Source organism: Pyxicephalus adspersus, chromosome 1 (genome assembly GCF_032062135.1).
Source record: "Pyxicephalus adspersus chromosome 1, UCB_Pads_2.0, whole genome shotgun sequence".
Classification (NCBI taxonomy): Eukaryota; Metazoa; Chordata; class Amphibia; order Anura; family Pyxicephalidae; genus Pyxicephalus; species Pyxicephalus adspersus.
Window position 1 is genome coordinate 79668819 of NC_092858.1, and position 144179 is coordinate 79812997.

Genomic DNA, 144179 nt, shown 5'->3' on the forward strand with positions numbered 1-144179 from the left:
CACCATAAAAAGGGTTGACCTTTCCTTGTAAACTGAGTAATTGGTGCAATAAGTTTGGAGGAATCCCTTATGGTTATGGTTAAGGTTATCCAACAAATCTTTGAATTTCTTTGACGTTTGTTGGTGCCGGCCACTCCACTATTGCTTTGATCTTAGTGGGGTCCATACTCAGCCCTTCTTGAGAAATGATGTAACCCAAGAATTGGATCTGGGTCTGTTCAAACTCACACTTCTCTAATTTGATGTAAAGCTGATTGTTCCCAGTCGTTCAAAGACAATACAAACATGTTTACGGTGCTCCTCTAGATCATCTGAAAAGATAAGGATGTCATGCAAGTAGGCAACGACAAACATATTCAATACGTCTCTGAATACATCATTTATAAAATGTTGGAAGGTAGCAGGAGCATTGCACAGGCCAAAGGGCATGACTAAGGATTCGTAGTGTCTATATCGGGTTTGGAAGCAGTCTTCCATTCAACTCCTTCACGAATCCTGATGAGGTTGTAGGCTACTCCTAGGTCTAGATTGTTAAATATTTTAGCTAGTTTTTCAAGTAGTTCAGGGATTAAGGGTATAGGATCCTGGTTCTTAACTGTAATCTTATTTAATTCCCTGTAGTCAATATATGGTCGAAGTGTAGAGTCTTTCTTTTCAACGAAGAACAGGGCTGCCCATGCTGGAGAGGTTGTGGGCCTGATAAAACCTTTTTCTAAATTCTCATCCAGGTACTCTTTAAGAACCTTCAATTTTGGCTCGGACAGAGAATAAATGTGACTGAAAGGTATTTCAGCCCCAGGTAGCAACTCCATGGTACGGTCATAAAGGTGATGTGGAGGCAATTGGTCAGCATTTTTCTCGTCACAGACATCCTGAAATTGAAAATATTGTGATGGCAGCTGCTTATAGAAGAACCCTGTAGGCAATGTTTTTTTTACAGAAATCAGATGCAAAAGTTACTGTCCGTGCTCCCCAGTTGATAGAGGGATTATGGGCAGCAAACCAAGGAATGCCTAAAATGATTGGAAATTTTGTACTTTATATAAAAAAGTAGCTGGCTTTTTTATATAATGAAAAAAATTTGTGATCTTGGGCATGTGTACAAGGAGCTTTCCTGGAATGTAAAAAATAAAAGTTTTGATCCCACACAGTGAGATCAGCACATATTTCCTTACATTTTCAGGAAGGTGCATTACCCGATCTCGTCTCTGCATATTGCGGGATTGGATGATGTAAGGAGAAGGAGGAAGAAGATGATGGCACCTGGTGTCCGGTCTGCACCGGAAAGAAGATAGATGGGACAGCAATGGACCTACTGGACTTGGTTTATGGGGAGATTTTTTGAAGCTCAAAGTGTAAGCATTTTCTTTACTTAGTAGATATAGAGAGTAGATATTTAGTAGATATTTATTCAAGGGAATAGTTTGCCAAAATGAAAGGATGCGTTTCTGTTCTTTATAAATTGGCCTCTCTGAGGAAGTCCTCATTATTTTATAACAGATTAAAACAGACATCCATCATCCCAACTGCTGAGCCTTTGAAATGTAAATGAAAGCAAAATTATGCAAGCATTTGGAACTTTCCATTGAATCTTATTAATGTGGCCCAATTATAACACAATGTAGCAATGAGAAAATGTACCTGCAACACAATCAGCAATAAATTCCTAGTATACCAATCAATAAAACTCATTAAAAAGGGATAAAGATTCATTTTATCAATAACTATTTGTCAGCAATCATTAGTACAGCATATCAAGCTGTTTTTGTTTTAATATTTTAACTATGTTCATTGTTTGAAACAGGAAAAACATTAGTATTGTCTTTAATTAAGGTTCAGTATTGATATATTCATTCCATTTTATTTTCACTAAAATTACTTTTTTTAATATAAACCAAACTTACAATATCAGGGAAAATTGCATCATAGGTGTTCATCTGCATGTGGGCTGTGTTATGGCTTATAAAGCATTTCATATAAATGAGATAAAAGGTTACTCATTGTCCCCTTTCAGACTGCATGGTTAGCGGCTCCTGGATGCTTCTGTACGTGCTTGCAGCAGTTTGCAGAGTTTACTACAATATGTTGTGTGGCCGAGTGTAGTTGCTTTGCTGTTTTTCCTCCAGAAAAGGAAAAGCAACCTCACTTCTGGGACCTGTGCTGCAACCACATCACCATGCAAACATTTGCACATGCAGTTGAGTGGGAGCAGGTGAGATCATCTTTGAGCCTGCAGTACAATTATATGGTAAATCACAATTTTGAAGGTTTTTTTTCTGAGCCATTCTGCTTTTTGTCACTGATTTTAATATAAAAGATATTACAGAATATATGTTAAAAATTGTGAGAGATTTACTAAAAGGAATTAGGCCGTTTATTTACTAAACTGAAATATCACCTTGCAAGAAAAAATACACTTATTAAATACAGTGGTAATTCATTTTGCAAAGGATACCCAATCACGAGCAAGGGAATCTTTTTTGCACATGGTTGGATGATTGAAGTCATCAGAACTTTATCTCATTCACAAAGCTAACTTAAATATTCCTCGCAGGGTGATAATGTAAATAAATGGCTCCCATTGTTTACCTATGTAACATATTCTGCTAAACACTAGGTCATGATTATTTTTTTAAAATGGAACTAACTTCATTGGTGGATGGTGGGTTTCTGTAATAATCAGCAGGTATCCACAGCAAGAATGAACATACTTACCCATGTACAGCTGCCCAGCAGCAATGAATTCTCAGAAGGTATCCATCGCTGGCTGCACGGCGGACTTCTTCTTTGGTCACGGATCATGCAACACCTGCATGTTCACAGGAGTTACTTTGTTCTGGTAATAGGCTTTGGATCAGTGCCAAGTTTAGGTATTTTTTTTATTTTAGGATAGTTTAGGAGAGTGGGTAAAGTTTAATCTCTGACAGATTGTTACTGCTGGTTGGGACTCTGTTAGAGAGATTTCCCCTCTCTTCTTGTTCTTTTTTAACATTTGCCAGGAAGTAGGGGGACACAGATTGAAATAAAAATATTTTTCCCATAGTGGAGTGGCGGATCTCTGTAACTTGTCTGGACACTGTCTGGCATTTTAATATCCCAAATCCCAAAACGAACTAGCATTTGTAATGCATTGATTTTCTTACAATGTCAGAACCTAAATCAAAATCCGAACATAAAGGGAAGCTATGCATCATGAAAATTTTACATCCTGGCCTAATTTTTAAAGTAAAATTTTTCACAACTAAAAACTGTGAGCAGGCAGAATTTTTATTGCAGAAGAGACAGGCAATTTTTCCTTGCTTACCCTATACTTCTAAGCCTGTGCTGACTTCCATTCTATATTCTACCTCTCCATCATAGATGTTCCCCCTATCGCTTTGTCTTCTGCCTCCAACCTTGTGGTGGAGATTATCCGTATCTCACACTCTTACCCTGCATACCCATTTAATCTCATCTATAAAATAAATGTCTCATCCCTTCCCCTGCACACTTGTCCTCTGCCTTCACATGCCACACATGCATTTCATTCTCCTACATACCCATCCTTCATTATAAACATTGTGTACACTTGTTCTCTGCCTTCAACCCTTTGCTGAAGATTCATCCCATCTCATACTCTTCCCTTAAACACCTATTTTTTCTCTGTTTTTAAGTGTCTCCACTCTTCCCTAACACACTCTCTAGTACTCTACACATTTATTTTCTTTTTCTCTGTTCCTTTCTCACCTCTTCCCTAAAACTGTGCCCCCATCTTATCTATGCTACAAACGATTCTTCTTATTTTCACTGATATACACCAGCCCTGACTCTTCTTTCCTGCGTATCTATCATCTCATGCCAGGACAGGTCCACTTTTAATGCAGTTACCTAACCTGCAGCTTTCGTACGGGAAGTGGGGAAACGTTCAGTGGCAATGTTAGCAACACACACATACCAAATATATAATAACAAATTTTTTAATTAAATTTGGGTTTGATACTGTGGGATAAAAGTTATCAGTTGTGAACATCTTGATAGCACACAGAAATATTGTGTACCATCTGAGCTACAGCTTGTCACAAATTTAATGTAATGCAGATGGCCTCATTCTTTTCAGTTTGGATGCAAGCATTCAGCCCCTGGAAAAAAAAGTGTTTGATTGGCTTCAAGGCCTTACTGACACGTACAATCTGATAAATGGAAAGGAATGGAATTCTTGCTGAGCACAAACTACTTAGCTAAAAAATATCAGTATCTTTATTGGGATGCAAAATATTTATGAATTTATATACATATTATGTGACATATTTCATTAAAAGACCTAAATTCACCTTCCCTACACTACAATTTCCAGCAATTTTACAATAGCGGAAACAATGGATTCTGATTTAATAATACTCTAAAAGACTAAAGATAGAAGAACTTGGTGATCCTGAAAACCTGGAATGGATTTCTTAAAAAATCTTTGCAATGAGTTGGCAAATGTTTTCAATCCTGGACCAAATCCATTTAAGGTTGCTGGATCCCCTAGGTTCTCCCATTATAGATGATCTTTTCCAGATTTGGAAAATTTTAATACAATTTTAATAAATCAGGCCCAATGTGTCTACATGAGGAGGGGCAGGACTTGTAGACAAAGGAAGTAGGTAGTAAACAACTATATTGATAAACAGGGAACTAAAGTTGTTATAGATCCTGGCAGTGTCGATACATACATAGCTACAAACATGCACACCTTCTATATATACTCAAATATAAACCGATTTTCAGTGAACACTGAAAATACAGGAAAATGCTTTGAAGTGTAGAAAAATGGCAGAAGGATTACTGTGTTACAAGTACATCTATGGTGTGTTATTTTAAAACACTTAAGGGAAACATTCAATAACAACAGTCTGTATAACTCTTTCCTCTTTTAACAGGTTAACCTTTTGAGTTGGTTATTATGGATTATGAGGATATATATATATATATATATATATTATGAATAGGTCATTTAAATTATCTTTTGTACAATATTGTTGGCCACCAGTAGACATTGTGGCATTGTGTCCCCATATAAAGTGTGTAAAAAGACCTCTGATGGCAAGAGTTTTTTTTTACATGAGGATACAGCACTATCTGGTGTTATGACTTGAGTATAAACCAAATTTCTTGGCATTTTAAGGGAATAAAAATCTTAGTTTATACTCAAGTATAAATGGTATAAATGGTTGACAATGAGTTGAAAAGTTCATATCCAAAAGTAATACAAGGGATTTCACAGTGGTGGCTGTTTTTCTCTGCACATTTCCTTCCCTCCTAATAAAACAATTACTGAATGTAAGTCATAAATTGTTGAGTGGAGTGCAGAATTTAGGGACTCTCATTGGTGTATGCCATCATTAGGTTACTGCACAGAGCTATTTTCCATGGAGACGTAATCTCTGTTTATCAGGTAGTTTTAGACTATTTCTCTGTACTTATTAAGAAATCCAATGACTTTTGCTTAAGTGATGCCCTAGACCAGGGGTCTGCAAAGTTTTATGGCCACTAGGCTATTTATGGGGTGGGCGGGAGCACACTAGGCCGGACCCACCCTAATGACTCCACCCACCACCAGGGAACTCCCCCTGAAGTGAAATCCCTTCCCTCCGTATGCACTGCTTTCACTATTTACCGCGGTGGCGGAAGTATCAACTCTGGCCTCGGTAAATAGGGGAGCAACTGCAAGGGGGCAGCACCAGAGCTCCGGCAGCTCCAGGGGGCGTTAGGCCGAACGAACTACCGGCTAGGCCGTATCTGGCCTAAAGACCAGAGTTTGCCGACCCCTGCCCTAGACAGAAGTACATTTAAAAAATGTGTGCAGTTAGTGTTAGCATTGGAAAGACCTTCATGTGGACCCATAAATAAAATGGTCCCCACTGCTTGTGTATTACAACTTGATTTATTTCCTATTCGAGATTTGTAATTTCAGTCAGATTTAGCTATTAAATATTTAAAACTGTATTGAAGCTCAAACTATCAACAAATGTTGCTCATGCAGCTACCTAGGTAAAAGTGTTTTTAAAAAATGATCTACTCTTTTGTTTTCTTTATTTAGCAGGAGTTTTGTGTGTGGGGGGGATGTTTATTTTGGTAATTTCGTTTGCTGATTTTTATTCTTAAAATTTTTTTTAGTTTTATTTGTTGTTTGTTGTGTAACCTCACTTTATATGGTTTTTATTTTACTTTTTCACACATTCAAAAAGTAATAAGGTGTTTTAGAGATTATGATTTTTACCTTCCCTATTGGATCCAATGCATTTCACCAAAATCTCAGATGTAGTAAAAGTTTTGTGAAAATTAAAATTCCTGATTCTTTAAATTTCTGTACATCACTAAAATTCATGAAGTAAGTATACTTACAATGGCATCATTGCATAAAACATCTGTTTTGCACAATGCATATTAAGTTTTCCTTACAACTTTTCGGGTGCTGGTGGTTTCATATTTATAACATAGTGAAAAAACAATGCTTTACATGAGAATTGCACATACTACATACATAATCAGAAGATGGTGCTGTTTAAGTGGATGATTATTAGACTATTTTTTCCATTTATGTCCAAGTCAATGAATGAAATATTTAACTTTGCCCCCTGAGTTACACAGTGCCACTTTCTTCTCACAATTACACAACTGCAACAAATTACATTTCTGAGGTCTCATGATTTGAAAGAGTTCCTGGATTATTATACCCCTTTACAACACAGGAAATTCCACAGATTTGGTGAAATAACCAGGGTATTATATTCTGGAATTACTGGAAACAATTAATGACGTGAAACTAATTTGCTGTAGTTAGGCATCTATTTCAAGTTTTTGTCCTCCCCCATTAAAAAGTGTGCTAAAGCTAATTTTATGTTAGATTTTATTGTTAAAACATAAGGTCAATAATATTAATATCTAATAGAAAATTTAGTAAATGGCTCCTAGCCAGAATTTGGTATATGTACACTTTATTCAAAGAACTAAGTCTAAGTTTTTCACATATCAAAATAAATGTGCAAAATATAAAAATATAGACGGTGTTATTATTTTCTCTAGCTATATAAGTATAAATATATATATATATATATATATATATATGATAAATACAAATAAATAAAGCAGCTGTGGCCAAGATCACTTGGGTTTATTCCATGATACAGAGTAAACCGCATTCTCCTAATGGAGAAGAAGCAAGGATGGTGGCACCTCCATATCTCCATGTTTTGCCAATGTATTTTTTCCTTCTACATATGTATTTGTGACAGGGCATTCTACCCTTTCCATTGTTGTGATTGTATTTACACCTTGCTTGGCATACCTGTGTAATGTTCTACCTGCCTCCCACCCTCCTATGTGACAGTGAGTCCTTCTCCTCTCACATGTTGGCAACTGCTATGAAATCCCTCAACTCCCTCACAGGGAGCTGCCATTTTCTTCCTTCTTCACTTCCTCCTTGTGATCTTCGGCCATCTTGATTGGCTGGCCAAGGATGATGTAACAAGTTCAATTAGTCCCAGCAAGCACAGGGGAAGATGGGTTTGTGGGGTATCCTGGTAACCAAAGCTGAGCTGTGCATGTGTTTTTGACAGTTAACTGAGAGATCAGGAAGGTACAAGGGATTGTTGCAGATGAACATTGCCTGCCCATCCCTTTCTGCAATAATGATTCAATATTTAAAAGTTTAGTTTCACTTAAATTATAAATATATATATGTATATCTTCCTCACAAACATCAAACATTTTTATTATAACATAAAAACAAGATACAAGAGAATTAGGGTTAAAAACAAAATAGTAGTGTATACAAAAGAACAAACCAAAATGTAATATACAACAGATTACAAATCCTTTCATGTCATGGCTGCTTTGGTTTTCCTTTTTGTGGCCAAGTACATTTTTTGCAAGTACTGTATATCTGTTAATCCTGCTAGGATTCTTGTGTCCTTGCAACTTCCTGCACACAGCATTGAAATCTGTCTTCCAGCTGTCTTCTATCAGCATAATCTACATTATTAAAGTGTGTAAAACTGACCAAAACTGGTGCCTGCTTGTGTAAATTGTATTTTTATTCAGTAAAAGGATAGAAGGAATTAAGATGAAGGGAAAGGGAGTGGATAGTGGGGGGTAAAGTGCTTTTAAGAGGGTTCTGATGATATTCTTTACTGATGATATACAGCCATACTACATGCGGAAAGCAGTCTCCCAGCTCTTTCACAACTACAATACATCTCCGTCATATGAAATAGCGAGGTGAAGGTTTGGGTTTTTTAAACTTTTATTTCATATTAAAAGGCGGTGTGCTGTAGTGCATTGGTGCTGCCATTAAAAATAAATGTCTAAATACATTTACGCATGGAAACATAAGTGTTAATGCAATGCACTAGTGAGAATGAGGCTTTACTGGGACAGGGCTGGGGTGTGTTCTTAAAGCCGACCTAAATTGAGAAAACAAAAAAACCACCAGAAGGCAGTATTAACTAACAAAAGATATGTATAATGTCTTTTTTGTCAAATAACTAACATCCTGGCTTCTGGTGGCTTTTTGTTTCTGCGCCAAACTACTATAGTAGAGTAGCTTAAAGTTCAGCTATATGTGCGGGTATGCCAGCCCCCGAGGATAATGAAGCTTCTGCACACGTGCAGAGATTACATAATCCAGATAATGAACAGGATCTTGGTTTCCACAGAAGTCTGCAGTGGAGCCAGCGGTGAAGATGGTGGCACCCATCCCAGGTGCGAAGAAAGGTCCTAGATGATATGCTGTGCTGACTATGGCAGAAGCTCACCGCCTACAAGTTTAGTTCCGCTTTAAACTATGGTTCAACAATGGAAGTTTGTGACTAGGCAGGATTTCTATGAAATAATAAACACTCAGTAAAATATACTTACCTGCTTGTTGGCATTCTTTCATGATGAGTGCTGGATATGCTGGGTATCACTGCATCCCCTAGGACTGCTGGGACTGAATGGACACCTGAGCGCATATGCGGGAGTTCTCTTATTCCAGCTTGATCAATCAAGATCAGGAACCTGGAACAAGACTTGGTGAACATGGCAATGCCTGCAATGGCAAAGGGACAGGCGAGTGTATTTATAAAAATTGCAATCAGACGAGTAAGGTTTTTGTATTGTAGAAGGGACATCGCCTGTTCCTTCTGCAATAAAGGACCAGTTTGGTAAGAATTTGGATTTAGATTTCGATATATCAGGAGAAGAAGCACAGGCAATTTATCATATAGTAATAATAATAATAATCCAGGAGTGCAGGGAATGGAAAGACACACCAATACCCCAATATTGGAGCAGTGTGATCCTGAGCAGCCTGCCATGGCACTGCAGTGTTGTAATCTGTAATCTGAATGCACAGCCAGACTTGTATAGAAAACAAAGCAGCATTTGTGTGTGAATGTCCTCCAGTCAGAGGTAATCTTCATCCTTGTAGGGCAGCCAGGCACAATCTCATTCCACCTATCCCCTTTCTTCTCTCTGTCTTCTGCCTTTTTTCCTCTTTCCTCCTTGAAGCTGGTTTGTTAATCCTGTATGTAAATTACAGCCAATAGATGTTGTTGTTGAGCAGGGCTGGGATTAGAGACGGGGCGAATGGCTTTCAATCTTACTGGGATTATAGAACAAAGGGACTCCCTGCAACACACACACACAGGCACACAAAAAGGAGATTTTATTTGGGGAGGGGGTGGGAACCTGGCTGCCCCCCCTTCTGCAGACAGGGGGCTGATTGAGGAGCGATCTATGAGCACTGCGGATCGAGAAGAGATCGGGGCAGATCTGTGAATCATTGCCTCCATCATATGAAGGAAGGAGCTGGCAGGCGAGGACACACAGCCCCTGGTAAGAGGAAACTTTGCTTTATTTTCCACACGTGACTCTGTGTGCTGGGGCTTGTCCCTATGTCTGCTCTATTTATACAATTGTCATCTGTCATATCAAACATCTGTGGGTGTGCATCTATGTTCTGACAATCATGGGGGACCAGGACACTCACCTCCCACTTTGGACTGTCACTTGTTTTTTGTCCACATCTGACACTTTGGGCAAAGTCACTTCAACCAATCATATGTTACCTTTCATTACTTTACAATACTTAGAACAATGCAATGCCCTGTCTGATTGGCTGCTTAGCCTGCTATGTATATTATACATCCCATGCTGTTTCCCACTTCTTGATGGCTGAATAGGGAAAGCACAAAGTTGTACTTTACTATGTGAAGATGATAAAATATGTGCACTTGTTGCTTTTTAAATGTGTGTATAGAGCTCTTGCTTTTACCCTTGAAATGCAATAAGATAGATGGTGTAGCAGGGCAGATTGAATAAGGAATTGATCCCTAGGTGGATGCTCTGGAGACATGGATGAGTGAAGTGCAGTATAATATGCCTGTAGATGTTATACACTGCAATCTGCACTGGGGTATGGAGCAGGTATCATCCATTGTGGTAAGAAGAATCCCTATATCACATCTATGGAGAGTTTTATATAGCATGGGGTAGAGAGAGGATCACCATACCCAGAAATGTATTTACTGTTTTATTATAGCCGCTTCCTAATATTGTGAGAGTTGTATTATTAATATGATTGTGTATTATCATAACAGAGATTTGTTATTGTGAGATCCATCATGGTATAAATAACAAATGTGATATCAGAGAATATTGAAAAGAACTGTGTGCAAAGTGTTTTATACTAGAACAACTCATCAATAATTATCTCTCATTTTTCTGATTATAGTGAATGGAAATCCTGGGCGGGCTGCTGTACTTTACCATTCTAGTTTACATTGCACTCAGTATATCCTAAATTAGACCTTATTTACAATATAGAGTTCATGTAAATATAATTGTTGTAGTGTAGAATTTGTATTTGTCATATGGCACTTACTTATAGAGCAGAGTTTAAAGGGACACTATAGACATGCTATGTAATATTTATATAAATATTCCCACATATTTTTGCTGAATACATATGCAGGTGGGGAGACATCTCTTATCTATGTCTTTATTAGTCCTTAAAGGTGACCTGACAGAATAGAAATCCGGGAGCTCCTGACTTGTTAGTAAATGTGGGGCTTTTACCTAATCCATGGTGAACTGCTGAGTAAGGGACTGGTCTAGAACAACTATGAACATTCTGACATTTCTGTGGATGTACTTCTAGGATGATGCATTATGTTTTGGAAGCATATAGGTTAATGGGAAGTTAGCTTTAAAGGCAGTCTGAAATTTTAAAATGCATGCAAGGACTTCCAGCTTTGATTTTTATTTTTCATGCAGTGATTGCTTAGATTATCAATGATTCTGTGATTTTTAAACTCCCCTTTACTTTGCTTGCAAAATTGCAGACTCCTTTCTTTTTCTCTCTCATACAAAATTCTTCATGTTGAAAATGGCACTTAGAGTATATGAAGCAGAGTTGTGGACAAGGATCAATCACACAGAAGATATTGTAATTAGGAATATTATTTACCTTACTCCTCAGTCCCAAAGTTTTCCTTCTTGCTGGTTCTGGTTATGATGACCTGTCCCTCGCAGCTGCTGTTCTTACTGGTCACATCAGTCTTGTCACTGCCCCTATTTCCATCATCAACAGGTGTAATGCAGGACCAATGGCCACCGGCTATCTTGGGACCTTGGAGTAACGTAAGTATTCACGTCTTATGCAAAGGAGCATTATATGCTTCCTCAACTGTAAGGAAGGCACAGTTTTAATTGGTTTATCTTTGATCTTTGTGGGGAGTTCCATTGTAAAGACAACACACCTCCAGGTATCATGTTGTCAGAAAGCAGTGTTTAAATATCAGTTTTATAAAATGATAGAAGCTACAGATTGTAAAGGAAAGGCCATTTTATAAGTTTAGCCAGAGTTTTCCTGTTTTCCTAGTGTAACCGTATCCTTTTTTTTAAATTTGTTATATGTGCACAAATGGAGTGTGTATATATATCTATATATATCCTGATATATATATCAGGATAATTGCATAGATATATCAGGATATGCAATGCAAGCAATATTTCAAAATATCCTTTTTGAGTTTCAATTATTTTGGCTTTAAACACACAATAGCTTCAGGTGATGTAATTTGTATACTAGACATCAGATAAATAAAATCAATTTGATGATAAAATGAACAACGGATACATTCACATTAAAAAAAGTTGTTTCCTTAAAGCTAGGATTGCTACATTTTATTTATTTGAACTTGTGGACTTATATTACCTTTTTATAAATCTTTTTTTGGATTGGTCATGTGATATGTGTAGCGTTTTGGGCATAGCAGCCATTGACATAATTGTGGGGCTTTAGACTCTATTTGCCTTTGCATGGCCTCCTGTAATTTCTATTTAAAGTGTCTATCAGTCCTATGAAAGGAAGCAGAAGGAAGTATTAAAGCTAAGCAAAATATATATAAAAAAAAGAAACATTTACATTTATTTGAGTGAACTGTTTTTTTAGTTGCGCATACAATTTCCTTTCCATTTCAATTTGCAGTCGGACATTTTTTGCTAGTGTAAGAAATCAGATTTTTCTCTTCCTTGCTAGTTGGTAGTCAAGCTTTTCCAGAACCCTCATAATAAATTAATTGGCAGAGTACATCACTGCATAAAGCTTGATGTTTGAATAAAAGTCTTACAACAGATATGGTACCCCTGTATGGGATCCCAGTCAAGCACCATTATTGGTCTTTTAATGTGATGGGGGGCCTCAATGACCAATAGGAAGACTTTAGAAGCAAAACTGGGCCAAGTTCAGCTTCTATAGTAAAATTAGAGATTTGCATATAACATCAACTCTCTGGATTTCTAGATCAGCCAATGGATTAGATACACTGTTTTTATGAATGGTACTCTCTGCCTATATTGTTTTTCATCAAATACTTCCAGATTCGAGCATGTTTGCTTTACCTTAACAGGAAAATACTGTATATTTGTTTTCTTTTTGATGTGCCCACCCCCAAAACCAACATATTCCAGGATTTTTATGTTATGGTATAGGGAATGTGTTGCTTCCACTCTAAATACCCAAGCAGAAATTAAGTATTTTTATGGCATAGAAGCAGCATTCTTTCCATTCATAATCTAAACCAGCGCAACTATGATGTGTCTAGAAATGGGATGTTGACCACTTCATTTGTTGGTGAAATAGTCTCATCTGACCAATATATGCAGACTAGGGACATACAATGATCTGACGCTGATCAGTAAGTGTGAGAGATATCTTAGTACTGCCTTAGTACTGTTGCAGGATCACCAGCAAGTGTGTTTCAGGATGACCAGGTTACCTGTGAGATGTATTGGTTCTCTATTGCAAAGACACAATGTCCCCAGTATATATATCGCAAGGCTTTTGTGCACATAGGGAATTGAGCAGTTAAAAATTGGAATTTTGTCAATTTGTTTCTTTAGCTCATATGTAAAATGGAGCAAGGTGTGCATATAACAATGCTCAGTCCTATCTCTTATTTAACTTGCATGGCCTTGCATTGTAGTTGTTGTTCTGTGGACACCCAGATTGACTGTATATCTTGCTGCATGTTTTAACATGAACAAAAATCCAAGGGCATTTATCAGTGGCCACTCTTCTTATGCTGGATGAGCTTTTCAATTAGCTTTATTAGGTAGTTATCTCTGACAATGATCTTTATTGTAAGAAGTAGAGATGAGGTTGTAATTTCATCCCAGGTTTCTTGTGACCACTTGTGCACAAATACCCTGGAAGAAAGCTAGAGCAGACAGAAAAGTACTAATGAATGGAGCCATAGAGTAGCTTACAGTACCTTCACATTGAACATGTACTTGCATTATGACTGGTGGTTAAGCACATCTCCATAAGTGCCAGTTAAAGATGAGCTAAGTATGTGGGATTCAACATTAGAAAATGCATTAATAAAAATTGGTATATTGATTCCACTTTAGTATAGTGTATGATGAAGTATAATATCAGATCACCATTGACTTGAGTGATGTAGAAACTTATAGTAGCACTGTTAACTTCAACTGGTAGATGCTTTAGAATCTATTGCAATCCAGGCATGCTAGGTATGATGGATCCAATGCATCAAGGTGTGATAGCAGGCCCTAAAATGCCCAAGGTGCAGATTATAAGAAGGCATGTAAAATTCAGCAGCCAGTGATGACGGATACATATTTACTGAATTTACCTAAATTGTACTATAATATATATATATATATATATATATATATATATAATTTATTTAATCTAAGTTTTTTTTAAGTTTTTTTTTTTAACATTGCAAATGTTATGTCAAAGGTATAGGCAGATTTAGAGAAAAGCTGGATGTACACATTCTCTAAAGGCCACTAATAAAAGCATGTTCAAAAGTAGGTGTACATCAAATGTAAGTCTCCAAACATCTACACTAGCATAGTTTTTTTATACTGTGGTTATAGTAGAACAATGAACTGTAATTTACAAAAGTTAATTATGTTGTTTAACACAGAGCAAACATAGCTGACTATAATTTAGAAAGTTGTGCACATTAATACAGGCTCCTCTCTTGTACGGAAGTTAATCTGATTTCACTGAACACACTCATCTTCTCACATGTGCATTAGAAGCTGCAACAAATAGGATAGAGCCTACCTCATATCCTGGCTGATAGATGACCAACATCATCTAGTCCATTCCTCCTCTGCCTGATGGTGCATGGCCCACCTTTTATATTTAGGATTTCTGTCCTTTCAATCATGAGGGCTCTGTATCAGTTGTGGCCATTACCATATCTTCCTATTTTTTTTGAAGCTATTTGAAGCATATGGCAGCCCTTTTTCACTGTCTACATTGCAAAAATACCAAGTGATAAGGTCACTGGGTCTAAAATAAGGTGTGATAAGAAATTAGCATGTTGATTAGAACGGAAGGGAAGTACAAGAGACTACCAAGTATAAGCAATTATAGCTCAGACTTAATATTTATAATGCCATGTAAGTTTACATGATAAAGTTCTCATTCCTGAATTTGCTACCGTTGTTGTGTCAGCCTGTGATATAATTCAATTGTATATACAAAAAAATATGTTAAGCTGTATCCGATTGGATTGAATTTTGTTCTCGACGAAGTAGCATAAATCTTTATGACACTCAGTCTGTCCTGTCTATCAGTTTTATGTGCAATACAAAGACAGGTGCCACATTTATTTTATTCCTGTAACTGTATTATGAACTTTCATATACAGAGTTTATGATCCACTGACTAACGTAAACAATTTGTGTATAGAATATTTGTGAAATTGAGTCTAGGGGGCTCCTTTGACAATCACATAACTCCCTTCCCCCATTCTATTCACACTGATCCCTGCATTATAGATTTCACTGTCCATGTAGCTGCATCAAACTAATGTCTTTGTTCTCTGACCACACATTATATTATAAGGTTATTGACTCCATATCACTGCATGGTCTTTTATATACATTATCATCTCACAGGTGATTCTGCTTGTTGGCATTTTTGAAGAAATAGATTATAGAGAATACATGGGCAGAAGAGCACTTTTATTACAATTTAAATCATGAGTTTATCATTTGCCTATTTATTGGTAGGACATGTTCCTTCCTATTCTAATCTAGAAAACAGAAAAGAATTATAGTATAAATAATCTTTATATATAAGGATATTCAGTACTTTTATGATGAGAAGCAGTTAAAGGGTCATTATACTTTAACCATGGCAATAAACTACACATTAGGTTTAATCTTCTTATTTAAAAAGGAACTAAAGTAGATAATCAGTTTAGTTTTAACACCTTCCCTTTTATTGCATGATCAAATGCTTGGCAGCTAGTTTATTGTATTATTTGAGAATGAAACGAGCTGGTTACTTTGTGTGTGATACAAATAACAGTGTATGGGGTACAAATTTGGATACAAAATCTGGCAGATGTTAAGCCCATGGGAAACCGTAGGAAGCTGCAAAATGGAATGAAGGAGAAAGTGGTGAAACCTTTTCACTTATTGCACAATTGTGCAAGAAAAAGGGTTGTGTGATTGTTTGGGGAGGGAGGGCCATTAATAATATTAAACAGGATTTATATAGCGCCAAGACATTACGCAGCGCTGTACATTAAAGGTGCACTTTAAAAACATGAGTCCTTGCTGATCCATCAAAACTGGAATGTATTTGCTCAAAGTTGTTTGCTATTTGCTAGCAAGTGTTTTGAATCCTGGAACAGATCCATTTCGGGTTTGCTTGATCACCCAGCCTTACTGATGAAAGTGTATTCCCTCCAGCCCTTGAGACCTTTAATAAATCAGACTCAGTGTCTCAATCAACATTAGCTACAAATATATAATTTCTGTGCAGCAATGCACTCATGCCATAAGTGGAGATCACAAACTGCTAGACGCAGGAAACCACGGTGCATGACATTTTATGACTTTTTTCCCCCAGACATTTGGAAGTTCCTGGCTGATATAGTAGAACAATTTACAGAACATTTCATGTATAAAGTGCCATGCAGAACATCAGAAATTACATAGTGATAAAGTGGGTTTGCTGTGATGATCTTATGGATTGTAAGGGTGGAAAACATGTCTGCCACATTACTTCTGTGATTATGAAGACATTACCTGAAAGTTCCCAAAAATCAGTTATAACAAAGGCACATGTGTAATGGCACTTTTGGGAATATATATTTCAGGTCTTAAAATCAAATGGCTATGCTGCACTGCACAATCGCCTGTTGGAACAGTCTAAGCTGTAATTATGATTTCAGCTGTAACTTTAAACAGATTTTACAGTTCATGTCTGGTCAGTGTCTGTAAACCTGTAGGGAGTTTCATCCTGCATCTTTTAAATACCAATATTTTGGAGAAATGTTAATGCATAGCCATGAGCAGCTCATTGCATGCCTACACCATGTGTGTTATGCTGGTATCAGGTGTCAAGACACATAGAATAGGCAGACCATTGTTTAGATCCCTTGTGCCCAACCTGCAGCCTGGGCGGCAGCATGCACTATTTTGTCGTTTCCTGCAAGGCACTCTGTGGCCCTTGCAGAAAACATTTTGTGCGTTCTTAAGCCAGTGAGGGACAATTAGTTGGATTTTAGTTTTTAAATAGTTTAGTTTATTTCTTCCACACTTTTTTTCCACTATTATTTTATAATTAACTTTGCCAAGTGTAATAACACATGTGGCACAAGTGATCTGTTGCATGCAGTAGGGGTACATGCTGAAGCATTTTTTTGTAAAGTGATTTTTATAGCAATGATCTCCAGCAGTCTCATCTAACATATTTCTAGTCTCTGATAGAAGCATGTGCCCAATCTCCAAAAATAAATATAGCATTTTCAATTTCCCTATTGCTATCTGTCCTAAACTCTGACAGTCTTCTGAAACAACATTTACTGAATATCATGTGTGTCCCTTTGGTGACATCAGTGGTCCCATTTAAGGCTCCCTAGATCTAGTAAGTTGACTACCACTAATTTAGATGAAGTTTCCTTTAATGTTGACAACTCATCTCCATGTTAGCTGCAAAACAGCCTTTTAGTTCAGATAATTGGCACATATATGCCATCCTATTTTCTGTTGGATATTTGTCTATTTAGGCAATATTTGGATATTTGCAGATGCAATCTTATAAGAACTATATACACATGTTCACAATTACAGAATGGGTATTTGTTAGATATCCATTTTTATATGGGATGTTTAACACTTACCTGGACTAACCGGTCAGATGTTGTTGTACAAGATCAGAATGGCCCCAGTTGTCACAAGGAATAGATATAATCTGTAGCAGTGTTTCATGGAACTGTAGGGTTCCTCCAGAGGTTGCTAGGTGTTCCTTAATCAATGAGCAAATTGGACATCAGTAATCATTTTGGCCATCTGTAGGGGGACATTCTTCCCACAGGCTTTCCTCACACTGGACTTCAAGTTAATGTACTGTACACTGTGGACATATATAGCAGGGGTTCCCTAGGACCTGATTATTTCAAGAGTTCCCCCTTGTTACAAAGGTTGAGAAAAGCTGATCTACTGCATTGCTTGCCTTTATTAGGCCGTAGGCCGATACAGATGTATCTAGCACATGAATGTATTCAGGGAGCTACTACCGCTGTTCCATAAACACAGCAACTAAAGTTCAATTTATTTACCTTAATCTGAAATTGGCGGTATCCCTGAAGAATACACTCAGTAAGGAGACAGTAGCAGTGAATTTCTGGTAGTTTGTGCTACATAACACCCGTTCTTCATCATTGATCTGATTCTAGGTTTGAATCGTCTGTGTACTAGCATTTTCTTTACATCAGACTTCCAGTATTTTCCAGGGTCATCAGATTATATAAACAGAATGCATTGCTGCAAAGTTTCTAAAAAAAAAAAAAAAAAAAAAAAAAAAAGGAAAAGGAAAAGCTGTGCACTTATGTATGCATCTTAAGATAACAGCTACGTTTGGGTGGTTTATTGCTCCTAGGCTCTTTATTTTAACAGATATGTGCCTGGGAGCAGTGAAGTGAAGGTACTGAAAACTATTCTTGAATGTTGGCTGAACTCGTTAGTAGGCAGTTGAGATTTGGTTGCAGTTCTTATGGCACGTTGTAAAAGATAATGGGTCATCTGGCTTTTAGAATACAGTACTTTCAACCGCTTTGCATTTGCTGGCTAAAGCGATTTTGGAAGGTATTTCCATGTAGGTCTATGGAAGCAGTTCTGTGGCAGACCGTCAAAATGTTGAAAGAAGATTTGGGGTGGTCAAGTACTGCGGTTAACTGTAGAATTACTACTATAAAAAAAAAAATGTTGCCAGTTTGAATGTAACCTTAATTTTACCCCTCAAATTCAACATGCATGTGTTAGGGATATAATTTTAAAATTACATTTATATCTGAAACTGCCAACACATACCTTTTTGTTTTATGACATGTCAGTAAAGCATTGATTGGAGCTCTTTTTATATGATCTTCAGCAGTGGTAGTGGAGAAAAGGCATGTACTTCCAACAGTATCCCACAATGCAACGTATGGCGTCTCAGCATTATTGCCATTGTCTTATTAGACTGAGAAAGGTGCCTGCGGCTTTGCAGGTTGTGACCATGATAACGTTACTACCAGCATAGCCACATCGGCACAAAGGCTTTGGGCAGACTTTAATAAATCGTGCAATACTGTTATGTGCTGATACGTGCTGTCAACTATGTGCTACACATATAATGGTTTATTGCTTTAATCTTTGCCACAGGTCCACATTAATTTGCGACTGGATGTACTACCTAAATAAATTGCTCTTTAAATATTTACTTGCTGGTTCTTAAAGTGTCTCCGTGTTTCCCTACTTGGAAGCTTCTCTGCAGAGGAGCTTAGCAGAGTGCTCTTCAGGCCTGTCTTTTCAATGGTTCCCTAGGGCAATCTGTGCAGCTTCAGCATCCTGGCAATATCACTGATCAGTGACTAGCTGTGATTAGCTGATTGCTTACAGCCTGGTTCCTGGGTACCTACTAAGAAATTAATTCCCAATCCCAAGCTGTATGGATGAGGAGTTTGCTGCTTTGATCAGAGCAGACCTTTCCTTGGTTATAAACAATATCGATTTTCATCCATCTGGGGAGAATTAGATGCAATTAGGCAGCTCCTGATAGTTGAGAGGAGCAGGATTCAGGTTTCTACTGTTAACTCCTTTCATACCAGTAATGACTTTTTTCCTCAGCGATTTCTTTGCATTTACATTCCTATATACACTGCTACTATACTGTACAGTTGGAGGCATAACTGTAGACTTTAGAAAACACTGCAATGTCAGCGCTATATAAACACAAGATAATAATAATAATAATATCCTGTAATATATATAGGATTTTACAAGCTTTACACCTTTGAATCTAGTATTGTATCCATTTATATTCAGTATATAGAGCTCCACTGTCAGTCTTGCTTTTTAAACATTGTAGTGTCTGTGTGCTTGTAAATTGTATGAAGTAGTTTAGCATGTTTACTGTGGCTTCAATAATAGTCATCTCGCTACAAATGTAGCCTTGAAATTTAACTGTTAGGAATGAATCTGTTTTCTACAATAATTAGAGCAGTGACAAATGTACTAGGTGATATCTTATATCCCTCGAGTTTATGTATATGGTTTGCAGATTTTGCAATTTAAAAAAACATAGAATGCTAAGGCTAATTTCAGATGTGTGGGAAACATCACCATACAACCATGCTCCTAACTGCTCCAATTTAACAGATCAATTGGAAGCATGGTTTACAGTTTGCGTTGAGGTAGCTGCATGTTCCTGGACGTGACATGTGACATTTCTTCTCCTGGAGGAAGGTAGGTAAAAAAAAGTATGCAGTATTTTTACAAAAAATAGACTTTTTACACAATTTATACCTTTAAAGACCCCACAAGTACAGAAATATACCAAAAATGCTCTCCAACCCTAGGTCCTACTGTGGACTGAGAATACAAAGAATTTTTGTTGATAGCATGGTGTCAGCCTTGCCCAATTGTCTTTCATTATACTATTTAATCTCCCCCACTCTCCTATTATTACCACCACAAGTAATTGTGTAATCCCAAGAATAAAGCTTGGGGGGCAATCAGACATCTTCAGATAATATATGAAGTATGCATAGCACACTAAGCAGCTCTAAATTTCTGACATAATCAAAGGTATTTTTTGCACCTATCAAACTGAAAAAAACGGTCAGAATGGAACAAAGGGAAAAGTTTATTGTTCTGGTTTGCATACACATTAAATACAGTAATTCTTTAGACTAAAAACAGAGCAAATCTAGTAAATTGTGTAATATTCATCTAAAAAAATGTGTGCAGCGACAGTGCATGTCTTACTCTGATTACTTATCTTTGCCAAGTGTTGTCAGAAATTTGGCTGCTGCTAGAGAAACCCTCTGGTTTCAAGGACACCACAGTGATTTTCATTGCAGTAATCCAGTATTACAGAAACAAAACTAACTGGATAGGATTCATGGGATTTTTAATATTTGCTTCTATATCAAAAAAATATTTGTGAAGATTTTCACATACTGGATGGTTGTTGTCTTAGAGTAAAACATATTCCTGTATGATGTGTGCAGAATATTGTGTGTGTCAGTAGCACTTATTAGAGTACATAGGACCAATGGTTTTAGTCCCTGTCTTCATAAAGGGGTCAGAGTCCAATATCTGTGATACATTATAAGTAGTTACCATTCTGCTGTGTCTGTGTAATGCTGGAGAAAGTGTGAGTACACAGGTAATGCATGGCTCCAGCACCAGCAGTGGTGTTAATGGGCCCTGTAGCCTGTTATTTTCTTGCAGAACCTCCATCATTTTGAAAGCATGTGTTAAGTAGTGTAATATAAAGTAATGCAGTTCTGAAGATAAAGCCTGCTTGTGATATCTAGGAGTACTGCTGATCTTAAGCAACCTTCAGACATATATGATTAGTGACCTGATGCCAGCAAGTCTTGCAGTATTTTTTGACCTGACATTATATACAGCTATATTATGTGCAGAGGTGTAAATGTGAGAAAGTGGATTACACTGATTTTTCTATTGCAGTGTAATATTTCATCATATACTTATTCATCTTATGTTTCCTGCACTCTAAAACTGTTATACATTCAAACAATAAGCCTATTTGTTGAACTAGAATCAGCAGTGTTTTGTAACATTATGATGTTTTTTAGAGACCCAGCAGTTGTTAATCTCATATACACAATAATATAAATATAACATATATATCACATATACTTTCTGCAGTGCCACTACAAGAGCATGTATACACTAAGGCATTCAATGTAGCTGTACTTGCTGAATACTGACCCCACTGTAAAACACATCTAATTATTCTCTATCATGGCCGTATGTTTAGTATACATTAGCATGATTGTGGACACACAATACACATGGGCACATCTTGAGCTATTATTGAGTTGGGTATTTTCATGCTCATTAAGTATTAAAGAATTGTGGTCACCATAGAGATTAATTAGGTGTGGATCACAGTGTAGTGCAGTAGGCTGCAGCATACTAATTGCATCAGTGCGGGTTTGTGTAATCAAAGCTAGAAGTAACTGCTTCTTAAACTGCTGAAATTAGGAGAATTTCAATTGGGCTGGTAGTTGTGTGGCAGTTTTAGCAACACCCCTAAACAGTATAACAGATAGCCCCCTCTTAGATTGTAAATTATTTCGTGCAGTGTCCTCACCTCTTCCTGTACCATTGTTTGTATCTGTCTGTAATTTGCAATCCCTATTTATTGTACAATGCTGCATAATAAATGTTGGCACTATATAAATAAAATTTAAAAACAATCATAATAATCCCTAACCATTTATATTGTACCTATCCCTGAAGCTAACCCTTATGCTGAACCTAACCCTGATCATTAAATCTGAACCAAACCATTGTACTATCAAGTAACTATCCATTATTAGATATTAGTAATAATAATGACAATACATTTCACCACCAATCAGAAATGTTTACATTGAACTCAATTCTAATGATTAAAGTGTATATTAGTGGAAGTAGCAAAGACAGACATTATGTAAGATTTATTATGTGTGAAAGTATGATTTGACGTTCTGGTCCAGTTTTACTTGCACCCCAAGACACACCTGTACTTTGCTTTCGTTTGAGCAGGGTTCTCTTAAGTCTCATACACAATTTGTAGAAAATCATAGGCCCCTCCCCAAGGCCTTTAATTTATAATGAATCATAAAGTGGAATAAACGCCGCATACAGTGAATGGTGATATCTGCTTTCCATAGTACATAGGTCTTATAGTGTATAAATATATATTTTTTTATTGGGAATTACATATAAGTTCGAGGTGAGATTACTTTTAATTATTGTGCTTGTTTTTAGAATTGACCAGGAGCAGTGAATTTGGTTGGCAGAAAATATAGCATGTGTATAGCGGTCTAAATGGCCTAGCAGGGACAATGGCTGTCATTTCATTAGGCGACAGATGCAGTGGGGTGCCTCCTGCTTGCCCTTCCCTTCCTCTCCCCATAGAACTCTATATGCAGCACTCATTTATTGTACTGTCACTGGAGATGATCATGAAAGTTCATTTCCTGTGACAGAAATCTAGTATGTATTCATAGCCTGAGACAATGCAGAAATCACTTTTACTGCTACTAATGCCAACATCACTAAGTATTCAGTGCTGGAAAAAGCAGCAGTTTTGTCAGTTTGTTTAAATCGCTTTAACTGCTAAAAAATGCATATATTTTTCAATTCATTTGGAACCCTGCTTGTATCTTAACACAGTGGATAAATATACAGCATTATTCATTTCTGACACCAACACCCCTCTACCTAATATTAGGCAGGTCTTTTGTGATATATTCCCTACGAAGGCCTGTTTCCAGCAGCTTCTTTCCTTATGGGAATGCAAAAGTTAATGCAGATCAGAAGCATGTCACATTCACCCGTCAAAAGGCTGTCAATGATCTCAGAAGCAACTGTGATTTCAAATGAAAGTCCAAACTTTGGACACAGGACCTCAGAATGCTGGACTCCTCCAAGGAATAAAACATTGTGTTGTTTTATTAGGTCAACAATATTGTTTTTAATACCTAAATACTACCTTGCCATGCAAAATAAAAAACTTAGCAAATACAATATATGTGTGCTATTTGTGTGTCTATAATTTTTGAACTTTGTATCTTGTGTAGTTTGTATTATATTTAGAACCATTCACTGTATGATGATAGATGTAACATTACAGTATATTCTCTTTTAATCTGAGTCAAAAACAAAATAAGTATATCGAAATATTTTAAAAAAAAGAATTGGTTCATTTGTTGTATAGGACTTTGTCTGTACATTTTAGGTATGTTATTTGATGTTCAAAGAATTGTACAATACAATCTAGTTTTAACATCTTGCTTCTTGGTAAGACGGATCTCAAGAAAGAGTGCGAGCATTTGCAAGATTAAACGTCTCTTTTTAACATTGTTCAAATACCACGAGATTAGTTTCCAAGGAGACCAAAGGCGGTTGCCATAGGCACCAGGGGCCCAGGAATTAGGATTGCGCTTTTTTCAAACAAGTCACGCAAGTAATAGCTTACCAGCTATACAGAAGTCCTGGTAATATTTTCTGTAAATCGAGCAGTGACCTGCACGATATGATGGTTAGAGCTGGATGACATATCACATCTTTGTTTAACCTAAAATAACACATTTAGACTTATATATATTATTTCTATTGGGGTTAAGATTTTTTTTTTTTTTTTATACTCATAAGCTTGTAAGATCGCTATAAATGAGTATGTTTGATGATGTTACAATTATTAGTTAGACCCTTAATACCCATAGCTATATCCAGACATATAACTACAGTTGTATTGGAATTGTCAGGTCACGTATAATATAATGTAACTTTTACTGGCAGAGAATTGTTAATCATAAATATAATAAATATAAAAATGCTCAGTGTCTGCTTCCGGGTAAAATTTTACTGTTACTAAAATATTAAAACACATTTATTGGTTGTTAATGTTACTGTAAAGCCCTGGTCCAGCATCAGTATTTGCCAGACAACAGTCCCCCAATGTAACGCCACACTCTTTACCTATAGCAACAAACACCCAGTAGGGTTATAAAGAGTGGGAGTACCCCTGGAGATCAATAAAAACAAAGTAGTATTACTTTGGGGGGGGGGGGGGGGCAGTGGAGGAGGAGGGCACAACATCCAAAACACTCATACAGTTATATCTATGATGGGATAGAGTAGGGGTGTCAAAATCTGGCCCCTGAGGAGCATTTGTTTTGCCCCCCAAAGAGTTCTGAAAATGAATTGCATCTAGCCCGTCCGCCACTACGTATTGCAGCAAGTGATGCCGCTACTACAAATCGCGGCATCACTCGCGTCTATAGAGGAGCGGCTTGTTCTGTTCTATAGACCCAAGTAATGCCGGGAGTTGTAGTCTTGGCATCACTCGCATGAATGGAACAGTCTTCTGTTTAATATTAATAGTCACTTTCAGCACCGAAGAGGTTTATCTACAAGTGTAGAAAAAAGAAGGTAAGGCTGAAGTTCCGCTCTAATTATAACTTCTGACCCCCATAACTTTGAAGGTCAGCCATGGTAGAAAGAAGAATTATTTGAATGGTGAAGTTGCAGCTGCTAAAGAATGAAGTGTGGAATGTGGGGGCAGAGGTGCTAGAGAAGACTTGAAAGACTTGAGGGGGGCTGTCAGAGAACACGGTGCAAATAAAGCAAAGGGGATGGAAGAACCAACGGAGAATGAAGTGTGGGTGGTATGGGTACATTATGCAGGGTATGTGGTGTGGATGATTGGAAATGGTTAAATAATGGTTAAACGTTCCTGCAAATATTATATGGAGAACTGGTGAAAGCTATAACAAACATTCAGGACAGGTTACTATTGAAATTTTACTCAGAGGGCTACAATTAGAGAAAGAGGCGTAAGATTTTTTCTTAAATAAAATTAAAAAAAATTATTATTATAGGCTTGTTCCAGATTGAATGTTAAGCAATACCTATTTGTTTTATATGAAAATATTTTATATTTAATGAGAAGGAGAAACTTCCTCAATTTTTTCAATAAATTTCAAGTTTGGCCCCTGACTTGGTCTAAGTTTTTAATTTCAGCCCTGTGTATTTGAGTTTGACACCTCTGGGATAAAGTATGGGCCTGGATAAGCAACCCATAGCCAACAATATGCCCTGATTTATTTTAAAAGGGGACACAAACACAATAATTTTTTAAGGGAAATGGATGGAGGTTTGGAGGATGAGGAGCCCACCACTACCAATAAACTCCAGGTTGTATTCATTAGGAGAGAGTTGAGGTCTGGTGGATGAGGTGCCACTAATAAACACAAAGTCATATACAAAAGGGGAGAGAGGAAAGGTATGGGCATCGCCACAACCACCAATAAACTTAAAGTCAAAATCATGAGGAATGAGAGTGGAGGGCTGGCAAAGAAGCCCACAGCCACCAATAACACGAATTAGTATTCAAGAAGGAAGAGAGATTAGGTCTGGAGGAGGAGCCCACAGCAACCAATAAACACTAGGTCCTTTTTAAGAGGTTTAAGAGTTGAGGTCTGGGAAGTTACAGCAACCATTACAAACACATAGTATTCAAGAGAAAAGAGAATGTCAACCTAAAGGAGCTGCCCACAGTAGCCAAAAAATATCTATTATGGTTTTTTGGGCAGATAGTGGAGGTCTGAAAAAGTGCATATCTGCAAAAAAACAAGTGAGAGTAAAGGTGTTGTTGTCCAAAACAATTTAAACATGTCAATTACTGCTCAAGGGTAAATAGATACAAGGTTTGGATGAGTTGAACATGGAAACCAACATAATCTTAATTTTTTTTCAATTTGAAAAAGCAGCTTTTTGATTGCTTAAATCTACTATTTGTACATTTGGTCTTATTTGATTATTTTAATTAGTCCTTAACAATGATGAATTGTTTACTAGTATTGAAAGTCTTTGCTAATATTACATGTGTTCATGTCCTGTGAATAGGGATAGACATGATGGCAATCAGTTATGTCGCTTTTAGCATTGAAAGATCTGTTTTCTGTAAGCTTCACTTCTGTATGAATCTTCTTTTGGCTGCCAGTTTTGCCAAAACATAATTTTCAGGAGGCAGCCCATTTGTTTGCAGTTTGTTGCAACATGAAATCAGTAAACTGTGCTGATGGTTGAATCAGATGACAGTTGGTGCTGTAACTAACCACATGGCTGCAGATGTCTTAGAAACATGCGATAAGAAAGCCACAAAACAACAGTTAGGAGATACAAATTGTGACCCCCTATGAATCTTCTGGATTTCTACCTCACTGGCTCCTGATAAATGCATTACCATTCAGAGAGGTTATAATAATTTTCATTTACCAGTCTCATGCATATGTTCACATGGTTCATGTTGTTTTCTCACTACATATAAGAAATAAAAAAAGTGATTTGTTAGAGATAATTAAGTGAAACCTTTGTGAATAGTATTTATGGTACATGTACTAGTCAGAAATATTCTTTTATCTCTGTGCTACCATGACATGTGACTTGGCTGCTAGGATTTACTGCACTTTACATGAAATCACTGTTGAATTACCTTAATCACTCATTAAATAACCAAGTTTGATGATTTTCCTGGGAAGAGAGATGATGCTGCAGAGAGGATGAGCTATGGAAACAGCAATGTGACATCTGTCACCTAATACTACCTTTATCTCAACACAGTATTCTCTCTGTAGCTTGTTTGTTAATTGTAGTGTAATTTTAAAATGATTGTAATTTTAGTAGGTACACTAAGAGGCTGATGAAGTAATATAATAATATTGTATTTATTACACAGTATTTATATTGTGCCAACATTATACACAGCGCTGTACAAAGTCCATACTCATGTCACTAAGTGTCCCTCAAAGGAGTTCACAAACTAATGTCCCTACCATAGTCATATGTTTAATACAGTCTAAGGTCAACCCACGCAAACATGGGGACAACCTGCAAACTCCTTGCATATAGTGTCCTGGACGAAATTCGAGCCTGAGACCTAGCGCTGCAGGCCGCAGTATCCCGCACATGAAAAATAATATATGGATGTCCATGGCCTAGGCCACAGTTCAGAATTGCACAGTAGAATGACTGTACAGGTAGATGCAACCATATTATATTTCAGCCTGTATAATAAGGTATTGAGAATAATCGTTTTATTTATGTACAGCCTGACAATATTACATTCATTAGCAATAGTAGAGCTTTTACTATGTGCAACTACATCAACCACTGCAATGGTCAGGCTGTACATAAATAAAAGTATTATTCCCAAAAACTTGTTATACAAGCTGAAATATAATATGGTTGCATCTACTAGTACAATCATTCTGCAACCTCATTATTTCTCCTGTGCAAGTCTGCTACTTGTACATTTACCCAAGCAAAAAACATACTGTCATAGATTCTATGGAAGAAAATGGGGGTGATACTCAATGACTCCTTGGCTAAAATCCAATTGATATGTCCCCTTGGATACACCTTTTCTTAGCCTGAGAAACTGACTACTCGCCCATGCTCCTTTGATGCATCTACCCAGGTACCATGCAGTGTCGGGGCCACAACAGTTAGCACCACATTTGGACCCTCCATCTACTTCATCTTGGTCTTTCTCTTTTTTTCTCTTTTTAAATCACTCTTTTACTTTACTGTCCTGCATTTTATTTGTTAGCCTTACTTTATGCAGGCCTCTTGGACTTCCCTTTACTTACCTATCCATGAACTAGAAACATGTTTTGAATGCATGTGTGGAGGTCGTAATAACCTCTACTGGGGTAGGGTAATGTTGCTTGCGTTGAACCTTCTGGATTTCATGTAATTTGACTTTGTCTTTCTTGTGCTTGCTGAACCCATTTACTAAATTTTATTAAAAAGAAAATAATAAATTAAATAGTAATAAAACATTACTGAAAAGTAAATGTGAAAAAGGATAATTTTTGCAAGACAATATCAACAAAAGAAACGTTGTTTGTCCTAAAATGTATGTATTTTTTTAATTTTGTTAATGACCTATGTATCACCAAATAAAAAGGCCCATAGCAGAAATGTAAAAATGACTTGTCTTTAAGGGGTTTACAGGTGTGACCTGGTTAAGTCGCATCCATATGCTTACTTTTATAGCTTGTATCCTATAACTATAGCTTGTGATTTTAATATCGGGTATAAACCGATAATGAAATGGTCAGAATTAAAACGTAGTCTTGGAAATCAAAGTGTTACCTATACTGGTTAGACTTAGTCCTCAGGGTGAATATTTTACTGAACAAGAACTGTGGTCTAGGTCTAGGTCTAGGTCATGAACTTTTTTTTCCTATTTTCTGATAGTCAGTCAGTCCTACTTAGCATACATGCTCAATAAATGAAGTGTTTTATTAAAATCCATAAAATACATTATCTGCATTGACTACCTTAACCATATCATCTAATTTGATTGCATTGTTAAAAGCTAAGAACTTTGTCACAAGAGCACAGTAAGCATTCTTTATGCCAGTAAATGGTCTGTAAATTTAAAGGAATTGAATGAGTAATTCAGAAATCTAATGGTAATAGGTTTCTAATAAAGAAATTCTACAAAGTTGCAACACAAATTCAGTACATATATGTTTAGTTATATATTTGGGGGAGGGGTCATTTGTTAGAGTTATATTTATAAAGTGGTGTAGGTGACAATGCAACAATCACCTATATTCATGATTATCTGTTGTGTATATGAAAATTGTTCTTACTGTACTATTCACTTTGGTAAATATGGCATTCACTATATGTTACCACACATTCAACAAAAACTTTATATAGCACATTCATGTATCCAAAATGGCAGATCTGTGCCAGGTGTTTTTAAGGTCTGACAATAAGGTTGATCATTTGGTACTCCTAATAATCAAATTGTATGCAAAAGAAGAAAGAAAACATGTTGAAAATGTACTGTACTGTACATACAGTGCCATTCTGCTCTATGGGGAGGGGAGGGGGAGAACGACGGAGCGGCATCCCACTGCGTTCTCTCCCCTTCACTTTCATTACGATTATTCCTTGTTCGTTGTCCGTGGATCCGCCAGGACGGTTGTTCTAACGACGAATGCTGTACACACGCCAGATTCTCGTCCGATATCAGCCCTGAGCCGATTATCAGATGGGAATCTGGCGTGTGCACAGTGCTTGTCGACCTAAACGACTGTCCTGGCAGATCAACGGATGATGCACAATCGTAATAAAAGTAGAGTGGAGAGATCACAGCTTCATCATTCTTCCCCTCTCTCATGCATCGTGCATTTGTTTGTCGTTGGAAAGGATTGTGAAAGATCCTTTCCAATGACAATTATTGTACATGTGTACTTAGCCTTAGGTAGATCTAAAGGAGATCATACAAAGATTGTGCAATTGGATTGTAGTGAGCCTATGCCTTTTTAACGCAGAATACAGTAACTGAGCATTTACAGCACATTCACAACAAACTCAAAATTTCTACTGCTGTTTATTAACTTCCTTTACATTTCCCTCCTGGGAAAAAGAAACATGCTTCTGTTCTCAAAACACATTAAAATGCGCATTTTAGACTTGGGAATTGCTTAAAGTCCGATAAATATATATTTCCTAAATCTGAGAACCTGTAAAAATTAGGCAAGTTGCAAAACGTTTATGTTGCACCTGTTGCAGATGTTTTTACCTGTGTTTTGTCTAAAAATACCTATATAGTTATTTTTATAAAATGTACCAGACAAAACTGCATTGAGTAAATTGGTTCCAATTATATCAAGCGTAAACATTTGTGTGCAAAACACTCTAAAACCTGTTACAGTGGTTTAAGGTGACTATAAATAATGTCTTCAGAATGATATATCTTACACCTATATGAATAGCAATACCCAGTATATCAAACTGGAAGCGCCGAGATCAGAGCACATCTAAGTTCTCAAAAAAGAGTTCACGATCCTCCTGTGTCTGGCAATCCTAAACACCATTGTGCCATACTGTTTTCTTGGTGCCATTTATGAGCTTTACTCGGGCAAGGGGTTTGTTAAAATGTTTACCTTGAGCAACTCTTGCGTAAAGCAGCAGAGAGGGTAAAATGTAAGGCCAGCCAAAACCATCTTAATTTTGCATAATGTGGGGAACAGTTACAACTCCCGTTAAGTCTTTACTGCTATTCATAGCTTGATAAAGATATTTACTCTGTCTACATTTCCTACACAAATGGTTTTATAAGACCATAACCCTTCACTGCATATTCACCAGTTTTTCAAAATATAATGGGCTCACATTCACAGTGGTATAAAACTATAAATGCTACCGTAGTATAATTAGCACCTGATTGTGTCTGAATTCACTAGCTTCATGAATTTGCCTATTAGATTAGTTCAGCCCGTTGTCATACAACTGTGGCTCATCACTGTCAACCAGACCTTAATTGCTTCAAAGCCCTGGTTATCATTGAAACAAAAAGGAGAAGTTGAAATCCCTTTTTTACAAAAAAAACGTGCATAAAAATGCCTATGACCACTCTTGGGTGCCAAGCTGTTGAAGATAGGTGCCAGGGAACAATTAAGCACATGTTTCTGCAATGCCAGTCTGAGAAAGCCCTTAATTTTATATAGAATGCAGATAACATAAATATATAAGTCTTGTTTTCTTCATCTATTAAAGAACAAAACTTTAAAGAAAAACAGTCAAATATTTTGTGTCTTGACCCCTATTTCCGTAACCTTCAGAATGAGTAACAAAAGACCCCAGCCCCCACCACAGACCCTGACTTGATATAGATCTTTCTGGTAATTAGGTTTAGTTGACACAGCTATAGAGCAAGGGATTGCAGTGAAACATGACCATTGATTCTGTCTTTAAACCTCAGCAGGTTACCACAGCATTTGTGTAGAAATTTATGTTTCTCAGGCTTCTATTTTATTCTTGGCCAGCCGCTGTTACTTACAGCTACATGTCTAAGGTTTCTGAACACTTCAGATATTGAGGTCACTGCCAAGTTTAATTGTGTCGCTGGTTTTCGAACGGCTTGCAGCAGTTGCAGTGTGCTAGCAGAACTCAGACCATGAACGACGTCTGTTGGTTACTAGGTGCTGCTTTGGGAAGTCCTTCCAAACCGTCATGCAAACCCTCATTATTCTTTTTTTGATGCATTCCATGTGTTACCAAGATTAATAAACTAGCATTGGGGCAAAACAAAGAACAGTTATGTTGCTGCATATGGGTAAAAATTGTATTTGTCTATCAAGTAGCCTTGTAGAAAGGCTTTCTCTATATGTTAACCAGAAACAACAAGTTAGAGATACTGAGAAATACAGCCAACACACAGAACTAAAGAAGTGGTACCATGCAGTGTCCATTCATTCTAAATAATACCAAGAAATACACACAAAACAAAATAAGTGGTAATAAGCAGTGTCCATTCATACTAAATAAATTCTGAGAATACTCCCAACACGGAAAAGAAATGGTACCATGCAGCAACCATTCAGAAAGATGGTTGGTACTGGAAAAGTGACAGACCCAATATTTAACCTCAGGGCCTATAAGAGACTATAAGAGACTGGCGGTGAATGGAAATCTGAATAGATAGAGTGATCAAAAGGGCATCTGCAGAGCAAGCAGTGCAAAGTTATTTAATGTGGTCATATCAGTGTTATCTTGGAGTGATCTCCTTGCAGACTATTTGATTTTATTTATACTTTTTCCTGTTACGTAAAGGCTATATAAATTGCTTAAAGTATATCCCCAGCCAGGCAGGTATGCAAAATCATACCTTTTTTTTCTGTCTGTTTCCTGCCTAAATTTTAAATCCAATGTGCTGCAAGTTTGTTGAACCTCTGCAGAGAGCTCACTGCTGTCACATATAGAGAAAGGGTCCATCTCTACAGCTTGCTGGCAGGGAACAGGCCTTTCTTTGCTGACTTTGGCTCCTTTTTGAAGAAAGCAAACTGTGAGCAAACTTTTTATAGCTTTCTTTTTGATGTGCCGGAATCTACTTAGTTGACTTATACTGAAAGTTTTATTGGGTTTTAAATAAACAGACTTGTTGATGAATAAAAGAGGCTTCAGAGACCTACAAAAAATTTCCAGAGCAGGAAAAAGAATGCTGAACTGTGTATTTTGTTATTTCATTTCAAGTTCAATATTTTCTCTTCTTTTTAGTTAATGTGATTGATCTAATGCTTCTATGGATTTTTCTCATCTTCTCTCTTTTTTTTTAACAAATTGATTTTGACTTGGAAATAAATTGCAGAGCAGTAGATTTTTAGAAATCATGAAATTAGGCCAGTATTGAATGAAAGAAAATCAAAGACGTCTCACTCAGTATTTTGTATACCTATCTAAAATGTGTGGACATTTGAGCTTTAAATGCACACTTTATTACCGACTCTAGGTAAACCTTTATTTAAAAAATTCAAAATCTCCAGTATTAAAAAAAACACCAGTATTCAAAAACATTTATTGCAGTGACACTTCCCTCTGCACTTCAAGGGTTAAATGCTCATTTGTGTCTAGGGTAATCATAAAATGAGATTTTCTTGCCTGTACTTCAGTTGCATCTGATGCCCTGGGTTATTGGTAAGCCTTGGCATCCTTACTTGCCTTCAGGGCCACTAGACCCACATTACAGGAGTTATCAGATGCACAGAATGTCTTAGAGAACAGGCAGCAGGATACTCGTCACACAAAGTTGGAGTCTGTGGAGGTGAGAGTTGGGTAAGAAAAGGACTTATATAAATAGTACTTCTGGAATTTGGCTTAATATTTGCCACTGTTAGTACCAGGGCCTCCATTAAACTAAGCAGAAATACAGAAATGGTAGAAAATGGACTGATGGAGGTGAGTTGGGAGATTTAGGTGGACAACTTGCCAGAAAAGCTCAATCACAGGGCAAGACAATTTGGAGAAAGCCAGAACAGCCCCAACAGGTGAACAAGAGAAAATGCTAGCAAGCTTACCTAGTGTAAAAGTCTGTAAAACTTTGCCTAAGTAAAATGAAAAAAAATGCCCAAAAAGTCAGTGTTATCATTGCCTTTTTTAACAATTAACAGGCTGGTGGAAAATCCCTCTCCTTTATGTTTAAATGCAGAAAAGGTCAATGAAAGTGGGTGTGAGAAAAAAACATTATTTAGTGGTTACCTCAGCTCAAATTTAAATGAATGTTTTGTATGCTAAGAGATTTATGATTTTTTTCACCAAAGATTCAACCAATGTTTACCCAAATTGTACCCAATTAGAAAAAAATGTATAAATCAAGTAAAATTTTATTAATTTTTTAATAGAATCCAGCATAAAAAGTGTCAATTTTGGATAAAAGTTGGGATCTTATATTCATTATCTGTAAAAGTTATATAAACAATCATTACTTTTTACTGCCATAATGGATATTGCAGGACAAAAATGTATCATGTAAATTTTAGGAATGCTTTAAAAAATGTCTGTAATTTAAAGAAAATTGTATTGTGTTTTCTGTTTATTTTCTTTATTTTTTTTATTGTGGTTGGAACTAAATAATAAAATTGAAAAAAATAAGTAATTAATCTCATATAATGTCTCAGTGTAAGCTGTTGGTCGGATAGGTCAAGTCCAAAAAGACTTAAGTACTGCTTTATAAGTTTTTAAAACACTGAATTTGACTTGACATCATGCTTTTTGCATTGTATGTACAGTAACCTCTAATACATGGAATACAAGGCACAGGAACCAATCATTGTATGTGCTGACAATGAGCATTCTGTCAGGAGGAGAAAGCATTACTGTGCTTCTTCTCTATCACTGCCTTGTCACAGACTGGTGGAAGGTCCATGACAGTCTGGATTCAGCGGAAGTGGGTAAAATAATGCTGGACGTCATTCAGCACAAAAGTTTGAGGACACCTAGTGGCAGAATGGAAGTATTGTGGGGATCAGGGTCAGGAGGAATATGTGAATGGAGTTCTGCTTTAAAGTGGAACTAAACCCAAATAATAAAAAGTTATAATCAGGCAGGTCCATTTTTACAGCAGGAACAGGTGATGTCCTTTTACAATAAAACAATTTTTTAATTGCACTGAACTGTTCTTGTTCCGTCACAGGGACCGTCATTTTTTTTCTTCCACTCTTCTTGGTTTGATTGACTGGCCTGGGATAATGTAACTCCCACACAGATGTGTGGGAGATCATTCAGTCCTGGCAGCAGCTCATGTGCAGCTCAGTGATTTTTGACAGAAGAGGACTGTAATCCCAAAATTTTCTTTACTTTCACTTCAGGAAGGAAAGTGTCACTAAACACATTATAGTCTGACTATACAATCATTGTACAACCAACTTAGATTTGCCAAAACAATGTATTTGGAGGACCTACCTAATCAAGTTGTTTCCAATCAGGCAGCCCTTTACTTGTTTAGTATATATAAACAAGATTGTACAATCAGATTGATACATGATTGAAGATATAGTCATAATAAAATATGTCTTAAAGAGTGTAAAGGACAGGTGCAGTAAAATCAGACCAATACATTTATGTAGTGATGTTAGAGAAAGGCCATATAAAGCAAAATTCATTGTCTAAAAAGCAGGATTGTTTCATCCCTGCCTAGCACTTTACAATATGTGTCTAAATGACATGAGCAGAAATAATTGCATTACTGGGAGGTAAAAGCACAAAATAAGAAGTGGGGCTACAGCAGCCCGTGTAAAAGAGTGTGTTTGGCTCATTATCAATCCTTGTTGTTTTAACCTTTGACAATTTGTCGAGAATATTCTCTAATAAGTAGTGACTGAGTGCATGGATAACGATATTAACACAGCCTGATTTCATTGCAGAAGAATATGGCACTGGCAGGAAAGCAGTATGAAGGATCTGTGAACAACACCAGGCCTGAGATGTGGATTTCAGCTGTTTCTAATGGAAAAGATGAAATTATCACCAGCCTTGTATCTGCCTTAGATTCAATGGTAAGAGCCATCAGCAGATTCATTTGGTGAACATGATATGTGCATGTACTCTTAGTTCTTGTTTAAATTAATAAATGTAGATAACATTCAGCATGATAATATAAATAATAAAAATTGTATTATCTAAAAAAATATGGGTAATCTGATGTGCCCTTAGCCTTCCACCTCAGATGCCCTTTTTATATATAGTCAGATTTAGTGGATTTGTGGCTCTGCAGGATAATATATATAAAACAATATTAGTAGCCATTCTGTCATTTAGAATCTATGGGTTTGGTTTAGGCTAATGGCTATTTTTGTACTATTTGTTTTCAGGGAAATAGAACAGAAAATAATCAAAGTGTGGTATATTGATGTTTCTATGTATAGTTGGTTTACATATTCATGCATAGTAGTAGTCATATTGCTAATAGTTTATATATGTCATGTTTTTTGCCTAATAGTACTGCAGAGTGATTGCACTTTGTTTTCTTTCTAATGATATAAGTGAAACAGTCTGCCATGTGTATAGTAAAGAAAATGACTTCACATCCCCTCAGTATAATGCCCCATGCTACAACATAGCCACACTCTGATAAATTAACAATAAAGACTAACACAGGGGACTTCAAAATCTCATCTTCAAAACAGCAACAGTACTAAATAATCATTCTGTAAATCAAAAATGGAAGTGAGGCCTGGTCATGTCACCTGTCAATGTCGCCTGCTCTGCCCCATTCACTTAGCCCCATTGAGTAAATACAACTTTGAGGGGTTTGGCCTGCAGCAATATTATGATTTGGCTGGGCCGTGGTGTGTAGAGTGCAGTGGTATATATTGGATAACATGTTGGAGAGCAGATTAGGGAAAATTGTTGTCTATACTTACCATAATTTTCCCTTCCTGGCTATCCCTCATGTCAGCATCTTTTGTGCTGACATGAGGGATAGCTAGGAAGGGAAATTTATGAGATGACATGAGATGAACCAGGAAAATGATATTCATTTTCTGTTATAAATGAGCCGCTTAACCCATTAGACAATTCCTTCTTGTCACATGAGGTCATACAATCATGCTATATGTCACCCCAACCCAGCTTCAAAGGTATACATTGTCACACAGGCCCTGTCATCAGTTCTAATGTACCTGAGCTTGGCTTTTTCAGGACTGATTGCTGTAAGATATCTAATCCGGATGCTTTATTCACGTTTTTTTTGTGCCTTTGATTATTTTAACATTAAGCCAGTCATGCACATTTGGAAAAGTGTCAATAATATTCTTTAACTGAATGTTAGTACCACCATGTTCCCTTGTTTACTCAAGAAAGCAAAAGAAGCTGTGTTATAGATTTGAGTTCCCAGTGATGAAGCTGTTACTTCCTATTGAAGTTAAACACCTGGGTTTTCTTTCAGAATTTGCAACATTTTATTGAAGATAAACACCTGGGTTTCCCTTTGGATCTAGAACATTTAATAACACTGATTGACTATAGTTGCAATGAGATAAATGTCTTTTGTAATTTGATCCATAGGAACTCCCAGACTGGGAGAGGAAGATTAAGCTTTTAAAGAAAATGATTTCTAAAGTGCTGAGCATACAACTGCTGTCATTTCCTACGGAGGAAGATGCAATGTGGTGCCTTCTGCTCATCCCCCCACCTTTTCCATCTTCCAAAAACTGAACATCACTGTGCCTACAGCACTTGATCGCTCTAGTGTTCCTGGAAACAGTTTTCTGGAACCACAACTTAAACATGCTATATGAGGATCTAATTCAGTCCGTGTACCTTGTATTCGTTTTACTTTGGAAAAACTGTGGATATCACATAGGCAAACCCATTTTGCCCACACCCTTCTTCTAGGTCTACAGTAGAGTCAGATTTTATTCTCTGTTAGTCTTAGGCTGGCATCAGAAATTTCTAATGAGTGTAATGTCTTTCTCTTCAGTGCACTGCACTCTCCAAACTGAATGCTGAAGTTGCCTGTATTGCAGTTCATGAAGAAAATTCATTTATCGTTGGAACTGACAAGGGGAAATTGTTTTTAAACTCCAGAAAAGAGGTTCGGTCAGATTTCCAGCGATTCTGTTGTAAGTTGCTTCTATATAGAACATTTAAAAATTTAAAGTGTATGTATAGCCGAAGTATGCTTTTTTGGATTTGAATAGACTGTGTATTAGAATTAAGTTAATATTCTGCTTAAGCATAGTTACCTTTTACTTTCGTCTATTCGTGACTATTGGTATGGAAAATCCTATATTATGGAATTGTTAGGAGAAGAGGCGAGTATAAATCTACCTATAGATACACTTGTTACAGGGACTTTATAATGACGAAATTCCCCTCACTTTATAGAAATATACTGTTATTTCCTGCTGCATCTCCAGACCGAGAACAGGACAGCAAAATACAAACCACACAGTATCCAGACATTTTGTACTTTGCAAATCTAAATATTATCAACTAAATTAGCCATACAGATCCCTTAACAGTGCCACTTTCACTCCAGGGGGGTCCATGGTTGTCCCTTCTTACTGCTGTCATTACTGTGGATCTTCAGAAAAGGAAGGTATCGAAGAGGAATTGTTGTGGTCCCAGAGATGGTTTAATGCCTCCCATTTGTTACCCAGGTCATGAGTGTCTTTGAGTGGTTTATTATGCATGGTAGCAGGTCTACATTTAGCTCAAGGTCCCATAAACAACAATAGGAACTAAGGCTGTGTTTGAGTCAAAAGTAGACTTAGTGCATCACCAAGTATCGGCTGCTGGGAACATCAGAGCCAGGGACACAGTATGCTAGGGTAAGTAAATTGATAGCATATCATAGGAAGCATTGTTGCCTTTACAGTACAGCCTTTTTGTACAGGTTGGGCACAATAGATATTTGTGTTTTTTATTTTAGTACATTAAGTTTAAGCCATACATACAGGTTAGGTTTTCCTATATATATATAATGACTAAAACCTAATCATCCACCCAACAAATGAATGAGCAATTGTTTTCTAAAAATGCACAACTAATCATGTTTTGTAATTAATATTTGCAGTAAATGCTTTCAGAAAGGAACAAGAGAATGATGTCCAAAGGAGAAGCAGGGACTGTGTCTGGAATGTCCATCGAGTTTCTCCTGGACCAAGCTCTGACATTTACCTGCTCAGAAAGATGGTGGAGGAAATCTTTGATGTGCTTTACAGTAAGAAGAAAATGTGACAACTTTCATCAGTAAATAAGAGAAAATAGCTACCATTTGATATTTCTCAGAATTCTCTAACTCTTGAAAAGTTAACGTCCAGGTGTCCAACATGGATAGTTATTGTCTAGCTGCAGAAGTGTAAACACACTTTCCTGCAACATGAGATAGTGTAGATAGATAGAGTATCAAAAAGGCGCTATATTTCAAACTGCTAGAACTGTAACACTTCAAGTTGACTACAATATCCCTTACTCTTTACCATATGTGATGTATAAACATTAATTTAATGTCTCTTTTTTCAGACCGACAGTTTAAAAGCTGAAATCCAGGCTTTATGCCCTCCTCTTTAAAATCCAGGTTCTATAATACACACTTGTATAGTTATTCTTCCTAACCAATATTAAATGGTCTTTTTGATTCAGTTAACTTCACTTCTAAGATGTCCTGAAATAATATATTTATTTTATTTGTAGGTGAGGCCTTGGGATTGTCGAATGTTGTTCCTATGCCATATGATATGATTATAAAGGATCCTGGCTCATTAGAAGTGCTTGGCTTTCCAGATGGGATCCATTTACAGAAGCCTTCTGAATATAGCCTCAAAAGCCTAATGCTTATTTTAGAACACAGTCATCGTATCCGATTTAAGAGGAAAAGGTAACAGTGATAAATAAGTAGCTAGGATTATTTTAGGTATTTTTATTTTTAAGTTCAATAAGGAAGAAAGGTTCTTTTAGCATTTATTTCCCATTCCACAGTTTGAAACACTTAAAAAAAAACCTGTGAGGGGAGTTAGTAAATATACTTACTTTACCCTTGGCTACCCCTTATAGCATTTAGGCGTCACCACATCATCACCTTTGGCAAAGTCCCTGGGGAATGCTTAGTTGCTTGAATGCACTGTCCTGTAGCATTTTCTTGCTAGATTTGGAGTAGTCAGCAGTGCTCGGAATCTTGCTAGAAAGGATGTTGACTTCAACCCCAGAGGACAGAAGCCAGGGTAACATAAGTGCTTTTCTAAGCTTTTTTTTTCTATTTTTATTTATTTATTTATTGTATTGTACTACATACAGTGAAAAAGCAGACTTTTTTGCACTGCAAGAAAGCAACGTATGACATTTATAACACTTTTCAGGTTTCAGTAGGTGTTGATTTTTTCCCTATATGAACGTATTGTAAAAGCTCTCCAATACCTGGCTTTCTTTTTGCCTTAAACTGCCTCAGTTACCCTGCATTATCACCCTGTGTGATGTGTGAAACATTTTACATACCATTGACAAGCTTTTTTTCTTATGATATTTTTTTCCCAAACGTGAACTAAGTAGCAATATAGCTTCTATTACATTACCATTTGCATGTAAGATGACCTCTAGCAGTATAAATTAGTGTGACGCCTGTTGGTAGGTTATGTATGACATGCACAAGTTGAGCTGTATAAGTGCTCTGTTTACTGACTAGTAAGGGAAGACAGTATCAATAAATAGACTTCTGGAGAGGATATCAGCTCAAAACTGCATGGCCTAGACACAGATCCATGCCTGGTTATGTGGGAATAGAAAATAGTGTGTGGTAGTACTGTAACATACATTTGGATTCTTTGTGTTACTCATTTTCCTTTTTTGCTATACAGATCACCTGAGGAACCAAACAGAGACTCAAAGCTTTGCCCAGATTTCAACTGCTCCCCTGTCGCCACTGCAAAAGTTGTCCCAGATGCAGGTCTAAGTCCCAAAATCTCCAAACCAACAAATCATGATAATCCATCCAGTGTACCAAACTTCATGTACAATGTTCCCATACCGAGCCAGCTTTGTATAGAAGTAAAGCAGGAGGTCCCCTCAAATATCTCTGGACATAACCCTGTTAATGATGTACTTACCCACACATCACTAGAAGAACAAAAACTTGACTACCTAGAATGTTCAGGTGAGAACAATATCATAAGCTTGAAACGACTAACATGGTTACAGTTTTTAAAGTTGTACAACAGACACAAACCTGAATACACAGATACCTTAAAGGCCTTTAAGCTCCAAAAGTACCAATGTTGTGCTTATAATTTAAAATGTCATACATGAGACTGTAGATTATTATTACTGTATTCAACATTTTCCCTCTTTTATAAGATATTTTTTAATTTTTAAGCAGGACCACAGCCTTCTGTACCTGGCAGCAGTCTCAGGCAAAATCTCCATGCCTCGAAACGTGTGCTTTTCTCAATAGTTCATGATAAAACAGGTAAGAAACAAACAAAGCAGACTATCAGATATTGTTTACATACACACAACTATCCAGTCCTCCATATTCTGTATATGAAATGATCACTGTAGGTATTCATATCCAACTCAAGGTGCATATGCCATCCATTCCACCTTAGAGAAGCAAATCTGTGATCCACATCCACTTCCTGTCCTTAATGGTTGCCTTTTTTATCTCTGATCACTACATCTCTGCTCATTGTTTGACCATCTGCTCACCTACAACCCACAGGAAATGCAAATATTGTCAGGAGTTTTTTTAATTATATAATATTAAAATAATTATTTCTCTCTTTGACATATCTGGTAGAACTGCTTAACTATTCCCCCTCACTCAGTGTTCTTTTTGTGTTGTTCAGGTGTTCTAGAAAGACATTGCTTTCACACCCACAAATAAAAACATAATGCTTTATTAGATTTATTTTTAGACATATTTATAAAATGAAATTTTTATAATTACCCTAAATTATTTTTTTAGAGTATATCTGTACCCAAAGCATTTTGTTTAGTTTTAGAGATGGGAAAAATTGAAATTCCTATCAGGTTTTGCTCTAGTCCGATTAAACGCTATAAACCAGTAAAGCCTGGCAGGGATTCTAATCCTTCTGCATTCTGTCCCAAACTTGGGTGTAGATACACTATAATTTTCTGGTATAAGCATGGATCTTTCTGTTAACATTCTCTCCTAATTTTATCTTGTTTTGTTAGAGAAATGGGACAATTTTATTAAGGAAACAGAGGATATTAATACCCTCAGGGAGTGTGTACAAATCCTGTTTAACAGCAGATATGGTAAGATATAATGCAATCCTATATTTGCTTTACGGTAAAATAAATGCAACCCTAAACAGAGGTAATACCCATAACTTACACAATTCAGTGTGATTACTTTAACAATTTACTTGTTCAGTTGTGAGATTAGTAAGCTTGAGAATAATTTCATTTTTTTGGCAAATCTAAAGGAAGAATGTGTCCTGAATGTTCCACCACCATGCTTTAATTTCTGTACCTTTTAAAATTTTTAATAAAAGATATTATGAGAGATTGTGTTCCAAGTGAAGAGAAATGAAATGGGATGGGTGGAGGAGTAAGGAGTAATATAATGTTATTACTACAGACATTTAGATGTAGTACCAAGAATTTGTTATTTACTATCCTGACATATCATCCCTTTGATTTTACTGAACTGGTCATTTAGTTACATGGGTTTATTTATAGTTTTTATGCTGATTTTAGGCATACAAGATTTGGAAATGATAAAAGAAGGCCTATATTCTTTATTGCAGAAAGGACAGGTGATGCCCCTTCTGCAATCAAATAATCTTTTATGCATAATTGCAATTTTTTAATTCCCCATTCCATTGCAAGTGACACCATCTTCCTCCTTTTTCTTGTTTCAATCTTCAGCCATCTTGTTTGACCAGGCCTTTAATTCTGATAGCCGCTGGGGAAGCCAGGATTTGCAGGATATCCGAACTTCCTACGCTGAGCTACACATGAGCAGCTTTCTGCTATAAAGGCCTGTCTGAGGGGCACAGACAAGGATTTCTTTATAGCCATATGACATTTTCTGACATTTGTAAAGTAAACCTTACTAATTTTAATGCTATCTAAAGAAATTATCTAAATAATAAAATCTAATAAAAAAATGCTAACGTGTTAATATTGGCCCTTAAAGTCTTGGACAGCCGCTCTACAGACCTTGCCACATTTTTATTTTCTACAGGTCTAAAAATCAATTAGATTCACAGAAAACACAAAGTGTCAAAGATCAGTTGATGTATTTAATGCACTAACAAGCTTGTAGTCACCTATATTGATTGTGGTTAGCAATTAAAGCAGTGTTTTCTGTCATTCACAGTCTAGTTTTTCTTTTTCTGTTTCAGCTGAAGCTTTAGGCCTTGATCACATGGTGCCCGTGCCATACAGAAAGATTGCCTGCCATCCAGAGGCAGTAGAGATAATAGGAATACCCGATAAAATCCCTTTCAAACGTCCATGTACGTATGGAGTGCCAAAACTTAAGCGAATCCTGGAAGAACGGCACAATATTCATTTTAAAATAAAAAGGTATAATTGTAAATTCGTACACTTAATAGCACACTGCAGAGTAACTAAATCTAAATATTGTTTATTTCTTTCTCTTGTCCAGTATGTTCGATCAGAGAATATTTGAAGGTAAGAGTAAGTTTGTAATTATTTTTTACAGTTTATATATTGAAATCTACTCACATCCATATAATACATAAAACATTGGCTCACAAGTGATGTACATGTATTTTTATGGTTTTAAAATTTTTGACATAACACTGGTGATTTCCTAGAAACAGGGACAGAAAAATTAGCTAGATACTTTCTTAACAAAGGAGAATATTTTTTAAAGCTGTCTACCTTCAGTCATGAATACCTGTACTGGCCACTCTCCTGTTTTAAATTTGCATTTTTATGTATCCTATTATGTAGACATTTTCTTCCCAGCCTTGCTGTTTCTGGTTTGCTCCTATTAATGAGTGGCTATGGACCCAGAGTATTAGAGGCCAGGACCAAAACGTTTGTTTCAGTGTCTGCCCTTTTTGTTGTGTTTTGGGGAATTTCTTCGAACCCCACACTCTCCAGTAAGGGTTGGCATGTAGAAACTGGATATACTGCATTTTAGAAGATATTGATGAACACAAAAGGAAATAAGTCACTGACAGCAACACGAACATCCCTTGCTTTATATACATTTGGTCAACAGGCCCATAGTTTTTTTTTTATTATATTTTTATGTACTGATGTCTTGTCACTTGTCACTGTGTTAATGTTCTGAATGATACAACTGACATAACCAGGTGCTAAATTTACCAAAGAAACATCAAAATCTGATTCCAACTCCCTGGGAGAAGAGGCTGGTAGCGATGCCCAGAAGATCACATCCTTGGACATCCTTGGGAGTAGGTAGGTACAAGCTTTAGCTCATCTATTCTGTGTCTGTCATTTTCAACCCCGATTTAATGTACAGCACTGCGTAATATGTTGGCACTATAAAAATCCTGTTTATTATTATTAATATTATTCTAGACATCTTTATATTTGCCTTTTATGTAACACTGTAAACAGTATGGAATGCAACCAGTTTAGCTCTCATACCTGTGTAACCTATATGGACCAGGGCTATGGGCCTTTTTGTCATTACTTACAAAAAAAAGTACATATATGTATTAAAAAAAGATTTTGTTTAAGTAATATTTTCTTTCTAAAAAAAAATTTTCTATGCGTCTAAACAAAAATATGTAACCAACTAAATAAGGTGGTAGCATTAGTAAGGAAGTAATGGACTAAATGAGAACCTCATTTATTCTTACTGTAGCAATGCAATAAATAAGATATGTCATGCTTTACAGTACATTCTTGTGTATTCTTTTTCCAAAGATTTATTAGATTCCTCACGCAAATGCTTCCAGTGTCCCTTTAGTTAGATTTTTTAATAATTTCCTATCAAGGAACCGTCGTCTTGCACTGAGAAAACAGAGAATGGAAAGAATAATAGGGAAGAGATTTCTCAGTTAACTTCACAGATTTTAACAAGTTATAATTCCATGGTTTTAGGTAATAAGAAAACAGACCACATGTTGTGCCCTTGTGAGCAGCGGATGTGTCATACTTTGGGGAGTTGGAGATAAATGTAATATAAATAGCATCTTCAATGTAAATGCTGCAAAATAACAGTACAAAAATATATATTTTTAAGAGGATTAACATTTCTGTTAAATAATAGCATCATTTTTACATTATGTGAATATTACACATGTTTACAAATTTAAAATCCAAATAAACACAAATCAGTTATTTATAATTTCCCAAAAATGTGTTAATGGGTACACAGCAATAATAATAATATTAATAAAATAACTAGACTAATAAATCAGGTGTGTTAATAGGGCAGGAACTAATAATATAAAGTATAGGAAAGCAAGATTGGATTCAACAGAAAGTTTAATTATAAAAATTATATTTATAGTGGAAAAGAGATTAAATAAGAGGGGAGGCCATCAATTGAGATCAACAGGGGCTTGGATCAACAGTGCTAATACTTGTTTTTTTTCAATTCCTATTATTATATATAACTTGTATGGAAGGATGTAAATATATAATATTCAGCTATTTTTTGCAGGTCTGAAAAAAACAGCATATCAGAGGAATGTGAACCAGGTAAATAGAAAACTAAATTGGAAATCTATCTTTTCTAAATTTTATTAAATAATAAACAAATACAATTTTTTTCCATATGGAATATAGTGGCCATTTCAGCACATACCAGATGTACTTAGAATCGGTGTTATCCTGCACTATATTTCTTTAAACGTTCTGTTAGTCATCTGTGATTGTTGGCCGTTTTTTTTTCAACAGGGACTTCAGGTGAGCCAAATGGAGGAGTAAAACATATTAAAGTGGAGCCTGAAGATCAAGAAATCATGCAAATGGCTGTGCCAGGTACTTGTTATTCACTGGACAAAGTGTGAGCTATATGATTTAAATGACTAGAAATATTTATTTATTTTTTTATCTTTAATAAACTAAGCATTTACCAACTTTATCCATACTTGTTTTATTATTATTTTTATATATTTACTGTCAGGATTGCATTCCTGATTTAATTACCATGCTTATAGATACAGAAATTGTTTTTTATGGTTAGCTACATTATCCACTTTGTGTGGCTGCATGTGTCTACATAGCAAAGGCTGTTTATAGGACTTGGCTACAACCAATGTACTTTGGTAATGCAATCATAGAGACACTGTGTTTCAGTGTAAGGCTGGCCATGCATGGGATAATTTATTTTGTGCATTTCAATGAACATATATGACTGTCATATCACAACAGTTACACTGCAATTGTATGGAATGAAATGATATTTATCACCTATTTTGTTTGTGGGACCTAATGCCTATGCAAACTTCAACTCTCAGACAAGGGTGCCTTTACCCTTCCTCATGCCAGGAAATGCTGCTGATGCAGCCCCATGGGGAATGAATGGGGGTTGTACTGAGCAGTACTAGTTTTACTCACTGCCACCAGCTGTCACATGTGTGGATGCTGATTCTTTTCGAACCAGCACTGCTGTAGGAGTGCACTTGCGGCTTGCAAGGCATCAGCTGGAACATCTCACAATGAAGAGGCAGGTGTGAACCTACCTTACTAAGAAAGAAAGAAAACAATTGTTTATTCTAAAACAAATAAAAGCAGCATTGGAGCTGCCAATTTGAATGACTTTCATTACAACTTTCAAAACAGAATTAGTAAATTATCTATACATTTTTTTTAAATATTGTTTTTTGATGGATGTATAAATTATATAACAGTACAGAAGAGAAACACAATTAACAACAGGAAAAAACAAACAGGGTTACAAACATTATAAAAGAAACAGTTTCATCAGTCCATTCAAACAGTCCAAATAAACAGTTGGGTTAAACAAACCATCATTTACAAAAATTGTAAGAATGAATCAACATTTATAAGTATTGGAGGATCAGTGTCTAACAGTCTTAAGGTATACAATGAAGTATGTTCAAAAGTTTTCATAATTTGTGCTTTTATAGAATGAGGTTGAGTTTCTATATAAGATTACTAGGTTTAAAAAAAAAGTGAAGCTTCTATCCAGGCCATTTTAACAACAAGATCCATTTTTTCTCTAAAAAGACCTAATCTGGGTGTATCTGAGTCTATCCATTCATGCAATGTTGTTTTTTGCCACTAAAGAAACAATAGATAACAAAGTTCTGCTTCATCTAGTAATTCTCGCTCTATTCAAATCAAATTAGCCCAGTAACATATTAGGCCACTGAACGCCAAAATCTTTTAATACTCGGACAGTTCAAAAAAGCATGGTACAAATCCGCATTTTGCTGTGTACATTTAGGACACTTACTAGTAGGATTAGAACCCATCAGAAATTATCTATATTTTACTGTCTAGCATACAGAGAAAAGATTGTTTCACTTTCTTTCAATGGCCCTGATATATGAAAGCTCTCCAAGGCTGGAGGGAATACATTTTCAGAAGTGAAGCTGGGTGATCCAGAAAACCTGGAATGGATCTGGTCCAGGATTCAAAACATTTGCTAGCAAATAGCAAACTATTTTTAAAAATCCATTCCATGTTTTCTGGATAACCCAGCCTCACTTCTGAAAGTGTATTCTCTCCAGCCTCGGAGAGCTTCTATAAATCAGGCCCAATGTTTCGATTATCTCTTTTCTCAGTTACTTTATAATATATACATACTTTTTTTGTATCTGTTTTATTCAGAGGAACTGTCCGAATGCCTGAAGAGTCCAATCCAGTCCAATTCAGATAGTACCACTTATGTGCTGGATACAGGAGCAGGTAAATATTGATCACTAACACAAAATATAAACATCTGATACATTTTGTCATATAAATATTTGTTTTATTTAACTATATAGTTGGAACTCCCAAGGCTTAGTATTAGCCATTGTCAATCACTAAGCTCAGGAGCTGTTGAGCTCTTGGGTTTTGTGACCTACTACAGTGTGCTTCCTGAGAGCACTCCATAGTGGGGCTGGAAATGCTGTGATGGTGGCTGTGGTGTAACTGGGACTTCCTTCAAGTTTGGCTGTGTCAGCCCTACCCCTGAATCTCCCTCTAGAAATATTTCTATTGCTTGTTGATAACCTCATTACTATTATGATTATCCTGTTGCTACATTTACGGCGTTGGGTGAGGGGGTGGCTGGATCAGACCTACCAGATCTGCTCCAGGCACCATTAAGGACAACGTGAAAAAAAGGAAAACAAACCTATTATTGTTAATAAAACGTAAATATTGCTGTCATGGTAATGTATGTCCAAGCAAATCCAACAGAATCCTATTTTAATGTCAGATTAATGATTTACCCAGAGACATTTTTGCTGGATATATTTTACTGTAAAATCACAAATGGAAAAAAAATTCAAAACCAAAAATCAAGTGTGTCAGTTTCTCCAAAATGAAGATAGAATAAATATTTTAATATTTAATAAATGCTATACCAATATTTATTTGTAAGAATTTGACAAAAGTTAGGTGAATGCTCAGTTCTCCAGATTTTAATTTTAGGTTTAAAGCATACCTAAACTCAAAAATTTCACTTTACATAAAAGGTAACACAACCCTTTTATATAAGGTAAAAATTCTGTTGTTTGTAAAAAAAAAAAAAAAAAAAGGGTGCAGCACCACCCCCCAATTCTCGATTGCCTAGAATGGGAGCACAAAGCCTTCCGGGATACCTACGTCACGTATCTCGGGAGGCTCTTGGGTGCTCCTTCTGTGCATGCCCGAGCATCTCGGGGATGCGCAGAAGGAACCTTTTCGCGCAAAGGGAAAATTTGCCAATCTCCCGCATGCACAGTGAGATAGGCAAGTTTTTTTTCCATCCTACGTCACCCAAACTCATGCCTGGGTCGGGAAGGAAGAAGAACCAGGAAGAAAAGGAGAAAATGGTGGCACCGACAGCGCCAGCTCGGGGACGGATGCGGGGACAACGTGGGACCCAGTGCAAGACACTTCAGAATGGATCAGACTCGCCTTTGAAGGTATGTGTATTTTTTTTAGGCACTTTTCACTTTAGTTCCTCTTTAATTCATTCCTTTTTTAGTCTTCGAAAGATAAAGAAGGTATCAATGATCACATTGTGTAATCTTGTATATTGCTCAACTATCCTACTGAAAATCCCTGATGCAGCAGTGAACATTAAGTAAATCTATTTATAAAGCAGGAGTCTGACATTCACTGTTTTTGGGTGTGGATTCTTCCAGATCCATGTGTGTTGAATGGCAGGGATTGTTTATGATAATGTTGCTGAATATCAGACTTAATGCTTTATAAATAGATCCATAAAAGTATTGTCATACAAATAGATCAGTCTCTTGAGATTTTAGTAGTGAATTTGAGCTACAACAAGCTGCTCTTCTAAAATCTAAGAACTTTCCCTTTAGATAAATGACAAGCTATTTGGGGGACTATTTGAACTAGGTTTTAATGAAAAAGTTCGGTGTTGTATAATTTTTTTTTTGCTAGCCTATGACATGGCTGAAACAGAAATAATTGACAGTAATTGAAAATTAGTTTTGCACTCAACAGAATTAGCTACACATTCTTCATATATCACTTCCTTTACATGGGCACCTATTTACAGGAATTCTTTGCATTGATTATTGATTATTTTTAATGCATTCTCAATTGTTTTTAGTTTCAGAAAAAGGAACCTCTATGAACTCCAGGAATTTAGAGAAACACATAGATGGTAATTCTGATTGTTTATACTGCTTCCATATACAACTAGTGAACATGCACAAGATATTCAAGATGACTGCTGGTTAGATTGTTATATATATATATATATATATATATATAGATGAACACAAAATTACATAAATAAATTACAATTAAACAGTTTGTAAGAATTTGTACATTGAAATTTAAGAATATATTCTTTCTTTTCTTACTATGCAAAGAAGGTATTGGAGACATAATCAGACAGTTAAGAAAAAGAGTAGAGAATTTGTTCAACAAAAAGTATGGTAAGTACATTTGTTTTAGTTACATAATATACTTATAAGATGATTGTAGAAAAAATACATGCAAGTTTTCTTTACATATTCCAGAAATTTATTTTTGAGCCTCTTGTATTGTTCTTAGCTAGAAAAACTAGTAAGGGCAGTTTCAGACACATGCTGAGCCCCAGTGTTCTGTCCTGGGCTTAACTACTGTTCCATCTGCTTCTATTTAAATGATTGAGCAGATGGGAACCACCTTTTGTGTGCAGCAGCAGCAGATCCTAGCGTGATTTTTTTGAAGGTTTGTGCCAGTGCCAGAGCAGCATGCAAATTTGATTACCTGAAGTGCAGCTAGTTGTGCACCTAGGAGTAACCACCCACATCGTGGGTGTGAAAGGGCCCTAACACTTGTTTACACCCCTAATTATATGGTATATAGTAACATGTTCATTTGTTAATATTCATATCAAGTCTAATTTTTAGTAGTGACACAAATATCAAACTTTTATCCAAATCTCAATTATAGAATTTTTCTTTGGGGGGGTGTTTGTATCCCTGCCAATCATCATTACAAGTCTGTGAACTTGCTCATCTCTTTTTTTATATAATACATCTAAGTTAATGACCAGCCATCAGCCTGCTGATTAAACAATGAAGGGGCTTCATTACCCTGTGGATATCATCATTTTGCTTACTCTGCTCAGTCCATTAGCAAACTCCCAGTGTTATTTTCCAGTGATAGACAGCACCAGCACAATGCGATTCAAAATAGTGTAATTTTCCAGTGGTGCTTGCTTTTTTTTACAACCTAAGAATACACTTAAATACAGAATGTTCATATGAAGACATAATCAGTTAGTTACCTTCTCTAATTACTGGAATATATTTAATATACAGTGGTACCTTGGTATAAGTCCTTAATCCGTTCCAGATCCTTGGACTTGTACCAAACAGGACTTATACCAAACAAATTTTTCACATACCAAATAAAAGGAAAATGATTAATTCGTTCCCATGAAGAAAAAATCCTATTGTTATTGGCATATTATACATTGATGGGGTTGTATAGAATAATTTAAACACTGCTTTATACTAAAATACATAAATACAAAAGCAATTAGATGAAATAAATGAAAATTTACTTCACTTTACCTTGCTGGGAAGAGTCAAGTGCCTACTAGGATGGTGTTGAGAGGGGAGGAGGAGGAGATGTTATATAATTCACAGAGAGTTATAGCGCGGGTTGTTCACTGAAAGGTAGCAACTGGCGTACTGACACTCGTGGGCAGTCGTGGCTTTGTCTCGAGAGAGGTAAATAAGGGTAGAGCACGGTGTTGTGACTCATTTTGACCCATACAAGTTCTAGCACAAAGGTTGTATACCAAGCAAAATTTTTTTCATTTTGGACAATTCATGTCCAAACAGGACTTATACCAAGTTGCACTTATTCCAAAGCGGACTTATACCGAGGTACCACTGTATTTTGATTTTTAACTATTATATACCTGGATTAAATTCTGTTTTCAATTTGTGTTTAAACTGGTGTTCACTTTTAAAAACATTGCTGTTCAAATAAGTTCAGCATTTATGGATATGTACAAACCATATTTTTCTCATGTTCAAATACAGCTAAAGCAATTGGGGCTTCTCATGCTGTTAAAGTGCCATATTCCAAGTTCTTGATGTATCCAGATGATCTGTTTGTTTTGGGCCTTCCTGATGGGGTTTCATTTCGACGTCCAAACTGCTTTGGAATCACAAAACTTAGAAGAATACTGGAACATAGCAATGACATCCACTTTGTTATAAAAAGGTAATATAAAAATGTACTGTGCTATCTTCAGCTCACATGCACCTGTTTATGTGCAGAACATCTTCAGTATAGAGAAAACTCTTCTGCAACCTTACTAACTTTACTCAGCTTAGTTAAGAGATAGCCAAAAGGACACTGATGTCAACTAACTTACCTGAGAAGCTCAAGTTGCATACTGCCTAAAGTTGAACTAAACTGAAAAGTTACCTTCAATCCTGCAAGGCAGTCTGATCGATCCGGGGGTATCTTGCATCGAGTCCAGCTTCGTCCCGGCATCTGTCCCGGAGCCGACGCTTCGGACGGGGCTATCTTCTCCTCTTCTTCATCCTACGTCACCTGACCTAGATGCGAGATCGGGTGGTTGAAAAAAAAAATTGCCGATCTCACTGCGCATGCGTGAGATTGGCAAATTTTTTTCTTCGCGCGAAAAGGCTCCAGGCATCTCAGGCATGCTCAGAAGGAGCACCCAAGAGCCTCCCTGGATGCGTGACGTAGGTATCCCGGGAGGCTTTGCGCTCCCATTCATTCTGCAAACAATTTTTACCTAACATAAAAGTGTTGTCTGCCCTTTTATGTAAAGTGAAATTTCTGAGTTTAGGTACGCTTTAAGGAACCCCTAGCAACCTCTGGAGGAAACTTGGTTGAGAAACACTGTCCTAGAGGGTGCAAGAAAATGCTTGAACAATAAGCAGTTTCTTTCACAAGTGATCTTTTTAGTCATTTGTGAGAGGGCATTCTTCCCAATGATCACCAATCATACTTCTTACTGACCACCAGTGTAAGGGACCTTGTCTACTAAAAGCAAATAGAGCAGCCCTGATGTCTTACGTATGACACGTTCCTAATTATTTTACTTATTCTTATGTCTCAACCTTACCCTGAGCGTGTTTCTGGATAGGGATCAGAACTTTTTTTATAAGGGTTCTTCAAAAATGCTAATCTATATTGTAAAATGCATACATGAAAATAAATTATTAAGCACATCTGGGCATTCAAAAAAGACTTTTAGTCCATCAGGTGGTGAAAATCCTATTGATCAGGGCAGGTTTTTAACTTGAAAAATAAGGAATGGGTAATTTTTAGCAAAAAGGTGGCGACCAATAAGTAGTAAAAAATAACTTTAAGAAATGTTGTAAATCCCACCTACATTTTTGCATATAGAATGCATGCATTGTGTATATAAGGTAGATCTGTATACAAACATTGAGTTATTTAGTAAGAAAATGTAGTTTGTGCAATGTTTTGGTTACATTTTCCAGACCAGATCTGATTTCTGAAGGACTTAAGGACTGCATTCAGGATAGCCCTGGCCCTTTAGGTAAGATTGTTTGCTAGACTCTATTAGTTACTGAAACTTTTGTTTGAGTTTATCAGCCCTATTTCTACTGTTTACTGGGAGTATCTTACAGTAAATTTTATATTATGCTGTGGGTTATGTTTTTGGTAAGTGGGAGCAAATAAAACACATTTTAGTTTCAGAGTTTACAGATTTGTGTGCAGAAGACCACACCTTTAATATTTTGTAATAATATGCTGCAATTTTTCTGAAATATATGATTATTAAAACTTTGTCATTGGATTCCATAGAATAGGCATGCCAAAAAAAATTATGTGCTTTACTTCTTCATAATAAATGAGCCTAATTTAAATTAAACTCTTACCTTACTACATAGAAGAAATACCTTGGTTTTCCATTAGGAATACTGGGTGTGACATATATCTCCCCTGTGCTATGGGTCTCCACCCACAGCCACCACATCACTACTGTTTCCAACAATGACAACAGCCAGAGGTTGGAACCACAGTGCACAGTGGGAAACTAGACATTTGTAAACCAGGAAACATTGGATAATAGCAATGGCTCTTTATAGGAGCAAGTGCTGGAGTTGCAGTCTGTAGGAAAGTAGGTATTCTAAGCTTTTGCATGTAATTTAATTGTAATCCCTTTGAAATAAATGCTGCAAAAGCGTATTATGTATTTATTGAAAATAAAGCCATTTGTGTAAGTCTTCAGTTTAAAGTTGCATTGGTACACGAACAATAGGTACAGAAATCTTCTTTTGGACCTATTGAATATACCATTTCAAAATTCCATGTTAATGTCCAAATTAAAACAACCTATAGCAACAAATCAGATATAGCACCTTAAATAGTTAGACTAGTGTAATTAGAAGTCAGATGAGTGGTTATTGGTTATCTCATTCTATTATCACATGTTAATAGAATGAGACTTTGGTGTATTACTGATCAACACCATGAGTGTTTTATCAGAATGCAGCAATTCTAATATCTGACTCGTTGTTTTAGGAGTTGGGGAACAAGATTGTCACAATTCCCTATCAGATGATGCTACAAAGAGACCTAACTTTCAAGGTAAGAACAACTAATTTCAGGTAAACGATAGGTGCAAAACATCCAATAATTGTGTGGGGCAAAGAAAAAGGAGAGTAAGAATGTGGGACGGGTCGGCAAACTTTTATGGCCACTAGGCTATTTATGGGGTGGGCGGGAGTACACTAGGCCGGACTCTGAGTCCCGCCCTAATGGCTCTGCCCACCACCAGGGAAGGCCTCCTGAAGTGAAATCCCGCAATGCATACGGAGGAGAGGGATTTCCCTTCAGGGAGCCTTCCCTATTTACCGCAGTGGCAGAATATCAACATAAATAGGGGAACAACAGCAAGGAGGCGGCACCAGAGCTCAGGCAGCTTTGGCTCCGGCAGTTCCTAACGCCCCCTTGCAGTTACGGCCGGCATTAGGCCGGATAGGCCAGGGGGAAACTTGTAAAGGAAATATACAAACCCAGAGCATTACTGGTAGAGACCAGAGGATCAGTTTAATAATTGAGTTTAGCCATAACTGTGTTTTTCAGAATTGATTTGTGTGAGGAAGGATTTTCTTTCTTATGCTATCCAAATGTGAAAAAATGCTGGTTGAGTACAATTTAAATATTGAAGGTTAGTACAGACCTGGTAGAAAATTACTTCTTTAGTAATCTACTCTCTATCTTCCACATCAGTACGCATTTAACACATCAGACCGCATCATAAATCTCACAGTATTTAAATATATATATATATATATATCATGAGTTATTGCTGCATACAGAAGACTGTAAGTATTGTAAGACTGAAAACAATACTGATGCCTGCTGAAATTAACATCTGATGGAAAACATAATAGTACAGATAATGACTGTTACTGTACATGCATCTGTTTTTGATTATTGTCTGTCTTGCACAGCATCAGTTTTCTAAACATAATTTAAGGTAATGTTCTCCTTCTAGAGAATTATGATGCCAGACTCTCACGGATAGATATTGCTAATACTCTTCGAGAACAAGTACAAGACCTGTTCAATAAAAAGTATGGTGAGTGTGTTGAGAAACGGCTGTGAAAATAAAATAACTCATGCCCTTTGCGTATTTAAGGCCAACTAGAAGTGCACAGAAGTAAAACACAGAAACAAATACCTTTTATAGTGACATGTCCATCATCTAAGTTTCCTTGCCCAAACTATGCAAGCAGCTGCATATAGAATCATAAGAATTATTTCTGCCTTTTGTCATTTGACTTAACATCACATCTTCTATATCCCATTTTTACACATATTAAAGTACACATTTTATATGTTAAATAATCACATTTTTCCCCTAATATTATTTTTCAAGAACTGACTAACATTTAGAATATTGAAATTGTTGTAAAATGATAAAAGGTTGTATTTATATTTATAGATTGCTGTAAAAGCATGAGTGCATGCATAGATGGCTATAAATCAGGAACATCAATGACAGTTTGTGTGTGTTTTATTGGCAGGTGAAGCTCTTGGGATTAAATACCCAGTACAAGTTCCCTATAAGCGCATTAAAAGCAATCCTGGTTCTGTCATAATAGAAGGCTTGCCTCCAGGGATCCCATTCCGTAAACCCTGTACTTTTGGATCACAGAATCTAGAGCGGATATTAGCTGTAGCAGACAAAATCGAATTCACAGTGGCAAGGTACATGCATAGATCTACAAGTACTAATAGATGGTTTATGGTTGTAAAAAATATCTAAATAAATCAGTCTAATCTGCTGCAAAATAGATAATGTTCCTGACAATTTTGTTTTTTATGTTTCAGACCATTTCAGGGACTTATCCCCAGACCTGGTAAGATATTTGCTTTTGGTTGTTTTTATATTTAGTCACTGTCATACTGTCCTGAGTCTTGGATTAGTGGAGGCATTTAAGGTTTAAATGTCTGTGAGAATGTGTGTTAATTATCTGAATAATTAGAACTGAAAATTACCTTAAGCTTATCGCCATTTTGATTTATGTAGACAAAAAAAAGTAAAATTCAAGTCAAAGTTTTCAAATCTAATTGGATTTGGCTGCCTAACGTTTTTGAAAAAAAGCACCCTTTTTTGTGTTAACTTTGTAATTTGAGCCTATTGTTTTATTACATTTTGTATAACATATGCTGCAAATATGTTGCCTCTGAGTGCTTCCAGTTTCAATAAACCCTTCAACGAAAACAGAAAAAAAAAAGGAAATCTGATAACAAATGCACATTTAAATGCCTTAAATATTTTCTTTTTTCTTGCAGATGATGAAGATGCCAACAGATTGGGTGAAAAAGTTATCCTTCGTGAGCAAGTCAAGGAACTTTTCAATGAAAAATATGGTCAGTGTGAACCATGCCTTTCAGCTTCAGATTTTCTAAAATTGGGACTTTTTTAGGAAGTAAAAGAAAATCTTCATAAAACATAATATTCTTGAGCCTTTGTTTAAAGCCCTTCATATACCTAACCCAACTATTACTTAAAATAAACCTATACTGAGAAAAACATGGTGTTACCAATGTTTATTTATTGGTTTCACTGGCCTGGACCAAAAAGCAGATTAGGATTTCAGACTTCAGTGTAGTTTTACATGCTGCATAATTTAAATACAAAAAAATTCAGGCAAGTAGCATTTTTAAAATGATGTCACTGACACAAAGCAGGTTTTCTTTAATGGATCCTCTAGAACTGTACTGCTAACATTGTACTACTAATATTGTGTATTTGTTTTTTTTTTCTCTTTGCATTAACAAATGTCATGATTTTAAAAATTCTGTTAAGATTTTAAAAGTGCAGTCTTGTAAATTAGTAATTCTGACAACTCATAATGTGCTTTTTGTGCAGGTGAGGCTCTTGGATTAGGTCGCCCAGTACTTGTGCCATACAAATTAATCAGGGATAACCCTGACTCTATAGAAGTCACTGGACTGCCAAATGACATTCCTTTTAGGAACCCAAATACGTATGACATAAACCGTTTGGAGAAAATCTTAACAGCACGGGAAAATATTCATATGGTGATAATAAACCAGCTACAGTAAGTATCCTACTCAGTGGGAAATAATAAATAGACCTTTGTTTTATGGAATAGGGACTGGATTATTGTTATGTCTTAGCCAATATTACATTTTCCTCCTATGCAGGGTAAATTTTTGGGTCTGTTTTTCACAACCTATTGATGTTTTAACTCAGAAGTGGATATACAAATGGCACACATTTGGGGCAAACTGAGCCAATCTGAAAATTTGGGTTTGCAACAGAGAGGGACTTCTATGATTTAGAATTTTTTGGAGGAAAAGGAGACGCAAACTACTGCAGTAATAATAAATATATTTATTTATTAGACAAACATGGGAGGATTAGCAGCACAATCCGTTCTTCCAAACTGCAATGACAGGACTGTTCCTGGGAAGCTGCTAATTGACAACTACAAGCTTGACAGTCAGCAGTGACAGTTCTGATAGCTATAACTCCTGAACATCAATTCATGATACTGTAGTGCAAGCAGAAACAGCACAACCTAGATAAGGAACAAAGGCTCTTTAAATTCAGGAGTAATTCAGCATCCCTGTCCCCCATTACAGGAAGCTGCTTTAGGTGGACTTCAGGCAGGTTTAATTGGTTTTTGTGAGGCTTTGCAGGGAGACTATGAGAAAATTGTGCAAATGCACTTGCAGCTAAATTGTTGCAGCAAATACTTTACACCTACAGAATGAATTAATATGTTGTCTATTACACATTTTATATGCAGTTTAACAAAACATTTCTTATTTTTTACCAGGCCTTTTTCAGAACTCTGTATTGACCCAGCACCACAAATACGTGAGTGAAATCTATGCTTAATATTTTCATATTTATATATTTTAAAAGGACATTAAATAATGATCATTTATTATTTGCTTGACACTGGAAGGCTAGATTTTCCACTGGAGGTGTATAATTATTCTAACTTAACTCTTCACCTCTTCACTGCCAAGGGCTGGAAGTAGTTGCAGAGGGCAACGATATGCTTCTTGAGATTGGGGAAGCTAGATGAACCTTTTGAATTGCCCTGTGCGTATAACGAACAGGTTCATTCTAAGCAGAACGTTTTGTGTGTTTATACCATAGTATACAGTATGTTTATACCGTATGATACATAAGGAGCATGGGTGGTCAATCCCTTTGGCTAAAGATTAGCTTTTTGTCAGACATGCAAAAGAACCCCACTCCAAACGAATAAAAAAGGATAAGCTTTAAAATTAGACGATGACATAAATATACCCAAATAATAGAGGTTATAGTTGTCCTCTTGATGTTGGAGCATGATAAAGGCAGCACATGAAGTTAGATATGAAATGTTTTACACACTGCACATTCTTGTGCATCTTGAGAGCATAGCATTTTATTTCCTTGGTTCGGACCAGATCATTTTATCTGGAGCCACACCTGTTAGCCAATATTTTGTAGATCCTAATAGGATGCTGACAAAAACTCACAGTAACTTTATTGCCTGTTTTTTTTTATCAAGAATACAAATTAAGAACTGTAACTATTGTATGTAAAAACAGGTGAAACAAAACACTGAAAAAGGAAAGAGGTGTCTCCCAGAACATTCTTTCACATTATAGCAGACAATACCAATAGCTAGTTTTCTGTACTGCATCTCCCCACTTCTCAGTTGCTGCCAGCTCTACGGACTTAACCTTTAGATTTGTTTCCTTTCTCAGCTATAGGGTCACCAGCGCAAAGTACTTGGTCTCTGCACTTGGCCTTATTCACAGACAGTATAGACAACAAATTGCTAGAAAGCAAATTAAAGAATTTTACTTGCCGCAACTTTAGTTCAGCTTTAGGATAGAAGACCATTCTGTTATCTGTAATATACAAGATCATAGTGTAAAAGTTCTTTGTAAAAGTGTTACCTTCAGTTTCCTAAACAATTGCTATTGTGATGTCTCTTGTGATGTTCCCAACTTTATATTTAGATATAACTATGCAGCTATTCCAGCACAAGTTAAATAATTGGACAGTTGCTTGGTTATCTTTCTGCATGGATACAGCCAGCTCTGCAAATTTTATGCTCTGTCAATACATTATCATATGTTATACTTTATTGTATGATCATAAGTATTTCTAGCTTTTATTGTAGTGAATATAAAAATCTGTAAGTCAAATGATTATCGTGGAGATCCGCAAACCTAAGAATAGTAAAGCAGTGTGCTACACGTGCATTTAACTATACTCTGTTCAGCCATTGCCAGACAGTTTTCAGGCTAATTGTATGGTAAAGGTAATTATTATGAGGGAAGACGTAGTGGATTTTAAGTATGGTTTTATTTTAAGTTTAATTACTTCTATTTCCCTATGCAGAAAAAGACAACGCTGCTCCCAAGCGAAAAAGAAAAAGAATCTCTGAAGGAAATTCTGTGTCATCAGCTGCATCCAGCTCTTCATCCTCCTCCTCCTCCTCCTCCTCCTCTTCTTCTTCTAATGTAGATCCTGTCTCTTCAACACATCCAGTGTCACTAGTGGTAAGTGTGTATGGTGTTACTGTTTTATGCAAAGCTGCAATCTGTAGGAAGATGTGGAGTCCATGAATGCAGTCCTATGGAAGTGATTTTTGTCCTGTCTCATAGGTGACTTGCGGATTTCAATAAACTTAAATATTGCTTGTAATGTCTGATATAATGTTTAGTAAGTGTCAATAGCTTTGATTCATACCTTTGTGATGTGTTGATTAATGACAGGAACAAAAAGCTTACATTCATTGAATTACCATTTTTAATGTTTATTTATATACTACTTTTTCATATCTGTTGTTGCTCTATTAGAATGTAGTTCACATCTGTCAAGTAACTTCTTTAGCACCTTCAGAGTTTAAATTGCAAGCAGATTTAGGAGGTAGAAATCTGTGCCTCTATATTCGTCCTGCATATACCTAAAAACCTGATTTTTGCCTGCATTGCTTTTTGAGATTTAGAGTCCCTGCTGGTAAAACTGTTGTCAACAGAACAGAAAGTGAGGGAAATGTATTCTATAGAGCCCCAGCTAACCTCACAGGAGTTTTAACCTTTAACAATAGTATGAAACTCCAGAAAACCCCACTGTCACCCTAAAATCAATACAAAATAACACAGGGAAAATATGTTAATTGCAATAGGTTATGCCAAATATCACTGTATGTTATTGTTTTTTTTTGTTTTTGTGTTAGTTTTTGTGTGTGTTTCATTTTACTGGTCTCCATGCACATATGTCATAAGTGTTTTTTCTTGGTATTTTTTGAGGCAGTTATGTTCTAATTTATATTATTATTATTATAACCTCATTACATGTTTTTTTTTATTTTGCAGCAGTGGCCTATGTACATGATGGACTATGGGACTATGAATATGCAGATTCCTGGACAAATAAACTACTAATCCTCCTAAATGGGGGTTTGTCTGAAATGTGTAATTATTGTATAAAAGATGTATATTATGATATGTAACAATACTGTTCATTTTTTTCAATAATTTTTACAGTATGTTTCTGGCATCCAAGATGGCCTTTTTGGAATAAAATGTGTTGCCTTGTTCTGACCTGCAGTTTTGATTTTATTTGTATGCATGTGTTTGTGACGTACTACTTAAAACTATTACAGACAGAAATGTAGAAATCTGATGTCACAAGTGTGGGCACAATTGAAAAATGTTTTTTTACTAAGCAGAATTCTGCCCTTCTTACTCCCCACATCATAATCTCTGTCAGTTACCAAAGTTTTAACCTTTTAAAAAGTCCAAATGGCCACATTTGATTAATCTTAGACATAGAACTAAAACACTGAAACAATCAGGGTATTTTTACTAAACATACCATCAAGTTAGTAATAATAAGTATAATAAAAAACAAACATGTTTTTAAAATACTTTAGGAGACATGTCCTATAGGTGGCTGTAGCTCTCAGGTTTGCATTCATCTTCTCCACATAGTTATCCTGCTATACAGTTTTATGAATATTGTTTGATCAGCCCTGAGCATCAAAAAGAGAAGCCAGGTTTTCCTCTATTCATACACAAGCATCTCTCTAGGAGCTGATTGCAGCTTTGGATATGTATATTGGATCATAATAATTTGCAAAGCATGCAGTCATCCAAAAAGTCTTGTCCTTATATAAAAAGCCCATATAAAAATAAGATACAGTATAAAATTCTGAGGCTTCTATGACTTGGCCACAACCACAATGTATTTTATGGCGTTACAAAGCACCAGAAATATCACTTCATGTTCAAGCCTAAATCTAGTACAATAGAAAAGAAAATCACCCCTCAAATTGAAAGAATTTTTTTCACACAGTACTCTACTAAGTCTGTGGTTTGTCACCACACATCCTTCTCTGTGGTTTAGTGCCAAACCTTTTCTGGGTTAAATGATGCCCACCCCACTTAATTTGCTCAGGTTATAAAGGACATATCATTCGGGGTTCTGTTGTCCATGGACATACAGGAAAAAACTGCAGTGAAAGTTCTCTTCTGTGCGCCATTAAAGATCCACAAGCAGCTGGAGGATGAAGAAGATCAATGACCCCTAACATAAAGTATATATATATATATATATATGTAGAATACTTAGCGAGGGTGGCTTTTTAGTATATGGATGCTTAATATTTGTACGTGGTAACATATACAGATAATAATTACCTCTTACAAAGTTCACACTAACCTCCTGACAATGTATTAGTCTTTCTCTGCAAAAGACAGTGTTAAGGCAATCTCCTATTGATCCCAGATCAATTGTCCCTCTTTCTGATAGCTTCTGTTTACAGCGCTGGTAGAGTGAGTAACACACGCAACTCAATGTGTAGTTAGAAGTTAGATCACTCTCAAAACGTTATTGTTTGCACACAGTTTATATAACAGTTCAAAGGCATGATCAGTGCATGATCACATGACTACAGACAATTAGCAGACATGACAAATGTTCTTGTGGTTCTCTTAGAACAAGATATTTTTGTCAAGGGAACGGATAAATGGACGTAGGGAGGAAAGGGAGAGTTTCAAGGCAAAAAGGGGGGAGCGGACATTAGTTTACTGATAAGAAGAGTACAACTAGCTTCAACATAATTCAATCATCTACAAAACATAACAAAAGCACAAATATAATTAACTTCAAGACTCAGCAAAACTCCTCAGCTACTTACAAACAGTCACAATATACATTTATATCCTGTGTGAGAGAATAGTAGGGAAGGAGAGACTTCTTAAATGCTTTTATCCCGCTAAAGATTATAATATTCTTCAAAGCTTCCATGTTAGGCACTATGGAGCAGAGTTTAACTGGAAAGTATTCACACATTTCATGATTTATTTTTTTTTCCTATTGACACATTTGCAAAGACCTAACAATAACACATTTTCACATTTATGAGGAAATGAAAATGATTGGTTAGAAAATGTGTTATTTTTTTGTGATAGCACAGATGCTGTTTATGCAGCTACTCTGTAATCTCAATTTATTATGAGAATGGTTGTTTTTTTGTTTTTTTTATGTTGACGCATAAAATTTAATTAAACTACTTTTAACGACCATCTGTGCACAATCAAGATGTTCCTATGTTTAGCAACTTGAAGGGATCAATTGTTTTTGGGCTCCTTGTAGTGGCTATCGATGTTTATTTTAAGGTTCTGCCACAAATTGCAAGAAAATAGGTGCAAACACAGATTGTGTAAAAACCAAGATCAATGGTGACACTCTAAAGTAAAAACAATGATTACAGCACTCGGACAGACCAGTGTTTGGATCTACAGCAAAACAACATAACAAGTAACCTCTCAGGAAAGGATAACTCACCTTAAAATGGTTAATTAAAAAACAGCATTTACTGCAACACTCACTTTTTATATGGAGCTATATACATATTAATCTTTTAGTAGGTGTTTGTAGTCTTCCAAGTTAAACGACAACCAGCATTATCTAACCTACTTCTGCTAACCATCAGTGTGGCAGTTTGGTGTAGAAACATTATTCCTCTTTAGATTGTAATCACTTCCTGTTGCTTAAATAGATTTGAGAATTTACATTTTTCTGTTTCAGGCTAACTCGCCCTACAAAAAAATGACAATCTTTTAGAATGTATGGCAATTGGAGACCCAATCAGCAAGTGGTTCCACAGTTAAGCTTCACAATTCTACCCAGGACACACTCCACAAATGTATTGCTACCAGTGGTTCACTACTAGTGTCAAGCAAGGTGCCAGCCACTGGGAACTGTGCAGGATTGCTGGCTCCAACATGAGGTCTGAGCCTGCCCATTTATTATAGCAAACCAAGCAGCGGTATACCAGAGCTTAGCCATGTTGCAATGATCTGTTAATGATCATTTTTTGATTTGACCTGCAGCACACTTTCAGTGAGATCTGCAGCTTGTCAGTGCTGCTAACAGACTTCGGGGAAAAGATATAAAATAGGCAAAAGGTACAATGTATAATATTTGTCCTGATCCTCCTAGCTGGCTTCCTGGACTCACTGGCAGTTCTCTGCGCAAAGCCCAGACTGAACCTGAACTAAACAGCCTAATGACGGACACCTATGTAGGTGGAAAGGATAAACTGCCAGATGATATATCCAGCAAATGGTGTCTAGGGAGAACACTGAGCTTTAAACTTAAACTAGTTTACAGGAAATCCATTGGGCTGGGTCTACACGGATGTTTTTAAAAACGCATGTAAATGTTCCTATTGCATTTATATGCGTTTTTAAGCAGTTTTATTAGGGTTTTAAAACTTGTCTGTAAAGCGCTGGAAAACTTATATTCCGCGTTTTTAACGCATTTACGTTTCAAGTGCTTATAAACGCGGAAAAACACCCAATTGCTATCAATGGAAGCGTTTACTGCTACGTTTTTGGGCGTTTTCCAGCATTAACCCCGGGTTTTAGTTTTTTAAATGTTGCAAGCAGCGTTATAGATAACGCTCATAAACGTGCCTTAAGGAAACGGTATAGAGTAGCCCATCGGAATGGGAATTTCAAACATTGGCTTTTAAAGCCTCAGGTTAAATGCTAGGGAAAATGTCAGTGTAGACCAAGCTTTATTCATTTAGCTGGTTGGTTTACCTATTGTAGCAGCTGGTGTTTCCATCTTCTCCAGAAAATCACTAAAATGTGGGCAAATCCCTACATACTTAGACAACTAAATTTAATAAATGAAACTTGTTAGAAAGAGTGAAACCTGTCACAGCTCCTACTGAGAATACTCTAGTGGTGCTGATAGGGACCTAACAAAGTATTATAGCAATATAATCAGTGATATGCCTCTCTGCTTTCTAATAGAAAGTGTGCCGCAAGTCCTCTGTGCTGGAAGGGAGCATTGCTTCTGGATTAGAACCTAATATAAAGTGATTTACCAGTAACCAGAATGAAAAACATGAGGAATCTTATATTTATTAATAATGGGAACCTTTGTAGTAATAATAAGCTCAACTCCAACATTTCTGTAGCTGCTTATCACAACTGTATAGTGGTAGGATCAATGTTAACTAAAAAAAACATAAGTGGATGTTAAAAGCTTGCATTTAATATGCTTATATACAGTATGTCTTCCCTTGTTTCTCATTATCCTCCACAACAAACAAATTAAAGTTTAAAGTAAAACCTTTTCTTATATTCATTGCATATTTTATGTTGGACCCAGAGGGTCCCCATGCTCCTTTATTTAATGCAGGCAATTTATGGCTACTAAGCAAGATCAGCAATGTGCCATACGTAGATTCCTGAAAACATTGCAGCACTTTGCATTAGTACTCCTCAATCCTGCTGTACTACATATTCACCTTGCCTCTTTCTGTCTATCATCTGCATCCTGATTTGTATAAATAAGAGTGTTGGTGGGTTACTTTAGGGGAGTAGAGACCTGCTTGATAAGCACAGTTCATGTGAAAGTCCAATTCATTGTTAAACAGCACCAAATCTAATCATCCAACATTTTCTATTTCTGCAACATACAGCCACTGGAAACTATATGAAATTCTAAGTGTACTAAAAGTTGTATTGCCAGCTTGTTTTCTGTTAGGCTGGGCTGGTTTGGGACTGGGCTCAGGCTTGGCACAGAATAGACACACTGGAGCACCTCTAAGACCCCATATCACAGTGGTCCCAACCTTTTGGACGTCACAGATTACTAAATTTACAGACTTCGGACCAAGCATGTGCGGGAAGCCGTGTTTCACAAGAGGAAGAAACTACCCCCATAGTGACTTCATGATGCCAGAACCCACTCACTCTCCAATTGCAGGTGTGAGCCAGTGATGGGTTGCGTCCAGAGACCGCCCTGAGCCTGCGATGCATAGGAGAGGCATTGTCCGCGACTCCGACCTTCTCCTGACCTCGCTGGGGGCTGCACCAGCCAGAGCCACGAACCACCAAAATTTTCTTGCGGACCACAGGTTGAGGACTGCTGCCATATTGGACGGGAATCTGATGTGTGTACAGCGCTTGTCCAAAATTGTTCATGGATTCGTCCTGGCTGATCCATGAACGACGAACAACTGCAATACAAGTGAAGGAGAGAGAGAGCAACAGGGTGCCACTCGCTCATTATACCCCTTCTCTATAGAGCAGAATGGCGCTGTATGTACAGCGCTCATTCATTCATCTTTTTGTCTTTTGTCGTTGGAAATGTTCCTGAAGATCCTTTTCAATGACAAAAGCCTAACAGGTGTATGTAGCCCTAGCCTAGAGAATTGTGAAATGCATTAGAGGAGGAGGAAGCTGCGCCCTCGAGATACGTGTCTATTAGGACTAAGAAAGTTCTTAAGAAAGAAGTGAGCAGTGATCAGGTCCATGTCTGAGGTGTCATCATGTCAGGATTAGAAGACGGAAGAGGTTGTGGATGTCTGTGTGTCTAGCAAACAAATAGATGCCAAAATATTTTAATTCAATTATTGCAAAGAAAAGAAAATGTACTACAGATGGAATAGATTTCAAGCATCTGTAAAATCATCCAGGACAGTCTGCTCAGCAAACTTAGCTGGCCATCTGACATTAAAAGAAGTCTCCAAGAATCCCAGAAATGTCACTGCAGGACCCTAAAGAGAAACAGTTTCAGAGTCAAAGTGCAGGTAATCATAAGGAGATTGTACCAATTATATTGCATAGGAGCATGCCAGGAAAAAAACTGTTGCTGTCCAAGCAGAGAATTTTCAAACAGGACTTTGGTTTGGCATTCAAAATGTGGGTAAAGCCCAGATCTTGTGGAACAAAAACTACCAAATCAAAGATAAAGTGGCTTAGTAAAAATAGCAGTACACATATGGTGCAAACCAAATAAAATATGGTATATAGTTAGAAGAATGTGATACCAACTTTAAAGCATGGAGGTTAATTTGTTTTCTGAAGTACTTTGATGATTTAAGGCATGGGCCAATTGAAATCACAATTTAGTAAAGTATGAATTGTATATCTTATTAAAATATGCTTGGCACTATATAAATCCTATTTAGTAAAAAAAACTATTAATACTTGATTATAATGTGAGGTCACCTATCAAAAGGTTAGAGTTGAAATGTTTAACACAATAATGATCTAAAGCACACTAACAAATCCAACAATTGACATCCTGTAGTGTGTGTTTTTTAACTGCTCTGCTTGCTGTTGGCTTCCTTCATTTATATACATTATATAGATAATCATTTATATGCATAATATAGGGGTCTCTAATTGCACCTATAGCTGTTACAGCTACTTTTTAGTTGTTATACTGGACACATTCACCCCCCTAGAGCTTTATCCCAAAATATATACAATGTGTTTCGAATGACTTCAGGGCTTTTAAGTCTATTTTGAGCAGAATAGATATGCCTAGAAGGAGACCTATGTACACAGCCATAGCGCCAGGCAATCACCGTACAGAGGCCGCTGCATTAGCTTTGTTCCATTAAACTCTACGTAGCGTGGATCGCAGAGGTCGATGGGATGTGTAGTTCCCTGGGCTGTAATCACGTTCATCAGCCGCTGATTGGCGGACTACAACTCCCAGAGTGCAGCGCGGCACACGATCATGCGCTATGCATTCTGACTTTAGTGTGAGCACGGAGAGAGAAAAAATAATGAAGAAATAAATTAATTTGTGTGTAGACGGGCAGTGCCGCAATACAAGTTACACCTGAGGCCAGCTGCACAGTTGCATGCCGTAGTGGGCTCTGCTGGTATAGGAAGCAACACGCGGCGCCTGAGGCAGCGTCACCTTCTTAGGTAAGGCAGAGCCCGCGGAGCTGTGTGCGGCGGATGGCTATAATAATGCTGCTGTTCATTTTGCATGTACGGTCGGGCAAACGCGGCTTCCGGTTGCGTGTCAGGGCAGGAAAACAGCTGGCTCCTGATTGGTGCTTGTGATACGCGGGGGCGTGGCATCAGAGTCAGTTATTGGACTATGTAATGAGTAGCCCGGGTTTTAGTTACTAAAGAGAACATGTATCCATATAGAATGGCTGGCTACTGTTTGTGTACAACATGGCCATCTAACTCTGGGTGTGCTTCTTATATAAAACTGTGCCATTGGCTGCTCAGTGCAACTTCTAGAGGGGCCCGGACAAGGCCAGGGTAGCTGTATATGGGGGGCCAGATTTCTGTCATTCTGACCTGGTGTAGTGTGGCCCCATGGACTGCTGGGTAATGCAGGGCCTGTTATCTCCTATCACTGCAATGACATGACAGCTGCAAGAACTGGAGCTCAATCACGTGAAACCTCCCTCTCCCGATACAAATCAGGGGTTGTCACCTCACTCTGATCAACACTTCAATCATATGACATCCCCTGCTCGGGGCCACTGGACTATCCTGTTCGTGTTTACCACAGGAAGCGGGGAAAATGCCCTCCAGTCTCCATTTCAAATAAAATGGAACAGTTTTCCTGAATTCTGGAATCAGTCTGCTTATCCTAGTAGCCATCCTAAATTCCACCATAAAAAATGCAGAAGTTCAGGCTGTAAATTGTACACTTTGGAATATTAAATATGAAGGAGGAGGGGGAATTGCATGGAAAATTCAGCCTTGGTTTGGTGGTCCATGGAATACAATGGTCATCCCAAGAACTTGGTAACACACTTTGATAAGTTTTACTTTATCCCACCAATGTGAAGCCTAATGACTGGTTAGATAAGCTGCTCTCCTCAGCTGAACTGCCGAACTTATATATCTTTCAGGAAAAATACCCCATACATATGACCCCATCCCATACCTATCACATACAAGTGCTTGAGCTCAGTGCTGGCTCATATATAACCCGGCACAGGGAACAAGGGTGCCCACCGCTCCTGCCTAAAAAAGGTTTTGCCTTTACGTTCATTTTAAGGCAATGCAGTAAGTTTATCTGAAGTACAAAAAGCTATACTGCCTATGACAGTTACTATATACCAGTCATATAAATTGAAGAATTTTGGTCACTATGGGCTATTGTATTATAGTCATTGGATCAGTGTGACAGCCAAGGTAGCCATGTCAGCCTCAATACCACTTCTGTGAAAGTTTTTCTTCTATCAATAAGATGAACAGTTGGTTTATTCACTACACTCTGGCATTATATTTGATTAAATATTGGCCTGCATTTAAATAGGAATATAAGACTGTACCTGGTTTTCCAATAATAGAAAGATGTAAAGACTTTCATGTTGAAATGTGGCTGTTGCAGCTTTTAGGAATTGACACGTCCACATCAGAACTACTTTTCTCTGCATACAAGTCAATAGGAATATAAAAGCAGATCAGATACCAAACAAAACTATGGGCCTGATTTATGAAGGCTCTTCGAGGCTGGGTCATCAGTAAAGCTGGGTGATCCCGCAAACCTGAAAGGGATACGGTACAGCTAGCAAATGACTTTGAAAAAATCCATTCCAGGTTTGCTGGATCACCCAGCTTTACTGATGAACGTGTATCCTCTCCAGCCTTGGATAGCTTTAATAAATCAGACCCTATGTGTGAACCACGATGTGAATCTCGAAAGCATCTAAAACAAAGTGAAATTTTCCTGAAAGCATACTAGATTTTCTAATCTACACAAGCCTTTCTCTCATTACCTTAGATGGTGACTTGCAAATGAGGATTGGATGTTCTGAACATTTTTTAAATTGTTCATGGCCATCAAGTTATTCATTACTACAGTGCAAGGGATCACATTACATCTACACGATTTGTCCAACCTGGCACAAGGCTAAGCTCTAAAGAAAGACCAAGTACTGAAGCCACTGCATAAACATGAAAAGAAGGAACTAATATTGTGTGGTCAACACTGCTAACCTCTATACTCACTCCAGGCCTATTTTATTTTCTCTAATTTAGGAAATGCAGCAAAGAGCAAAGCTCATGAACCCCCAACAGGACAGATATTTTTGGCTTCCTCCAATTTAAATAAAAGAAGCCTTCAAATAAAAGAACACAGCCCCTACAGTCAAACATGGAGGAGGTTCTCTGATGTTTTGGGGTTGCTTTAATGCTTTAGGAACCGGTGGTCTTGACTCATGGTATTAAAAAATCTGAAGACTACCAAAGAATTCTGGGGCAAAAAGTAGGGCCCATTATCAAAAGGCTGGGTCTCAGCTGGAGGTCATGTGTCCTACAGCAGGACAATGGCCCAATGCAAATTTCAAAAAACACCCAGAAATGGTTTAAGACAAAGTGCTTGAATGTTCTGAAGTGGCCAGCAATGAGTCCAGATCTAAATCCCATAGAGAACCTGTGGAGAGATCTAAAAACAGCATTTGGGAGAAGGAATCCTTCAAATCTTAGATGCCTGGAGCAGCTGGAAGAGTGGTCCAAAATTCCAGTAGAGAGATGACTTACTGATTGTTACAGAAAGCAATAAACATCAGTTATTCCTTCCAAAGGGTGTGCTACCAATTAATAAGTTGAGAGTGCCAATAATTTTGTCCATAATTTTGTTTTTTTTCTCTTTTTTGTGTACTTTTGTTGCCAGCAAAAGAAATAAACGTGACAATACCAAAGCCTTTGTAATTGCAAGAATTTTCAGGGCACCAATAATTTTGGCAACGACTGTATGTGTCACTCTGTTCATCCAACCCAACTGGTTGGAGCTTTATATGTCTTAATAATTTAGGAGACTCGATTTTCTGTTGGAGTTCTTGCAGCTACCCCAATCCAGGCTTTTCTTCATGACTAATTTGTTCATTAACATCTAATTGTAACATCACACCTTCTTCTACATTCTTTCCATGTAGAATTCACTAGAACTAAGCTAGTACCTTCCACAAGAGAACAGCAAAAAAATCTCATACCATACATTTAGGATACTATTGTAACATTTTGCATCGATACGCAATTGACATTCATTGTTAGTGGATTTGCACATCTATTAAAGTGCAGTTATAAAGTTTGCTTCCATTCCCTGCCCTAAAGTAACCCAACCTTCCTCTCTACAGATACCTAACTTCTGTAAGCTGGTTATTGCCTGTTGGTTTTCAGTCCTTTATAGACTTTTGTGGGGTTGTGTACTGAAACAAGTGCAGATAGCACCATAAAAATCTAGAGGGCTGCAATGTCCAGGCACTGGGATGTAAACAAACTGTAAACTGACAGCAAGTAGAATGTTGGTAATTATAGATTTGTGGGAGGGAAGATTACTTTGGATTAGGAAATAGAGACGGAATGAAAACTAATTTAAACTTTCTGTCTTCAGCAGTTATACCTTTTGATAGTGCTTTGTTTAATAAGTTTACAAACCAGACCTGTTGATCCTGACGGGATTTCAGAGCTGTCTTGTGCAATCTGTTGTGTGAATGTATAGTCCTATCAGCTTTCCCAGTAGTTTATGAAAAGAAACCTGAGCAGGACTAACACCATTCCTTGAGACTACAGTGCAACAAATGCTTTTCTGCCATGTTCAGGCCCACAACAGGAAAAGCTATTGAGTACATTTTTAACAGGATCAACTGATTTTTTTACTCTGCTGGAAAAGTTTAAAAGCAGAAATTGCAATGAACAATTTCACAGTAGCAGATATCAGCATAGTTTTACACACAGTTTACAGATAATATGGTAAAGACTTACTTCTATTTTTATTTTTTAATTTGTAGTTTTTTGTTTTTTTTATATTCACAGAATGTCTGTTCTAACTTCAGCCTTGTCACAAAGTAGTGAAATCCTGGCGGGAAGAGACGTTGTAATAAATTTAATGTCTGCGCTGGAGAGAATGGTAAAATAATCCAACTTTTATCTGTAAATACAAATGTATTTATATATATTTAGGTTAAAGGGTGGACAGGAAGTTCTTAACAACCTCTGCCATGCAGCAAGTAAGAACTAGCAATACCTTTACATTGACAAATCCAAGCAATACGTTAATCAATTTGAGCTCTACTACAATTGCTAATACAAACTGATTACTGGTCGTGCATGCACCAGTAGAGTGCAGTTTTATTTGTGACATTTCTATTGTGCAGGATAGGTTCTTAGTACTGTACACAAAGTGTAACAGAAAAAAAATGCACACCAAAGCAACGTCAGCTGAAGATTTTTTTGAAGAAAAAAGCTTAAACCATCTGATTGTTGGATTTTTAAACATTTTTCTCTCTGGTATTAGTCCTTCACTATCATGGGTTTATGGTGCCTTATGCTTGTTGTAGAACATGCAAATCCTTGTCTAATGGAGAAATAGAAGATCATTTTATTGTGCAAAATGGGCCATAAGGGACACCTCCATTTAGCAGGAACAGTGCTAGAGAAATGGCATTTATAGGTAAAAAAGTAACGAGTGCTTGCTTTGCAAATCCCACACGTTGCTTAACTCCAGTTTCAACCAAAGGTAAAGCCATGCTTCATTCCTGGTCCTGAAGCATTTACAGTAGTTGCATGCTACCCCCCAGTTTGTCTGGTATAATATGTCAAGAACAGTAAAGACTGTGAGGAATTCCAAAATATTCCAGAGACTATTAAAGAGGATGAAGCTGTTGAATGCATGGCCTGACTAGAGTCATGTGCCCTTGTCAAAGTGAATATTCTCTTGTAAAAGGGTTAGTAAGAATGTCAGTGTAACATTCAGATGGGTAGAAACCCTACTATTCTTTTCTTCTATTTGCTCCACTTGCCTCCACTTGATTTGTATTTGTGTTTCTGAACCCATAGGGAGGTGTAGAAAGCAGGCAGAAGCATGACATTTTCACTGAAATGAATGCAGAACTTGGGGTCAGTGTGGCACAGTCATTGTTCATGTAACATAGAGCACAAGTTCAATAGAACAGTGAAGTTTTGTAGCCATAAAGTTAAGCATGGCAGCCAGGCAGCAAGCATTTACAGAGTGAGAAGTCAGAGTGATAACTTCCAGGTATTCACCAGAGAAGAATTGCACCAGAACAAAGATATTTCCAGTAGGATGAATCTATTATTTGATATAAGTTTGCATGGTGTTTCATAAGCTAATACAATGTTTTGTCCTTTTTTCTCTTCCTTTGTAGTGCACAGAGTTTGACAGAGTAAAAGCAGAAGTAGCATGCATTGCAGTATATGATTCAGAGGCCCTCATAGTTGGTAGCAAAAAAGGAAAAAGTTTCCTGGAGGTTAGAAATGACTTGCAGACAGATTTCATACAGTACTGTAAGTATATTTACACAACAGTGATGCCCATTTATTTTCTTGGATTTGAGCTACGCATGGTATGATCCTTTAGGATCCATAATTAGTACATACTAGTTTATACAGTTTTTTGCATCAACTTGTCCACATTTTATAGTGTTGTGACCTGGAGTTAGAGTGCTGTTTTCCATAAATCTTCTTTTAGCACAGGCAGTGAGCACATCAAAATTACCAGCTTTTAAGATTTCTGTCCAACCCAGCGTATATTGTTATAACGTATTAAACAGAAACTTACTAAACACTTTCAATCATACATTTAACAGACTGATAGGAAATAATAGATTGTTAGTATAAATACATGGTAACCACTTGGGTCTTAAAAGCCATTTTAAAATGGCACAGGGAAAGCAGCAATATAAAAAAATATATAAAAATATTGCTTTTTTAAATAAATCCCAGGTCTCAGCAATGATCTTGGATTATCTGGATAAATTTAGGTTTCATGCAAAAGCAGCAAATGTTCACACAAGTTAATGCAATGCCACTCTGATTTTTAAAAATCAAAAATCTGTGAAAAAGTCACCCTAATAAGTAACCATGGATCAATATTAACGCTGAAAGATCTTCCAAAGTAAAATGCATATGTTCACTTATGCTTTACCAGCCTGCTATAATACCTGAAAAAAATAATTTTAATGAAACTGTTGATTATATTTTGAGGTAAGTATATAGGAGTATGGAAATTATGTTAATGTGTTGAAGAATAATTACCAGAATTTTTTACAATATATTCCTAAAGGTGATGCAAGAGAAGCATAAAGCATAAATATTGTGTCGAACCAACCCCTAAAGTCAATACCAGATTTAGATTTACCAGTTTTGCTGCTGTCACAGTCTTAGCAGTTTTATAACAGGGTAGTGTAAGAAAAAACACATTAATTTTGTCCTGTATACAGTAAAAAAACAACTTAATACTTAAAGTATTAGTTAAAAATCTTTTGTACATAGGTCTATGAAGATTGGCATTGGAGATGCCTGCACTGGAATATTGTGTCTGTATTGTAGTGTATGGTAACACAAGGAGAAATTAGAAGCCTTTTCTGTAAATCTTTGCATTAGCTCTTTTTTTTAAACACAATCCAACCATTTAAAAAATAAAAATGGTTGTACAGCTGCAAATTGTAAATAATTACATTTACACTTGTTAACGTCATATTAAATTGTTGTTCTAATGGTAATGTCTTATGTCCTGTCTTTGGTTTAATTACAGGCAATCTGGACAAAAACTGTGTTTCTGAACCCATAAGGAGGTGTAGATTAAAATCCGAGCAATCAAATATTGAATCTCTCTGGAAATCAGTGGAGGACTTGTTCTGTGTATGCTATGGTAATTCATGTTGCTGTTTTAGGAGCATTCCTGCATAAGGTATAATAATACCATAATAAAGAATTAATGAGCATTTCATGTGGTTTTGAAAAGGGTCTATGTGCGCAACAATACCCAAAGCAGGCCAAGCAGAAACTTCCTTATCTTTTCCAAAGTCTCAATGTTGGGGACCATATGCATATTATTTATAGGACTTAAATTTCTGCAAATTTTTTTAAAATGGGGCATAGATATTCCAGCCCTGTCCCAGCTGCCAGTATTCCCAGGGGGATCCTAGTCATATGCTTAGGAAATGTCCTTAACTACATAGATTATGGTAAGTTGTAGAAGAATTCACCATGAGAATTCTAAATTTTAACCCGAGGCTTGGCCACAAAATATTTCTCTTTAAGCATAATGATATTGTGGAAGACAATGATAAAAACAATAATTCTCCACTTAACCACTTGAGCGTTACGCTGAGGTCTAGATTTCTGTACCAAAAGTGATCCACTGTTTTTCATGAATTTTTTTTTTTTAAATTGTAGACCTGTAACTTACAGAAATATGTCCGAACATTTGAATTTACCAATTACACACTTTGTATTTATTTGAATTATTTTGTATTGGATTGAATACAGGAGTTTGTATTGAATCCAATCCAAAATGAATGAATGAGTTTCAATTTGAATTTCCCGCACACGCGCCGACGTCATCACGCACGCAGGGAAGCTGTCCGGCTATTTTTTTCTCAGCCGGACGGCTTCTCGTTTCAGAAGACACCCGGCACTGGATGAAGAAGGATCATCGCCGATCAGCGGGACCAGGTAAGAAGCCGACCGGCATCTTATGTTCCGCTGGCCGGTATCTTGTGTTCCGCTGGCCGGCATCTTGTGTTCCGCCCGGCGGCGGAACAAAAGATGCCGGGCGGCGGAACAAAAGATGCCAGCCGGCATCTTACCGGTCCCGCTGGCACCCGACGCTGGAGAGGGAGACCGACGGAGGATGACGCTGAAATACGAAAACGACGCTGGATGAGCACAGCGGGACCAGGTAAGTATGGATGCGACAAAAATACGGGGTTAACCATCCTAGCCTTTTTTTTTTGCCCGTACGAAGGTCGGGCTTAACGGCTAGGTGGTTAATGGATAATTTGTATTGGCCAGGAAATGTATTGCTTTGGAATGGATATCTGTCCCCACTAACCTTATCTGATTGGATCCAGTTAGGCCTAGTACACACAGATTGATTTTTACTTCTGATCTGATAAAAGAATTGTAAAATCAGCAGCAGACTATTTGTAAGCAACCAGTATGTAGTTGGTAAATATTGTTTGAAAGCACACAAGTCATGTCCTGTGTACAAATGATTTGACAAAATGCAAACAGAATTTATTTTCTGTCAAAGGATCTTCACAGGATTACTTTCTGCTCGAGAAATATAATCTATACAACATAATATGCATGTGTGGGAAATGAAAAGCTGTATGTTTGAAAAATGTATGAGGAAAAAAAGTTTCTGTGACATTATCCAGACACTTTGCCTTTACCAGTTGGGAAATTGACAATGGGCCTGTTTATTAAAGCTATCCAAGACTGGAGAAAATACACTTTCATCAGTGAACCTGGGTGATCCAGCAAACCTGGAAAGGATTAAACAAAACCCTAAAACTAATTTGCTATTTGTTAGCAAATGTTTTCAAATCTGGACCAGATCCATTTCAGGTTTGCTGGATCACCTAGGTTCACTGATGAAAATGTATCTTCTCCAGCCTTGGCCCAAGGTTGAAGACCATTGCTGCTCCGTGAGGTAAGAATTCCCTTGGGGGATAGATGGGTGAGTTTAGGATAGTTTTGGAGGCTAGTATGCAGGGCTTGGGGGGGTTTATATATTTTATACATTTGACCTTTTATCTGAGAATTTGTAAGTAACCTTTAGCATCTAGTTATTTTTATATAATTAAAATTTTCTTTAAAATGTAGTATAAATATATATTTCCTATTAGGTAAAGCTTTGGGAAGATCTTCTCCAGTGCCTATTCCTTATGACATTTTGACTAGAGATCCCACTGCTGTCACCATCTGTGGCCTCCCAGAAGAAATATCAGTCAACGAGCCATCCATGTATGATATTCAAACAATACATCAAATCTTGGATAACAAATCCAACATATATTTTACGATTAGAAGGTGAGGCATCTTTACGTTTGAATTTTAAGAATTTTAAACTGGTATACAAATGTTTATGTCATATTTTTATTATTATTTTTAATATTTTTGTGATATATGCCAACACAAAATAACTACAGGGTCATTTAAGAAAAAAAAGCAACCTTCCTGCATGTAGTTTTTGTCATTTTAAAATTGCTATAACCATGTGGAATTAATTTTTTTTGGTTGCTCCCATCATTCATAAGTGGTCCAATCTAGGAGAGACAATATTTTCTACAAATATTGTGTAGTTATACAATTTGCTCTGCTCTGTTGCAAACTGATCTGTTGGAAAATTAAAAAATTATGTCAATTAGGAAGGTGGCCTTTATTGTATTCGGCATTGATCACAGCTCTGATTTTAAATTCTAAATTGTTTTTTTGTTATGTGAAGCTTTGACTATCTTGTGTTGTTTTTTTTTATCAGACCCTTTCCTTCTGCAAATACGTTAAAAGGTAAGTAATACTGTTAAGCTTTAAAGGTCCCCATATAAAGCTGAGCTTAGATTCTTGAAGTTAAGAGATGGCACGGATATAGCAATCCTAAAGGTTGCAAAACAATAATGGTTTTATGTTTTCTTTCCCTTGAATTGATTATTTGTGCTTGTATCTTGGGTAGGTTTTTAGTTGATGTTAAAGTTGTTTTTTTTTTTTTATAATCTTTGATGATCTTATGTAATTTTTTTTGTAGACGAAGACCATGGAGGTGAAACACAGGCATCTCTCTCAGAAAGGTATGGACCTAAATTCAGAGTATTGTTTTCTAACATGCACATAATACACAGAAAATTCAGACATAGCTAACACACTCTACAAGGTAAATGCTTCTGTCAGCTGTTAACTTAGACATAGAAGCAGTGTCGACAACGATTGTTTTAGCAAATATTCAGCAGAGGCTGTGTACATATTCTAAAAAATCTAGCAATTGCAGATTTATGATCGTTTTCAGCTACTGTAATTTCACGTCCATATGTACCTAAAAATAAAGTACATAGTCACCACATAGCACCTGTTTGCAGAGGTAGGTAAATTATTGTAGCCTTTAGGAGATTGTCAAATTTAGGCTTGCTTTATTTTTATTTTCCTTTCTGGGAGACTATAGTCATTGAAACTTAAATAAAGGGTAAATCTGCACAACAGGGACACAGGACTGTGAATGTAGCAAGCTGATGATTTCGTCTCTGTGTCGCTATGCTCTATACTCCTATCGCCATTCTCTGTATTGTGGTAATTTTTCCTGGAGCATTAATTTTCTTATAGTTTTTTGCTGTGCATTTGGAAACACTTTTTTATATGTGATAATTTTTGAAGCTAGCTACAACTTGGTTACTGGAACTAGCTTTTTACTTCTTTCTGTAAAGAAGCATTTTCCAACCATGAAGGTTTAACTTCTTTTCCTCCCGAAGCAGAGAGTGCCCCTTGACTTTTGTAGTGACCTTGAAATGAACAATCCTATTCCATTAATTCAATTCCCCTTTTCTGCACTTTATCCAGTTCCATCATTTTTTATGGACAGTACCTCTTTTAATAGGTCTTCCTTTTCCATTGAACTAAACAAAGCTGTCTGTACATTGATCTTTCGTTTTACTGCAAATGATCACAGAAGATTGTTCTAGTATCAGAAATGTAATGGCTGTATGCAGCTTTAGTCTTTAGGTCTGTGATCAGAACACCCTTGGTCCTTCTTCATCATTGACTTTCCTAGTTTGTCAGAGACATGAAGTGATGCAACGCTGTATTAGGCTGGGTCTAAACGGACATTTTTAAAAACGCATGCAAACATTTCTACCGCGTTTATATGCGCTTTTATTAGCGTTTTAAAGCTTGCCTTTAAAACGCTGGAAAACGTCTATACTGCGCATTTTTAACAGGTTTACGTTATTGAATCAACGGAAGCGTTTTCCGCGTTTTTGGGAGTTTTCCAGCGTTAACCCTGTGTTTATATTTTTTAAACGTTGCAAATGTGCCTAAAGGAAACGTCCTGGTGTAGATTAGCCTATTGGAATGGATGGGATTTCAAATATGGGCTTTTAAAGCCTGAGGTTAAACGCTGGGGAAACAGTCCGTGTAGACTAAGCCTTAATGTAACAAATACAGAACCACATTTATTTGTATCTTTTATATCACCTTTAAAACTTCCTGTCAGGCACAATTAAGAAAATAGAAACAAATGGCACATTGGTGATCCATTGCATCCATTATGTCTGCTAAATTTTTTTATGCCATTGCATAAGAAAAGGACATTAGGTAGGAAGAGATGTTTACTAAAGAAAAAAATGAATCCTCCACTGTATATTTTTTTTTAAATGTAGGTAAAGCCAAACATTTTGTTCATTTGACGTTCTGACCATTTTCCCTTGCTATTCAGTTACATGGCAATAAAGACCTGTCAGAGAACATCTGACAAAACTGGAAAATAAAGTTTTGGCTTTGGCTTTCATTATTTATTTATATAGTATTCATATGTTTGCAAAATAATAATGTGTATTGAAAACTTTTACGATTTTCAATATTTTTATAACTTTTTTTTTCTTACTGCAGCTCTTATCCTGTTCAGGTGAAAGCTGAACCAGCCGATGACTCTGGTATGTCACAGAAGGGTTGTAACTATTTACCAGTTTATACTAGTACTCATGATATTGAGGATCCCAAAACTTTTTAAAAAGAAGGCCAGTTTACTGTCTTTTACAATGTTTGGTACCTAGACTGTGGTCAGGAGAAAATTAAAAAAAATTCCTCACACTGATGGAGAGCGAGGGTAACAATAACCTGACAATAGTTGCTCCTACCTCATTTGTCAGTGAGAGTAAACATTTGCTCTAGTGCACTTAAAAAGTGGCTGGGGCACCATCAGGAATGTTATTCATCTCTGTTAGTGGCAGTATTGATGCCAGATGCTAAAAGGCTCTGCTGAGTACATCCAGTCTTAATATCCTACCTTCAGCTTTCAATGAAAAATCTCTGTATTTAGAATCTTCTCATTGTAGAGACTAGTCTATGGCAGTCAATGAACTGTTGTTTATAGGGAAAAAAATGCGTATACATACTGCTAGAGATATAGAGATGTTCATAGAGATGTACGGAAGGACAGTATATTGTCCCTTTTCCCACTTGTCTCCTTGATTAGGGATCCATCCCCAGCCTGTCAATTTGTTTTGTGTTACTACTCTGTCCTTATCCTATCCCCATACAATTTGTTACCATTCCCACCTAATTGTTATATGTCCCCAATCTCCAAAATCTTATAATTTTAGCAGTTATGTAAACTAAAACAAGAAAACGATTGCAAGAAAAAAACACATTGTAAAATTATACTTTATGATAAGCAAGTAACTGCAAAGCAAGAAATGCATAGGCAGATCTAGCATCACAAAGAAAATATAAAACAGCAGTAGATAGCAATATAAATTCATATACTGATTATGAACTATTAATTTTTACAAAGTTTAATAATACTCCCCCCCCCCCCCCCCCACACAATAAAACGACCTGAGCCTTGCTAGGAAATTGTCCTCCAGTAGCGCAGGAAGCATAACTGCCTGTGAGTGGTGCACACAGGTCCTCCCCAATTGGCATGTGGGTATGGACGAAGGGGGTGTATTCTGCTGGTGGCAAGGTTTTGGTGTACAGCACAGCCTATCTTAGATACAGCACTTTAATGCACCTGTGCTGTGTTTACCTTTCTACACTGCTCCCTCAGGGCTTCCTGTATATGGTTAACATCTTAATAAAATGTATTTAACAAGAAAATATTGTCCTGGCAAAAGTGCTGCTTTTTAAATTTGGCAGATTACGCTTGAGAATTGGCAGAAACAAATGAATAAAGTCACTGGAAGAAAATCAGGTGTAAAACAACTGTTTTATAATGTGCCACTGTGAATGTTTTTTCATATTTATTTTATATATGTGATTGCAGATGCCTTTGAATTAACCACTGTCATTATAAAAAAAGAGTCAGATGATCCAGATTATTATTCATTCTGTTATCAAGGTAATTGATATAATAATGTTTGGAATAAAGTTCTGTAATGTATATTGACAATGTGTACTTGCAGAGGTACAGTAGAATGTAACTGGTATAGAAAGATGAAATAAAGAAAATGTGGTGAATAATAATGTTCCCAAGGTTAGTAAAGTATCCACTCCTTTATAAAAAGCCATTGTGTATAAGCTAACATTGCACACCTTTTTAATTGGTAAAACTGTAAGCGGTTAAAAAAAACTTACTAAAAGAAACAGAATTATTGGAAATCCCCCACCTTTATTGGAAATGCATTGTGGTGTACACTAAACCAGTGATTGAGAACCATCATAAACTCTACAGTGGAGAATTTTGTGTAAATAATGCAGGTTTGTGTAAACAGTTGTCCAATGCAGAATATTTAACATACAGTGCAATTCATATAACTTAACAGTTTGGAGTGTATGGTGTGAAGCTATGGAGTATAAAACATAATTTATGGAGTGGAGCAATATAAAATATGTACAGCACATTGTAAACTGCTAAGAACTGTTGAAACTCTGCAACAGCACAATACATACAGTAAACTGTATTTTCTAGTTCATGTTAAAACCATTTGCCTATTACTGTGTAGGTCCCTCCTCTGCCACCAAAACGTCTCTGACTTGTTTTTTTGAAAATTAATTCTGTAGTAGCTCTTCTGTCAGATTGGACCAGACAGGTAATACCCCCCTCTATCCATGGAAGTCAGGGAGACATGGGAACACAAAACCCTGTCCTACTTGGGTCACCTTGGGCAGGTACTACCCACTTTAAACAAGTACATTATCTGCTTACGGTATAAAAATCCTGCATTTTTGGAGGTGCCAACATATACATCTGGTCAGTGTAGGGAAAACAATGGGTCATACTGTGTAGAGAGTGGGGGTTTATAGTACATTGAATGAGAGCGCAAAGTAGAGTTATTGGTATGTTTTTTACATTAAACACACCGATGCTGATTGCACATACTTGTGACAACCAATTATCACCCAGAAATGAATTTATCAATCCTGAAAGTTTAGTGTATACAAGAATCGATAGCACACCAGATTTGTTTTTTTAGTGAAAATAATTTTTTTTGACAGAGTAAACGGTAATTATGCTTTAGTATTGGCATTGCAGAACTAATTATGGTTTGAATGCTCCTTTTTGTTTTATTCATCCCGAATATGTGTACTCATGTGCTTGATGTCTTTTGTGTGGTAGGTTTGGTGTGTGTTTATGTTTACTGTGTAGTCCAGTTTGTATGCACCACTTATATAATCATTACACTGCAGAGGGGGTTTAGAAAGTGACCTTTTTAAATACTATAGAAGTAACCTTTTTTCTGAGATTGGAGGCTGAAGCACAGGGATTTTGAAAGTGCAGTTAAAAATGTGCATTAGCAAGCTACATTGCATAGTAAAAAAATGTTATTGAAACTGCTCTAGGCAAAATTTTTTTTTTTTTAGTTTAGTTGTTATATGTACTTCTAACATGTTTGTTTATGTTTGTAGGCCAAAATTACGGCGAGGATTCAAATGAAGGGGCTGATATCGAACATAGTGAAGGGGCAGATATGGAACATACTGAAGGTATAGGTTATTTTTTTAAATGACTTAATTTTATACATATATGTATTTTATATATATTTAATTTTTAATTCAAATTCAGAAAAAAAACATAATACAAAAATACAAATATGGGTACCATCTGGAAAGGAGCTTAAAGTTCATCTTAGTTTTTTTTAGAAAGTCTTAGAATGGTAATTTTTTTTTTACATATAATAAATAAAATAATAAATATTAAGCAAGACATGAAGGGGGAACACCCACAACCATTCTTACAAATTTTAAGATCTTACAAATCAGGAAAGATGTGAGAGGAGTACGAGAATCCAAGGCTAAGAAAGCTTTCAAGGGATTCAAATCTTCCAGTTACTGTACAGGCTAAGGCAGTGAGCGACTAAAACATTATAGCTGGGGGTAGTACCAAGGGTCCAAAGCTGAAGGTACAATTGGATGTATGAGTGCTATTATAGAGAACATAGTAAAGAAGTATACAGTAGAGAAAGCTTTTGGAATTGATGTCAGGTGGTATATATAATATTTCAACAAGAGCAAAAGAGAATATTATTGTGCTTTTGTTTTCTCCTTTTAGGTTTTGTTTTCTATAAAAAGAGGTATTGCACTCAATATCCTTCAACCATGTCCACAATAAAAAAAAACAAAAAACCTTCGTAGTCCACTCATCTGCAGCACTCATTATAGTCTGCTTGCGATTACACTGAACACAAATATGATATTTAGCTTTATTGTCTTTTCCTATCTTCAGGTGACGAATTTGGACCACCTCATAAAAGACAGAGGAGTGCTGAGCCACAATCAGCCAATCACCAATGCAAGAGAAAAGCCAAAGAGTTTAATTTTGGTAAATGTTTGTGAGTCAGCAATTTAGGAACTGGTAATGTAAAATACATGTATATATATTTCCTTTTCTTGACTGGGGGTACCTAATTTGTTTATGCCATCTCTCCCCTTTTAAATTTATTGTGGTAAAAGATAATTGTGATGTAGACTAATGGTCTAAAGCATTTTTTTTATTCAATATATGACGCAAATGCATCCTGCAAGTAAAATTATAACATTTATTACATAAATGTTTAGTTTTAAATTGATGCTTCAATTTTTGTTCATTTTAGAATGTTTTTTTTATTTGCATTGTCTGGTTTCATGTTTAATTATATCTTCTTCAGAGAAATGGAATGCCAGAATTAATGAGCTGAGAAAACAGGTGGAGGAGTTATTTGAAAAAAAATATGGTATGCTGGAATTTTTTTACTTTTACTAGAATAATCTTTAGAACTGTGATTTCAATATGCAAATAGTTTCACAGATGTCAAGGCATTTTAATTACGTGATCTAGCTTGGCTTAGGATGTGTGTAGTCCTACATTTTTATTGCAATAACCTGAACTTTCATCTTAATGTTGTTGTAGACACTAATAACATTACAGAGCTGTCTGTAATCATGACCTTATAGAAATTAAGTTAGGCCTTTTAGTTTTGTGAATGAGAAGTTCATGATAGGTAAAGAATTTAAAATACTTGGCATTCTATAGTTTACATATATCAGATGGGAACATACTTTAAAAAAAAGATGACTTACAACCAGTCTACTTCCTCTCATTTGGCTGATTTGAAGCAACACTAGCTGTTGGTGATGTATGGAGGAAAGAGGGTAGGGTTTTTTAAAACCCATTTAGTCTTCAAAATATGAAAATAAGTTAGTAACTTTTCTAAACCAATAAAGATTTATGTATTTTATTTTGGCTACTGTGCCCTGCAATTTTCTGCTGTTGGATAATAATTCACACACTGTAAGCTTAATTTCAGAGGAATTTTAAACTTAATTTACTTAATATTTCCGTAGCGAACAATACAAGATCTGTTTTTATACTGATAAACAATTTTTTATATATTTTTTTTGTTTGTTAAAAGCCGAAGCTATAAATGCAAGTGGTCCAATAGCCGTTCCATATCACCTTTTCCAGTCTTATTCAGAAGACCTTTACGTTGAAGGATTGCCAGAAGGGATCCCATTCAGAAGGCCATCAACGTATGGAATTCCACGCCTCGAAAGAATACTGCTAGCAAGGGAAAGAATCCAGTATATCATTAAAAAGTATGTCCAAATTAAAAAAAAAAGAAAATTCCTTGAATTGATGAATGTGTATTTTTTGTGTGTGTTTAGATACTTCAAATGCAGAAACAATCAGCTTATAATGTTAATTATGTGTTAATGTTTTTATGAAATTTGTATGTATAAGGCATTTGTGCTGACATAATGGCCCTGATTTATTAAAGCTCTCCAAGGCTGGAGAGAATACACTTGCACCAGTGAAGCTGAGTGATTCAGTAAACCTGGAATGGATTTCTTCAGTCATTTGCTAGCAAATGTTTTAAAATCCTGGACCAGATACATTCCAGATTTGTTGGATCGCCCAGCTTCACTGATGAAAGTGTATTCTCTCCAGCCTTGGAGAGCTTTCATAAATCAGGCCCAAAATCTCAATACACATGCAAGTTCCATTTGCTGCTTTGCATTTCTCACAGCACAAGCCTGAGTTGTCCCACTGATTTAAAAAAATCAATGCACTCCTTCTGACTTATTATAAAACCAATCTTAACCCTAACAGAACCAGGCAAATCCTTGCAGTTATCATGTTAATTAGTGTTTTACTTTGGAACTAAGCCTGACTAATTCAAAAACCCATTGTGTAGTTGTGCTTAGTTGTAGCAGTTCATCTGTCCACACAATCAAGACTTCCTGAGGTCTACAACTGGTTATCATCTATTTCTTGTCACTCCTAATGTAGTCACAGTGTTTCCACCTTAATGCGGGCAAATAGGGAAATGTAGTATGGCATCTTACTTTGGGAGTCACCACCTGGCTGAATTCATAGATGTGATAAAATAACTGTAATACATTGACTAATCACATTTAGCCCATAAACAGGTATTCCTGTTAAACCTGATTGCTATTAGAATTTGCCCTGTTTTAATTTTGGGTTACATGTAAGTCACAATAATTATCACCTTAAGGAAAATTTTAAAGTATGTTCACTGTGCTTAGTTTGATGGTAGTAAAATACTCCTAATGTTATTTTCCAAAATACTGGCATATGCAAATTGAAAAAAATAAAATATTCATATTATACTATAATACATAATATAATATTTGTTTTCTCCCACTCTCTTGATCCCCTCCTCTATACCACCTTTGGGTTGCCTTCTGATTTTTCATTGCACTACTGTTTTATTCCTGGACTCAATGTGTGACATAAGGATATCTAAAATTCACACTGAAAGCTTCTTCGATTTCTTTGCAGACCCGAACTTCTGAACACTACAAAAGAAGCCATGACATTTGACAAGTCAAACACAGGAGGTACTTGAAACCATCTGTAAATACTAATTTCCATATAAATAGAGACCACTTCTTCCAGCCCTATTCATTAAATATTATAGACTCATTTTTAGCTAGTGCAGAGAAACCGAAATTCCTTTAGTTGTGATTCTTTCTTAGGGCAATTAAATCATAAATGGTTTCTACATTGCTGCATTAAATAATTGGTTGAAGACATTTTTTTTTTACCTAAAGACATGAGACAGTAAATGATTTATATCTTAAAACCCCCTGTAGACACCCCAGTTTCCCTGTTCTGGAATATTTCTGACCAGTTGTGTTTTTCTTCCAAGATAGTGTGCTTTTGCCATGATGACTTTAACAAACAACCACTATCTTACATGTTTGGGTAACTTAACACTTAAATGTAAAATCATACATTTTATTACATTTGTAAGTAATTTAGAAAAACGTATTTATCTTGTTTCTCTTTTGCACTTTAGTGAAAGAAGAGTGGTATACAAGAATAACAAAATTAAGGAAAATAGTTGACCAGCTGTTTAGTAAAAAGTTTGGTAAGAGACACCATTTTAACTCTTTTAAAACTCGGTAACAGATAAAATTGTAACAAATGGTGGTGGTGTGTGTGTGTGTGTGTGTGTGTGTATATATATATATATATATATATATATATATATATTTATATTTATTGTGGGATTGCCCCTAGCAACGAGGTCACAAGACAGCAGTGAGTCAGACAGCAGACTTCAAAGTTGCAGTTCAAACAGGCTCCTGCCTGTCTGTTTATTAGCACCTAAACAAAACAAATGGCTCGGCTGAGCAACTACATACAATTACAATTACAATTAGTCCCTCTCTGACCTACAGTAAAATATTTTATAGCATAAGCAAATCAAGGCCATCTGTGGCTAACAAACAAACATGTTCCACTCACATGTACTCCTTGCTGGTTCAAGGCCGAGCTCTGTTCCCCTCCACAGCTCTGGGAACTGTGCTGCCTCCTATGCACCCTCCAACTTGCAACACAGTCCAGCCTGCAACGCAGTGGTTGATCCTCTTCCCTCAGCCTCTTGCTGATCAATTTCCCAGCCTGGATCCTTCTGGCGCACTCTCAGCCTGGCATCCACTCTGGCTCTCTCTCTCTCTCTCTCTCTCTCTCTCTCTCTCCCTCTCTCTCTCTCTCTCTCTCTCTCTCCCTGGAATCCACTCTGGGTCTCTGCCAACCTGGAATCCACTCTGGCCCTCCCTTACCATGGCATGAGGGTTTGCCTTTTCATTTTGGTCAAATAGTACAACCTTGCACGAGAAGGCTTTTATTATATCAGGAGATCCTCCAGTTATCTACAAATTCGGCACTTTGCACAGACTTTACCAAAGGATGTTGTATTTCCACTACTCACCTCCTTTAAGAAATGGTATATCAGTGGGCCCTCACAGAAAGATCTAATTTCAGGAATTTGCTCCTAATTTCTGCTTATTTAAAAGAGCGCTCAAAACCCATTTTTTAAAAATGCCTACCACTTGCCTACCCATCTTCTTCTGTCTTTTGAAACCATTACTACTTCCCACCACTACATATCTCCCATCCTATTGTGTGTGAAATTCCCCCACCTACTAGTTTGTAAGCTCTTTGGGCAGGGTCCTCTCCTCTGGTATCACTGTCTGTATTTGTCATTTGCAATCCCTATTTAATGTACAGCGCTGCGTAATATGTTGGCGCTATATAAATCCTGTTTAATAATAATAATAATAATAATAATAATAATGATAATAGAGGCACTGTTTGAAAAATCTATTCACCTGGATATATTGACCCACTTATTGTTTTTTCTAATCCCGAAAAACTTTTAATGGCTCATATTCTAACGGGTGCTAGATGCCTTATTCCCAGGTACTGGAAATCTGACTCCCCCCCTCCCCCCCATGGACCGTATCAGGGATGTTCAGCTCATGGAACAGCTTATGGCCAGGCTGCATGATCACCTTGACAAATTTGAAATTGTTTGGGCTTCATGGGAGACATTTATCTGAACCCACCCTGAAAGATTTGATTGGGGACGGCCCCCAGGCACACCTATCTCTGTGTATTGGGAATAATTTACAAAGTCATCACCTAATTGGGTTGTAGGCCTGACCCAGTCCTTCCCCCACCCTTTTTTCTTCTTTCTTTATTTTCTTTTCTTTTTCCCTCCTTTTTTCTTGATCCCTTTTTTATCTTTTCTTTTTCAATCATTGGTCCACACATCGGGCCCACAAATCCGGTTTAACTATTTTCAGTGGTCATATATCGCAGGATTACACACATATTTTTCATGAAGAAGACCTACTTGCTACTGGATTGGGTCATGTTTATAGTATCCTGACATCTTGAAGTTCTGCCTTTTTTTAATATTGTGTTTTTTCTTGCACCTACTGCTTTGTAAACACGAACTGTTATAATCAACCAAATTGTATTGTGCATCTTCTGCTGTTTGTTTAATAACCTTGTTGTGTGCTTTCTTTGAAAGTTTCGCCTTTTCTTTCCGTTTTCGGTACTCTCAGTGTTGCTTAATGTTTTTGGTTACTGTACCTGTCATTTATATCTCTGTTGGAAAATTCAATAAAAATTCATTTGTAAAGAAAATATGGTACAGTGATCAAAGCATCGCCACTATACAAAATCTCCCTTTATAATTGTAGCTTTTTAAATGTGCCCTTGTTTTGGTTGGTAAGTATAGCAACTAAGGTGCATGTGTCTATATTTCATTTTTTATTACCACCATAACCTGATATTCCAGTAGCTTATGTTTATTTTTTGATTTATAATAAAAAATTATTTATCCTGTTCTGTTTGTAGCTGAAGCTTTAGGAAAAACTGATCTCATGCCTGTACCTTACCAGACGTTTGAAGCTAATCCCACAGAAATGTATGTAGAGGGATTACCAGAAAACATACCTTTTAGAAGTCCCTCGTGGTATGGGATTCCAAGACTAGAGAAAATAATTCAAGCTGCTAACCGGATAAAGTTTATTATTAAAAAGTATGTGATTTATTTTCCTGTTTTGTGGGCATTCATTTTCATTAGTATGTAACACTTTGTTGGCTAATGGAAAATGGTTATTTTATTCAATGTTGGAAAGAACTTTAGGAACAAGCATTAGTTTAACAAGTTTTACTATATGGAATTTCTCTGTACAACCACTATGTATACCATAGGTATACAAACAGTGGTTCAATACCCAGTACATTTTAGGATGTCAAGTGCTTTGATAAATATATAGCAATTTAAACTGTAAAGCAGAAAATGTTTGTATGATAGTAAAGATTTGTTTACCTTTCACTTTTTCTTTCACAGGCCAGAACTGCTTACACAGTCAAATACAGAACCCAACCGAGGAAATGCAGGAGGTACATGTGACAGAGCTTGATATTTACTGTATGAGGATATATGACTGCAGTGGTGTGTGAGGTCAGAGTGCTGATTTTCCATCCTGCTTGTCATTTTTCTAATATAGTACAAAAATTCAAATGTTTTAATAAAATGATGCAGACTTTTTGTTTTGCTTTCCTAGCTAAAGAAGACTGGAATATCAGAATTACTAAACTAAGGAAACAAGTTGAGGAGATATTTAACTCGAAGTTTGGTAAGCTATGTATTATACTAATATTTTGACTAGTGTCTCACAATATTTCTTGGCCTAGATATGGAATAATTTTTCAAAAAATATTTGGTTGGTGTTAAAACAGTTACCTTTCCGGGTAATAATTCTCTAAAGTGCACCTTCAGTCTTGCGCAGTTTAGCAGGCTCATCTCCTGTACTGAAGTTAAATTTTACTGCACACAGTCAGCTTCTTACAGTGTATTAGAAGCTGCAGCAAGTTGGACAGAGGCCATCTTATTTTCTGGCTGGATTTTACTGTCTGTCGCTCCTCATTCATCCATTGATTTCAGTTCTTTTAATTATGTTGGCTTGGCATCACTTGTGAACTTTTCACATATTCATGTCTTTAAATAAAATAAAAGAATGAAACTTTATCTTAAACTACCTTCCCTCCTGCATTCTGTGTATAATTATTCTACCATTGCATTCCACTTCCTGTGCATTATTAGCCTTATGGCAGGTAAAAAAGCAATGAAAATGTAAAATAGGATTTAGTTGTGTTATATGCCTGGCAATGCAGTTTGGCATTGAGAAGAAGAATTGCAGTCATTTGTAAGATAAAAGTTATGGTTAAATCTGTTTTTAATGAAGGATTTACAAAAGTCAGAGTACAAAAATTGGTATATGTCCATACATAGAAACTGTACAAGGAAGGGGAAATAGCGATATAAAATAAGTGCAATAATAATAAAGGGTGGGAGACCTAACATACAAACAGGGGGAAGGGAGACATAACGGCGGGTGCAAGATAAAATTTATTATATACATTTATGTGTATATTGGCATTGTTTATTCATCAGTTTTTTCAGCAACTTTAACTGATCCAGTGTGATCAATAAATGAGGTTCAAAAAAATATTATGGTTTAAAGCAGTGTGCATGTCATTTCTTTCTGCATTGCCTTGTATAAGGCATATACTAGATGAGTTTATGTTAAGAATTTGTAGCTTTTGTTTGTTCTGTTTTTCAGCACAGGCACTGGGGCTTTCAGAGCCTGTAAAAGTCCCTTATCCAGTGTTTGAGTCCAATCCAGAGTTCCTCTATGTAGAAGGATTGCCAGAGGGAATTCCATTCCGAAGTCCCACTTGGTTTGGGATTCCTCGACTGGAAAGGATTGTAAGAGGAAGTGCCAAAATCAAGTTTATTGTGAAAAAGTATGTCTACCTTTTTGTATACAATTATATACTTGACAAATAGGCAAGCCCTGAAGTTCACATTCCTCTAAATAACAGGCCAGTATTTTTTTACCATTATTTTCAACATTATACTATCCGTTTTAGGTCGCGTAGTTGACAAAGCAGCAACTTTAAGACCTCAAGCTCAAATCAGACCAAAAGTTTACTTGCTTAACCTCCAGCATAGTCCCTTTCTGGCACCAACATCTTCCCATATTCTTCTTCTACGTTTGGAAGCTTTGTTATACTAATTGACTGACTGTGGCAGCATTAATGAACTCCCATTCATCTTTCATTTATCTCAGCATATACATATATTTTCTGTTTTTAAAAATACTGTTTTTTGTTTTTTTGTTTTTTAAACTAAACAATAGCTATTCAGGTTTAGGACAATCACTCCTGTTTCAGAAACACCTAAACACTTCAGAAACTCCTAATTATCACACAAAAAGTGTATACTAATGTTGCTTTGCTCCCTTTACAGACCTCAGCTTGTAGTATCCCATATACCTGCTGAACTCGCTGGTAAAATTAATGTTGAAGGTAAGAAATTATTAAATCTAAGCTTTCTGTGTATCTAATTTCATATATATTTCATATTCTCAGTCAGCGCAAATTTAGCTCCAATCCCCCAAACCTAAAACACAAGCTTCACTCCCCTTTACTTCTGTATTCGGCATTGGGAACCAAAAGAAATACCCAGGCATGGGGGATTGTGTGACTTGCTTTATGTGACTCTGCTGAACCTTTTTTAGAAATCAGTTTTTATGTCAAATTATATCCTATTTTTGTGCATATAATTTGGTAACATTTCGGAATTTTAAGTACTTTTATAAGAACTTCTAAAATTAATATTAATAAATATTATTCTAAAATAATTTGCTTTGTTTTCCTTGCAAACTTGTAAACGGTGTAAACAGTGTTTATAATGTTTTGTTTGATATTGGGAGAAGGGAGCTTTCCCAATTAAAAGAATATGTTTTACCTGTAGGACCCAGTCCTATTTCAACAAATTGATTTAATTTGAGCCTGTAAATCAGGCAAACTACGGCCCGTGGGCCCTATACGGCCTAATGGGGATGTTTCTCAAGCCCTTTGCATGTTCCACGGCTCTGGCCGGTGCCACCCCGAGCAGGGCTAGGAGATGTACCCTGCCAGGGGGGGCCACCGGCCAGAGCCGTGGAACACGTCCCCGGATCTGAGCCTGCGATGGGAGATTGGGCGGGTTGTGTGCAGTGACACACCCCGCCCACTCTCTCATCACAGGCTCAGATCTGCAATAGGAGAGTGGGCGGGGTTATGCCATCATGACGTCTTGTTCAGGGGTTCATGTTCATGATGGAATAACCCCGCCCACTCTACAATCGACCCGGCCCCTCTAGCAAATTTTTTTTCAGATTGTGGCCCCTGACTAAAAAAGTTTGCCCACCCCTGCTTTAAATCATTCATATATGTTGACTTATATCTCCACTTATGTTTTTTATTCAAGCCTCAATATGACTTTTAACAAATTCTGCTTCTGATTTTTTTTTTCTGTGTTTGTGCCTCTTTTGTGGGCGCAAGTAAGAGAAGTCCCCTGTGCTGGTTACTGTACATAAGTTGTGGTAATATGGAGAAGAGGGCTGTTCTAGTTTTGTCTACTGTAACTTGAAGATTGCTGTTTTGTAGCCGTTCAGAACTTGGCCAAAGAACAGGATCCTGGGGAGGGTACAGATGAAGGTAAGTGTTCACATGAAGGATTCATTCTATTGCATCTTGAATGTATGGTATATTTACTGTCTAGAAAGGCTATAACATTTTTCAAAACACCAGAATATTGCCCTTCAATTCACACCTTATCAGGCTTGTTAGTATATATTATGAACAATTGCCCAAAAAGAAACAATTTGAAAAATTAAAGACCAATCTGTAATGGTTGAAATATCCAAGGTTTTATTATAAAGAAGAAGATAGGGTGCACAAAAAAACTTTACATTTTAAGTATTATCTTTTAGAAAATTGCTGCTGCAAGGAATTGTGAGCAACTGCCTAACACCCTAGCGTAGTAGCGGCAATGTATTACCAGAATGGGGATAACCCAGAGGCAATTGGTTAGCATGGTAATCATTAAAGGTTTTCATCTAGAACATTGCATGAGGTGGGCTGCTATTTATTCTGCCTGCCTCCATCCCCCCTCAATAGTAGATCCACCAGATTTTAATGTTTACATTACAACCTTACTTGAATGCAGAGTACTGGGTATATACATTTTGAGTGCTGTTGCCTGTTGCATCAAGTATTGTGGACTCTTTTACCACAGATAATATTTAACAGGTTTTGTTTAGTGTTAAATTTGTGTACTAGAGGGACACCACTGTCTGGCAATATTCATACAAATTTTTTGCATATACTTTTCAATTTTTTATTATTGGAAAATATATGGTGCAGCTTCTTATGTGACATCTGTTGTGCAGAAGTCACTTTACTTTGCAGTTCCATCACACCCTTATGCAAACATATTGTTTTGATCCTGTTGACCTATTTGGCACCTTTTAATTTAAGCTTTAGTGGTTGGACCAATGTGACTGTGGGGCCATCTAAAAATGTATTTTGAAGTGGAGCAATGATGGCTAGTTACACTCTACGCAGTATAGATATATATTATATATCAGGGAAGTTATTGGAGTAGACTGAAGTAGACTAAAGGAGGTTCTTGTTTGTTCATTGGGTGACACAGCCCTGATCATTATCATTGTGTAAAATAAATCCTTTTTTCTCTTATTTATGGAGGAAACAGAACAATGGATATGATCTAAGCGGTCGAGCTGTGTCCCCTATGAATGCAGAAAAAATTATTAATTATAGTGATGCTATTTCAAAAGAAAGACGTGTACTGTAGGATGTGGGCTCTGTTGCTAAAGGATTGTTGTCACAAAGTAGCTATGGACCCAGAAACCCATTTGCCATATATTGTTTTGTAATAATTTAATATTAGCTTTTTGGGTTAGGTTTATTTTTAAAAACACCATGTCTTGTCCCTACTTTTTCATAGATAAATTAAAAATGGTTTCAAGTCCTCCACTACAAATCAATGGTTCCACAACTGTGACCTGCAAGCAACGAGGAAAAGAATTTTCATTTGGTAAACAAGAAAAGTAAAATAAAAAATAAAAAAAATAACAGATTAGAAACATTCACATTTGAAGCCATTTTATTTTGATGAAAACCCAATTGCGGTACTTTGTGGCATTCATGCTTAGAAAAAAACCCAGACATTTACACAATTAAGTTGGCTTCTTGAAAGTGTTGATCCATTTTGATCTTTGTAGTGTTTTCAATTACTGACTGATTATTTTTTAAAAATTTACACAGCTAATATGAACATTTAGGGTAGCATATCCACTGAATTTTATGTTTTTTGGTCAAGGAACGCTTAGTAACTTTTGGGTAATTTCTGTAAATCAATAGATCATTTATGAAAATTATAGGGCCTTCAACTATTGCCTATTATGCCATTTATGGTCAACTCAGTGAATTATAGTTTTCTTATAATTTTTCTTATAAACTTTAGCAGAGTATTAGTTATCTGATATTGTATCTTTCTTTCCTAAATACCGTAGACCTTGGGCTCTATTTATAAATTATTCCCCTGTCAATTCTTGTGAAATTTGCTGACAGATGGTTGAATCTGTCTACACTTTTCATTCCAGTTTCTAATAAAACAATGTCGCGTTCTGCCATCCAGTGCCCAATTTCAAATTAGCTGTCACAATAGGGAAATGCCATCTCTATAAACGAAAATTATGAATGAATCTAGAGCGAATTGAATTGGGGAATATTTTATGAATAGAGCCCCTAATGGTAACACCATAAGTACATTTGTGTGTAGGCTATTCAGATTTGTGAATTGTATGTGGTTGTGTCTGTGATATCAACATATTCAAAATAAACCCATATATGTGTAAACATTTGACATTGGATGATGTTGCAATTTTATTTTCTAACAGAGGCTTGGAATGCTAAAATTACAGACTTGAAACAAAAAGTTGAAGCACTTTTTGATAAAAAATGTGGTAAGAAATATTGGTATTTTCATTTTTTCTTATAATGATATGTTAACTATATCATATTAATAATCCTGATGTGCCTGCCGATACTGTTAGGATGTGAAGTTTTGCCTCTGTGTTTAAAGAACAAACAACATAATACGTATCAGAGATCTCCATTATATGACAAGTTTAAAGAGCACCTGTGCCCAGAATCCAGATAATAAAGCATTTACTTTTATTCTCTTTAAATTAATCAGTGCATCGACCTGAATTTGATCTGCTATGAGTCATTTTTCAGGAGAGCCCAGACTGGGGTGGTGGAAAAGCACAAGAGGCTAATCAGTTGCACTGCAGTGCAAGGACCGTGCTTATATCAGAAAACCTCAGAAGTGACAGAGATGAGTTCATGAGTCCTGCTTCTCTTTACTCTAACTGTTTATTATTGGACTGGAAGAAAGACAAAATCTACAGGTGTTACTTAAAAAAATTCAAATCTTCAGCCCTACTAGATTGTGTTGTGGATGGAAAGAAATTCACATCCTTGGGAAAGCAGAATAACTCCCTTAAAGTTATGTTACCACTGGTAATGAGATTGTGGTGCGCTTACCACTTCCTTATGCCAGGGAACTGCTTCTTCCTGGGAAGCTTCTACTGGCAGCAGCTCAATATAGAATGAAAAGGGTGGCAGTGAAAGGTATTAGTCCTGCTCACTGCCGGCAGGTGTCAAATATGCAGCTGTCAAATGCTTTAAAAAAACAGTGCTGCGGTGCAAGTGAGAAAGCGACTGTCAAGTTACTAAACTTGGGGATCTGCATAGGTTAGCCGAATCCAGAAACATGTCTGAACCTGTCCTAAATGTTTTTTACATGTGAATTTAGTTGTTTGCTTGGAGTTTATTTTGCTAAATCTGTAATTTGGCTGCCAGTCTCTGAGCAGTACCAGTACTTGTGTTGACTGATTTGGTTGCAAGCGTAGTTAGAATGCTTGGTGGAAACGTAGCGGCTGATGTTGTTTTCTTTGAAAACCACAGAGGTTTATTGGCAAATGAGACATACAGCCTTTGATTGGACTTGGGTGAAAAGCTGTCCACTCCTCGTTAAACACTCACTGTCAAATTTTCTTTTCTTTCGTTCACGTATTGTTACCGGGCGTAATGCACTGTTAAAGGTCAAGTGTATAGGATAGTCCAGACTCCAGCAAAGGTCCATGGAAGCCAGGTTTTTCTAAGAAAAATACAAAATGAATGTGGTCCTAACTTATATGTGGACAATTTTGACATTGGATGATTGGATAGCATGTGTTCACTAGCAGTCTACAAGTCTACTGATTATAGTGTCTCTCTAAATTAAATCGGGACCAGGCAGAGCTTCTGATAGTTAACACTTTCTGTATACAGTTCAGCATTACATTGGTTTAAAATTCTTGTTTTCTGTTAATTTACACTACTGTTTAAACTGTAACTTGATCATCTTGTAACTATCCCTACTTCATGTGATACACTACACTTGTAGACCAAATAAATATGTTATCATCTTGTGAATATTGTATCCTTTAGGAGAAGCCTTGGGAATGACAGATCCATACAAAGTCCCGTTTGCCTTGTTTGAGTCCTATCCAGAAGACTTCTATGTTGAAGGTCTTCCTGAGGGGGTCCCATTTCGCAGGCCGTCCACTTTTGGCATTCCTAGACTTGAGAAGATTCTAAGAAATCAATCCAAGATTAAATTTGTAATCAAAAAGTAAGACAAATGTATTGGTATTACTTTTTTCTTAGTGAGGTGCAGAGCATATCGAAGTAACCAACAGCAACCAGGAAAAATCAAAGTATTTTATTGTTTCCTGTATTGTAAGTATTTGTGTTTTAAGACTTGTGTATATTTCTAATGCATACATTTTTTTTTTTTGCTAGACCAGAACTGTTTGAGGCCGCATCCAAAGATTCATCATTGCACTATCCACAAAGTAAGAACTGCTTTTGCAAAAAGCCCCTTCTATTAACAGCATACATTTTTGGGTGTGTGGGACATTTATATTGTAGAAGCATCATTAGGAGTTCTTTTTATAAAGCAGTGAATCTGGCATTCACTGAAACCCTTCCTGATGAAGAATCAATTGCTGTTATGGAAAAACATGGATCTGTAAGATTCTCTATCAGGTAATTTTTCAGTGAATGTCAGATTAATTTCTTTATAAATAAAGCCCCCAAAGACATGTTAGAAAAAAAAAAGAAGTGATATTTATAGCATCCAATCAGATGTGTATTTTAATATTATCACTTGCCCTGCAAAAAGCAACTAGAACCTGGTGAGTTGCAATGACCATTATGTCCATCCTTCCTCGGCTCCATAGTAAAAAGTAATGAAAGGTAAATAGTAAAATTAGAACTACTTTTATGTAGAAAGACCTACTGATGTCGCAAAGGATGGTTTTACTAAAATATGTATTTTTATCAATTTTAAGAAAAGTTACAAATCCAAAACACTCCGACAACAACATCTGGACACGAACATCTTAATATTATGCAAGTATCTTTACCAGGTATGTAGCACAATTTCACTTTAAGTTCTAGAAATATTTGACTTTATATATTTCAATATACAAATTTTATTAGACAATAAAATGACATGATTAGGGTAAAAGAAAAATCTAAAAGAAACTCTCTGCTAAAGAATTAAATGAACCACTATATAGACACATTGATATTCTTCTGTTAACTAAATTGGTTTATGCTGACACGTTTTTCCGGTAACACAGATTTATTCAAATGTATTTTATTCCCTGTATATACTATGTTGTACCTTTTTTTTCTAGATTTTTTTTTCTAAAACACTATAATATGACAGTAGAATTAAAATTAAAAATAATTACCTGTGTTGTTAAATTTGGTTTTCATCTCTACAAAGGAAACTTCACGTGGTGTTTGTATGTTTTGTGGGAGTTCTCCTTCTTCAGTTTGAAAACATACAGTAGGGTCAAGTGCTGTGACTGAAATCACCTTCTGTGTGTGATGGTGATAGAATCATTCGAATTTTAGCTCCTTTTAGTGAAGAGAGAGTGTAGTTCTGTGTTAAATTGTCAATGATGTCACATATTTTGAAATGCAAGTTTTCATTTTTTTTTTTATTTCATAACCTCAACTAAAGGTTGTATTACAGATGGGGATAACGAGAAAACTGGAAAGGTAGACAAAGCTCGACAGTTGAGGGAACAAGTCAATGAATTGTTCAGCCGGAAGTTTGGTAAGCCTTAAACAGCAAAAACATACTTTAAGAAAAGTTGCATGAAGATAAAATTCTCTTTCTTTCATTATACTTGTAAAAATGTGGTAAAAAGGCTAATATTAAACTTAAACGTTGTGGGTCCTTCACATGCAACGCAACAATGTCATCCTTGCCTTTCCCCACTCCTGGTCCTACAAGGCTTAGATTACTAGTGGCCTGATCCTCTTCTTAAAGTGAAATTGTGCTAGCAGGTAATTAAGATTCATTGATAAAAGGATGCAATATGGGGCTTTGCTTTTTAGGAAAAGGGATTTAAGACTTTTTTTAGGCAAGGTAAATTTGTTCTGCTGAGTGTTCACCTTTGATGCAATTTATTTTATAATGACAAAGCCAGGCTTTTTTCTTTTTATATAGTTGAGGTATAGCCTGTTTATACATTTTATGTTCTCTACACAAAAGTACAGTCAAACTGCAGCAATGCTGCAATTTATACTTCACCATGCATGTTGGTGGGGGCTTTCTGAAGTTTTTAAGTCCCATTTTTGTCCAGTTATGATGGCAGGTGTAGTCTGACAATCTACAGTATTGCAGCAGCCAATACATTTAATTTTCAGCAGGAAATTATACACTTTCACATGATGTGTTGGGAGTACTCAGGAGTACTCCAGGAGTACTTCTTTGTGAGAAAAAAAAACTAATCTTGCAATTTGAAAAAAAGAAAAAGATATATGGTGATAGGAGTATTTCCCAAATCTGAAGTTACTTAATCTGCTCAGTATGACCAACTGGGTGTCTCCTCTAAGTAGCTGAAGATGCCACTTTAATATTATCTGTTGTTCGTGTAATATCCCTTATTGCTCACCCAGCATTTCTCTCTACTATATTACCACATTTCCTTAGATGGATATTACACAAAGTATTTTAGACACTGTACGAACCGAAGTGCATAGATATTGCACTACGTTTCCTGCAGAGTCCGGTGGGATGGTCTCATTGCACCAAAGGACACAGTATTGCTGAATTGCTACTTTGCTACTTACACCAGCATCTCTTGCAGTGTGAGTAAAGCTGCGTACACACTTGCAATTTTTGTCGTTGGAAAGGATCTTTCACGATCCTTTCCAACGACAAGGGGCTGCAAGATGCATGAACGATGCTGTACATACAGCACCGTTCATGCTCTACGGAGAGGGGAGGGGGGAGAGCGACGGAGCGGCACCCTGCTGCACGCTCTCCCCTTCTCTTTCATTACGATCGGCTGTCGCCCATCGTCCGTGGATCCGGCAGGTCGGTCGTCCGGACGATGGACGACACCGACTGTACACACGGAAGATTTTCGCCCAATAATTGGCCGATGCCGATTATCGGGCGATAAAAATCTGCCGTGTGTATGTAGCTTAAGAAGGTTCACGTTTATTTTTTATATTGTCTTGGGTTTAAACAGACCTAGTTTTATAAAGCAGTACTTCTGCCACAGACAGTTGCATGTTGCAACACATAGGTACACAGTTATGAAGCTTAAAATAACACATTTCATAAAGCACCACAATGTGTTTATAAAGACAGCAATATAAGTTTAATTGATCACAGAGAGCTATGTGAATGAATGAGAGGAGGTCACATGACTTGTTCTCCTCCAATCACAGATATACCTCAGCTCTATGGAGCAGTGAATACTTAAGCTGCGTACACACTTCCAATTTTTGTCGTTGGAAAGGATCTTTCACAATCCTTTCCAACGACAAGGGAGTGCACGATGCATGAACGGTGCTGTACATACAGCACCGTTCATGCTCTATGGAGAGGGGAGGGGGAGAGCGACGGAGCGGCACCCTGCTGCGCGCTCTCCCCTTCCCTTTCATTAGGATCGGCTGTCGTCCATCGTCCGTGGATCCGGCAGGTCGGTCGTCCGGACGATGGACGACACCGACTGTACACACGGCAGATTTTCGCCCGATAATTGGCCGATGCCGATTATCGGGCGATAAAAATCTGACGTGTGTACGTAGCTTTAGTGGAATTTCACCGAGATGTAGATGCCACTAGATTCTAAATGCCACTCTTGTCAGCAGAGGCTCGCAAAATTTGTTTACGGTTCATGATGTGTAGAATAATTTCTTGCCACACTTTGGGCCCCTTATAATCATTTTAGGTACATTTAAATGCCACACATATCGGTTTTGTTGCTGTCCATGTCAGTGCTTTTATGGCCGCATCCTCTCATGGCTTCTTCCAGCAGGATGTCACACAGCTCAAATTATTATTATTATTTTACACAGTATTTATATAGCGCCATCATATCCTCTCCAACTGTTTTTTGAACATGACAATGAACAAATAGGCATCAGCTGTTTGATGCTATCATCTCAATATGAACCAAAATTCCTGGGGGATTATTATTGTTACCTTGAATTTCCATAACAAGGGATGTGAAAAGTCTGAAGTTATGTCACTAACATGTCACAAAGATTTACACCAGTTCTGAAGGCATTCAGGTACTAGCAAGGTGCACTTAATAAAGTGTCCTGTGAGTGTATGCTATTTAATAAAGAAAAGCCTTATAGTATAGTAAAAATGTGAACTTTTTGTTTGACTTGTAATATACTGGGGTAATGAAATAAAATGTGGTGCAGTTTAGCATATAATATCAATACATATTGCTACGTTTTGTAATTGTCCCTGTGTACTTGATGATGAAAGTATGTTAACATTTTGCGATTGTGTTTTTATTAGGTGAAGCCATTGGGATGAACTATCCAGTGAAAGTTCCCTACAGAAAAATTACTGCCAACCCAGGATGTGTGGTAGTAGATGGAATGCCATCAGGGGTTACATTTAAAGCCCCCAGTTATTTAGAAATAAGTTCTATGAGAAGAATCCTGGACTCAGGAGAATTTATAAAATTTACAGTTATAAGGTAGGTAGAATAATTGGTACATGATGCTGTCAGCTAATGTTTCAGCCTGATATATTTATATATCTAGAAACTGTTTTTTTTCAGTATGCCTCCAGTTTTTTAGGTGAGAAGAGTTCTCAAAAAAATAAACAGGTGGAAATAGTATTAGAGGACAAGTATTTTAGGGGATATGTGTTTGGATTATGTAGAGGACAGCAAACTGTTATGTATAAGATTATGTATTTTAGTACAGGTCCAGCATAATGGAAGTCCTTTATAAGGCAAATTAGGTAAAGAGCTAAATGCAAAATCAGGTTCCCTCCAACTTAGAAAAGTCTTTGCAACAGGTTCATAGTGAATCCGCCTGTCAGAATTCCTAGGCAGCCAATTGCAACAGTTTTGAAACCCCTGGGACAGATTTTCACGCTAAACAGACACATTGGGCTTGATTTATTAAAGCTGTCCAAGGCTGGGGAGGATACACATTAATCATTGAAGCTGGGTGATCCAGAAAACCTGGAATTGATTACCTAAAAGTCATTTGCTATTTGTTAGCAAATGTTTTCAAACCTGGACCAGACCCATTCCGGGTTTGCTGGATCACCAAGCCTCACTGATGCAAGTGTATCCTCTCTAGCCTTGGAGAGCTTTGATAAGTCCAGCCCATAGACGTGATCAGGGGGAAGGTTCAATTTGGTTGCAGTAAAACTTGAGTAGCCAAAGGAGGATTTTTTCCAGTGCCGAAATGGTTCCTATGCTCAGATTTCAGATCGGATCAGGGGTTGCATCAGACAGCTGACTACACTGTCATTTATTTTATTTAGTATCCAAATGCTCGTCAATCAATCATCTTTCGTTAAGCTGGTATACATACTAGATATATTTATGGTATACATAAAACTTAAAATGTCTATTACCAAGCAGTGTGCGGGTACCTGTAGTCATTTTGTATTAGGTGGATGACATATCTATTGACAATATCCTTTCTGAGTAAAGGAGAAATAGAAATAATATGGGTTACTCAAAGGTCAATGTAAATAAACTACACAGGCTAAAAAGAGGGAAGGGGGGTAAAAAGGGAAGTCATTTACCACAAAATTTCCTAAATAGAGCAATAAGTGCCAAAACTAAAAAAACCATAGCTGTGTAAATATGTACAACAGAACTTTATTGGTCCATTTTATCTATAAATTATATTAGGAGAATATTAACAGTGCTGATTATTTCTTATAGGCCTTTTCCTGGATTGGTGCTTAATACTCGTAAGTATATTTATGGCTGACAAGTATCTTTTAACCTTCCATAAAGGGCAAGACATGTTATTGTGTAAACATTTTTCAAATGAGAGTTATTCTGGTTTCATGACTAATTCATTTCTGAAGTCAAAAGTGGACCATTAAGATAAAAATATAAAACCAGCTGTAACAGATTACAAAGGGCACAGGGGGTAACACTGTTTACAAAAGCTCTATATACAGATTTGTTTCTTTGTCTTTCAGAAGCACTGGAAGAGAGTGAATCTGGGCCTTCTACAGAAACTAGTAATTATACCTTTTAAATTCAGCTCCTATTGACCACTATAATAATCTTAAACCTGAAGCTATGTTAACTGTACAAATGCAGAAAAAATACATGACCACAATATTTATGTACCTTAAGTTTTTTGTTTTTTTGTTTTTTAAGAGAAGTTATTCTTAATGAGGGAACTTTATTTCTCAATACAATCAACACTGTTCAGGTAGCTTTAAGTTACCATTTGGATTTAGAAGTCCACAACTATTTTTAATATTGCAGACCTAAAATTTAACTGCAGCTTTATTTTAAAAAATTAAATATTTCAACTTCTGCAAGACTGCAGAAGAACTTACCGTATTTTTTGCAGTATAAGACGCACTTTTTCTTCCCCAAAACTGGGGGGGAAAAGTTAGTGCGTCCTATATGACAAAGGTGTGATAAAATAACTAAAATAATATACTCACCCGATACCCGATCCTGCCGTGTGTCTCTGGCTGCAGCAGCGTCTGTCTCCTCTCCTCTGGCAGCAGCACGTGTCTTCTCCTGTCTGTAATGCAGAGCGAAAGAAGCCGGCACAGCGCCGCCTGCTGTTCCCTGTCCTAACTGCCGTACAGTGGGAAAAAAAGCACAGAGTGATCAGAAGGGAAATTTGAATGACAGAGTGATCAGAAGGGAATTTTGAATGACACAGAGTGATCAGAAGGGGAATACCGGTATGAATGGCACATGATCAGAAGAGGAATAATCTTTCAGAATCTTTTTTTTTCTAGATTTTCCTCCTTTAAAATTGGGTGCGTCTTATATTCCGCGTCTTATAGGGCGAAAAATACGGTACCTATTGCTGGAATTGGTCACAGGACCAATGTTGGATGTTTTTTTGTCACAACCTTTGTAAGGCCCAGATAATTGCTGATCACCCTGCCACAGCTGCCTACGCCATGTTTGTTCATAAGCGGGTATGGCAGGTGGTTTGATGGGCAGTCAGCAGGTGGCAACCAAGTTCAGTAATTGCTTTGTGTACTGTTCTGCACAAATACAGAGCTGCCAGATGCAAATGATTTATATATGTGTGATTGCTTTCCAAAATAAACACCTTTTTGTGTATGTGGATTAGCATAAATCAGCTGTGGAATGTTTAACTAAGAATATAACCTTATAAGATGTAGATCAAGGTAATGACGGTAAAATAATACACTTCATTTATGTTACAGCTATAAAACTGGGTTATTTGATGCTAGGTATACATGAGAAAAATAATACTATAACTTTCAGTACTAAACAATAAATTTGATTTTCTAATTATATAGATGGTGACTCTCCTATATGTAGCCTGTATGGTCATTTTTAAATTGAGAATCCTGTTTTACTTTTTAAGGAAACAGTAACAAGAACCTGCCAGAGGAGCCTAGAGAAGAAGGTATTCATTTTAGGTTGCTATTAGAAACTAAGCTATTCCAGGAGGGTGAATTAGTAGTCTTTGTTACATGGGGTCTATTTATAAAGCCATGGATCTGAAGTTTGCTGGAACATTCCCTGGTGAAAATTACTTCCAATAAAGCAAGTGCTTGAAGATTTTCCACCACGGAATGTTTCAGTGAATGCCAGAATCACTGCTTCATAAATAGACCACACAGTAATGTAGATTAGTGGCAATAATATTTCCATAATTTTTTGTAAGGCCCCATGTACTTTATATTACATAAAAGGTTTTAAAAACCAACAAAATTCTTTTAGCACCAAACTTTATGGGGTATATTTATAAACTATTTGCATAAAAAAGTATTAAACAAAAGTTCCTTTTTTATTTTTTTCTTTAAGCAGCATATGCAAATGAGGCCAAAGACTATTTATAAACTGATGAGAGTTTTGTGAACGTGGGTAAATAGAATTTTGCATGTTGATTTGGTGAACAGAATAGACTTGCTGTGATCTGTACTTGAAAGCTAACTATAAATAGACTTTTGTGCCATGCTGCACTTGAAGGGTATTTTCATGAGATGACTGAACATACTAAAAAGTTTGTTCAGAATAGAGCGTATGAATATATTGATATTTTTTATTGTGTTTTACTTCAAACTATTTTTTATTAAGATCATAACAATTCAGGACTTGAGACTGGCCTGTTACTATTTCCTCACACCCCTGAACATATTTGTAATCCTCCACTTGTCCTTTGTGGTCAGTGCATACTGAGCACTGACCTATTTCACTACATGGAACAAATATCTGAACATAAATTAGTAAGTAATGTAGGTAGTAAAGTAATTTGAACTGTATCTTAATCCTATTAAATGTATCAGTTCAGTGCTTTTGCCTATATTGTATACTACAGGGGTGCCCAAAACGTTGATCATGATCTACTGGTTGATCGCAAAGGCAATGCGAGTCGATCGCGGGACGCCCTGCCTTACCTCTCCCCGCTGTTTACCAGTAGCCCTGCTGCACGTCTATAGGGATGCTGGGGATGTCTTTCAGTGCGTGAGAAGGTTCCTCTAAAAGTGGGGAGTGGGGAAGGAGGCAGGGAGGATAGGAGTGCAGTCTAAGGTGAGCAGTGCTGGGCAGCCGAGTCAGTTCACGCTCGGGGTCAGGGTTCAATCACTGATTGAACAGATTAGCAGTTCTTTTTCTTGTGCAGCACGTCATTCTCCTATGACAGGTGAACTGTAGCTTTCCTGTCACTATAGTCTTGTAGTGCAATGTCTGTGCAATGTTCTGTTATTCAATGTCTCATTAGCTTCTGTCACCTCTGTGTCATTCTTGGTATATATATAAATAAATATATAATTAGCAATTTTATTGTTGATAAATCATTTTGACTTGGTCATTTTAAAAGTAGCTCACAAGCCAGATAAGTGTGGGGACCCCTGGTATAATGCATAATCAATGCCTTCTCTATGGTGCTCTGTTTTTTTATTTTTTTATCTTTATTTTTGTTGTTGTCATATGTTTGTAATATCAATATTGATTTTATTTGAATGTTAGAACCACAAGAGGAATTAAACATAAAGCAGGAACCAGACCCTTAAGAGAGGACCATTATCATTTCCAAGGTAATATTTACTAGGATATTTTATTAAACAGAAGATTTCATTCAGAAAATACCGTAGGCTGCATACTTCCTGGAAAATCTGTACATACTGCACTGATTTTCCCAAGCGGTGTTGTCAGCCCTGCCAAATTGTTTCCCTTTATCTACAGAACACCTCCCACACCTGTCCCAACAGGGGAGAACTGGGGCTCTGTGTTTAGAATTTCAATGCAACAAAGGCAAAGGGCCTGATTTATTAAAGCTCTCTGAGGCTGGAGAGGATAAACTTTCATCAGCGAAGCTGGGGGATGCAGCAAACTTGGAATGGATCTGTTCCAGGATTGAAAACATTTGCTAACAAATGGCAAATGGCTTTTAGGAAATCTATTCTAGATTTGCTGGATCACCCAGCTTCACAGATGAAAGTGTATTCTCTCCAGCCTCAGAGAATTTTAATAAATCAGGCCCTTTACCTTTGTTGCATTGAAATTCTAAAGAGTGCCCGAGTTCTCTCCTGTTGGAGAGCTTTATTAAATCAGCCCCAAAGTGTGAGAGATTAGCAGTTTTTTTTTCTGTACTTGTGTTTTAAAAGGAGGAAATTATAAAAATGCACATGCATTGTTTAGTTTATTTATGCCCAGACTGACATTTTAATTTGTCAATCTTCCAACAATGTATCATGGTATTATCCCACATTAAATTTGTTTGTACTTCCTAACATAAAAGTAATGAAATTTCAGTGTACCTAATTTTTGTTTTTTTTTTCTTTCAGTTACAGCAATCTGTGCTGTAAGGAACCACAGGAATGTGTAATAAACTCCAAGCATAGACGTTACCTCTATAAGGACCATTTTTATATGTTTTCCATAGAAACCTCTACTTTTTCTTGAGCGTTCTATGAATATGACTGTGAAAAGCGGATGGCATTGTTGAATGTGTACAGTACTGTCAATGGAATTCCTGATGCACAAGGAAGACCATTGTATTATGGGACAGACGAGGGAAGCATTTGATCTGTGCTAGGAAACTAAGTAACAGTTACCTGGAAGTTCACTGCATGTTCTCTGGACCTCTAGTTGTCTTTTAAGAGCCTTTTAAGTATGGTGTCTTGGTCTTTACTCGAGTCAGTCATCAAACTACACTACTTCAAATAAATGTTTTGGGGTTTTTTTGTAGCCAAGTTGTCAACACTTCTTTATTTTTTGATCCTCATAAACACCTTGGAGACACAGTGTATTACATAGTATGGTTTTCTCTGCATCTCACTATTTGAACTAACCACTTTTTTTGTCACAGTATAAAAAAAGTTGCAACAAGGATACAAGAGGAACAATTAAAACATACTACATACAACAACAAATAGCATCTTTTAGTTTCATTTGATAAGACAGCAGCTAAAACTTGTGAGAATTTTTGTTTAATTAAACAGAGGAGGGAACAATGGTTCCCAAATTGGAAATCTGGGCAGGGTAAACACAGTGGACATATCAAACAGCCCTCTGTAAAGTGCTGATAAACATGTCAGTGCTGTATAAAGTAATTTTAAGATTAATATTAGTTTTAAAAATAATGCATATTAGGTGTAATTAGTTCAATAGGCAACATTAAAGTTCAGCATTCAAGCTGTGTGTAGGGTTAGCAGTTTGAGGGTACTGTACCTGTGGGCAGGGTAAGCTCCTTAATCAGGCAGTTCTGGGAGGACATTAAACCAATTATCCACAGAAAATGAAAACAATGGAGCAGAAGTATGGAACATTCAAACTGACCATGAACATAGTATGTGATAGAGTCCATTAGAACAATGAAATGAAAGGGGATACCCCTATCTGTAGGAGGCTCCAACTTAACAGATATGGCCTATTGAAGAGGGTGACATTGCATGGTGATGCAAAGTATTTCTTGATAAGTCATGAAGGATTTGTAGTCTTGCTCTATCAAAGACAAGATAGTGGCTGCAGTGCTTGCAATCCTTCCCATGCCAACACAAAATAATTTAATCTTCAGCCAGTAATTCTTCAACTCTCGCCTCACCTTGACAGCACTTTTCTTTATTTGTGCCCTGTGGGGCAGCATGGGCATGCAAGCCCTGGTTTAGAAAACTGGGCTTGATTTATAAAAGCTGGTAATGGATTTCTTAAAAGTAATTTGCTATTTGTTAGTAAATGTTCTCAATCCTGGGCCAGGTCTATTCCAGGTTTGCTGGATCACTCAGATTCACTAATGAAAGTGTACCTTCTCCAGCCTTTGAGAGCTTTAATAAATCAGGCCCACTGTGTGTGGCAGTGGAGCCCTTGTAGGCTGCTGTCAATGGCTTTCCCTCTAGAATTCTCTGAATTAGGCTTTTCCAATGTTGTTGAACAAGTTCTTTTTAATGTAATAGTTTTTTTAAATGGTGTATTACACCATCATCACATGGATCTTTTTGTCATTTGTTTTTTCTTTGAAACTTAGGTAATTGATCTTATTTAAATTTTTACTGCTAATTTTTAGTAAAAATACCACCTACGTCTGTCATGCTGTAAATGACACAACTGTGCCAGTGTGCTTTGTATCTTTGTTTACTGCAGTAATAGTTTCCAATGCTGGATGTTGCTTCTGTTTTTTTCCCATGACTTTGTTGTTCATAGGCATTTATAATATGAGCAATTTCATTGTGGAAAACAGAGTAACAAGCATTATTGTTTTGCATAAGTGAAAGGAAGAAAAATATTTTTTAAAGTTTTTACTTTATCCACTCTACAGATGCTACAGATAAAAGATTAAAACAAAAAGCAAATACTATATACAGCTAAAATAGTTCCTTTTCATGAAGCACAATACAGGTTTCAATATTGAGCATAGCAAAAATACATTGCCTAGCACTGAGAGTATGTTTTCTGAGATGCTTTCTGATATGTGGAGTCTTATGGTCAGTGCACTTGTCAATTTCCTAATTAAACCTAAATAAGAAGGCTTTTCAAAAGCCTGTTCAGTATTCTTTAAGCAGGTAAAAGGCATGTTTTAAACATTTAGGAGGAAGAAGTACAAACGACAGCTACAGCGCTAGGAAACTGCTCCTTCACTGGTTTCCAGTAATTTGATAAACTCCTGTTTGCCTTTAACTAGACACCTACCATTAAATAGGGTGCACAATAGGTCATTAGTTTTGTCTGAACAAGCTCTTTTTTTTTTTTTTGTTCAGAACATTTGGTATCAGGAACTATTTGATTAATGCAATTAATAGAAAGCTGTTTTTTTATAAGTACTGAAATGAATTATATTCCCTGTTTGTATGAGACACTTCCTCTTCTCAAAGAGTTACTCTCAATAGGGTCAAAGACAGCAGTGACAAAAGCACCTACAAAAAGCAAACTATGTCCTAAATGGACAATACTATTACACATACCTCAATAAAACAGTTCAATTCTCTTTTTCTTTTTATTCTCTAGTAGAACCTCTAAATGTTTTGTGTAGCCACCTACCAGTTTACCTATTCTTGCTGTAAATTTCATTGTTAATTTGATTCAGAAATGTCCTGATAACGTCTGACACATATCACCACATGTTTCAGGTCTTCCAGGAGACTTTCAATTTTATTTTATCTAAGGGTTATTCTGAAACCTTGCATTTTGCACTTTTACCAAGCATTTTGTAAACCCCTTTCTCCTCTAAAGCAGCCTTTCTCAACTATGGGAAATCTTTCAAAATAACTTTCAGGTCTTGGGGAGCCCCTGCTATAATTACTTTATTCACATTGTATAATACTGTTTACTTCTAAGAGTAGCGTGAACATGCACAGGTGCTTTTAGCTTCTTATGAATATTAAGGTTTAGACCACAGAAACTTTCTGCAAGAATTTAATGAACTTGAGTATGAAACTAATTATTTAGTTATACCTGTGTGTGCAGACTTAGATTTATTGTCATGTAAATCTATAACACCAGCAAATACATACAGGACCTATTTACCATAGCACCATATTTCATCTGCAACATGGAAACAAAGCTAAGGACAACCAAAATTTAAAGCTGGAATATAGTCAAGCAAAAAATAAAAATCTCTTTCTTAACTCCTTTTTGCTCATATAGTTATTCTACCTGCTTTTGTCTCACTCAAATACTATCTGTGTGAAAAAACACAATTCCAACTATATAACAGTACGGTACCACCTAAAGCAGCCATGGTTAGGGGATATCCGGTTCAGAGGTAGAGCTGTACATGTAAAAAATATTTGTTGTTTACAATCACAATCATTTCTGGTTTCTTTCTTGTAAAGAGATACGTTCTCTGTTGTTATGCTTTCTTCTCCTATCAAAATGCAGATTATTCTGCTTTTTCTTGTCTTTTTTTGAAGTCTGCTGTGCAGAGACTGATACCAGGTAACAATCAGGTAAAACACTTTGCAACACGGTATTTTAGGTAAATTAATCTGAGTCTTTTATATCTGCATAGAGTTCAACTCTAAGTAACTTCAGGATAATTGCATGCAGCATATATGGAAATATCTGGTTTGCAAAAGTCAAAATAGAGAAATTCACAAGATTCGTGTAACTGCCTGCAGGCTTTATGTTTATTTGCACACACCAGGATACTTATTGCAGTCTGTATTTGGATCAGTTAATTGAGCAAACTGGATTAGGGAAAGTCTAATGGGCCCCTTAATGGAGTCACTTCTCTTTTCTGAAAAGAGAAGAGGAAGTAATTTGTATATATTATGCTTGCACTTTAAAACCCCTGGTTACTGTGATGGCTTTTGGAAGTGGTTACCAACAATAGTGACATGTGGGTCTGGTTTTTTGGGCCCACAGCTGACCTGACCCATAAACTCTCTACCTACAAACCCCCACCTTGATTCTAATTATGCCATGTTTCATTACATTGTCAAATGTATGTAATATTGCGGTATATGGATTTTTACCAACAAAAGCCACCTTTTACTATTTTTACATTACGGTTATTGCTGTTTTAACAATTCTACAGACAACTCCCCTAAAAACTAAGAAGAGGGCTTGGCTTTGGTCTTGTTGTTTCTCTGGACAAAACCTGTTTTTTTATTAGACTGTGAATAGGTTAAACCATCTGTAAGCTTTAATTGCAGTCTGTGATTTCATTGGGGAGTCAGCCCTTTCTTTTTACTAGTGACTATATTTATATTGGTTACCGAGAGAGAAAGTGAGGGAAAATCCAAAATGTTGAAGTGGTTTCTAGTACACAAGATAGGGGGAAATCTTCCAAAAGAGACATCTGTTTCACTGATAACTGTCTAAAAGGGAATTCCCCTCATTTTCAGACAGTGGCCTTTCCTGTTGCATCTCTGAGAAATAGGAGGGAAATGGACCCAATGGTGACAAGACTCTATCCAATCTATCTGGAGTATTATTGGAAATTTCAAATTCAGAAAGCAATCCTATAACATGCCATGGATTTGCAGATGTGGGTCTGGTTGTTGATCTAGTAAAGTAAATCAGACTGTTCACGTAACTGAAATAAATAAAACTGATTAGCCCTTTGCAAGAGATATTTAATTTAGCTTATTTAATATAGTAAAATTTAAAAGCAATTAAATGGAAATAAAACTAAGTGCACTGCTAATATTGTTTTAGAACCCAATTGTCTGCTGACTGATTAGTACAGACTACAGAAAATATAATCCCTGTGGTTAGTATATCGAGTGTAGCTATTTATCCTGTACACAATTAACTGCCTTGTGTGTCAGTGAGTTTCTGGCAACATCAGTGAGAGATGCTTCTAAGCTTATTCAGAATATATTAAAGGTACATTTGACTTGTAGTTGACCTCCTTCTAATCTACATTTGACCTTCTTCAAGCTGCTTTTTTACATTCCTGAAGACTTGTGGAGAAATAGTCAGTAGTATGCAGAAGTTACATTGTCCAGTAACATTTTTACAGGGACAAGGGAAATAATTTTTTATTGGTCTTATGAACTAAGGGTATAAGTTAATAGTAAAGTATATACATTTTCTCAACTTATTTGACCCTCCCACCAAGATTTAATTTAAACTTCCTTCATCTGTAGTCACGTTGCCATGATCAGTGAATTATGTGCTTTTAGATTTTTGGGCAATGAGCCGTAGGATTGTATTCACTGCTAATATGAATTTACTATCCATACTGCAGTGACTACATTCATGGTCCTATCAGGTTTTAATTACACCCAAGCAAATATTTTTAAGACTGTAATAAATTGCACAGCCTTGTGAGGACAGTGTGTGCTATAGGCAGGAGATTAGGCAACCAGTAGGTCATACATTAAGTGACCTCTTACTTCCATGGTCCATAGTTATCCTCATAAATCACATATCAGTGTTATATCTGAAGACATCATTCACTTAGGCTATGTATATACATAGGATTTGTGTCACTGCAAATGATTTTTCAAAATAGTTTCCAGTGACAGATGAACAAATGAGCAATGTACACATAGCGCTCATTCAAATCTATGGAGAGGGGAGGAGGGGGCAACGAGTGAGCGGCACGCATAGCGGTCGTTCCCAATAGCCATTCATTGATCCTCCATGCTGAATTGATGAATGACGCTGGGTGACCCCTGTACATGTCAGATTCTCACCCAATATAAGCAAGACAATTATCTTGCGTGTGTATGCAGCCTATCATTTTTGTTTAATCTGTGGATGAGCCTTTATGTTTGGAGAAATCAACAAATAAGCTACAGTATATTATTGCCCCTAAAATTAAACTAGCTTTTCGACAACTATGTAAGTTTAAATTGAGCAGCCTTTACCTAGGAAGAGGATGGACTATTTCTTACAATTTCACAATGCTGATACAGTTTGTCTCCAACCCATCAGAGCATTACATCAGCTCTGCACTGTTCACACCTACTTCTGTTGCAACTCTTTTCAGTTTGGTACACTGGTGTCCTGAGCTTTAGTCTGTTACATCTACAGCTGTGAAAGAACTTGGCACAATTTGGATTGCTTTACTTACATTTTATAAAATACTTGAGATTTACTATGACGGAACCCTTCATCAGGCACATTCAGCTTCTTGGCTTTGAGAAAAGATTCTTTCCCAGCCAGCATTATGTAAGTATTATGGAAAGCAGAACTTAATTTACATTTTGAATATAACAAAAAATGTCTAAATACATTGCTTTGCTAGCGTGTCATCTATGCATGCTATTCTTGTGGTAGTAGGATAAAGGGTCAAAGCATTATTTGACAACTAAGAGGTGTATTTATTAAGAAATGATTGCGACTTGTACTACAGATGAACTAATCACTGGCAATTAATGCATATGCACTGGTCAGATTGAACTGCAGTGGATGTCACCTCCACTGATTCACAAATATTATATTGTTTAAGATGTTGCACTTTCTTTGTGCTTTTCAATCCTACAGAAAAGCAAAGTGGAAGTGGAATCTTAAATAAAGCTTTAAAATGTCATGTTGGATATGTTCTCAAGTACAACTTTTTTTTTTACAACACAGGACAAATATTGGTTGAAAGAACATTTAGCAAAGAATCATTCAGTCTCAGAGTTATGATTGCCTAGAATTCTACACTGTGCAAATTAGACAGATATTGATGTATATATTCAGGAGAATCAAAAAGTGAGGGATCTTTATAGTTACTGGAATAATTCTTGGGAGTTATTAAAATCAGACTCTCCAGGCATGTATCTGATTTTGGTTTCACATGTATCTGGGACCCCAGGGCCGAGTCAACACGAAGGCAGGGGAAGCTGCATTCGGACCACTGAGCTCCAACACCCCAGATTATTTACCCAATGTAACATACATTGTAACAATTTTGTTATGATGCCTTTTATAATAGTGTGTTGAGTTTAGCTCTGCACATAGGTCTCAACAAACCTTCAATTATAAAAACAAAATAATACTTGTTGGTATATGACCACATATTAACCCTTAGCTAAACCTAAATAATTTTTAGCAAAGTGGTATTAAGCACTCCATCCCAAAAATTTGTATAACTGTAACTGTGGAACTTTCATTTGTGGTGCCTTCCTTTTGTTTGCAGGCTCTGTCTTTTGTTTAATTTCCCAATGAGATTTTTATTTCCTTTCATTGCCATTTTAAGGGTAATTTTGCCAACTACTATGACCACCTTTTGTGTGCTGCACATTCTCACTAGGGACTGTATCCTGGACTCCCAACCCTGCGCAGTGACATGTACAGATAAGCTCAGATCCCATGGACATCAAACCAGTTGATAAGGATGAGTGCACATGTACTTTGATCCTGACTATGGCTAGGCATGTAACTTGCATCAAGCCACTCCACTGCTCCTCAGTTGATTGACAGTAGCTCCCAAGTCATGCATGTACCTGGTTGAGATGGCCCTAGGGACGATGTAACATGTCGCCCCAAGGAAGGCAATCATTTGATCTTTCTGTGGGGTACTCAGTGCTGTTTCCCAACTGGAGGTTTGGGAAATGTCTTTGCTTTGGAAGGGCAAACGCTTTATAGGTCTGAACTCATAACCTGTCATACCCTTTATGGCTTCCTCAGGAAGAATGCGGTGTCACTGACTCAAGGCTTAAAGTATATGTAAGTTTTTCTGGGTGCCATCTTTTAGGCTCCCCCATGTCACTTTTATAACTTTCTTTAACTTGTTCAACAACTTTTTTCAATGGAATTTTGTTCACTTAAAAATAAGCCTAAGTGAATGCATTACCTGTTTATAGCAGGTTAAATCAGATCAAAATGAGATAAAATACACGTCCATGAAATCTGCATCTAAGCATTTAAATTTGATGTCACATTAATGCCACTGACACTGGCCCTAAATGAGTCTCTTAGTGCGTTGTGTTCATTAAATCCTTAAAATAATATACAATTAATACAATCATTTTATGTCAAAGTCTATAAAATGTTTATCATATTGTACAGTGTACTATTTTTTTTTTAGGTATACATGTTCATGGTAAAATGGCAGGATCTCACAGAAAAACTTGTGTACAGAAAATATACTGAAATTCATGAGTTTCATGTGAGTATGTGTTAATGTTCTGATATGTACCTTTGCTTGTTTTTCCTTTTCCACATACTGTACCCATCTATATAAAAACCATGTATGCGACCATTTCTGATAATTCTTTTCAACATGCTTGTAATTCTAGGTGATATGGCTACATTTTTACTCAATAAAGGTATATTGTATCACTGTGGAAATTATAAACTAGGAATCAAAATTAACTACAATGTTTGTACAGAGATAAACCGATAGAAGGAAGAAGAGCACAGACGTCAACTTCTGCATGGAATTTAAAACCCTTCCCACAGAAAGACACTCTTTGTTCATTCTTTGAATGATTCAATTTAAATGTTAAATCCTGAGATTTTTATTTATTTTATTTTAGATAAATCAGCAATTTTAAAAGTAATTTTGGTAGAGCTTGTAGAATAGTTGTGTGTTTTATGTGCAATAGGTAAATTAACCTTCCTTTCCTGGTCATATTATTTGGCTTCAGGCTTTGAATTTTGATTTAAACCTTGTTTGTGGAATGTAATACAAATATATTTTGACATATGTATGTGATAGATTTTTTGAGGGGGGCACTACATTTTCATTTGGTGGTATTGTTCTTTAAGAATTATTTATTTTCAATGTATTTTACTGGAAAATAAACAAGAGTATGGTATTTCAGTTTGACCATGGATACTTTTATTATCAGCAATATCAATCTCGGTTATAATACCACAAACTAAAACTTCTGGTATAAAGCACATTTAAGTTATCTGCAAAAAAAAATCAAGGCATGAAACATTGTTTGTAAAATCTGCAGTTTAAATAGAACACAAATTGGCTAAAGGAAAGATTGATAGGAATTAATTAAGGCAAATTTACAAGAGATTTATCAGTGGTATCTGCATATGACAATGGCAACTAATTACTAAAAAAAAAGGACTAAAGCTGCGTACACACTTCCAATTTTTGTCGTTGGAAAGGATCTTTCACAATCCTTTCCAACGACAAGGGAGTGCACGATGCATGAACGGTGCTGTACATACAGCACCGTTCATGCTCTATGGAGAGGGGAGGGGGAGAGCGACGGAGCGGCACCCTGCTGCGCGCTCTCCCCTTCCCTTTCATTAGGATCGGCTGTCGTCCATCGTCCGTGGATCCGGCAGGTCGGTCATCCGGACGATGGACGACACCGACTGTACACACGGCAGATTTTCGCCCGATAATTGGCCGATGCCGATTATCGGGCGATAAAAATCTGACGTGTGTACGTAGCTTTAGGCTGCGTTAGACTGAAAGATTCATGAACGAGTGCTGTACATACAGTGCTGTTATCCTCTTCAGTCAGTCGCTCGTCATTCATGGATCTGCCAGGACAGATAATCAGTTACTTTTAGCTAGTTGTTGTATTCACTTCAGATTCTTGTATTGGCAATCCAATCATATTAAACTATCAGTGATAAGATCTGAAGTTCTGAAGATCTGTGCACCATAACAGCTTACATGACCATGTAAAATGGAATGGGTATTGCATCAGATTTCAATGTGATTGGCTAAAATGTTGCAGCCTGCTTAATCCCTAGAGGTCAGTGAAGCAGTTTGCCTGGCAAAACAATCCACATAGGACAGAATAGGCATCCCAACAGAGTCATGAAGAGATAATAGTTGAATCTTACTTTTTGATTAACTATACAGCCATGCCAAGTCAAACTTTTGTTATGTATAGAGCTGCAAGTGTAAAAAGAGTTACAACCTCTATCAGGTTTACAATTCTGTTGGTGACCTTTTAAACGGTAAGCCACCTCTCCTAAAAAAAAAAAAAATACTAGCTACTTGATATTTCCTATTAACACTAGGAACAAGTCTCATTTTTACCAACGCCTTTCCTATGATCTCCTTTTCTGCTCTGTATGACTTCTGTCATCTAAATAGAAAGGGAAGGCAAACCCACAAATGAGCGCATAAAAGACTAATTATACCTGAAGAACGTTTTAATAACCCTTCTCTGCTTCTATAAACATATTTTATCACTATAATTTTTGGCAAAGGGAACATTTGTCCCTGATTCCTATTCTGTGTGACACACATCAAACATCAATTATGAAGTAATTGTAAACCTCCCCAAAGCTTAGACAAAAATTCAATGTATACCTTATAGAGTAGAAATACATACCCACTTTACCCATAAATAAAAAAGCCATATTATATTTATAATAATAAATATATTAATATTGTCTTGTTCTTATGGTGCTGGTTAGGTTTATTATGGCTGTATTTTTATTGCCTTTATTTTCTCTATTTCTAGAAAGCACTTAAAGAAAAATTTCCTATTGAGTCCGGAGAAATTAACAAAGAACACAGAACAATACCCCATTTGCCAGGTAATCATTGTATAAAAGTTCCTTTAAAAATATACAGTTCTTGAATTTTATTAGGGAACATATGACTTCTACACACAAGAGCCATCTTATACCACTCCTGAGTAGCAACTTTACCTAATTTAAGGTTGGATATACTATTTGGGGAAAGCTACTCTGCTCTTGGATTCTGTTTTAAAACAACAAAAAACTATTATATATTGCATCTTAAAGGAATATTAAATGTAATACTTTGGAAGATTTTTTTTCATTTATGGCAAAGTAACCTTTTCTTTTACTGGAAAATAAAGAGAACTTAAAAATATTATCAAATTAGATTTACAAAATTTACAAAATTACAATTTACAATTTAAAAAAAATTACAATTTACAAAATTTATTTTACATATATTATTTATATTATAAAAAATATATATATAAATATATATATAAATATATATAAAAAAGAAAAACTGCAATACAGTACTGCTCAGCATGATTTGCCACTAGTTCATTCAACACATGTTTGTTAAAGCATATCTAAACTCAGAAATTTCACTTTACATAAGATCAGCAAGTTTTTTTCCCCATCTTACGTCACCCAGTCTCGTGCCTGGATGGGGTGACGTAGGAAGAGGAACCAGGAAGAAGAGGCGAAGATGGCGCCGCTCAGTGTGACGGCTTGGGGACGGATGCCGGGACGACGCGGGACCCGATAAAGGTAGGTGTAATTTTTTTTAAGAACTTTTCAGTTTAGTTCCTCTTTAAAGCGTACCTAAACTCAGAATTTTTACTTTACATGAAATGGTAGAGAACCCTTTTATGTTAGGTAAAAACTTTGTTTTTTTGTTTTTTTTAACATGGCATCCCAGGAGGCTCTTGGACGCAGAAGGTGCCTTTTTGCTCAAAGAGAAAAATTTGCCGATCTCAGGCATGTGCAGTGAGATCAGCACATTTTTTTTCATCCTACGTCTCCCGATCTCACGCATGGGCTGGGTGACATAGGATGAAGACCCTGGAAGAGAAGACGAAGATGGCGGTGCCCAGAGCGCCTGCTCCAGGACGGATGCCGAGACGACGTGGGACCCAATGCCGGACACCCCTGTAGTGATCAGATTGCCCTGCAGGATTGAAGGTGTGTGTTTTTGTTTTTTGAGTTTTGAGTATGGTTTCTCTTTAAGAATGTTTTATATATTTTATACCTTTTAAGAAATAATGATAAAAAAATAGACTTTATTACCTCTTTATCTACCCCCTTTATAGCAAGGTAACATATTATTCAGTGCCTAACAGAGTATATAGAATAATTGAAGAACTGCAAAGCAGTTTTAGCTATTGCAAGACTTTAAAAATGTTGTCCAGAACATCAGTATTATAGATTCTGATTTTCGAAGGATTATATGCAACTGTTAGAAAATACTTTTAAAGTCATTATGCACATAAACAATTTTTCTGGGGACTATAATTTTGATGTTTTTATATACTGAAGCATAGAAAAGAGAACTGAAACAGGTCAGTTATACCACCTGTAGTTTCCTTTCCTTTCTTATTGAGTTATTGTGAAAGGTTAGGAGATAAGAGTTAGGAGATGTCAGTCTTATGAGTTTAAATGACAATTTACGTTAATTCACAGTAAAAGAAAAAAGAGAGACAACTGCTGATGTCAGTCCAACAGGAGTTTCACATTCTAGACCAGTGTTTCTCAGCCTTAGGTTTCCAGCAGAGGTTGCTAGGAGTTCCATTAGCAATGAGCAGTTTGTGACTCTCAGGTTAGTCACCAATAATCTTTTTGGCTATTTGTAGGTGGCATTTTTCCCACTGGCCAGCACAAAAATGTACTGTGAGTTGTGGATATAGTAATTATAGCATGGGTTCCCTGAAGATCTGAAAGGTAGTTCAAGTGGTTCCCTTATGTTAAAAAGGTGGAGAAACACTAATCTAGAATTATAGGTATGGTTTTTATACTCTGTAGTCCTAATATATTTTGATCAGCCAAAACTTTAAAATCGCCTGCCTAATATTATGTAAGTATCTTTTGTGCCAACAAAACTGATGAGACCTGTCAAGGCATGAACAAACCACAAGACTTCTGAAAATGTCCTGTGGTATCTGTTAGGCTGGGTCTACAAGGACTGTTTCCCCGGTGTTTAACCTGAGTGTTTGAAATACTTATGCATTCCAATGGGCTAATCTACAACAGGATAGATAACGCCTAAAAATTTAAACGTGGGGTTAACGCGTCCATTGATTTCAATAGGGGTGTTTTCCTGCGTTTATAAATGCTTAAAAACATATTCGGGATAAAACAGGGCATAGACGTTTTCTAGCTTTTTCCAACAGTTTAAAGGCAAGCTTTAGAATGCCTGAATTTCAAACATGGGCTTTTAAAGCCACAGGTTAAACGCTGGGGAAACAGTCCGTGTAGCCCCAGCTTTATTAGCTGCAGATCTTTTTGGTCAAACTGTTTATTTTTGTAGTTTAAAAGCAAAGAGGAGATTGACACTCCAATATATATTTTTAATCATCCATACCCACACCCACACAAAATCTACACAGACTGTTTCCCCTGAGCGTTTATAAGCAGATGTTTGAAACTCGAATTCATTTGATTAGGCTAGCCTACACCAGGATGTTTTTAGGGGGCACGCTTTTGAGATTTTTAAAGAAAGCTCTTGGTTGAATTGACATTTTTTAACTACTTGAAAATGCTCATAATTGTTTCAATTGAAATCAATCCAGAAATGACCCCAGTTTTTTGCTATCACATCCAGTTTCTACAATACAGTGTACCCTCCATTTTTGTCAAAAAACATAAAAATTTTACATACAATTAAAAAAATAATGAAATAATAGTTTGAATGTACTGTTTATTTCAATTTCTCTTGATCATACAAAGGAATTATTGTTACTCCATGACATTTTTTTTTACAGTAAAACATTTGAAATCTAATCGGGTAAGCGGTTAAGGTAAAAATTTACGTTTATAGTTTTTCCCGGAGTGTTCGGTGTTAGGATAATCCCGCCGGATCCTCCAACAATAGTCAGCCATCATATGTACATCCCATCTACCCTGATACCTTCCATGACCGTCAAATCTTGGTGGAATCATTCACCTTGCTCATCACTGACTGCACCAAGGTTTTCCAGGGAGTTAGAAAGATGGCTATGCAGAAACTGCACCTTGATGCTCATATTGCAACCAAGCATTTTGTAGCTCTCCAAGAGTTTCTGGACAATTTCTGGGTAATTATTAGCTTGTGTGTTTCCATGAAAGTCCTTGACAACCAAGCATTCTTTTTGACTTCTGACATTGTCCTGATGAATTGTTCATCTTTGATGAGCTGCCGAATCTGTGGACCATCAAACACACCGGCCTTTATTTTTTCAAATGACAGGCTAGGGAATGCCAAAATGAGGTACTTGAAACAATTACCTTCAGTTGGCAAAGCTTTAACAAACTGCTTCATCAGTAGGAATGGGCGAGCAAAATTTTTAATTTCGAGGCGAATTGGGCCTTTCTCGCTTACAGAACATGTAAGCGAGAACGGCCTTGTGATTCGCCACAAGGTCGTGTTCTTGCCAAACTCAGATGAACTCTCAATGGAGAAACTCCATTGAGAGTTTGCCCGCAGTCACAGCTGATTGGAAGCACTTGCGCGCCTCCAATCAGCTTTGACCGCGGTTCCCACCGGCACCATGCTGTACTTATCAATGATAAGTACAGCCCGGTGACTGTGGGAACTGAACTCAGATGAACTTTCAATAGAGAATGTCCATTGAGAGTTCGCCTGCAGTCACAGCTGATTGGAAGCACTCGCTTGCCTCCAATCAGTTGTGACTGCAAGTTCCCACGGTCACTGGGCTGTACTTATCAACCCAGGGAGTGTGGGAACCTGCACTTGGAAGGAATTTGCGAAATTTCGCTGACCCATCGGAAGATCGGGGAAAATTTTGCAAGAATGTCAGAGGCATTCTCGCTCATCCCTATTTATCAGACCCAGTTTCATGTGCAGTGGTTGGAATATAATATTCTTTCTATCAACAAGTGGCTCATGTAGAATGTTTGGATCACCTGGTTTTAGGGAAGATCTTGGAGGCCAATCCTTTCCACCCAATGCCTCTCACAAGCTGTGCTGACCCACATGAACAGATAACAGGGTTACTTGGTGTATCTACGTTGCTGACCAGGAAGGAAGCATACCATATTAAGGTCAACACAGATGACTCAATTGTGTTGGTGATATTGCAACAACTCAATTACTCTCTTTATATCTGCATATTCTTCACAAAGAGAAACTGAATGTCCTATTGGGACTGACCCAAATATATTGCCATTGTGAAGGAGGACACAATTTAGGCTCCTCTTTGAGATATCGATGAAACGTTGCCATTCAGTTGAGTTATAGATTGGAATTCCCAATTTCTCCATTAAACCAGGTATGTTATGGCAATACACAAAGCCACTGTCAGTTCTAAGGTACTGCAGAAATGCAATTTCTCTGGTTCAAAAGTACAATACCTTTGTTCCTTTTTCAAGTAGGTTTTTCTCACAGTCTTGATGCTAGGAGTTCTGAAGCCTTCTTCGATAGTCCCAAATCACATGCCAAATCAGTCAACTAATGCTGATCAAATCCCTTACGATCAGAGTCCTCTTCAATTTCAAACTCTTTATCATAGTTGTTACCTAGTTCATCACCATAATCATGTTCTTCAAGAGAGGGTAGTGTAATGAAAACTGGCACTGAGATTTCATCTCAATGAGCTACTGGGCGTACAGCCGATGGTAGACTAGGATACTCTATGTTACATTTATTTCTCTTGGTATATCCTGAAGTTTTCACTATACAAAAGTAACAGTCACTGAAATGATCTCCTGGCTCTCGCCAAACCATGGGTATACCAAAAAGCATCTTATCACGTGTTCCCTTTGTGCACATCCGTAAACCCTCAACACACTGCACACCTTATGAGGGCCCAAGACTTTATCTTGATCACAAAGTTTAACTGTGAAATATGCCAAATAGGCTTACTCTACAAATGTGCTGATGTTCGCCCTTTGACTGGGAATGGTGAAAAGGCCACAGATATAACAAAATCAATCAGGGTTGTTTAGGCACTTTAGACGGGAAACAGCACAGCCAGACATGATCTGAAAAAAGAGGAAATACGTGTGTGTAGAAAAATAAATTTTGCTTATTCACTACGTAGAGCAGCGCACAACCTCTGATCACACTGTCTTGCATGTAAATGAATAGCCTATACAAATCCACGCTACAGTAATCGCATTATTATTTCAGAATCAGAATCTGCACTTTCAGAATCAGCATACCTATTTTAGTGTAAATACGCCTAAAAATTGAAGTCAACAAAAAATTTGATTAAAATTGTTCCCCAAACAAATGGAAGAGTTTACACACATTTAGAGGCATTTTACATGTCTGCTTTAAACGCCTTTAAGGAAGGAACTCTTACAAACGTCAACAAAAGCAAGTGGGCTTTTATAGGCATTTCTAAGCTTGTTAAAAAAACTTTTAAACACTTGTATAAAGTCCCATAAATCAATTAAAAAATGGTATAGTAACAGTCCGTGTAGACAAAAAATAGAAAGAAAAAAAAATTGTAAATTGTATGAATCTAAAAGAAAAAAATGTCAACACTCTCAGTTTTTGAAATATCTGTTTACTGTGATTCCTTTCAGACTAACACAGAGTTCTGGAGGCACAATAGACTCCTTTTCCAATGCAGCAAACAAAATGCAAAAATATATATTAGGTGTTATATATTATATATATATATATATATATATATATATATATATATATGTATTGTGTGCTTATTGGGGAGATTTTCAATCAAATTTGATCCCAGTGACACATCAGGAAGTGAGGAAATATTCTCAATAGGGGGAAAGACAGCAAACACCTCTTATAGTGATTTTATGTTTTCCCATGTTTGGAAAGCAAAAGCAATGGCACAGCAGCAAGTAAAGAAACCTCAACTAAAATCTCCAGTACTAACTCTTTTTTCATCCTATCCAAAATGAAGATAAAAAAAACATTTTGGCTGAAGTTACAGCTTCTTTGTTTCATAATACATAAATCAGTTATACTTTAATAAATTAATTAAATTATTAAATAAAATAACATTTTCTAAATTTGTTTTTCCCAGCACCAAAGTGGTTTGATGGGCTGAGGACTACAGAAAACAGGCAGGTTACTCTGTCTGACTACTTCCTGTCTTTACTCAACCTCCCTCCTAAGATCTCCCGTTGTCTTCACGTTGTCAACTTCTTTAAAGTTAGACCTGATGACATAAACCCCACATCAAGCAATCTGTGAGTATGATTTTTGTGATACATTAAGCTTTTATGCTGTTACTATTGCAACTAGTTTGGGGCCCTTCTGGGCTGAGGGGGTCTGGGGCCATCTTGTAGCAGCACACTTTGCAGCTCCCATGCCCGCACCTGTATATGAGCCTTCTTTAGGTTATGTACTTTTAGGATATGCCCACAGCGACATTTATAGCAAAGTTACCAAACTATGACAGCATCAGATTTTGGCACAGCATTTTATTAGTTTCCCTGGTGGCTGCATGCTCAGAATACAAAACCTTTTTTATTTGTTTTTGGTGTTATATTTGTGACACATTTTTGTTGTTGTTCATTGTTTTAATCAGTGGTCGAAAGCCTGAAACTTTTTTACTGAAGCAAGAAGCCACAAAGAAAAATGTGTCAGGTAAGGAAAATCTGGGGGTGGATTTCGTTTTTGTTTTTTTTTAACTATTATGAAAACTCACCCTATGTCTTACACTGCACAGTAAGTGACTGCAAAGTTCTGTTCCACGTAAAAAAAGTATTTTTCCTGCAACCCTTTAATATACATAGTATACTGTTTGCTAGCAAGATAGGCAATGAAAATGCTTGCACTTAATACTGGGAAAGAAGGGTCAGAAAATGTGAATATTGACCACTCTGTTTTATTCCTATATATTATAAGCCCTGTATTATTCTTGTGTAAAAGTGTCACTGTTTTCTTTTGACAGACATAACAGGTCCCATTATTCTCCAGTCGTATCGTGCAATTGCAGACCATGAAAAGAGTTCTAAGAGTGAGCTGACTGTAAAAGAAGGTGATGTGGTTGACGTAGTAGAGAAGAATGAGAATGGTAATTTGTTTTTTAAAGTATTTGTATTTATTTTATTTTATTTTTATTTTAATATATTTATTTTCTGAACAGCAGAACAATTATAAAGCACTCCTACTGATTTACTCACTTACATACAATAATTACCATGCTGCAAGGAGTGTATGTTGCCAATTAAGAATTAAGCTTAGGTTATCGTGCATTGTAAAATTTAAAGAAAATCACATCAGATATACAAAGTGTTATGGATATTGTGTTTTCTAGTAGCAGAATTGTACTTGGCTGGTGCTAATTTCAATAAAATTAAAAAATATTACTTTACCAAGGATACAGAAAAAGATAACAATATAATATGTATAATTCATTATATTTATAATTTAATTAAATGCGTTGAAATAATACTGCCTAATATATATATATATATATATATATATATATATATGTGCCAGATCATTGAATACCCCTGCAAAGAGAACAAAGTCACCAGAACACCAAAATACAGGAATCTAGCTTAATTATAAAAGCATTGTTACAATGTTTCATGGCCATGCAGGGTCCCCTAGAGTGACACCAATATGTTGCCTTGAGGAAGGGAGCTTGCATGGGTCTGTAATTTGAAGGTTGGTGACTTTGTGTTTGTGGAGTTCTACAAGGTGCTTTCCATGTTTGTCATCTCAAGCATCTTTCCACTATTGCAAGGTCTGTTTGCTGCAAATAGTACATTCCTATCACATACATTTCGTGATTATCCCTGCACAATTTTTTTCTCTTTTTCTCCTGCCTAGGTAAACATTGTTGCATAAGCATGGGAAGGCCTTTGATATTTTATTCTTTTTTTCCCAGGATGGTGGTTCTGTCAGATGAAGAACAAAAGAGGCTGGGTCCCAGCTGCCTATCTTGAGCCTCTTGATAGTCCAGATGAATCTGAAGAGCAAGATCCTAACTATGCAGGTGATAAGGAAATATGTAGCCTAGCTGTCTGAATTTTAGGATCTGTTCTCCAAGTCTACATAAATTTTAGTTTTGGTTGTGAAAAGTAGTAAAATAGATTAAGAATAAAAATATTCTCAGAATAAGGTATCCTTGGAATTGTAATATTCTTAGAATCTGCAGCAAGCACATCTAATACATTATGTAGAAAACGAGAGAAGAGTTAGTATGGGCAGGTAAGTTACCTACAGTATTAAATCAGACTCCTTGTTCAATTAGTGTAGGTTAAAAAACCATACAATTTACTATAGTATTTTGTCTTCTCTTTACCTAGTGTAAAGTTTTACAGCATGACTTGCGTCCATGGGTAACCCATAAAGTGCAGCGGGTACTGAATAGGTGCGACGAATAAAGTGAAAATTACAACGGGGCTGGTTAGGAAAAAAGACCTGATTTTTACTTCTTTACGAGCAAAAAAGCTTGTGCTTGTACCCATAGCACAAATTTCTCTTTAGGGAATTTCCCCACCCCCCTGCTTTAATACTTACTTCTGCACCTGTTCTAGCAATGTTCACAATGCAGCCCTGTCCAGAGGCACACAGGCTTTCTTCTGAAAGCATCCTTGCCAGGTCATCTCCATCCTGTGCATGAGTGCTAGGGTCCAGTTTTTTTCTATGGGGAAATCCATACATTATAGGACCATTGGTGGCCATGAGTACTCATGAGCTTGAAGTGGATGCAATGAGCATGCTTCTTGAAGAAAAGCTGTGTGATAGCTGAAAAGGGGCAGAAGTAAATATCAGACCATTTGAGCTGCATTCTGTGGGGTGAGGCTGTGCCCTAAAACTGGGGTCAACACTAGCCTCTGAGGACCAGGAGCTTCACACATACAAGACAGAACTTTGTATAATCAGTAATTTTCTGACTGAACCATTCATTTACTGCTGTCTTTTGGAAAAGTACTAAAAATGTGTGGGGGTTTTATTTTTAGGGACTTAAAATACTTATACTTAAACACCACCATTAGAGTATTAGTATTACTTGGTTTTATGTTATTGTACAATGAAACGTTCTTTATATTTATCTTTAATATAAGATCTTTTTACAAAACTAATATTTTGTCATTATATTTACAGGGGAATTGCATATTGTTACAAGAGATTACTCAGGAGAATTAGAGGATGAGCTGGATTTAAAAGAGGGTGAGACAGTTGAAGTCATCCACAAACTTCTTGATGGTTGGTGGGTTGTCAGGTATGAACTGACAAGCAAACAAATTCTCTTTTAGGACAATATTTGTAAAGGGTTTAAGCCATGGTTGTTAAAACATATTTATTTTTTGTTTAAGGAGAGACAATGACACTGGTTACTTCCCTGCAATGTATTTGCGGACGTCAGAGCAAACTGTTCCTAGTGATGGAAACCAAACAAGGGCAAAGGGTTTGCCACCCCGAAGGTAAGAACAAGATAATTAGAATTCAGGCAGATTACTGTATAAGGCAGGGGTCTGCAACCTGCGGCTCCGGAGCCGCATGCAGCTCTTCAGCCTCCTTGTTGTGGCTCCCTTCGGCTGCCGCGGGGGGATCTCTGTTGGGGGATCCCCTTCCTCCCAAGACACTGCGGAGGAGGGGGATTCCCTATCGGGTGTTCTAATGAAAAAAATCTACCAGTGAAATAAATCTACCACGGGGCGTGTACAAATGGGTGTGTACAATGACATCCCCCTCCTTTGAACCCCAATTCCTCTGGAACAGGAGATGTACAAAAACAAAAATGTAGGTGCAAGTGGGGGACACCTGTGACTAACACCCCCTAAAATGTAATTGTTAGGCTATCATCAGAACATAAAGAACTCTGCCCATCAAAAAAATCTACCCTGTTACGTTAGAAGCCTCCAGCTTCTAATGTAACAGGATGATATGTTAGAAGCTGGAGGCTTCTAGGGGCATAGTTCAGTGTTTAATTTATTTCAAAGTAGGCCTACACATGCACACTTGAAAAATATTAAAACTTTTAAAAGTTTATAAACTGTGTTATGTTTTGCGGCTCCAGACTATTTTTCTTTAGTGGAAGAGGAGGCAAAATGGCTCTTTTGATAGTAAAGGTTGCTGACCCCTGGTATAAGGGGTTGTTAAAAAATATGATTTTGAAAAAATTGCAAAAGTCGATTTTAAAAACTTTTTAATTTATTAAATGTATTATTATTTAATGTCTGGACACGGATGTACACAAACTTGTCATATAATGAATAAAATATAGTATTCACCTTGTTATATAGTAAGAAACATAAACTATTTGTTCTTCAATCACAGAGGCACAATTTCAAATGCTAACAGTATCCACGCGCAAAAACGTAAACAGATCAGCCAGGAAACATACAGGAGAAACAGCAAAAAATATCTGAAAGTACGTCAGTCTACAATTGAGGCTATGGAAACTATGACTATTGGTAGGTACTGAAATTCAAAATGTTAATATGGTCTATAATGTCCGTATTTTAAAAACACCAATGTGGGATTTTTTTTCTTCACTACTGGTCTATTCCAGATAATGGCCCAAAATTAAAGATCCTGCTTTGAACCTCACCTGTACAAGACACCCCCACCCACCCAGAGGCTACACCCCCCTAAATGCAATGAACTTACAGGGTTCATTTATTTGCCAAATTTTTTAAAATGACTCCAGCCCTAATAATCCTCCCAGGTTCATGTAATATCTGTGTCTATCACATACCTATTTTTGTCTGCTGATGAGGGTCTGAGCCCTGAATGATTTGCTTCTGTATGATTTGGCCTGCATGATATGATGCATACAGTTGTGGAGCCATGGCCAAAGGAGGCAGACTAATTGCCTATTAGTGGGAAGCTATCAATATTCAAAAGGCAAAAACCTGTCAGCTTTTGTATTTTTTTATTGGGTTTTTTTTCTTTACTTTTGTCCTGTAGACTCCAGAGGCCAGTAGGGGCCCTCCTCATGACCACTTTTTGGCTGCTCATTGTTAAACAGAGAGTCACTAGTGGGTATCTTCTACTATTGGATTCCTCTTCCTGGCTCTGAATTAAAATATGTAATCTGTTAGAGCCACGGAAATAAAGACATCAGTAAAAGATTTAATCTGCTGGCTTCATTGAACTCATAGTAAAGTTGCAATCATGGATGTGCCAGTAAAGGTTCATGCTAATGGATATCTGGTGGATGGATGGATTGATCTAATGGATTAATGGTGGACTCTGATGTGAAGCTGGTGACAGAAGGGAAGTCTAGATGTGAAAGGGGGCTTAATTTAAAGCAGGGACTTTAGTGTGATGGAAGGGGCTCTGATGTGAATGGCACCTATAGATTAGTAGTTAGAGGACAATCAACAGGGGTGCAAAGTTGTCAAATTCCCCATCGGACCCATAGGTGTGTAGCTAGAACTTTGGATGTTGAATCTGCACTCATTTTTAATTCTGGTGACATGTGAATAGGATAACTTTAGGAAGTGAGTCAATCTAACAGGGACACACAGTTGGGGATCTGACAGCAGTTCTATTCCCTCAACACAAAATTAAAACAATAGGGTTTGCCTTTGTTATTTTAGGCTATTTATCTTTTTTCTATTTATCATTCTATAATATATGATTTATTGCACTATTTGTGCTAGTTGTACCAAACAATATATTTTTCTTTTTATCTTTCTTTAAGATGAAGAAAAAGAGGAAGAAAAAACAAAAGCCCAACCTGCTATTCCTCCACGGCCAAGCAAGGAGCTCATTTTGGATCGCTGTTCAGAGAACACAAAGAACAAGATCCAAACAGTCACCTAAGAGGACTTTTACAATAGTAGTAAGAGGACTTTTTTAGTAGTCCTTGAGATATCATGTTGTTGCACAGTCTAACGCCTGCATAGCTCCATACACTTTCTCTGCTGCCAGTGGAAACCAACTCCTGCATTTACAATAGACACATTTCCATTTAAATAAAAGCTATATCTTTTTAGTAATATGAAGATTTTTTGTCTCTGCATAGAGTCTAGACGAGTGGAAAATGTCTCCTTAATATAATAAACTATTAAGTTTAATATGATGTTAAAACAGAGTTCATTGAATCACTGAAAAACTATACCTTTACATTCCCCAAACCTCCTACTGTTCACATTTACCTTACAATTTCCTAAAATATTTAAAATATAGTGTATAGGTATGTGAAGCATCGCAAATGGATAAAGACACAGCAGATTTTATCTTGGAATAAAATTAATGTAATATTTAGGAGAGGATAGCCACAGATATTGTACAGTGCAGCTGTAAATGATAATGTTCATCAGCTGCTATCTGGATCTGCATTGCATACCCTTCCATATAATATAATAAATGTTTCATGGTCTGGGTGACTACAGAGTAGTAAATCTCCATTTTATTTTATTTTTTTCAATATAGTCAGGGCACTGGAGGATTAGCTGCAGGGGGAAACTTACATTTTACTACTTACACACTTTTTTTCCCATACTTTTTATTTTTCTTGCAAGTCTGTCCATACTCTGGTCAAGCAAACACAAGCAGGGAAGACAAGGCTGTAACCAAAACACCTACAAGCTGTAAGAACATTACTGTTCTAATAGACCACTAGGTGTCAAAGATGTACCACTGGCTGGGGATGGTCTAATATTTGATAACTAGCCTGTCCTGCTGCACAGAGAGGGAAAGCAGTGTTGGGGTGCACAATGCTTTTACCCTGGATGCACCATGTCTACTGCTATGCACAGATGATAACTGATCACCCCAAATTATGGTTTTCTCTAAAATAAACTCAGTTAATGAAAACAAAAAAATGTTTTGAAAAATACTGGTAGCTAACTATCAGTCAGTTGTTGTGAGCATATATTGAACATTTACCGGTAAAAGATTTACGGGACATACAGGTCTGGGAACACAGACAGGACACATGAGAAAATGTACCCAGCACTTCTGTGCTAACAACTGATGCATAATAAATCTAAACAGAGCCAAACCCAACTACTAACATCTTATAAAAGAATCATATAATTGCTTGCCAAGTCTGTTTCAGGAAAATAACTGAACGTGTGCCTTTGGATAATGGATTATAGAACAAGGCATGGGAAAAATTAAAGTATGGTATCATCTTTTTTATAGCATGTACTTTTGTGAATCCTGCACAAAATTTTTATTACATTTACCCAATGCACTGTGCTTGCATTGTGTTGCAGAAACTTTTTGCTACATGCTGATGCAAGATATGACCTGGCCAATGCATAGATTAATGCAGATTGCAATTTAAAAAATATAAATTTTGCACACAATTTGAATACATACCTTCCACAAACCTGCCTGCACAAACCTTCATTGTAAATAATACATGATATTTTGTCAGTATTTATCAATTGACCATTTACATACAAGTACGTACTGCTGATGAAATGTAAATTCAGCTCACATTAACTGTTAAAGGAAATGATACATTTTTTATTATAAATATGCCCTTTATTCTCCATTGCACCTCATTTTAAATTATGTGGAAAACCTTCATAACTGCAGAGACCAATAAGCATCAAAATCTTTATGTGCATAAAGTGAGAACAATGAAGGTGACACTATTGACATCTGTGGGCCAATATCTACTAGATGCAAATGCTATATGAACCTTACCAGGAAATATAGTACATAAGTTATGGAAACAAAAGAAATAAAAAGGAACAAGTGTCACAATATACTATACTTGCACAAGTGGTTTAGCTTGAAATAATAAACTTCCTTTTTTTACATTACCTAATGTTGAAAGTACATGCTAAAACCATGGTGACTAACTATGAAATTGTTTTGTTGTTGGTAGAATTAAAAAAAAAGCTAAAAGTAACCATAGACATGGTATTGTCTCTGGGCATTTTTGTCATATGTTGCTGAGCAAAATGAGTGATTGGGCATGTTATAAAATGTAATATTGTTACTGATCAATAAGCAAGTGGAGCTGGTATTTTTCTCTGTTCTCTGTGTCTACCCTGTCTATTCACATTGAGAGACCATAGCTTTGCAAGTTTATGGAACAATTCACATTGCTCTACATGCAGAAATGTGCCTACAAATACATAGGCTCAATAGATGTATCCGCTAGGTGAATTCCTTCACTTCATCACGATGCCATTATTAATGAAACCTAAGAAATACCATAAACCATACCACAAATAAAGCCTTCAACACACATATGACCTTGATATTAGAGACCTCCGGGATTTGGTGTTGTGTAGCTCAGAAAGGCACTATGACCGACATATGAGCATGCCTGCCAATTGGAGCATTCTGATACAATGTACTTAGAACCAATAATGCTTTTGTGGACATTTTAATCCCTAACACCCCAGCAGGGACTGGGACTCTCAAATGCTTTATTTTATAGAAATTGTTGCTCTGGTGCTCACCCTTCTTTTCTCAAATGATTTCAGGAACCACCAACAACAAATGCTTTTTGTGCCTAGACTCCCTATTCATTCATTCATTCATTCTTTCTTTATGGGTTTGGGCTCCAGGTTAAGTTTGTGGTTCCCCAAGGAACATTCGACTTTATTATATAGTTTAGTTGTTGATCACCTTACTGTTTGCATAATGCTCTCCTCCTTGCAAATGGACTTTGTTTATTGACTAATTGACTACATATGGACTATCCTGGAGCTGGTTGGATTAATGGTTTACGGTTGGTACCTTTTGTCTTTTTCCCCTTTTGTTTAGTTTCCTTCTCCTGTATATTATTATACTTGTATTTTTTTATTTAAAATGTTTAATAAACAAAAATGATTAAAAAAGAATGTATTCAAACATTGCCTGAACTTTTAAACCTTCATACTAATATGTGTTCATTTCATACAAGCCCAAAACTGCATAACATGCAAGTCACCCACATCTCAGCAAATATATATTCTTTCTTGTATGTACATTTTTTATTCTAAATTCTACCTTAAGGCTGACAAAGATAATTATGAAACTTAAAAATGTAACAAAGAGTTAAAAATGAAGATCATTTTAAAGATATTTGAAATTCTCTAAAGTTCTATCCCCTCTCAACGGATATTACCCCAGAGTTGTAGTGCATGTTCACATTAAAATTGAATTTCAATATGACACCTTATGGGCATACCATGTATTACATGCAAAAACTTTTTTGTACCAATGTGATTATTTTTATTATTAGTATTATTATTAATAATAATAATAATAAAACCAGTATTCATATAGTGCCAACATATTATGCAGCATTGTACATTAAATATGGGTTGCAAATAACAGACAGATACAGACACTGGAGAAGGAGAGGACCCTGCCCAGAAGAACTTACAATCTAACAATGTTTACTGGATTTGTCATGCAAACTGTATAAATATTTTAATTTTCTGTCTAGAACAAAGTGTTTTGTAAAGAATTGAAGGTATAGTGATCCAGAAGTGTAAAGTACTTTCAGTGTCCCCAGTTACCTCCAGGTGGGTCCATGAGAATGTACCTTTTTTTATTATTTGTGACTTGGGCACCCCAAATAACAGGTACACTGGTATGTATGGTAATACTGAGTAGATTTAGTAGAGGGTCTGGTCTCATCCTTTACTAAGGCTACATACATTTGCTATCATAGAAAAAGGAAATATTTGTGAGTTAAAAATTTCATGTGAACTTTCTAAAAACTATGCTACCAATTTTTAATTTGTAGTTTTGGGGAACGTGATGGGTTAGTTTTTTTTTTTTTTTGCTAGAGATTTGCAAAAGGAGAAAAAGCTGATCCAGTTTTTGAAAGCCTAACTTATTTTATTTTAATTGACCTGAAAAAAAAAACTTTCCAGGTTTATAAGCGGCTTTCATTAAGGCTGAAAACTGGACTGATGTTATATTTGAAGGTTCTAAAAACAGAGGATGAGAGAAACCAGGTTTAAGCTGCTGACTTGTAGAACTTCCTGTGTGAAGCAACTTCTAGATGTTTTTCAGGCATGACAGCAGCCAAACATCATGCTCATCACTCACTATTTCATATCACCAAATATTGCCAATAAAGACTTCCTCAATAAATACACACAAAGGGCAAAGTGCAAATCAGGGAAGTGACTGTAGTTGTATACTTCCTTTTATCTCATCATTCTCTTTTTAACCATTTATCATTTTTTATAAAGCACATATTTCCCAAATAATATAAATATTATAATATTGTTTTAAATTATTTATTTACGCTGAAACTGTAGGGTATAGCTGAGAAAATACAAATTACCAGGGTAATGGTAGGGAAGCTATATAGTATCAAATGTGTATGGGAAAGATTTCATAAAGCCCATTGTAACTAAAAAGGAAAACATTGCCCCAGTATCCATACTACTGAAAACTAAGGAACATGTAATGGAGATGAGTAAAAAGGAACTAAACCTAAAGAATAAATAGATGCAAGCAGGCAGGTTTTTTTTGCAGAAAGAACAGGCTTCTAAAAAAATAAATAAATAAATAAATATATATATATATATACATATATATATACACACATATATATATGCCTATTTGCATTTTTTTTCTATATTGTGCAGTGGGGTGCACATGCAACAGTGCACAATCCTGGCATCCTAGGGATCAATGTTTTGATCAGTCAAGATTGATGAAGTTCTGGTACTTGAAAGAAGATCAAGTAAAGGTGGTGGCAAAGGAAAAAGAGGGGTGAGTTTAGCTAAAGTGCTGCGATCCTGCAGTGTGTTTTATTGCAGAAGAGACATAGCCTGTCCCTTCTGCTATAAAGAACCTGCCCGCTGACTTTTTTTTATTTGCAGGTTTTGTTTTGCTTTAAGAAATACCAGGACAAGGGCCTTTAGTGCCAGAGGTAAAAGGGCCAATATGTGATTCCTGCTATAGAGCAGTGAACTCCTACACCAGTAAAGGCTGTCGGTCCTTCGCTTTTTGCACCCCTCTTCTGTTATGGCTTCCGGGACAGCCTATTTTCCTGTATACCCCTGGCCTAAAAAACAAAAAGATTGTAAAGAACAACTAAAAATTATTTTAAACAAGGATGATTTGATTACAAGGAGAAGCTAGGAATTAAAGCCTTAAAGGTGTAGAAGATGAAAATTGTATTGCAAGTTGTAGCACATTAATAAAAAGTAAAGAAATGTTTAAAGCGAGGAAGCTGTTACTATGACAAAATTATCATATATCTATTTGAATGTAAAAGTGGTTAGCTGGGAGGAGCATCAAAAAAAAAAAAAAAAACAGAAAAGGATATTAAAACCATGGCATGTCAGATGACTTTGGTCCATACATAGAATTATTACTGAGACATGATGAGCTGAACTCATTGTAAACTATGCTAACTGCCTGGAAGAAAAGCTGATCTTTTATGTCAGTAGAGATAGTGATCCCCTTTATTTACAAACACTGAAACCGAGAAGACTAAAGCCACGTACACACGTGCAATTTTTGTCGTTGGAAAGGATCTTTCACGATCCTTTCCAACGACAAGGGACTGCACGATGCATGAACGGTGCTGTACATACAGCACCGTTCTGCTCTATGGAGAGGGAAGGGGGAGAGCGACAGGGCGGCACCCTGCTGCGCGCTCTCCCCCTTCCCTTGCATTAGGATCGGTCGTCGTCAATCGTCCCTGGATCCGCCAGGACGGTCGTTCGGACGATGGACGACACCGACTGTACACACGCCAGATTTTCGCCCGATATCTGGCCAATGCCGAATATTCAAACGATTGTATCTAGTGTGTATACATTATTGGTGGATTATATTTGAACAATCATATCGTTTCGTGTTTGCATGAACAGAATGGTACAAAATAATTGATTTGTCCCTAATCATTTGTTTTCTAATGATAATTATTGCACGTGTGTACCTAGCCTAAATCTAGATTTTGTTTTAAATCGATGGCAATAAAATGTTTTTTTTTTTTTTTTTTATAAGTATGTTTTGTACAGTTAATAGGAAACATTGTGTGAAAGGGTAAAATGAGAAATATGTATTTAGGGGAAGAATGTAAGCACTAATGCCTTCCCTGATAAGAAATAAGCTGGTAAGAAAAATAGAAGGGAACTGTCTGTGTGTAGTGCTGGCCCTCCACAGTGACTGATAACAGAGTGTGTGTGTATTTGTTCCAAATAAAGTTTGAAATAAAACGTTCTTCAAATTACATATACATAGAAATAACAAAACTTTGTACCAAATTGAAAGCGAGGCTTGGAACGCATGATAATGAGGCTTGGAACTCAGGTCAGTGATCTGGGAGTGAGGCTTGGCCCTGGGACATATCTGGAATAAGGAAGGAGAGAGGTTCAGTATCACAGAGGTGGAAGATGAGGAGCCCCTAGACAAGGTACTGTATAGACAATGAATGGTCCCAGGGCTATCTGCGTCCACATTACACCGAGGTAGTCGTTTGAAGCATTGGCTTGCAGGAGAGCTGCAGGCTAATAATTGCTCCTGACATGTGAGGAACATGGGGGCTGCCATTGCTGAGCTCTCCTTTGAATGATGCTAGTCCCTGGTGAAGCTGTGCTTTGTGAATTGCTGAGATAGAACTGCTATAGAGATGAGCAGCTCTGATCATTACTGACAGCCATAACCACATTCTTCTGGCTCTGTGACCCTAAAGTACTGACATCTGACACACATAAAAGCAGAAGGTCAGCAATCTCCCAATACGTACATGGGGGGGATAAAACCACTCTAATCATTCTCTGATCTATCTAATATAAAATACAAAGTTTAATTCATTCCTAACAGCTCAATCACACCTTGACATGCGTTGTTGGTGAGGAACATTGCAGTAAGCAAACCATTGATGTGCTCTTGCTATGCTTTCATTCAGTGTTTCTCAACTTGTTAAAATAACCTTCAGATCTTTAGGGTATCCCTACTACTATATTATAACCATAACTCACATTACATTAGTGTTATGGTCAGTGGGAAGAATGTCACCCATATAGATAGCCAAAAAGATCATTGCTCAAAGATCCCCCAGCAACCTCTGGAGGAACCCTGGTTGGGAAACGCTGCTTTAAGGCATGACAAAATCCCAGCTGCACTATGTGTGCCCTAACGTGTGTATACATGTGCTTCCATATGTACAGTAATGCATATTAAAGCAAAACTAAAATTCTGCTTAGAAAATCAGCCATCACGCAGGGTTATATTGTAGAAGACAGGTGATATCCCTTCTGCAATAAAACGTACTTACCTGCCTGATTGCTGTCTTCTAAAAACAATGCTGGATGTGCCAGGTATCCAAGCATCCCATGGGGCTGCCAGAATGAATGAACTGCTATGTGCACAGTTCTCTCCTGCTAGACTACAGAACACTTTCCCTTCTTCTAAACTCAGTACCTTAAAGGAGAGTTGTTGTGTATTTCTGCAGGAGAGAATGCATGCAGAGCTGACAACACTGCCTGGAATGTCTGTGCATCAAAGGCAGTTTTTTCAGATCTCTGCAGAAAGTTAGGAGCTTACTGGATTTCTTGCAGATCCACAAGTTATTTTCTATATATTGGGAAATGAGCATGTTCTGAACAATTGTGCTGCTTGTGTTTTTCTTCCAGAGACGCACTTTAAATGCATATTAAGGTGCACATAAAAATGCATGAAAAGACCTCTACCAATATAGTCATTGGCATGGCAAATGCAAAACCCTCAGTTTTCATTTCTATTGTGTATGGTTATGGATCTCATAATGCATTTTGTATAGAATTTCAAATTCATGTAACTTGTACACGCTCTTAAATGTAACCTTCTCCTCTCTGGTATTCCACTAACCCGACACTCTCCTCTACAGTCTATTATGAATGCTGCAGCCAGACTCTATCCTTCCCTCCGCTCTTCTTCTGCTGCCTCTCATTGTAGTTCTCTTCATTGGCTTCCATTTCATCTTCAAATTCATGCTCCTGTGCTTTACCTTCAAATCCCTCCACAGTTCTTGTCCCAGGTACCTTTCAGACCTGGTAACAAAAATACTCCCCTAGCCACTCTCTTCGCTCCTCCAATGACCTATAATGACTTCCTCACTCATAACCTCATCACACGCATGGCTCCAAGACTTTTCTAGAGCAGCATTGACTCCCTGGAATGGTCTTCCTCGTCCTTTTCGGCTTGCATCTAATTTCCGCTCATATAAAAGAGCACTCCAAACCCATTTTTTCAAACTTGAAACCCTCACTACTTTCCACCACAACATTTCTCCCATCCTATTGTGTGGTAATTCCCCCATCTCCTAGAATGTAAACACCTTCGGCAGGGTCCTCTCCTCCTGTATCACTGTCTGTATTCGTTTCTCATTTGCAACCCCTATTTTTTTTTTTTATGAAACTGAGTTTTTATTGAAAAATTTTTTTACAAATACAACAAAAGGAACAAAACAAAAAGAACATGGACAAGAACACAGCATACAGGAGCATTAGCAACATATTACCAAAACCATAAGGCATAAAGTAGGGACAAGTATATATACATATACACATATCCATACATAAAAGCTACAAGAAAAAATAGCAATAGTGGAGTGCAAATAATGCAATGTGGTTTCCAGCAATAAACATGACAAACCAGTAAATTCCTTTATACTGGACAAAACATCAAAAGTGGGGAGGGAGGAAAAGGGAAAAGGGGATTCTGAGGCGATTTGCTATATAACAAAAGGAGGGGAGCAAAATAAGACCACCACATCTGTATTTGAGCATATTAGTCATCCCATGGCTCCCAGACCTGTTCGAATTTAGTGACAGTGTTCCTGAGCAGGGCAGTAAGGTATTCCATCATTCGGATATCCTGAATGCGGGCGTATAGTTCTTCTAAGGATGGAGGGGAGACAGACTTCCACTTAGTGGAGATCAGGGTACGAGCCGCTACTAAGATGTGTTTGGTCACCTCCCCCAGTAGCTGGTGCAACCCCTATTTAATGTACAGCGCTGCGTAATATGTTGGCACTATTTAAATCCTGTTTATTAATATTATTATTAATAATAATAATAATAATAATAATAATAACAATAATACCAGAATGCACAAATGTGAAGCACTTTGGGATTATAGTTTTAGTTTTCATAGGGCAGAGCGCCATCTATTGGTGACCAAGTACAATGCGAAAAAGATTTAGGAGCGGGTGACCTATAATAAACGAATGAAACGTTTTTTTTCCTGTTTTAACCTGTGAAAAGGGGGGAAATAATTGTTTGTGTGTTTTTTTTTTTTTCTTTGTTTTTTTTAGGTTTACTTACCTGGAACAATGTGCACACCGGTGGTGCGCTGCCTGAACATTCTGACCCACAGGCATGTGTTTGTGCGCCATCTTTCCTCTACAGCAGGGAAGCAAAAATCTGGGGAGGAAATTCCAACCTTTCAGTATGTCGGTAAAAAATCCAAAAGGAAGGACCGGATTTTTGTGTGGGGCTTTTCTTATACAGGAGCTTTGGGCATTCCTAGTTTTGTAGTACCAGACACTGGAAGAAAAAAGCCAAGGCGATACCAGCTGACTCCATATAGGTTGGAGATGGATGAAAAGGTAAGATGTGTAAAAGCTGTCAACAGCTAATGGCAGAACTGTATAAATCGACCCTGTCACCAAATAAAAAAAAAAAGTATTATAAATGTATAAATGTTTTTTGCCAGAAAATTTGACAAATCCAGGAAGAGTCAGTTCCCTAACATGGCCCCCTTCCACCTTTCACATCATATTTTTCTCCTGTTCTAGAAATGTCAAATTACTGTCTCTGCTGGAGTTACAGTTTTATAGGTGAACTCCGGCAAGCTGCAGAACAGGGATCTCTATAGTTACATACTGATACTTTGGATTGTGCATTCAAAACTTGAACACTATCTTCTCCACTCTAGCTTTGTCTCAGTATTCACTACAAAGCTAATTATTCTTGCAACATACAATAAACAGATATATGGGTAATAATATGTGAGAGCGTTTTGCCCTTTTTTCCAGCCTTGCTGAGCAGTTATAGATTTAAAACTAATCATAAGTATGAAACTATTTGTAGCATTTTTAGAAGTGGCATATGGCTTAATCACCTATTACACCCATGTGTCACTTCTGGAATATTTCTTCTTGTTCTATGGTAAGTATCATGGTAATATGAAGGCCAACCTTGAAGGTCCAAGAATTCCAATTGTTTGTAAACTGTTTAACCATCACAAGTCTATATGATACATGATAAATATAATGTCCAGTATATGAAACATCATGGAAGACAGTCAAAAACCATGGACATCCATCACAGACTGTGAATACTGCTGGTGAGTTTGAAGGTCATTTTTAGCAGCCAATGATAGCTTGGGAACATGATACTTTAGACTACTAAAGAACAGTACCATTGTAGCCTGTTTACAGAGTAATCATTCTGCTTCCATTTACTAATTACTAAAACGTGGTGACCTCACAAGTGCCAAAAGGTTGCTGTTAGGTACTAACTCAAAGAAGCAAGAAATCGGTAAAGAATTCAAAAAGATACCACTTAAGCTAAAATATCTGCCCCGGATAGAGTTTGATCAAAACTGGTGTTTTACTTAAAGAAATAACTTGTTACTCTGACTTTTTTTTCTACAGATCTCCTCTGCATCTTGTGGTTATGGATTTACACTATTATCTTCTAAGACATCAGATGTGACAAAAGTTTGGGGAATGGGACTAAATAAAGATTCTCAGATTGGCTTTCACAGGAGCAGAAGAGATCGAAGTAAGACTATTTTCTGAAAAAAATACATTATTCCACTGTTGCACATGCACTTAGAATAAATGTACAATAACCGCATGGTGTTATAAAGAAGATGAACATTTGCAGATGGTATTTGCTCCTTGAGCAAAGGTATAAGTTTAGAGATCCTTGGAAAAATTCCAGCTACTTTTACTTGGTTTCAGAAAGAAATCCTGACCACCTATAGGCAAAAGGCCTATAGAACAAGACTGAGATAAATATTACAGTGTATTGCTGATACCAAGACAGGAGCTTGTCTGGTACCCTCAAAGTTCAAAGACAAGCAAAATATGTTAATGCTGGTACAGTGTTGTTCAATGGAACAAATATGATAAATCTTTTCTGCTGTCACTTTACAGTGTTCAACCCAGAATTTTTTTTAGGCTGGGTGGGAAGAAATTGTAGGTACAGCTACTGTATTGTGACCCAACTCTTCAGTATCCACTCAAAAACAGCCGGGTGGGTACTGAAAAGTGCCAGGTGGTGCACCCGGCTAAAAGGGGCTGGGGAGAACTCTGCTATACTACATATACTGCCTGCATTTTTTTCAATTTTGGTTTTTGTTTGTTTACAGCAAAGGGTTATGAGTACATCCTAGAACCATCACCAGTACCTCTGCCTTTAGACAAGCCGCAAGAAACTCGAGTTCTGCAGGTGTCATGTGGCAGGGCACATTCCTTCATCCTAACAGATAATGAAGGAGGTAAGTGGCCATCGTACACAGAAGCAGACTGCCTTTACGGTTTTTGTGTTTGCAAATATGTGCTGTTACCGTGTAATGAATTCTCTGATGAGTGATCTGAGATGAGTGATGAGTGTGTGTTTAAATTTTAAAAAATGCTTGTTTTTTTATTAATAATATTTTCAATTATTGAATATTTGTGCTGTTTTATAGCAGAGTGGATGTTAGTTTGATAAACATGGTGCATCATTGTAAATTAAAGTGCCAAGATTTAATATAAAATATTGTTCCAGTTTTCAGCTTTGGGAACAATTCATATGGCCAGTGTGCAAGGCGGGTTATTGAAGGAGAGATTTATAGGTAAGACATATTTAGCATGTGACCTTGTTATGCCATGGATATCTCTCTCCCTCTCCCTTTCCCTTTCCTCTCTCTCAAAGCTGGATAGGGATTTATGATTGGTTGGGGTGCATTTATTTGCTGACTGATGGAAAGCTGGTGAAAATAATTCTCCTTTCACCACTTAGAAGGCCTCAGAAGACACTGGGTATACAATCTCATTTCTTAGGAGGCATGGAACAAAAGGCGCTCAAAACCTTCTTTTCCTCCATAACACACATGTCCCTTTCCTTTATTTGGTGTTCTGCTAATTTACCTGTTATTTGGGCAGCTGCTCATTGACTTTGTTCTTTTTTGAGCACAATGCCTAATACTTTTCAGTTACAATTCACTGTTGCCTGAAAAGGCAGAAGCAGAATTTCTTGTCTGGGTAACCTTAAGCCTACACTGGGAAGATGTATCTTTTTTTATACCACGTGTTGACCTGGTGGAGGAAAAATGCTGTTTGGTCCTCCGTGCTAGTGATGTGACCAAATGCCTTTCTTTTGTGTGTTGACCCCAGGGTTCAGATAAGCTTATTCCATACTCTATTTATAGTTAAATGTGCTTAAGTGCTACTTTTCAGTCTTTGCTGCATGTTTATAACATTGCATTACAGCTACAATTTCCTTTGCGCCAGTGTGTGCTGAATTCTTTACACCCTAAATGAAAAAAATTGTCCAGAGCCAAGCAAACAATTAATAGACTTTCCTATTTAAGTGATTGAAGTTGGGCACATGCATGTGATGGGGCTGGGGTGCTAGGCTAGAAATGTTTTGGAGAGCAAGTAAAACATTTTTACTAAAGCAAATGTTCTCTGAGTTTTTGCTTATGTTTGGAACAAGCTGTGTGAATTCAGTGCAATTATTACAACTCCTGATAACTATTTTTTTTTCCTTTTGAAAGTGAAAGCCAGTTGGTCCACAGAGTAACACCAATGGACAGCAGCGTTGTTCAGGTAACATTTACAAAGTTAATAACCAGTAAATATTTTACTAGGATTCTAACATTGTGTACGTTTGCGTTTCCCACTCTGTGCCTTTGTCTGCTGTTGATATCATTATGTTTGTGTTTGCAGATAGCATGTGGTCAAGACCACAGTCTTTTCAGGACTGAGCGAGGAGAGGTGTATGCCTGTGGCTGGGGAGCTGATGGTCAAACAGGTCTGTAACAGATATGTTTTTAGACTATAGGTAGAGGAATAAGTAGCAAGTGGGGTTCTCCTACATTAAATTGTCTGTGATGATTTGAATTGCCTAGTCTGAATTAGGTAATTCAGGTAATTATTCAATTATTTTGAATTGGGTAATTATTTTGTGAAGTGGAAGGATAGACAGGCTTTTGTAGGCAAGTTTAAAAGTGAACAATATTATTTTAATGATGCCTAAGTATAGTATACTCCTATACTTTACATAAATCAACTAAACTGTGACATACAGGAAAAAATTCTGTGATTACATATATAGACTTTTACTTTTCAAGTATAATATCAACATAGAGTTTAGGAACGTTTCGAGTTTAGGAAAGTCTCAAGTTCCCGACATGTTTCGCCCTTAGGCTTCATCAGGGGAGAATTGAGATTGAAGTCTAACTTGAAAACCGATGATGTATTATATGACCAAATAGTAGATATGAAGAAAACAAAAGGGACAATAACAGTAAATTCAATTTCAACGCTAAGTCCTACATATAACAATGCATACAGTTCAGTAAGTATACACAAAGTTTAGATATTATTACTTACACTTATGTAATCACAGTGATAAAGAATGCATAAAAGCATCTACAGGACTTCCGTGCCAATTTATTCCAATAGGGGTAAGGGAAGTTATATATGGTAACTACAAAAATATAATTTTTAGTGTTAAGTATCATGTATAAATATTTATAGAGGTGATCCATAGTAGGGTATAAAGGATGAAGGGGGAGGGGGGTTTAATATGGATAATAGGTACAAAAAATGAGATATGAAAATTTTAGGGTGAAAAGAGACCAATTTGCACTTAGAATAATGTTGTCAGCAACACGGCACATGTGGAATGAAATGGGGTACTTTAAATTATTGCACTCTTGAATATTCTATAAGAAAAAATATATATTAGGATTTAGGGGTATGGAGGTATTAGATGAATAAAATTGTATTGATATTGAATAAATGCATCTATATGAAAGGAGCATGTATTACTTACCCATCATCCAATATACTGATTGCTGATGTACCATATAGGGGTCTAAATATAGGAAATGCAAGAAATTTTCAATGAATAACAGTATAGCTCCAGAAAATGTTTTACTGGGATCCAAGAAAAATATATGCAAATAGATCTTAAGATTCAAACTTACTTGAGTCAATGGTAGTAGTGGAATAAAGCAGGCGAGGCACCAGCAGCAAGCCGCAGAAGACTGTACCTGCTGGCGTCTCGTCTTAAAAAAACATGTAGGAAGCGGCCACTCATCTCCGGAGTACGCGCAAGATCTCATCTCTCCTGCAAGAGCAGGGTGGCCATCTTTGATAAGGGAGGAAAGAATATTATTTCCTCATCTTGATATAAGGAAAAGAGAAAGGGGATAGAGACGCACAGGGCAGTGGAGAACTTAAGGAGGTTAAGAGTTATTCCAATTATTGGCAGAACTAGGAGGTGACCACGCATCTCCCGGATGCACGCGACGTTCCACAAGACCCTGGCGCCCCTGCGAGACCGCGACGGCCATCTATAATTAGGGAAAAGATAGTATTATGTCCACATCTAGCTAAGATGGGAGGATGGTTGGTACATAAAAAAAATGATAAACAAAGGCTGAAAGCCATGTTGTCACCCTCACCTGCTAGGTCCTGGGTCTGAAAAGTAAATTTCAAACCCAAACGGGGGAGAAGGGGTGGGGGTGTTGGTTATGATTTGCCAACCCCCCCATTAGTGCGCCAATGCCTGAAACCTTGTCATGGGTGCTCCCATCTCCCGTAGGGCGAGTTCCATGTACTAGAGAAAAATATATTGACCTAAAGGGTTGTGTTAAAATGTAAACAACTATATATGAAAAAGTTTTTATTTAGATTTTTCAATAAAGGAATTGGAATATGAGTGCATTATAATAAGGGCATTCAGGTCCCCCAGATGCAATCATCTTACATTGACGTATTAAGTCAAGGATCAAAGATACCTGATCGCTGTAGGAAAGAGTACATATTACACTCAAAAATCATAGTACATTAATTGTGTAGTGTTTAATGACTCTATAATTTGCGAAAACTGATACCCATGTTGCCAATGATTTACAGTGTCCACGAGATTACACAATTTGAAACCATGATAACAGATGATTGTATAACCTAATAAAAATGTAAATACATTATAGAAAGGATTTGAGAGAAAAAACATCATTTAGTCCAGATGGTTTGGTTGCATTGAGTCGAAATATTCACTTTGATTCAGATTGTAATAACAAAGTGTCAATGTCCCCCCACCTGAGGTTTTGGGGGATATGCTCTAAAGCTGCGAACAATATGTAGGTAATGTGAAATTGATGTTTGTTCCTCACACAATAACTTAGGGGGGTGACTATCTTTCCAGAATTGATCTTGTATGTATGTTCGTAAATGCGTTTAAGCCACACAGGTTTCGTCTTCCCTACATAAAAATTTCCACATTCACGTGTTACCAAACATATCACTCTATTAGTGGAGCAGTCAATTCTATGTTTCGGTTTATGTATGGAGTTACCAGGGAAACAGGTTACTTTGTTCTCAATAATCCATTTACATTGTGGGCAATGCCCACATTTGTAAGTACCTGGTATAGATGGAGCTGTCTGGAGTGGTAAGGGTAGGCCATAATAGCTCAAAGTTAAAGTATCCTTTAAGGATGGAGACTTCCTATATGTAACAGCTGGATAGGGAGAGAGAAACTTACTGGTGGAAGAATCCCCACATAAAATACGCCAGAGTTGCAATGTGCAAGATGTTTTTGATGAGTTGATGTTGTCTATTATTGGTCATAATTGTTCTAATTAAAAGATTAAAGGGTGGTGGTTTGGGAGAAAGAAGGTCATTACGTGCCAAGGATTTGGCTTTGATTTACACTTTTTGAAAATGTTTTCACTATATTCTTTGGACAGTAATCTGTCTAGGAGAGCTCTGGCTTCTCTTTCAAAGTCTACTGAATGAGTGAAATTTCTCTTCAATCTTAACTATTGGCTGAAGGGAATACTATTCTTCAGAGGCTGAGGGTGAGCACTCTCAGCATGAAGGGGTAGATAAAATAGTACCTTCTAGTGTAATTCAGAAGTAAGTATCGGTGTTCTCCCCAGAAATTTTTTTCAGCCGGGTGGTAGGAAGCTATAGCCGGGTGGTAAAAAAGGGTGTGTGGCAAAACACGGCATATTTAGTGCTCCCAGTTGTTTATGCCATGGGTATCCAGTAACCTCTTATTGTTTCAGTGTTCTACCTTCTTCCAATTAGTTGTTACAACTTTGTAATGCCTGCCCAGTTAGTATATCCAATTTTTCTATTCTATGTATTTTGCCACAACTGTCCTATGCCGTGTATTGTGACCCAACTTACTAGTGTTCTAAGTTTTAAGAGTGTAATCCTTTGTAGTAGTGTAATAATATAATGAATGTTGTGTAATAAGTTAGGCTTAGCTCATATTAGCAGCAAAAAACATTTACCCCTTCTGAGTGACTTCTGGCAACTGCTAGGCACCTAGGATTGGTAACAGGCCATAAGTGCTGGGCACCTAGGATTGGTAACAGGCAGTAAGTGCTGGGCACCTAGGATTGGTAACAGGCAGTAAGTGCTGGGCCCCTAGGATTGGTAACAGGCGGTAAGTGCTAGGCACCTAGGATTGATAACAGGCGGTAAGTTCTAGGCACCTACGATTGGTAACAGGCCATAAGTGCTAGGCTCCTAGGATTGGTAACAGGCGGTAAATGCTGGGCACCTAGGATTGGTAACAGGCAGTAAGTGCTGGGCATTTAG

General features: G+C 36.8%; 4 protein-coding genes across 12 annotated transcripts in view; all 4 read left to right on the forward strand.

Annotated features, from left to right (window-relative positions):
* The first annotated feature begins 9487 nt into the window (after window positions 1–9487).
* Window positions 9488–60099, forward strand: GTF2IRD1 (GTF2I repeat domain containing 1). Of its 6 annotated transcripts, none has more exons than XM_072415817.1 (27): window positions 9488–9840; window positions 35304–35432; window positions 37358–37499; window positions 38456–38602; window positions 39076–39259; window positions 40233–40528; window positions 40748–40840; window positions 41569–41652; window positions 42747–42930; window positions 43013–43038; window positions 43692–43797; window positions 45014–45051; window positions 45250–45333; window positions 47152–47229; window positions 49094–49147; window positions 49359–49424; window positions 51030–51213; window positions 52473–52531; window positions 53521–53586; window positions 54500–54583; window positions 55032–55215; window positions 55339–55367; window positions 55804–55881; window positions 56384–56576; window positions 57321–57361; window positions 58892–59052; window positions 59872–60099. In XM_072415817.1, exons 2-27 carry the CDS (start codon window positions 35307–35309, stop codon window positions 59938–59940), a joined length of 2856 nt encoding a protein of 951 aa, XP_072271918.1. In that variant the 5' UTR covers window positions 9488–9840; window positions 35304–35306; the 3' UTR covers window positions 59941–60099. The 6 variants fall into 6 exon arrangements, with proteins under 6 accessions (XP_072271918.1, XP_072271907.1, XP_072271883.1 ...); XM_072415806.1 differs by having other exon boundaries at window positions 9489–9840; window positions 35301–35432; XM_072415782.1 differs by lacking the exon at window positions 9488–9840 and having other exon boundaries at window positions 35301–35432; window positions 49362–49424.
* Window positions 60100–66556: 6457 nt separating this feature from the next.
* On the forward strand, window positions 66557–105240 carry GTF2I (general transcription factor IIi). 4 transcript variants are annotated; one of them, XM_072415828.1, is made up of 33 exons: window positions 66557–66744; window positions 70606–70699; window positions 71958–72096; window positions 73346–73462; window positions 75447–75630; window positions 76079–76107; window positions 76343–76385; window positions 78193–78236; window positions 79568–79642; window positions 81151–81228; window positions 81968–82063; window positions 82389–82454; window positions 83133–83316; window positions 84524–84582; window positions 85044–85115; window positions 87398–87581; window positions 87897–87949; window positions 88114–88185; window positions 89173–89356; window positions 89862–89920; window positions 91046–91096; window positions 92409–92498; window positions 93364–93429; window positions 94961–95144; window positions 95315–95367; window positions 95866–95943; window positions 96549–96644; window positions 99360–99543; window positions 100756–100784; window positions 101022–101063; window positions 102413–102454; window positions 104020–104087; window positions 104838–105240. In XM_072415828.1, the coding sequence occupies exons 2-32, from the start codon at window positions 70607–70609 to the stop codon at window positions 104061–104063; spliced, it is 2790 nt and encodes a 929-aa protein (XP_072271929.1). In that variant the 5' UTR covers window positions 66557–66744; window position 70606; the 3' UTR covers window positions 104064–104087; window positions 104838–105240. The 4 variants fall into 4 exon arrangements, with proteins under 4 accessions (XP_072271929.1, XP_072271945.1, XP_072271937.1 ...); XM_072415836.1 differs by having other exon boundaries at window positions 66558–66744; window positions 96561–96644; XM_072415844.1 differs by lacking the exon at window positions 102413–102454.
* Window positions 105241–110910: 5670 nt separating this feature from the next.
* NCF1 (neutrophil cytosolic factor 1) lies at window positions 110911–130239 on the forward strand. The gene is made up of 11 exons (XM_072415866.1): window positions 110911–111111; window positions 112958–113038; window positions 115320–115395; window positions 121539–121704; window positions 122046–122104; window positions 122412–122534; window positions 123357–123464; window positions 124580–124697; window positions 124792–124899; window positions 125756–125892; window positions 127128–130239. The coding sequence occupies exons 1-11, from the start codon at window positions 111040–111042 to the stop codon at window positions 127247–127249; spliced, it is 1170 nt and encodes a 389-aa protein (XP_072271967.1). The 5' UTR covers window positions 110911–111039; the 3' UTR covers window positions 127250–130239.
* Window positions 130240–133672: 3433 nt separating this feature from the next.
* Window positions 133673–144179, forward strand: part of RCC1L (RCC1 like) — an 18820-nt gene continuing 8313 nt past the window's right edge. The window contains exons 1-7 of the mRNA XM_072415879.1: window positions 133673–133769; window positions 136653–136946; window positions 137997–138126; window positions 138719–138847; window positions 139120–139186; window positions 140111–140162; window positions 140283–140367. Of these exons, the coding sequence (XP_072271980.1) occupies window positions 136671–136946; window positions 137997–138126; window positions 138719–138847; window positions 139120–139186; window positions 140111–140162; window positions 140283–140367 (739 nt within the window). The 5' untranslated portion in view covers window positions 133673–133769; window positions 136653–136670. The remainder of the gene's footprint in view (window positions 133770–136652; window positions 136947–137996; window positions 138127–138718; window positions 138848–139119; window positions 139187–140110; window positions 140163–140282; window positions 140368–144179) is intronic.

Excerpts from the sequence above, each read along its gene's own strand:
- NCF1 (XM_072415866.1), top strand. The coding sequence starts at position 111,040 with ATGACGGAACCCTTCATCAGGCACATTCAGCTTCTTGGCTTTGAGAAA. Across the intron at positions 111,112-112,957 it reads TCTTTCCCAGCCAGCATTAT|GTATACATGTTCATGGTAAA; the intron begins GTAAGTATTATG and ends TTTTTTTTTTAG. Across the intron at positions 122,535-123,356 it reads AGTAGAGAAGAATGAGAATG|GATGGTGGTTCTGTCAGATG; the intron begins GTAATTTGTTTT and ends TTTTTTTCCCAG.
- GTF2I (XM_072415828.1), top strand. The coding sequence starts at position 70,607 with ATGTCTGTTCTAACTTCAGCCTTGTCACAAAGTAGTGAAATCCTGGCG. Across the intron at positions 95,368-95,865 it reads ATCATTGCACTATCCACAAA|AAAAGTTACAAATCCAAAAC; the intron begins GTAAGAACTGCT and ends ATCAATTTTAAG. Across the intron at positions 95,944-96,548 it reads TATGCAAGTATCTTTACCAG|GTTGTATTACAGATGGGGAT; the intron begins GTATGTAGCACA and ends CCTCAACTAAAG.
- GTF2IRD1 (XM_072415817.1), top strand. The coding sequence starts at position 35,307 with ATGGCACTGGCAGGAAAGCAGTATGAAGGATCTGTGAACAACACCAGG. Across the intron at positions 49,148-49,358 it reads TTTAGAGAAACACATAGATG|AAGGTATTGGAGACATAATC; the intron begins GTAATTCTGATT and ends TACTATGCAAAG. Across the intron at positions 49,425-51,029 it reads TTTGTTCAACAAAAAGTATG|CTAAAGCAATTGGGGCTTCT; the intron begins GTAAGTACATTT and ends GTTCAAATACAG.